Source organism: Panthera uncia (genome assembly GCF_023721935.1).
Source record: "Panthera uncia isolate 11264 chromosome C1 unlocalized genomic scaffold, Puncia_PCG_1.0 HiC_scaffold_3, whole genome shotgun sequence".
In the NCBI taxonomy this organism is placed as follows: Eukaryota; Metazoa; Chordata; class Mammalia; order Carnivora; family Felidae; genus Panthera; species Panthera uncia.
This window is the reverse complement of record NW_026057584.1, coordinates 27,942,729-28,086,907: the sequence shown is the minus strand read 5'-3', so window position 1 is coordinate 28,086,907 and position 144,179 is coordinate 27,942,729. Positions and strand designations below refer to the sequence as shown.

Sequence of the window (144,179 nt, the reverse complement as noted above, 5' to 3'; positions counted from 1 at the left end):
AGGTCACTCTCAGCTTCTTAGGACTGAACTGTAATGTCAACCCCCTTTCCTGGGTCAGACTCATCCTGCAGTCACCTCTCTCAGGTATGGAGAAACCAGTCCACACATACCCAGGTTCATTCCTCCTCACGGCTTACAATGCATTACAGTCTGATACTCTGGGTGACTCAGATTCTGATTATTTTTACTTTGTTGGATGGTTGGTGTCTTAAACAGCTTTCTCTTTCTAAGCCTCTGTTATAAGTCTGTGTTTGAGAGCAACCCTAGAACTCCTGGGATTCTCCATGTATACACTCACAAATGACTGCTCTCCTTTTGCATGGTTCTGTAGAACACTTGAACTAAGCTTGAATCCCTGAACCAAGTATTTTCACTTGGTTCATGGTATGGATTCTTTCTGTGGTCTCTTCCATTCCTGAAGCAATTAGATCCCAGGATCCTGGGTGAATATTCTCAGGAAATCCTAGGTATGTGTGAATTTGCCACAGTTATGTGATTTAGATTTTTCTCTCTGAGATTCCTGTTTCATAAAGAAGGTCTTTGTAGGGAAGTAAACAGGATTCGGGGAGGATAGTCAAAATAGCCAATTTAATTATTTTTACATTTCTTTTAAAAAGCTATCGGTTAAAATGATTCAAGCAATGCTCAAACGCGCTCTTGCTAAAAACTCCAATGGCATGGAGATACATTAAGTCATGTGGTACAGCCTCCTTCCATCTCCCAGCAAACTTTTTTTCCTCTGGTTGTAAGCATTATGAACATTTAAGTATGTGTCACTTGAGTCATAACACAAAGCCTTTACATACATAGGTAAATGTAGAAACACTTGTGACGTGTCTCTTTTCGTGTAATGGGATTATAGTGATATTCTGTATCGTTTCCCCACCCCCTTAAAACCTCCTTAGAAAGCTCTCCTGATTGGGATATATAAATCTGCCTCATTTCTTTGAACTGCTGTGTACATCCCATAGTATTACATCGCAATATATTTAACAGTTCCTCTAGAAAGAGACCTTTGGGTTGTGTCTAGTTGTTTGCTGCACTAAGCAATCCTGCAGTGGCATCTTTATATAAATACATATTTAGCTTTGTGAATAAGCATGCCCTTAAGATCGATTTCTTGCAGTGGAATTGCCAACTCAAGGGATAGGTACATTTAAATATCGATAGACACTGTTAGAATTGCTGTCTCTATTTCCTCTTCCTCTGACAAGTGAGTGTAGAGTCTATCAACTAATTCTTCTGGTGCAATTGGGGGATCACCTGGATTTTGCATGAACAGCCAAGGAGCGATTTTGGCAAATATTTCAGAGTACGTTGGACTCTCGGGCAGTCTTTCAACTCCTCGGTTGCGGATTCGGATCCAGACATGACACAGGCTTTGTGCACCTCTGGTTTCTGCGGTAAGCATTTCCCTTCATGTCTGTGAGGTTTCTTTCATAATGCCGCGCTTTATTAATAATACTTGTAAGGCACACTTTCTAGCCTCAGCAGTAGTTTGTGTTCCGACCATAGTGTGGTTGGCAGGTCAGTTGTAAATATCTGACCTGGATTGTACTGAGAAAACCCTTTCCTTCCTTGTTAAAGACTCAGGCAGGGGCAACTGGAACAATTTTTTAATCTTAAAAATCATTCCCTTAGGCTTTCCCAGAGCTTACGAGGGAAGAGAGACTGGATCAACTCTCAGTTTACCTCCAGTGAATAGCGTCAACGCTGTTGAGTGTTGGCTTCCCGTGGCTAAGTCCTTCTAAGTCTGCTGTCCTCTGGTCCCTGGAATAACCCCAGTCTCAACCTTGCAGGACTCTCCATGTTTCTTGAGCTGGGGAATTAAAATGCCATAGCCTGTATGACGCTTTGTGCCACTTTACGACAATACATTTTCTGTAGTGGGGGGGAAAGCTGTGGAAAATGAACGTGCACTCTCTATGTTACGTGGACTGGTGATGGGGGGGAGGGGATGGCGGTAAAAATGCGTGGAGTTTAGAGATACTTTAGACTCAGAAGTAGAAGGGTGAGGCAGCAAACATAACAGTTTAAGTGAATTAACGGAGCACTTGTCGAATGCTTGCTAGTTGCGGTATATGCTTATTTCTATTTCTGGGAACAACCTTATGAAGTAATGCCATTTCTTCATTTTGAGATGTGACACTGAGGCTCAGAGAGGCTATATGACATGTCCAGAGCCTCATGACTAGTAAGTCATTTGCAAGAGTTATGCTATATTTGTTTTTTTTTAATTTTTTTTTTAACGTTTATTTATTTTTGAGACAGAGAGAGACAGAGCATGAACAGGGGAGGGGCAGAAAGAGAGGAAGACACAGAAGCAGAAGCAGGCTCCAGGCTCTGAGCTGTCAGCACAGAGCCCGACGTGGGGCTCGAACTCACGAACTATGAGATCATGACCTGAGCTGAAGTCGGATGCTCAACCGACTGAGCCACCCAGGGGCCCCAATATTTGTCTTATTTCAAAATCCTGGCAGATCTCACCACAATGCAGCGTGCACCAGTTTATTGTGATAAACAATAAATTATTTTTTTTAGTATAAGTATATCCCAAATATTCCATCTGGGTATACGTTACTAAAAAAAATTATTCATCATTAAAAAATTATTCATTATTTATCTGAAATTCAAATTTAACTGGACATTCTCTATTTTATTTCTTTTTTTGTTTTGTTTTATTTTTTAGATTTGAGAGAGAGAGAGAGAGAGAGACAGCACTAACAGGGCAGGGGCAGAGAGACAGAGACAGAATCTGCAGCAGGCTCCAGGTTCCAAGTTGTCAGCATAGAGCTTGACTTGTGACTCAAACTCACAAGCAATGAGATCATGACCTGAGCCGAAGTCGGTCACTTAACTGATGGAGCCACCCAGGCACCCCAGGACATCCTGTATTTTCACGTGCTCCCCTAGATGCCCTAACCTATTAAGAGTCTAGCACAGGGGTGGTGGATGGGAAGGGATGGAAATCTCTCTTCCCTCTCTCCATTTTCTCTTTCTTTTTTTTCTTTCTTTCTGTGCCCTCTTTATATTTCTTCCCCTGCTTTCCTCAAGGTAGCATGACCCATACCTTGTGATATTCTTGCCTACACTCCGGGTTTTGATTATAGTTTCTAGAAAGAATGTGGCTGTTTTCACTGACTTTTACCTTAAATCAACTGGCCTACTGAGGGCGGTATGAAGCCTCTCTCATTTCCATTTCGGACGGCAAGTTTAAAGATTGCCAGTCTCCATTTTAGATAATGCAAGAGAGATAGATGTTCCTTAGGATTAAAGTTGTCAGATTTTAGCTCGATACAAAAGCTGTGCTGAAGAGAGGATATGCAAGAGACATGGGGTAATTATGCCCGACCATGATTAGATCCAGAATTCGTACTGACTGTAAATCAACCAATATCTGCAACCATGTGGCAAGCACTGTTTGTGGCTCTCTGCAGGATTCAGAGATAACGTCCTAACCTTGAAAGGAAAATAAAGGCACTAAAAGAGAAATAGGTAGAGGGGTGCCTGGGTAACTCAGTCAGTTAGGCGTCCCAGTCTTGATCTCAGCTCAGGTCAGGATCTCACAGCTCATGGGTTCGAGCCCCGCATCAGGCTCTGGGCTGACAGCTGGGAGCCCAGGAGTCCGCTTCAGATTCTGTTTCAGTCTCTCTGTGCCCCTCCCCTGCTCACGCTCTGTCTCTCTGTTTCTCAAAACTAAATAAACATTAAAAAAATTTTTAAAATAGAGAGAAATATGTGGAAATAAATGGCGCTTTTCCGAAGCTTGAAGACGTCTGTGGGCACCAAGCTGTGTGCCACTGGCACACCACCAAGATCGGGACATTTTAAAATGGTGGCCCCGGATGTTTAGAAGCGGTGACGTCACAGACTCATGTGGTCAGGCCAGGGATGTATCTGGGTCTCAGACAAACTTGTTAGTGACGCTTTTCTGTTTACCATCAACCTCAGTGTTAAAGAAACCTTTGTGACTGCCCGGCCCGGTTTGCTTCTGGCTGCTCTTAGCCCGGTGGCAGTGGCGGGTGAGGCCCAGGCGGGCCCAGGCACTGTGTCTACCCCCTGTGCCTCAGGGGCGAGTGGGAGTGTTGGCTGCAGTTCTGTCTGGTGCAGGGGAGTGGAGGACTGGTTGTCCAATCTCACTGCAGGTGCGCAGGGCCAAAGTTAGGAAGCCTGGGAAACAGGAAGTTGGTCTTCAGCCCGCCTCCGTCTCGTGCTCCACCTCTGTCCTTTGGTCTAGAGTAGCTGTAGCTGTCTACTTCCTCCCTTCCAGGCAGCGAGCTGGGGAGCGCTGGTCAGGGAAGGCACTGGTGGTTCACCATTTATAGGGAACTCTTGGAAGCCTAAGCGTCCTAGCAATGCACAGGGAGGCTTCCTCGTGGTGGAATTTTAAACCCCTCGAAACCACGATTGACAACCTTCACGTCATCCTTCAGACGTGGAACTCAGAATCGCTTCTGCGTTTCCTGAACATGACAGTCCAGGCCCTCGGGCCCCGAATGTCCCTGTGCTTCCCACAAACACATCTTTTATCCTCATCTCCATATTCCTGCTGCAGTTGGACATGAACTGTCCACCCACGTCAACAATATTAGCGTCTGCGATAACATCCCTTTAGATGTGCTTCAAGAATTCCAAAGGACTTGGAAGAAACGTGGCATTCTGGTTTGGAAGGGTGCTATCAAACAGTTCTGAGTTTCCCTCTTTATTTTGGGGGGGGGAGGTCTGTGCCTCCATGCTGCCTGAAAAACTATCGGTAGAAACAATCTTCTCTGAGTTATGATATGTGTGGACCGGTAAATGTACTTGGGCATAAAGGGCTATTATTGAAATAACATGAAAAAGGATTTGCCAGTCTTGAGCAATAATGCAAGATATTTGGAGTGTTCTGTTTTTACTCACTTCTTTTCTTTTTTTTTTAATGTTTATTTTTGAGAGAAAAAGAGAGCATGAGTAAGGGGAGGGGCAGAGAGAGAGGGAGAAACACAATCCCAAGCAGGCTCCAGGCTCAGAGCCGTCAGCACAGACTCAGATGTGGGGCTTGAACCCGTGAACCGTGAGATCATGATCTGAACCGAAGTCGGACACTTACCCAACTGAGACACACAGTCACCCCTACTATCTTCTTTTCTAGTTATAGAATTAATGCACACTTATTGGAACATTGTAATAATTACAGAAAAGGTATATCAAAAAAAAAAAATTCCTGTTCTTTAAAACCTTCTTTCTTCAGAAGGATAAGGACATTGTCCAGGTGTCTTCCATGCCTGTATGCTCAACCTACTTAATGTTACAGAATAAAGAACAAAAGAAAATATACAAGGGCTAGAAAAGTAAAGAGCTTTATTATTTTTTAATGGAACAGATTTTGACCCCCAAAAAGCTTTTTTTTTTTATCGTTCGAGTAGGGGAAAGTGTATTTGACACTTGACATCTCTGAAAAGATGAAATTTAGACTTTTAGATTGGCAATGAGGTAACTTTGACCCCTAATCTCCAAAAAAGGTTGTTTTCTTCAAACTAAAAACCTAGGCACTGATTGATAACAAATAACCTTAGCCCACATCAATCTATCTTTGGAGGTGTGAGTTTAGGAAAAAAAGTTGGAAATAAAGTCTGAATAACTTCAAATTATTACTCTGGAAACGCTATGCAAGGCTCATCAACAGGCTCCAAAGGGAGTTCTATAAGAATTTGCTTACAGGGAGTGCCTGGGTGGCTCAGTCAGTTGAGCATCCTACTTTGGCTCAGGTCATGATTTTGAGGTCTGTGGGTTCGAGTCCCGCATCAGGCTGTGTGCTGACAGCTCAGAGCCTGGAGCCTGCTTCAGATTCTGTGTCTCTGTCTCTCTCTCCTCCTCCCTGCTCGTTGTCTCTCTCTCTCTCTCTCTCTCTCTCTCTCTCTCTTTCTCAGAAATAGCCATTTGCAGCAACATGGATGGAACTGGAGGGTATTATGCTGAGTGAAATAAGTCAGTCAGAGAAGGACAGATACCATATGTTTTCACTCATATGTAGAACTTGAGAAACTTAACAGAAGACCATGGGGGAAGAGAATGGGGGAAAAATAGTTTCAAACAGAAAGGGAGGGAGGCAAACCATAAGAAACTATTAAATACAGAGAACAAAACTGAGGGTTGATGTGGGGGAGTGGGGGATGGGGGAAAATGGGTGATGAGCTTTGAGGAGAGCCCTTGTTGGGATGAGCACTGGGTGTTGTATGTAAGTGATGAATCATGGGAATCTACCCCCAAAACCAAGAGCACACTGTATACACTGTATGTTAGCCAACTTGACAATATATTTTAAAAATAAATAAATTAACATTAAAAAAAAGAATTTGCCTACATATGTGTGATGATGGCACTCTGAGAATATTATGGCGCTGTTTCAGAGGGGTCTATTTAATTTTTTTAATGTTTATTTATTATTTTTGAGAGACAGAGCATGAGCAGGGTAGGGGCAGAGAGAGAGGGAGAGACAGAATCCGAAGCAGGATCCAGGCTCTGAGCTGTCAGCACAGAGCCTGACATGGGGCTGGAACTCACAAACTGAGATCATGACCTGAGCTGAAGTTGGACATTTGGCTGAGCCATCCAGGCACCCCATGTTTATTCATCTTTGAGAGAGAGAGAGAGAGAGAGAGAGCGCAAGCATGAGCAGGGAAGGAGAAGAGAGAGAGGGAGACACAGAATCTGAAGCAGGTTCCAGGCTCTGAGTTGTCAGCCCAGAGCCTGAGGAGAGTCACAAACCCACAAATAGTGAGATAATGACCTGAGCGGAAGTCAGACGCTTAACTGACTGAGCCACCCAGTTGCCCCAGATCCTGTTGAAATAATTAGTGACAAAATGAATGAATGTTGATTGACTATTTAATAACTGTCTATGCTAGTATTCTTTATTCTTTTACCAAATTTTCTGGACTATTCTTGCATGTTTTTCTTCCCAACAGAGTTTAATTGCTTTTTCAAATTTTCTCCCCTATCTCTTTGGGCTTTTGATTGAAAAATGCATTCCACCTTTAAATTTGTGAATGCTGGACACTTTTATAGTATTGACCTACCATGTGCAAATACACTATATCTTTCCACTTATTACAAAATCTTCTCATGCCCTGTGTCTAAAAAAAGTGAGTTCTCATTTTTAACAGCAAAAGTATAGGCATTAAAATTACTGGGAGTAATTACTTCCAGTAATTTTAATCTATAAGAAATGAATTAGTTTAGGATTGGAAGTCTGGAGTCATAGGTACTAGTTCCAATTGTACCATAGATTGTGTGGCTTCAGGATGTAGTCAAAGGATAACCAGAGTTCAAACTAACCTAGTCCATTATCAGCGGCTGGGCTGGAAGGAAGCTGTGTCTGTAACGGTTGGATAAGCTTTAGGTAATCATTATTTTCTTCAAGAAGAGATGAAATACTACCTCCATGTCTACAATACCTCTTCAGCAATTTTAAAATCTGAGCAGTTCTGAAAGCTGAAAGGTTTTAATAATGTAATCTGAACTGATATGAGGCTATAGATTTTAATCTGTCCCATAATGAGAAGATTCATGTCTGGTTGTAAATGTTTTGTGTTTGAGTACAGGCAACGAGACCCTTTTGCAGGTGGTTTGTAATATGCAGAATATACCCCTTGTGACCTTTCTAACACCTAAAATCTTGGCTCATGTTTCAAATAAAGGATTCAGAATCTTTAGGGGCGTCTGGGTGGCTCAGTTGGTTAAGCGTTTGACTTTGGCTCAGGTCATGATCTCACGGTCCGTGAGCTCGAGCCCCGCGTCGGGCTCTGTGCTGTCAGTTCAGAGCCTGGATTCTGTGTCTCCCTCTCTTTCTGCCCCTCCCCTCCCCCCACTCACGCTCTGTCTCTCTCTATCAAAAAATGAATAAACTTTAAGAAAATAAAAAAAAAGAATCTTTAGTTTAATAGATTGCCACACTTTAAATCTTTATGATGATTGTTTTAAAACCACAATTTCTGGGAATGGCTGTTTCTTGATTCTAAAGTAAAAAATTCCATTGAATAAATGTTCTTCGACATGGGCTTTGGTAAAGTTAATGAACTAAGTCTTTTTCTGGACACAAGCTCTAAGTGTTGAGTGCTGAAGAGTACTTAAATCAGCCTTTCTGTATAAAAATAAATACCACCCAGTCTATTCAATGCCTCCACAATTTCTTCTAGACTTGATGCTAATTCTAAAGCCACATACTATTCTGGGCAATGCTCTGAAAGTGGAATTCTATAAAGAAGATCATTCAGAAAGATGACAGAGATGATAAATACTCTACTGTAACCCTCTCCACCACAGGGTTCAGACTGAACGAACTCACTATTATAACCACTATAACATAGCAGTATACAAATTAATCTGAGGAAATATTTAAGAATTTAGTGAGGATTTTTTTTCCCTCTAGCTTTCCTTTTCAGATTCCCATTTCCTAAGTTTCTAGTTACACATTCTCTAATTTATTATTTGCTTGGTTAAATCCAACTTCTCTGTTACCATTTTTTAAAGTTTATTTATCTGAGACCGAGAGAGTGGGAGAGGGACAGGGAGAGAGGGAGAGAGAGAATCCCAAGCAGGTTCCACGCTGTTTGTGTGGAGCCTGATTCGGGGCTCTATCCCACGAACCATGAGCTGAAACCAAGACTCAGATGCTTAACCTACCGAGCCACCCAGGCACCCCTCTGTTACCATTTTTTGAACAGGGCTTAGTCTCATTTCTGAGTGGGTTCCAACTCAGAGTGAAAGTTTGGTAGGCTCTGTAGGTTGTTTTAAAGGATACTTTTTATTGGTCTTCAGAGTGAGAAATGGATGCAGCGAGTGATGAGCACAAACCCTGGAATAACAGAGACTGGCATTTTCATCATAGGTCCACCCGTTACCGCTGTCGGGTGGGGAGGCAGAGCTCAATTCAGCAGGGCCAGGCCTACTGTGATGCATATACAAGTTGTGCCTTGTTCTAGGTCCCACCTCACTGAGAGGGGTGTAGTGGGTTGAGCTGTGGTCCCCCAAAAGATGTCAAGTCCTAACTTCTGGTATCCATAAATGTGACCTTGTTTGGAAAAAGGATCTTTGCAGATGGCACTAAATAAAGGACCTCGAGATGAGATCATTCTGATTAACTGGATGGGCCTTAAATTCAGTGACGAGTATCCTTATAAGAAGAAAGACATAGAGAAGAGAAACATGGCAAAGTATTTCTTCACCTAAAGACGTGGGTGAGGACTGGAGTGATGAGTCTACAAGCCATGGAAGGCCAAGGATTGCTGGAAGGCACCAGGAGCTAAGAGGGAGGTAGGGAATGATTCTCCCTCAGACCCTCCAGAGGGAACCAGTCCTGTGGACAATTGGATTTTAGACTTCTGGCTTCCCCAACTGTGAGAATAAATTCTCTTGTTTTAAGGCATGAAGTTTGTGGCGATTTGTTGCAGCAGCCCCAGAAAATGAATACAGGTGCTTTTTCTAAGGCATTTCAGGGGGCAGGGAAGCCTTTTTATAAAATTGTACAAAAGTTTCTGTAGAGCTAGCAGTGCCTGAGTCCCATTATGTGACCCCTGCCCACCTCTATGGTCACTGCCTGGCATTCTCTCTCTTCGCCCCCATTCTCTTGGCTAGGTCCTGTTTGCCAGGGACTTAACCTTCAAAATTCAGCTCAGGAAACTCCTCCTTTGGGAAGCGTTCTCTGAGTGCCATTTCCCTACCTCTAGTTGCACTTCCCCCTGAGTACCTCCAGGTCGCGTCTGTTCCGTCATCTACTTGCAATATCACGTTGGGTTCTCTGTTTACCTGGCTTGCTCCTCCTGCCGTCTATGAGCTCCTTATGGACAGTGTGGATGCTCTTGGAGCTCTAGCACCTGGCAAAGCTCTTGCCTCATGGTAGGCACTTCCATGTTGATAGAACCAATGGAAGAAAGATTGGGTGGCAGGGCTACCAGGATTGTGAGTTGAGCATTGGCGAGAGCAACTCCAGCATGTGTTCTTGTCTTTCCACACCACCAAGCGATTCTCCACGTCTCAGCAGACACTGACCAGGTGTCCCACGAATTTAACTCAAGTCCGATACTATCTACCTGGAAATGGTATTGGGTCTCATAGGTTAAAGGCTTAGTCTCACAAGACTGCTGTCACTTCAGATGCCTGTCACCAGTCCAGTTGTTTGTGACCTGTGCTTCTGACCGACTGGCTGTAAATCCACGACCCCCTCCCTGAATTCTATTAATTTGCCAGTGTAGCTCACAGAACTCAGGAAAACAGTGTATTTACTACATTACCAGCTTACTAGGATATAGGTCAGGAACAACCAGATGCAAAAGCTGCAGAGGGCAGGGTATGTGGGGAGAGGCACGGAGCTCCCATGACTTCTCTGAGAGCACCCCTCTCCCCAAATCTCCATGTGTTCACCAGTTGAGAAGCTCCCCAAACCCGGTACTTTGGGGATTTTTATGGAGGCTTCATCATGGAGGCATGATGGCTCATTAACTTGATTCGCAGCCCCTCTGTAGAGAATGGGGGCGTGCAGCTGAAAGTTCCAAGCTTTTGATCATGGCTTGGTCTTTCTGGGTACCGGCTCTACATACAGGAGCCCGACCGAAGTCGCCTCACTAGAACAAAAGATAGTCCTATCATCCTGGAAATTCCAGGGAATTTAGGAGTTCCTCATTAGGGATCAGGATCAAAGACCAGAATTAGAACAAAAGATGTTCCTGGTATTCTTTTCACTTATGAAATTACAAGGGTTTTAGAAGCTCTGTGCCAGGAACTGGGGGCAGAGACCAATACATATGTTTTCTATTATTTCACAGCAACAGAGGCTAAGCCATGAGATGCATCTGTCCAGTGGAAGGAGTGTCTTTTTCCAGTTCACTATGGAAGGTGCCTGTGGGCTAGAGATGGGCACATGGTGAATGGAGGATTGATTTATTTGGGGTAGTAGCAATGCTGTGGCTCCAGAATTTTTTTTCCTGTTAGTAAACTATCCTGGATAATTCACCAAGCAAAGATAGGACCCTTTAGGAAATTTATAGACTAAAAGTGTGGTTCCAACTTCAGTAAGTATGGAGATCTTCCTCAGTAGTAAACATTCGTGGAGTATTTCTAATAAACAGAAAGTTAGGAGGTCAGAAGTTCTGTAGAAGGAGAAAGGAATGATAAGACTTGTTTTACTTCCAGGCTGCTTAACTAAATGTTTCCTACCAGCACTTTTCCCCAGTGAGCAGGTAGGGTTCTGATGTTGCCAATCCTTTCCTATTCATCTCCAAATTCTTTAAATTAAATTAATGTTGTGTATTTAAACAGTACTTATAACCTTATTCTTCAGTTAACTTTGTAATGATTTCATCCCCATCATTGTGGCAAGAAACACAGGTCGTCACCCTAAGAATATGGGCTCTAAGTCAAACTACCTGGGTTTGAATTCTACCTTTGCCACTTACCATCTGTGGTGGCTTATATTTTCCCAGATGGCCACAACAGTTCTTCTGTCCCTAATGCTCATCTTAGAAGGAGATCTCAACATGTCTTAGAAGGAGATCTCAACACGACTCTCATCAAGGTTGGGCAGGGTGGGGGAGGGGGCAGGCAGAGGGCAAGGGGGGAGATTTCTCCCCTTGAATCGGGACAGGACTGTAATTATTATAGAAGTGAAATTGTATGACTTCCAAGATGAGGCCTTAAAAGGCACACATGGACTATTACTCAGCAGTAAAAGGAACCATCAGCCCTAACTATTGATGTGTGCACAGTTGGCTGGATCTAAAGGGCAGTATATGTACTGAAAGAAGTCAGTCTCAAGAGGTTACATACTATCTAATTTCATTGAGGTAACATTCTTAAAGTGATAAAACTATAGAGATCGAGAATGGGTGGTTGCCAGGGGACAACTATGGGGCTGGAGAGAGGTAGGAGAAACTATAAAGGGATACATGAGGGAGTACTTTGGTGGAACAGTTTTTTAGGTTGACTGTGGTGATTATATACATCGTAACATGAAATCAAATTGCACAGAACACAGACATACACACATGTACACATGAGTACACGTAAAAACTGGTAAAACAGAGTAAGATCATAATCTAATTAATAGCATTGGGCAAATGTCAATTTCTGGGTTATGATACTGGTCCACAGTTAAAGAAAATCTCACTACTGGGGGAAACTGAGTGAAGGATTCATAGGACTCTATATTTGCAGCTTCCTGTTAATCTATAATAACTGAAAAAAATTTAAAGGCAGTACAGCTTAAAATTTTTTTTCTTAACATTTATTCAGTTTTGAGAGGTGGGGGGCACAGAATGCTAGCAGGGGCGGGGCAGAGAGAGGGGAGACACAGAAACCGAAGCAGGCTCCAGGGTCCGAGCTGTCAACACAGAGCCCAATGTGGGGCTCGAACTCCCAAACTATGAGATCATGACCTGAGCTGAAGTCAGCGCTTAACCCCCTGAATCACCCAGGCACCCCAAGGCAGTACGGCTTTTACCTGTCCTCTAGAGACCCTTGCTTTTAAAGCCCAGCTGGGATGCAATAGGGGAAGTCCAGGCAAAGTGGAAAGGTCATGTGTGGGGTTCTTGATGATGACCTCATCTTAGGTCCTAGCCACCAGACACACGAGTGAGGGAACACGACAAGAAACAACTTCAGCCACAGCCACTGTCTGACTGCAACTGCACAGCAGACCCCAAGCAAGAATCCCTGAGAGCTGCCTAGCTGAGTCCAGTCGAGCTTTAGAACCAGGAGAGGTAACAATGAAGTAACTAATGTGGTCTTTACAAAAATGTTTCTTTATTCTGAGAGAGAGAGAATGCGGCGCGCGCACATGTGAGTAGGGAAGGCGCAGAGAGAAAGGGAGAGAATCCCAAGCTAACAGCACGAAGCCCTACTCGGCCTACAGGGGACTCACAAACTGCAAGATCATGACCTGAGCTAAAGTCAAGAGTCAGACGCTTAACTGACTGAGCCACCCAGGCGCCTCTAATCAATGTGGTTTTAGACCACTGTGTTTTGAGATAATTCACCATGCAACAAAAAGATGAGCAGAATACCATCAGTGTGATCCAGGCACGTCTGTGCCTCAGTTTCTTTATTTCTGAAATGAAGAAAATAGTAGTACCTGCACCACAGGGCTATTGCAAACATGAAACAAGTAAGACTTGAAGGCAGTGTTTAGTGAGATTGATAAATATTAGCTATGGTTATTATTACTGTGGATCCAAATTATAACAAAAGGGCAAGCAAGATATGAAATAGCCCATTTCACTCTGGGTCAGCTCCAGAATGACACTAAATGACTCGTCCTCTCTTATCCCCAGAGATTGAGAGTGAACAGCGAGAACTTGGCAATAGAGTGGCTTCTATCTTGAGCACATCCTTAGATGACCTCTATCCTCTGGTTTGCCTGGGGGATAAATATAAATATAAATGATGGTTTTATTAAGTTATCCCTTCCCTCTCAGCCTCAGAGGAAGTAACTTTTTTTCTTCTATATGGATAGAAACCTTTAGAGCTAAAAGTGTTTGTGGGTGCTAATCTGCTCCTTGCGGTCAAGGGATGTTCTTTTATGGAAAATATCTGCTGCTTGAACAACACTTGAACTATTTGGTAATACACAGCATTATGAAAGGCCTTACTAGCCGTTTGCCCGATATGTCATTTTGGTTAGAGAGGGAGGGAGCCAAAACATAAGAGACTCCTAAAAACTGAGAACAAACTGAGGGTTTATGGGGGGTGGGGGGTGGGCGTTGAGGAGGGCACCTGTTGGGATGAGCACTGGGTGTTGCAGGGAAACCAATTTGACAATAAATTTCATATTAAAAAAAAAAAAAAGAAAGGCCTTACTTCTCTTGTTTTCCAAGTTGAGCACAGGGTGTGCTAAATAAGATTATCTTTAAGGCACCCTCTTCACTATACCATTTATTTTAAAAGAATTACAATTCCCACCCTACCCTTATCTCCTGGTTACATAGTTCCTGCCAGTTTCCCTATGGGTCAGGCCAGCAGACAGACAACTTTGGAGAGAAGAATCCGCAAAAAAGGGAGGCAGGATTGATTACAAGGAGCCTGGAGCCCGGGGTCCTGAGACCACCCTACCTAGGGAATCTGAATTTCCTTTCCAGGGCTAATGTCTGGTCAGAAAGTAAGGAGGGGCGGTTTCACCCAAGGGTGCTGCCTTGGTGCAGACCAAGAGTGAGATACTCAACCAACTGAGCCACCCAGGTGCTCCCCAAAGTGGCTTTAAATGCAAATGTGCATTTTATCCAAGAGATTTGGGGGCGGGGGGGCGGGATGTCATAGAGTTGCCTGCAAATAAGGACAAATATCCCAACAGCTAGAGAATCAAGAACTCCTGACTTACAAATGACCCTGCTTTACAAAGGACCACAGCTGGCCCTGCCACTCTCCTGACCCCAGTATTGGGAGTTCTTAAAGGAATGACAGTGACACCAAATCCACTTTATTATTTGAGAGAGTTTCTGGGTCCAGAAGTGGAAGAAAAGAGAGAAGTTGAAAACAGTTTGGAAAGTGGACCTTAGAGAATCTCCCACAAACAAAAGCTGCCGATGCCAGCAAGGGGGGGGGGGGCGGTAAATAATACACCTTAAATCGGATCCATCAGGAATTACTAATCATCATCATCATCCTCTTTTTAGAAAGAATGCTATTAGCCAACCAAAACCTTGTGTAAATTTACTCTAGCTGGTGGCCTTTTCCTAAACCCGTTCCATAGTTCTCAAATTTTCCCATTCATAACAATCACCTAAGATGTTTGTTAACCTGGAGATTCCTGGAGTGCTGCCTTCAGAGGCTGGTTCACTAGGTGGAGCCCAGGAATCTGCATTTGTATATCCCATTGGGAGTCTCCAATTAAATTCTCCAATTGAGTGTTCTGCCCATCCTGGTGAGTCCTCTATGGGCCTTTGGTTCATAATTTGGGAAACATTTTATCTAGATGCACGGAGAAAATGGTAGTTTGGCTTGTATTCTGCTACTTACTAGCTAACCCTGGGCACCTAAATTACTTTTATTCTCTGAGCTTCAGTTTCCTCCTGAGTAAAATGCAGTGAAAGATTGTGGCGGGAATGAATTAAAAATGCATGTAACAGACCACACACACAAATGTGAATTCCCTCAACCTTTACCCCAGCTACAGACTGAAGATTTACTCCACTGCTTCTGCAAGAAATGGTGTTCTAGTGCCAAACAACTGATTTATCCAAACTTTTGAAACGTGGTCTGATTGCAAGCTTGCTTCTTGAACCTGGGACAAGGTTAACCTTATTTATGGAATCCCATGTGTCCAGAAACAACTTACTTTCTCTTTTTTTTTTTTTTTTAAATGTTTATGTATGTATGTATGTATAAATGTATTTATTTATTTATAGAGAGAGTGAGCAAGTGAGCAAGCAGGGGGTGGGGCAGAGAAAGAGAAGAGAGAGAATTCCAAGCGGGCTCTTTGCCTGTCAGTGCAGAGCCCGACACGGGGTTTGATCTCATCAACTGTGAGATCAGGACCTGAGCCGAAACCAAGAATCACCCAAAACACTGAGCCACCTAGGCACCCTGAAACAACTTATTTTCTAATGCTACAGATTGTCAGCATAAATGCTGAGGACAATTATTTTGCAAAGAACTGTCTCTCTACTGCTTTTCCATAACTCGTTTCCATGGGGGTATTTCCAATTATGCCTCCCCACCACTCCCACATGCCTGGAGTTTGTCACCCTCTCCCCCTCTCAGAACTCTGTAGGGATTCACTCTTTTCTTTGTATTTCTTTCCTAGTCCACCCTATCTCCCAAAATATTAACTGATTTATTTTCCATAAGGTTAACACATATACTTAAGACATAATCATGCCAATTGAGACTAAAAGTTCAAAAGTGCCTTGTCACTTTGTAGCCCACTGCCTAGGCCGGTGCCTGGCACACAGTGGGCCCTCAGATAGTTTTGTCTAATGAATGCATAAGTTTAGAGTTTCAGTAGGAGCCGAGGTTCTCTTAAGAGCTTTATTCACTTGCTCAGGTGATGCCCTTTACTTTGTTCCCACGCCGATAATGATTTATTTCACTGCCTTTGTTCAAGGTCATTCCTAATCAGAGATGGCAGAGAACGTCAGTTCTGAAGATGAGAATGTTGTAAGCTTCATACACATGAGTGAAACATTTATTTAAAAACCTTGGGATGAGGGATACAGGAGTACTGATGCATAGGGGCACTTGTACCCCAATGTTTATAGCAGCACTCTCAACAATAGCCAAATTATGGAAAGAGCCTAAATGTCCATCAACTGATGAATGGATAAAGAAATTGTGGTTTATATACACAATGCAATACTACTTGGCAGTGAGAAAGAACGAAATATGGCCCTTTGTAGCAACGTGGATGGAACTGGAGAGTGTGATGCTAAGTGAAATAAGCCATACAGAGAAAGACAGATACCATATGGTTTCACTCTTATGTGGATCCTGAGAAACTTAACGGAAACCCATGGGGGAGGGGAAGGAAAAAAAAAAAAGACGTTAGAGTGGGAGAGAGCCAAAGCATAAGAGACTGTTAAAAACTGAGAACAAACTGAGGGTTGATGGGGGGTGGGAGGGAGGGGAGGGTGGGGGATGGGTATTGAGGAGGGCACCTTTTGGGATGAGCACTGGGTGTTGTATGGAAACCAATTTGACACTAAATTTCATATATTGAAAAAATAAAATAAAATAAAATGTTATTCAATTGCAAAAAAATAAAATAAAATAAAATAAAATAAAAACCTTGGGATGATCAAGAGTTGCCAGTGATTTTTTTTTTTTAGTTTATGTTCACCTTGATCTCTAACATCTGAGTGCCTACCCCTTTCTGTGTGAATTAGCTGTTCCCTTGACTTTGACACTGACCTACCCTGTCTTTCAGATTGTTCCTTCTTTGTCCTTCACAGATTTTTCTTCTGGCTTCCTAAACGTGGCCAGCCAGTGACCATCTATTGTTGTCCTTTTGCCCCTTTTTTCCTACAGTGGATCTGTTTGCAAGACTTCAACTATTGTCTGCGCCTCTGGCCCTGACTTCAATCCTTCCTCAGATGCTGCTTGAAACTCCCCCGCTGGGTGTCCTGTCTCCAATTCACTGTCCATGACTGAGCTCGTCTTTGGTTTGGAAGCAGTCATTTTCTTGAGACTTCTCTTTTTTGACGGTGGTCCCTTAAGTGACTCACTCATCCAGCCTCAGAAAAACAGATCTTTAAAATGCATTTTCTTCTTTTTATTTTGAAGACTATCAGTGAAATCTCTGACTGCTGATTAGATAATGTAGAATCTAATATGCTGCCACTCCAAAGACATGTAAAACAGCTTCTACCAAGATAGAAGATGTACTGAATGTTGTGTATTAACTCTAAAAACACAGTTGAGGGACGCCTGGGGAGTTCAGTCGGTTAAACACCCAACTTCAGCTCAGCTATGATCTCATGGTTTGTGGGTTCGAGCCCCACATCGGGCTCTGTGCTGACAGCTCAGGGCCTGGAGCCTGCTTAGGATTCTGTGTCTTCCCCTCTCTCTCTGCTGCTCCCCTGCTTGCACTCTGTCTCTTTCTCTCTCTCAAAAATAAATAAACATTAAAAGAAAAAAGATTAAAAACAAAGTTGATAAAGAGATTAAACAAAATGGTTCAGAGCTCTAGACTATATAATACTTCTTCCTAATATGTTTACAATAGACATAAACTAAATAAGATAGATGCTGGATGTTTCATTGGGATATATCCATTGGCAGGTTTTTAGGCTGAACAGATTCTGGTAGCAAAGAAGGGAGTTCAACAGTAATCCAACTACCCTCAGAAATCATTCCAATTGGAACTCATTCCTACATATAGATTCAACTATTCTCAAGTGTATCAGGGTTATTTGAATATATCCATCCACTGCCTTCCAGGCTCCATGACTTCCGATGAGAAATCAGCTGTTCATCTTGTTGAGGATCCCTTCCTTATGCATGACAAGTAGCTTCTCTCTTGCTTTCAAGATTTTCTCCTTGTCACTGACTTTTGATAGCTTCTTCTTAACGGGCTGTGGTTAGAGCTATTGCAGGACCAGATGACCTCACAGTTATTGCAGTGGCCTTATATCTTTATTCCGTGGCTTTGAACCATATGAGGTTTACATCAGAAAAAGCACATGGTATTAGCTGCATAAAAGATAACCCACTGACCAGATCCTCCTATGCTATTTACATGCAAAATAGTGGCCTGGTCAGTCAAAGGTGACTGACACTTCATGTAATTAAAATAACCACCTGCAAACTATTTCAAGTGGAAAGGCTTACGTCTTCCGACTCTGAGAAGGTATCCCATGCGGGTCTTTGTTTCTTATGCAAGCACTAAAAGCATTCCAAATGTACTGAGAATCCAAATGGGTTACTGTCTCATGTACAATGCAAGCAGTAAGATTCAAATGCCACATCTGTATATAAAATCACTAGTGAGTCCACTGCTGGAGACTGAGAAAGCTGTGGCCTGCAACCATTTCCCAAAATTGGAGAATTGGACTAGGAGTAAATGTGTGGGCAGGGAAATTCCATCCTTTGTCTCAAATCTCCTCCCATGTTCAGCTTCGAGTTTATGAAGCAATTGCATCAGGCCTGACACTTTTCCAGCAACTGACTGAAGAAGTGAAGCATCACCAAACCAGGTGAGTTAGTCACAGCTGTGCTAAAGGGCAAGGATTACAGCGCTCATAGTCCAGATAAAGATATTGCTTGTCCTACCATAGCTTTAGGAAATCTGGAGAATATATTCATGGAAAATGAGACCCAAGTTAACTCCAAATAAATTCTAAAAGTCATCCCCATTTTAGTAGTAGAGAATCTTACTAAGACACTGTAACAAAGTCAGTGACTCAAAACCCAAACTGCTTGGCTCCTAGAACTAGGACAATGTGAGTACCTCGTATAGCCTGACCTGGAGGGAAGTACCCCCATCTAGAGGTTGTGGGTCTTTGGAGACACTGGTACACGAGAGATTGTCAGGATTAGAAGACATACTCCAGTCTGTTTGTTGGGTGAATTGTGTTCAAAGATATAAGAAAAAAAAAGGCATATAAAGAATTTGATCCAGATGCCAGAACCAGATGAACAACTTTGGCTGAGATCTAAGTTGTAAGTCTGTATGGAATAGTATAAGTAATTTGCAGCGATGTGTAGGCTGCCTCAAACAATAAAAAGAGCCACATGATTGAAAAAAATAAAGTCACTGAGTAATTCTAGCAAATGGGGTGACTGCAACCAGAAGATACGGCACATTTTAAATGGGTGAAAGTAGCTCTACGGTATTAGAATCAGAGTTCAGAGTGAAGGTTAAATGTTTAGTTTCTATTGTACGATGTAAACATTTCAAGGTTTACTTGGGAAGATCACAGTATTAAAACCCTGTGGGACATGCCTGAGAGGCTCTTGAAGTAGGAAGGAAAGTAGGAGAAAAAAATTTCTAGGGATTTGAAAATAGGAAAGTGGGATTCAGTTAGAAAATGTCTCTAAGCTTAGTCTCTGAACATGTAAATAGTGCACAAGCACCTTGCAAAAACAGAGCAAGGCCCACCGGCAAGAGAATTCTTAAAAAAAAAAAACAAAAACATTTATTTATTATTGAGAGACAGAGCATGAGCAGGGGAGGGGCAGAGAGAGAGAGAGAGAGAGAGAGAATCTGAAGCAGGCTCCAGGCTCTGAGCTGTCAGCACAGAGCCCAAAGCAGGGCTTGAACCCACCAACCACAAGACCATGACCTGAGCCAAAGTCAGATGCTTAACAGAATGAGCCACCCAGGTGCCTCTAGGGTGAGGTGAATTCTTATGCAGAGATCAAATGAGTGCTTTACACCCAAATACTCCTAACAAGAAAGTGTCATGGATTCATCAAGGTGAAGGAGGGTCCAAAGAAGGAGGGTCCAAAAAGCCAACTAAGGATCCTCACACATATCTGCTCTTCTTAGTGTGTGATCCAGGTGAAATTACAGGGAAAGAGCACCTTCTTAGAGAGACACCTCATAGCTTATGTTTGAAAAGGTTAGAGACAGTGTGACCAGCATATGTCACTCAGAGGCAAACCAGAGGCTTTGACAGGAGGGTAAGTGGACACTGGAGAAAAAGTTCTTGATTTGCCCCAGGAGAATGTGGCCCTGTGCAATTTGTCCAAGAGATTCAGAACAGGTTTCCTAATATATTTGTTAACCTTTTTATTGTGAAATAAAGTTGATAGAGTTAACCACATAAAGCAAATAGGCACAAGGCACTCTTGTAATTATCACCCATGTCAAGAAACAGACACTGGAAGAACCCTTCAAGCTCTCCAAGTGCCTGTCACAATCATACTCTGCCCTTGCCCCCATTAATTATTACCCAAGTGTGCATCCCACACACTATAGCCTTGATAACAGAATTTAAAAATATACCCATCTCCCCAAAGGATCCAGGAATTAGTGACCCTAGCACTCTACTGCCTTCATTTGCTTCTAACCCGCACCTGTCCGTTAATGCTAGCCTTAAATTGTGAAATAGGTCTCTAGCATCCAGAGAGCCATTTTGAAAATGACAGTATTCCAACACATTCTACAGAGCCAGTGGGGGTGGGGGTGCTGTGGGGTCGGGGGTAATGGAAAGGAAGGAAAGGACCAATACATTCTATTGGTAGAAAAGGAAGATCACATCTAAAGGCCCATCTCAGAGACAGTCTCACGAGAAGTCTTCATACTGCATAGCGAGCCATATCAAACAGTGTCTTTCTCTACTCAAGTGAATTGCTCGCAAAATGCTGTTACAATGCCAACAGGACCTGGTTTGATGAGATTGCCAATGGCCAAATCTGAGGCAATTTAAATATCAAAATATATTATGATAGTGTTAGATTATAACCCATTGAATAACATTTTATTTATTTATGGGCTCATTAGCCCATATTGATATGACTGAATGAAAAAATAAGTGGGGATGTCTGTGTGTGCCTGGGTGGCTCAGTTGGTTAAACATCTGACTCTAGATCTTGGCTCAGGTCATAATCTCATAGTTTTGAGATGAAGCCCTGCATCAGGCTCTGTGCTGACAACATGGAGCCTGCTTGGGATTCTCTCTCCCTCTCTGCCCTCCCCCTGCTTGCATGCACGCTCGCTCTCTCAAAATAAATAAACCTAAAAAAATAAGTGGGAAGAAGGGACAATTGCTCTTTACAGTCAAATGTAATATTTATAATATATATGACAATTACAGAACATACGATGGAGTTATAAAATCATCAATGGATGTTAAACTATGGGCACACTGTGAGAATGAACAGTATAGTTACATAGCATCTCCCTACATGTAACTTCTGCTCAAGAAGGGGAAAATAGTAAATTCACAGTGGAGAAGGCCAATGACTACCTTATCCTAATGAGCAAAGCCAGCTTCACCAATATTGGGACAAACCAATATATGTCCTTCTCCCTTTTTCCCACTGTAGTCCACTGTGGATACTATTATCACTTCATTGGTATTTCTGCCAGAAATGCAGAACTTGAATCTAATTACAAGGCAACATCAGATAAACCCAAATTGAGGGACATTCTACAAAATAACTAGGCTGTACTCTTCAAAAATGTCAAGGTCTAGAAAGACATAGGACGGCTTAGGAACTGTCATAGGCAAAAGGAGGCTTAAGAGATGACAACTAAATGATATGATCCTGGATTGGGCCTTCAAAGGAAACCTGTAAAGATTATTGGAGCAGTTGCTGAGATTTGAATAGGGACTGTATCGTGTTATATTAATGTTACATTTCCGGACTTTGATAATCATATTGTGGTCACATTAAGAGAATGTCCTTGTTCTTAGGAAATACACACTGGATTATCTAAGGGTAAAGGGGCACAATGTCTTCAAATCCCTCTGAAATGGTTCAGGAAAAAAAAAGTGTGTGTGTGTGTGTGTGTGTGTGTGTGTGTAGGAAGATGAGAAACAGAATAACAAATGGTGCAAAAGTAAAAAATAGGCAAGAGATTATGGGACTTCCTCATACTATGTTTCTGTAAGTGTGAAATAATATCAAAATGAAAAGTTACAAACAATGCTATGCTGTCTGCATACATTGAGTCTGAGATACCATCCAGAGTTATTCAAGTTTCTTGTTCCAGAGGAATTAGCAGTTTGGATGCTGTCTCCCTAATATTAAGAACAGGGTCTATGAAATAAAATTTGATAGTAGACAGGTAATAAAAGTACAAAATTTTTATCAGTATTTGTATAAACACTCAAAGTCATTCTTAATATTTTTTATATTAGTTTCCTATCTTACCTCCTGAACGGGAACAGACAAGACATTTAATTTGGAAGAACTTTTCATGATAGAAATATTCAAGTGCAGGATGGGAAACCACTCGTCAGGAGTGACTTAGGAGGACTGTATGTATCCGGGAAAAGTACAGGGGAGCTGTGATTCCAACTGTGAAGATTAATTTTTAAGTATTTTCAGTTAAAATTCTACTTAAGAAACAGTGCTTGCAATTTAGGGAGTTTCAAAGTCTGGAACCCCTCTGCCTTCTGTCCCTGGATCCCGCCGCCTTCAGTGTTCTGCAAAGCCAACAGTCATTTTCCAGGTCAACAGTTCTGATCCTGATGTTGTTACAAAATAAACCATCAGCCTCTGGATGTATTGGTCAGCAGCTGTTCATTTGCTAATTATTTTAGGACATTAACTGGTTCATGGCCAAATACAGATCCTGATAGACATGGGGGCGGGGCTTTGCAGCCATGATCACTCATCTGATCAACTTCAGGATGTTTGTGAGTGCTGGAGGGACTCATCCAATCCAGTCATCACTCTGTTCCATGTGATGCTTTCTTCCTCCATCTAAACCTGCAAAAGGGCAGATCTAGGAGAAAGAGCCCGAGCTTTGCTACAAGGATTCCTGGCTTCCAGGCCAAAATGGCCACTGATGTATCGTGTAAGCCTGATCAAAGCGCCTCTGGAGGCCTGTTTCCTTCCCCATAGTACATGGGTAATGCTGGGATGCTGACCAGCCTTTCTCCAGGTGGGAAACCACCTTCCCCTCGTCCCCTGGGACCCACCAATCCCCATCCATTCTTTCCTCTTCTTGGAGACCCTGCTCCCTCCATCCCCAGTGCCATTGCCCCAGTTCAGAACCTCATCACTTCCCACCTGAAGTATTACAATACCCTTACAACTGGCCTGCCTTCCTTGATTGTGGCCACCACTCCCTCCTCCACTACTATCCGTTCTTCATAAAAGCTGTGCTATTTTTTTAATTAAAATATGATCATGTCCCTCTCTGTCTTCCTATTAACTTACATGATCATACCTATACTCCTTACCATGTGCCCAGACTTGATTCCCTAATATTCCAGTTACCCCTTTGTTCTGTCTTTGGTCTTCTTTCCCCTTCACGGTAGGATCTACCTCTTCCTGTTCACATACCCATTTTCCCCACAGTAAACTCCTTCAGGGCAGAGACTTTTTAAGATCGAATTCCTGTGCCTAGGACTTAGCACGGTGCCTGGTACCTAAAATATACTCGATAAATAAAGACCCAAGACTAGTCATTAGCACTTGATTTTAATTAACATTAACAGTTCAGATGAAGAACAGACTAGAATAGTGTTTAATAATCAACTTCTGAAAAATCACATTTTATAGAAGGGAAATAAAACAGGCCAACAGAAGTCCAAAAAAGGTACAGTTTGCATTACTGCACTTGGAAGAAATACGCTGCTCAGGGTGGCAGAATACTCAGGCCACACAAGGCTGGGAGGATGAGACAAACACAGGGGACAACCCCCAGGTAGTATTTATTTTGGATTACAAATGCTCCGGTGGCCTCAAAAATATTTAGCTTTTTCCAAACATTCAAGAAGAGCTCATTACAAAAGTGACTGCGGCATCTCCAACACGTTTTAGTCACACCTATGCTCTTCGTCCCAAATTACAGGCAAGTTTAACATAACAGCTCTACCTCCCGTAATGGGACATCTGATACACAAAACCACCCAGCGCCCGGGCCACGGAGAGTGGGGAAGGGAGTGAATTTTTACTTCACGTATGTTTTAGGGAACGATACTGTGACTAGAGGTTACCCTTTCAAGCACTCTTCATTTTGGTCATTTGTATGGGAACATGAGAAAAAGTGACAATGAGTACAAATGAGTATTAAAGTAATTCCTAGGCTACTAGTAGAAAATAAAATAAAATTTAAAAAAGTCCCCTGCCACGTTCACGAGGGTGGCCTAACCACATGTGTAAGAAAAAGGCTGTAAACTTATAGAAAAGATACACTCTGGCTTCTAAACAAATTACAAAATTGATTTTACCTTTACCCTTGAGTGTTATACAGGAAAATGTAAACCAGTGGACCTAGTTACCAAAAAAACACATATCCTCCTTAGGTGAGGGACGGCCTTAAAGTTTGGCCTGAGCTAGTTTTATATTCAAGTTTTCTCCGAGTTTGTCCATGAACTCAAACGTATTCAAGTAGTCAGAACGCTGCACGCTAATAAAGGAGGAAAAAGAAAAGAAGGTTAATTAGTTGGTCTGTGATCTGGGAGCAAGTAGAGGAAAAGTCCTAGAAATGCTACGTAGGTGACATTTTATTTATGTCTAGAAGAAAACTATTTAATGTTAACAAGCTATAAATGTATGGCTGATGACTGTGCCCAAGGCAGATGGGGCTGACCCAGGCTATAGACAGCAGGCCCGCACGCACCTTCATAGGATGTCTCTTGCCCTGAGTCTTTGGGGGTGAAACTATCAGAGAGGTTCAGTTCAGACTAATGCTTGGGAGACCGAAATCATCCCACTTGTTATTCCTCTTCTTAAAAATAACAAAACCACTGGCCGCAGTCACTTACTGGATAAGGCATGAGCCTCCTTAAAAAGAATAAAACCTATTCAGCGTACAGCCATGCTTTTATCTACATTCCCACAAATTGTTACATGTCCTGAAAAAAGGTTTAACGCTCTTATTTTTATCATTGTCTTACTTAAAAACAATGTATATATAAGGGACTGGCTAACATAACCATGCTGATAGGTGCCTATTTGAACAGGCTACAAAGATGGGGCGCCCGCGTGGCTCAGTCAGTTAAGCATCTGACTTCGGCTCAGGTCATGAACTCGCGGTTCGTGAGTTCGAGGCCCGTCTCGAGCCCTGTGCTGACAGCTCAGAGCCGGAGTCTGCTTTGGATTCTGTGCCTCCCTCTCTCTCTGTTCCTCCCCCGGCTCGCACTTTCTCTATCCCTCTCTCAAAAATAAAGATTAAAAAAAAATTTTTTTCAAGTAGGCTACAAAGGTAACAAACTGATAAGAACATTTGGAACACTGTCTTCCTGCTGGAAATTTAGGAAAGAAGTAGTGACTGAGTGAATCTCCATCACTGAGGTATACTGACCTGAACTGAGATCTCTGAGCATGCATGCTGGGGACATGAAATGGGTGTTAAATTTTAGTAGGGTTTCTTGAAGTGAGTCATAGTGAGCAACTCTGAGGGAGAGGTTTCTCTGATTAGCAGCCAATCCAGAGGGGATATGGGTTACCATGTTCTCAGAAAAATCCTGGGCAATACATAGACCTTGAATATCTGTTGGTTATAGATAATTATGAAAGGGACTATGACCAGTGGGCATCTAATACTTGTGCTGTTACTTTTCGTATCTGTAAATTGAAGAAAACAATAGCCTTGGAGGTCCCTTTCTTTCAACCGCCTATACTTTCTTGTTAAATAAAAACGGAACCTTGTCATCCAATAGCTGTCAACTAGATCAGAGGTCAGCAAACTGCAGTTTGGCTCATGGACTCAATCCAGGATACAGCCTGGTTTTGTACATAGTTTAATTGGAACACTGCCACATCCATTAGCTTCTGTGTCATTGGTGACTGTTTTCCTTCCACAGTGGCAAAGTTCAATAGCTGTATAGTTTTGAAAAGGCTCTATGTTCCACAAAGTCTGAAATGCTTATGGTAGACACTTTACATATAGTTTCTGTTGACCTCTGAACTAGGTAGTAAATAACAATTTGTATATTTCTGAAAAGCACTGATGTTTTTGAGCCCAATAAAGATAAGTGGTAATTTGGCCACGGGGCTCAGGGAATCTCATACTTACTTGGGCAAACCTTTAATACAAGCAGCCAAGTCCTTGGTCATGAAGCCAGCCTCGATGGTCTCAATACAGACTTCTTCCAAAGCCTTTGCAAAGAAGCTGAGCTCTTTATTGTTATCAAGCTTAGCTCTGTGGGCTAATCCTCTGGTCCAGGCAAAAATGGAAGCTAAAAAAGCAAAACAAAACAGCACTCAGACCAGACCAAGAGGGATTCCCAAATGTTTCACAGTTCTCAAAAACAGAACAATTATTTTTTCTTTTTGTTTAGGTGACTGATTCCATTAGATGTTATCCACATAGGCTATAAGTTTTATAAGAATTGGAAATATTTTGGGGTGCCTGGGTGGCTCAGTCGGTTAAGCACCCAACCTCAGCTTAGGTAATGATCTTGTGGTTCATGATTTTGAGGCCTGCGTTGGGCTGAGAGACTTGGAGCCTGCTTTGGATTCTGTGTCTCCCTCTCTCTCTGCCCTTCCCGGCTCGTGCTCAGTCTCCCCATCTCTCTCAAAAATAAGCATTAAAAAAAAAAAGAATTGGAAATATTTTACTGAATAGAAACTTTAAAAAATGCCTGTCTTTTTGTAGAGGAGATGTCTTGGGTTTTGTTAGAGCCTTAAAGCACATTTTCACAGTGTGCTTGTAGCACTTGAAGCTTAAGGGATTTACTAATTTGGAATAGGTCACAATCTCTTCTCTCTCTTGTCTATGTTGGCCTCCCTTCCTCTTTCCAAGCTGTAATCTCTTTTGAAAGTGCTGCCCTTGAAACCCAGTTAGAAGGATCTATCTGTGTGGCTTTTAGATTCTTAGCCATCTGGGACGTTTCGCTGTACCAAAGGAAAAGGAAAATGCTTGCTGACAACATTCTTCTCTGTAATGTACATTCTACCACAAAACGGAAAAGCATATACTACATTGTGTATATTTCGAGAAGCACATTCATGGGAGCCTGGGTGACTCAGTCGGTTAAGTGCCCAGCTCTTGATTTTGGCTCAGGTCAGGTTTGTGAGATTGAGCCCCGTACCGGGCTCTGTCCTGACAGTGTGGATCCTGCTTAGGGTTCTCTTCCCCACCCCCACCTCCCTGCCTCTCTCTCAAAATAAATAAATAAATTTAAAAAAAAAATAGTACATTCAAACAGCTCTTATTAGAACAGACCCGATGCTTGGTGAGGACTTTATATACAAAGCATTGGGTAGCCAAAGGAACATGTCTGATTTCCTTTAGAGATCTCCACTCGCTGGCTGGAAATCAACGTAGCAGAAAACACTATCTTACCAATGGGATTGGTGGACGTCTCTTGTCCTTTCTGATACATGCGGTAGTGACGTGTTACAGTCCCATGGGCAGCCTCTGCTTCCACTGTCTTGCCGTCTGGACAAACCAGCACGCTGGTCATCATGCCAAGGGAGCCATAACCTGTATGCGGCAGAGCGTGAAGTACTGGGTACAAGTGTGAGAAGAACACTGGGTCTCTCGGAGAGGAGAGGTCTCAGCAAACCAAATAAACATAAGCATGTGTAGTCATCACCGATCCTTCTGCCTTTCAGAAAGACGGTCTCTGCTCCACACCCCAGGATCAGGGAGTCTGGAGGGGCTGCATTTCTTCCTCACTTATCTATCTCAGAAGCACCTGCCCCATGATGGAGAGCTCAGGGTCCACCTGCTTATACTGCACCCTAGTGCTGGGACTTCCTCGCTACTGGGGCTTGATTTTCTTATCTGTAAAATGGGAATAAAAGCACCTCCTTCATCGGGTTGTTGTGAGAATTAGATGAATATACATATATTTGTGAATATATGTGAAAAGACTATATATTAACATTCCTTAGAATAGTACCTGCCACAGAGTAAGAGCTCTCAGTATATTGCTGCTATTCGTATGTGCAGATGCTCTGCTGTTCTGGGAAAATAAAGATTAATGGGATTTGTGTCCTGCCATCTTTCTGCTCAGATTCACTGAGACTGGAAAGAACAGCAGGTTGAAAACAGGATGAGATGATCCAAGCACATCCCTCTTGCCCTTGCTGTCTGTAACAGCCCCACAAACAGTCCTATTCTGTCAGAGAAGGACATTGCCACTTTTAAGTCCAGAAAATTGATTTTCCATCTTTTATTCATTTTTTTTTTACCCTTGAATTCAAAGAATATTTTTCTCCATTTTTGCTACCTCCCAATAGCCTCTGTAGAGTTAATAATGCAAATGTATCATAGGCTGTTACTTTTGTTTTCTGGCTTGACAGTGCATAAACAAACAGTGGTTTTGTTTGCTTGTTTGTTTTCTTTTAAACTCATCTTTGAGTATCGTTACAAACTTCTGCAAGGGATTAGTAGCTCCTTTCATATCATTGTGTTGGTCTGAGGCTTTAGTAGACTCTCAAATGTTTATTGGTTGGAGAAGGTCAGGAACCATATCCATAGTGAGTCTGTCGATCTTTAATACTAGGAGACACTCAGTACCACTGTCAAAACTGGGGACAAGAAATGGTGTGAGTCCAAAGTAGTTCATACTCTAGAAAAGAATGCACGTGAGGACGGCCTTGCTGCCTTTTGACTGTTCAGCTGCACTGAGGTCTCATTTATCTATAGGCTCTGCTCCAGGTATCTCATCAGTGCATTAATGGACAATACACTTCAGAAGTCCTATTCCAAAGTCCTTTGAAATATCTTGATAACATCCCTCCAGAGACACTCTTCGCTGCTACAAGGACATTTAGAAACAGTGGAGAGATTTGGGTCCCTTTCCAAGAAATCCAAAAAAACAAGGAACAGTTTCCTTTATCCACCGTGGAAGCCTCGTAAAGCACCACTCCTTCCTCTATGTACTCAGCACAAAGGATTAGGAGGATGTGGAGAAACAGAAGGAGAGTAAAGAGAGTCGTCTAAGTCATTTATCGGACATCAAACTTCTCTTTAACTGGGTTCATCTACTGATTTTCAAACTGGTAGGAGATACTTAACTTTTCATAAGAGAAAAGAAAAAGTAGCACTTCCTGGGGAAAAGCAAACATAATTAAGGTTAACACACCATTTATCAGGGAAGATTCGAGTTTGCCATGGGTAACTGAAATTGAAGGGCAACTTGGTACTGAAGCAATCGGGGCAGAGAGAGTTTCCACCAGAGAGAGTTTCTGCCGATCTGGCCCTTCCCTCTGGCATGGAGCCCCCGGTTCTTGGAATTTCTGTGAACAGCCCGGGGGCTTCTCTGCTCAATTCCTTGTGTCAGCTGAGAAGATGGAACAGAATGGCCTGCACTGCTGACACTTTGTGATTTTACAAACAATGGGCTGCGAACTAGAGAACTATCCCGCATGACCAACGTGATGCAGGCTGAGTTCCACCTCTACTTGGTCCCTCAGCTCCTTACCTTGGGCCACGGAGTCCGACTGCACATCGCCGTCATAGTTCTTACAGGCCCAGATGAAGCCCCCCTCGGATTTCATAGCTTGGGCCACCATGTCATCAATGAGCCTATGCTCATACCAAATATTTTGGGCTTCGAATTGGGATTTGTACTGCCTAAGAAGCAAAAGAGAAAAGGGAATTAAAAAGGAACTGGTTTTGGTAGGGACAGCACCTGCTTCTCCGAAGGGGGTGGGGATGGGGCTAGAAGCAGAATTTTTTAGTGGCAGCAGCACAGACTTGAGAAGCTGATAGACCTAAGCTCAAATCCTGCCCATTTTCTAGCTGTGATCCCCCAAGTCCCCTGCCTGTCAGAGCAATTTCACCTCCTTTGCAGAGATGTGAGAATGTCCCCAGCATTATTTTTAGTTTTCACTACACTGCTGATCAGATTCTAGAGACATAGCTTACTTTAAGAATGTAATAATGTATCTCTTGGGAAACTAGGACAGCTCCTGGAGTTGGTATGGATGGGTAGCAGAAGAGGAATTAAGATGTCTTAAGAAAGATACCTAAAATCCAAGCCCTGGCCTCAACACGCGCACCTGAAAGGGAGTTGTGCCATCTTAAAAGTTAACACATGCTCCCGTGTTGTTGAACCTGAAGCTGTTATAAAAATAGACTTGAGTTCAAATAGCCCCCGCAGAGTTCTAAATCACAACAGGCTTCAGAAAGAGTGAAAATGTGCCCAACTTAGAAACTCATATATTTGAAAAATCAGAATTTTCTTTCTTTCTTTTTTTTAAAGATTTTATTTTTGAGTAATCTCTACACCCAACATGGAGGTTGAACTCAATCCTGAGTTCAAGAGTTGCAGGCTCCACCAACTGAGCCAGCCAGGTGCCCCGAAAAATTAGAACTTTCTATCAGTCACAGGGCACCTGCATTCAAATATTAAACAATTCTGGCTCTGAAAAAAATGTGGGACCCTTATTTGAAAACATTTACCTTGTAAAAGCAACTCAGAAGTGCTTTTGTTTCATGTCTGTTAAATCTTAGTTTTGCCCTTAACTTTATGAGACAGAGATGGTTTTCATTCCATTTGTCCCAGAATCAAAGGGATAAGGATGCAAATTCTATACTACAAATGCCAGCTTATTGTAGAAAAAGGAAAAAAGGAAAGAACTGTAGTTACTTGTCATATATTTCCTGAAAGATGTCTTTAAAACGTCCATCATATTTCTTCAGAATAGTGTTTTTGGTGCTCAGATACAAAGGCCAACTCTTAGACAGAGCCATCTGGAAAGAACTGTGTGCAAAATCTTCAATCGACTTATCTTGATTGTACATCCCCATGGCAACACCACCACCTTCTGTTGGGGGGACACCAATGAGAGGAGAAAGGAGAAGGGTAAATGGGGTAGAGTTGTAACAAGTCCAAATCCACCTACCACCACCCAAGCACCCAACCCCCAGCTCCCGTGTCTGGGCCCAGGCTTCCAAAAGTCCCAGCCAGGCTTCAAACGTGAATATTCCATGAGTTCCTGGGGCAAGTGATTGGAACAAAGTCACCTCTCAGTAAGGACATTCTAACTTGTTTTGAAAGGGCAATAGAAGAGAGAAAAACATGGTCTATAGGATCCTGAAGATATCAAGATACGAAAAACTACTGATATGAACCAGAAATACACTCAAGAGGGGGTGAATATCTAGGCTGTCTTTCACACTTTTATTATTTTTTTAAGTTTATTTATTTTGAGAGAGAGAGAGAGAGAGGGAGCATGAGCAGGGGAGGGGCAGAGAGAGAGAGAGAGAGAGAGAGAGAGAGAGAGAGAGAGAGAGAGAGAATCCCAAGCACTGACAGTGCAGAGCCTGATGTAGGGCTGAAACTCACGAACCGTGAGATCATGACCTGGGCCGAAATCAAGGGTCAGATGCTTAACTGACTGAGCCATCCAGGTGCCCCTGCGTTTCACACTTTTAAAATTTCATGTGTTTTAAACTCTAAGTGTGTGCTCCATCCTCAGCCATTGAAAAAAATTTGCATTTCAAATACTGAATGAGAATTCTCCTAATTTCCTGGAGGACACTGAAGATTCATACCCCACTGGCAGAAATAATTATGTTACATGTAACCACTAGTGTTTCACAACTCTTTATTAGTTGAACTCTGTAATTACCGGAAATTTAGAACTTGAATCTGTGCCACTGCCCAGGGCCAATTTAGCCTCAAAATGTGCAAGGCCAAATCCTGCAGGACTAGATTCTATTAAAATGATATTATTTAGAGGAGGCAACAAGAACACAGGCTAAGTAGGCTTTGAGCTTTTGTTTGTGTGAGTGCTTTCAACAACTTCAATAGTGGATAAAGAGGGTTCTCTGTTCTTTCAGCAAACTTTGGGTGGCATTTGCCATAACGAACCTTTGAGACAGCAGGTGGGCAAGAAAAGGCAAAAGACAAACGTTCACTTAAACCGGATAAATACTCGGACCAAGAAGAAAATTCAGCACATCTATAACGCAACCATTTTCAATACAAACCCTACCAGAGCAAACAGGCAGATTACATGATAGGTGACATGGGATTATTAATGTCTGATTCATACAATTTATGCACAACAGATTCCTGCCAACCTTCCCTCCATGTTTTAAGAGAAGTGCAAGTATCTACCTGTCTTTGCCCACATGCGTTTCCAATTAAGTGGCTAGTCTCTCTTGTGTCTTTATTCCACACCGTGGGAAGGCACGGAAGTCAATTACTTCTCCATGCTAGATTTTGGGTCCTATAGAAATGTTGTAGATTCCAGGTTGTATTTTTGGCAGCCACATAACTAAGTTTTAAGGAACAGCAATGACATTGTCTAAATGATCTGTAAAAAATTAAAAGAGGGAGCTCTCTACGGACCTACCTTCAAAGTTATGTACCAGGTATGTCATTTTTTTGGATCCATCACTTGACGTGTAGGTTATCTCTACTTTTCCAGGCCCAGGAACGACAAAATCAGTGGCTCTATACTGTGAAGGGGGTGGAAAAGGTATAAAGAAAATAAAATAGCATTTCAAGAATTGTAAGAAAAACAAAAATCACAGAATACAGAGCTGGAAGATACCTGGGCAAAAAGGGCAGTGTGGCTCAACCTTCATATATTTGAGAGATGGGGAAAAAAGGTCCAGAGCTTTCCCAAAGCAAGTTAATCCTAGCGTACGTTGAAAACCAGTATTTACTGGCTGCCTACCATGTACAGGGCAGTTTTCTGAGCATTGATAAAAAGAGAATAACATCAAGCAGTTTCTCTTAGGAAGCTTATAACCCAACAAAGACATACGAAAGTGAGAAGCAACATAAGAGCTTTCAAATGGCAGAAAAGGGACTTAGATAAGAAATGCAACATGATGACAGAGAGAGAGAAATGACCATGACCTGGAGGTCAGGGAAGTCTTCCCACAGGGGGGGTGACAGCACACTAGCTACAACATTGATGGTGGTGAGACACAGCTAATGCTTTGTCCTCACTATACGACAGGCGCTTTAAGTGACTGACTACAATCATCTCATTTCATCTGAGTATTACATTGGTCCTACAAGGAAGGAACTGTGATATGGTAGAGAGAACACATCTAACACATCTAGGGTCTAAAGACTTGGGATCCGATTCTTAGACCCACAGGACTCAGTCTACTATAATTCATGGTTGTTATTACTACCAACACCAGTCCAGGATTTATCCAAAAGCAGCGATTGCGGAAGTAGCTGTGACACTTTGGTGGCCCTTAGGAAAGGACCTTACAAGGACAGTCATCTTGCTCACCAGAATGAGCTACTCTAGGGAAACACGTGCCCAGCCCATACTGGGCATCTGTCAACTTTTGCTGCACTGTACCCTCTTCGATGATTTAAATTAGAATAGTTTCACAGTCAGGTACCAGTCAACCCTACTTACTTATGTTTGTATAGAGTAACACTGACAACAGCTGGTAGAAGAGCTGTAAATATCTTTTCTACCGAGAGTGTGTTTCTGCCATGTAAAGTCCTTCCCTATGGGTGGTCATTTATTCCCATTTCTCAAAAGGAAGACATGGAGGCACCAAAGCACCACGGATACTTTGTAGAGGTTTATGTACAGTTAAATGATTAGGGTTGAATCAACCTGAGGCTTAGAATTTTCAATCTGGACTTTAATAGAGAATGACCATTCTTCCAAGTGACTGATACCAAAACAATTCAGACAGGCGGGAGGAGGGGGATGGGGGAGATGAAAAAGACACCACTGCGATCAGAAGAACTTAAGAGCAGTACTCCCAGGATTGGTGAGTTTGTAGCGCTGCGGTCTACATTTTCTCTCCGGGGTCTCCAGAGGGACCTGTGAAAGGTGTGGCCAGGACGAAGGGGTAGTTTGAACCACAGGGTGGAGCAGAGTGAACTGACCCTCAAGGACTGACCCAGTGACTCTGTCCCCAGGAACAGAGTGGTCAGCCCTGGCCACGCTGCTTTTGAGAATGGCTATGTCGAAGCCTCTGGATCTCAGTGTTAGAGGTTCTTGTTTGAAAGGCTCTTTCAAGACATAAGCTGTGCCTGTTTCGGCAGTACGTATACTAAAATTGGAACGATACGGAGAAGATTAGCCTGGCCCCTGCGCGAGGATGACGCACAAATTCGTGAAGCTTCCATATTTTTACAGAGGGTTTCTGGAGGGGAATGGGCTAAATGGGTAAGGGGCACTAAGGAATCGACTCCTGAAATCATTGTTGCACGATATGCTAACTAATTGGATGTAAATTTAAAACAACAACAACAACAACATAAATAAATAAAGCTAAAAAAAAAAAAGACATTAAGCTGCTTTTTATGAAAGACTGAAACCTCTCTTTCAGCACCGTGTTTGTTCAGTTGGCAATTTTTCTGTTTAACTTGGCAATGAGCCGACTTGTGTGAAAGTACAGAAACTATACTTTTTTTTGTCCCCCCTGTAGGAAAAGGAATATTTTAAAGAGAATGCTTTCAACTACTGCATCAGTTTTCTTTTTATGTATAAAGTCATGTTCAGTACAATCTTTGGTGGTTCTCAACCCTGCCTGCCTTCTGGAATCGCCTGGGAGCTTTAAAATGCCTGAAGCCCATGGAATTCTGATTCAGTTGGTGTAGGGTAAAACTCATGCACTGGAATTAAAACAAAAAAAACACATTTGTTTAAAAAGCAAAACAAAACGAAAACTGAAAAACCCAGAAAGGGATCTTATTGCATAGCAGGGCGAAGGACGACTAAACTGGTTGAACCATGGGAAAGGACACAAAAATGGCAATATAATACAGTTTAAGTGCAAAAACAGATACAGGAAGAAAAAAACCCATCTGAAAAAAAATCACTTGTGTTGACACAGGTACCTATCTGTAAGTTTATCTATATTTAGGTATACCTAAATATGCCTAAATATACAGATATACACATACACATTTCTCAATTTGGCATCTCGCTTAAAGGGAGTAGACACCAAAAGAATAAAACAGAAAACCAGAACTTCTAGGCAGCCACAGGTCAGGAAAAAAAAAAGCATGGAAAACCAAATCATGCCAACATGACTTACTTGATCCCCATAAGCATGACGACCTATGATGATAGGTTTTACCCAACCGCTCACAAGACGGGGGATATTTTTGCAGATGATAGCTTCCCTGAAGACAGTGCCGCCCAGAATATTTCGGATGGTGCCATTTGGTGACTTCCACATTTGCTTCAACTTGAACTCCTCAACCCTCTTCTCATCGGGGGTGATGGTAGCACATTTGACCCCAACGTTGTACTTCTTTATAGCTTCTGCAGCATCCTTGGTGACCTGGTCACCGGTGGCATCGCGATTCTCTATGCCTAAATCATAGCTGGGAGGGAAAAACCGTGAAGTATAACTCTCCAGGCAAACTGATGAGTGATGGAGGTACTATGGTCTACGGTAACTCATTAGTTACCATTCTACCACCACGCACCATTCTATGCATGGTGATGGCACGCGGAGCCTGCCCCGCAGAACGTGATGGCTCAAAACACACCCAAATCTGCCGACTTTTGGGTCAGTGCACCCTGGACACAGAAGATGGTTGTCAACCAAACAAAGCACAAAGAGAGGCTAAGACTCTGGGCCTCACCTGCCTGTGGTGTGGGAAGACGTCTAGAAGGCACCTGAATAGAAACCATTGTGCTCTGGCCTTTTGTGTGCTCTTTACCATAAAGAGGCAATAATAGCACTGGAGCAGACTTCCTTCCATAAAATTAGCATAAAAACAGAAGCCTAAGCACCTTATTTTTTCCTTGGTAAATATTGTGTGTCAAATAAAGGGGTCAGAGGGTTTAAAGGATTTTTTGTATTCAAGTGCTGGGAGCTATACATGTGACAGCTCACTCAGAGAGTTATAGCTTAATATACACCAACTCCCAGGCCGCAGGTTATTCAGAACTGGAAAGAGTGCTGATTGTTCATCAGGCACAGAGAACAATCAAAGGCTTATCTAAAGTATGAAACAGTTTGTCAAAAACAGGAGAGACAAAACGGTGACATAACAATTTGTGTTGTTTTCTGAGGCTTTAAAAACGTTTTTCAGCTTTCAGAACTTGTGAAACCATTAACACTTTGTTTTACAGTTCCTTTTAGTTTTTGTTTTCCTTTCCTTAGCTATCCCAACTTACAGTGTAAACGCCAAGGTAGCAATCTTAAGGTATTTCCAAATAAAAATTATTCCAAACTGCTTTGACCTTGGGTAATTCACGGAAGTCTAACAAATCCATGGACTCTCTTATCTTCTGGCATAGGAAATGCTGAATGTTTACAAATGTCTAATCCTAACTCAACTAGGGACTGCAGTCAGCACTTTTCATGTTCGTAGGAACCATTTTTCATCAGCAGCATCTACCAGCAAAGTAGTGGAATTTTTGCTTCTCTTTTAATATTTCTAACAGAAAAGAATGAGTAAGTGGTCTGGACCCCTGTATAGCCTGCAGAAAACAAAACAAACAAATCACTCCACTCCCCTCAAAAAGAACCCATGATGTAATAATAATAGCAATTTTGAAACAACTTAAAACTTGTTTGAGCCTCCCAAAATTCTTTACTCTGCAGCTAGTCATTGTTTTCCTTCTAGGCATAATGACTGTCCTCAAAAAAACTTTTTTATAACGTTTATTCATTTTTGAGAGATGGAGAGAGACAGAGTATGAGTGGGGGAGGAGCAGAGAGAGAGAGGGAGACACGGAATTCGAAGCAGGTTCCAGGCTCTGAGCTGTCAGCAGAGAGCCTGATGCAGGGCTCGAACCCACGAATCGCTAGATCTGAGCCGAAGCTGGATGCTTAACCAACTGAGCCACCCAGGCGCCCCCATAATGACTGTCCTTTAAAAGTCCTTATGCCCCTAAGGCTAATGAGGCTTAAAGCTTCTTTGCAGCTATTATACAATTTGCAAGAACTCTGCAAATTCACTTATTGCCATGTCAAGTCCTGAAACAGGAGAGTGCTCATAAAATGCTTCTTTAACCCACTTGGATGATGTTTTTTATGCTTCATTTCCTGTATGCTTGGTGGACCTCTGCAGGTATTTGCTTCTTCTCATGGTTGCAATATAGACCTTATCAACGCCTGAGGCTTAGAATAATTAAAAAGGGTGTCTAGTGACACCACGTGAATGAAGTATCTACACCTAAGCAAACAACAGGTCCTCAGGATACAGTCTTATGAATAATTCCGGGTCAACGCAAACACACTTAGAGGTGCCAGTAGTCCGGCTGAACTGTGTCGGTCAACATTTTGCCATGCCAGGCTTCAGCCACGGCCCCGTTGGAAAAATTCTGTCTCTACCTTGTTCAAATGCACACAGAGCATGAGCAAGGTTATGAAAATCACAGGGAACAAAGCAGAAAGAATTCCACAGAGACTTTCATGCCTATTTGCAAACATGGTAAAGACAGGGCAAAGGCTCAAATCTTTAGAACACGAAAGGTTTAAGGGATTGTCTACTGAAAGGTGGGGGTTGTGTTAGATAATTTCAAGGGTTCTTTCTGTGCTACAGTTGTGTGAAAAGGGCAAGAGCCAAGGAATGAACAGGGGGAGAGGTCCACTGACTAGTTAAGCAGAGTGATAGAAAACAGCGAGAGAAAGGACAAAACTGTGTGAACTACATTTACTTTACTGTTCGGTAGAGAATGTACCTCTATTATTTTTCCTTCCACTGATACCTAGTGCTACTCTTAACCACTGATTTATATAAATAGAAGAGGCTTAGAAAGAGCTGAGAATCTTTGTTCCCACCACAATTCTCTTCTGTGGAACAATGACAAGTCCAGTTTTTCTAGCAATATGTTAAAATTAAAACAGAAGATTCATGCATAGGCATCCCTCCCTCAAAAGTTTTATTCCTAAGATACAGCGCTAGCTCTGTGAAACAGCTAGTTATATCCTGAAATCACTTAGATTATGCTTTCTGAGCTTGCTGCTTGGAAGACTGATTCATTTACCTGTGTAGTTCCAGTTCCACGTAGGGAAAAATGAGTTTTTCTTTAATCAACTCCCAAATGATTCGTGTCATTTCATCTCCTTGCATCTCTACCACAGAACCGCCACGGATTTTTTGAGACATTTTGACTTCAAGAAACCTCTCAGAAGAACAAAAGAGAGGACACAGGTCTTCTCGTTTATTTCACTATAGTATAAAAACAAATTCAAACATTTTGGTGACTCCTAAACATGACACCGCATAAGAAACTATAACAATATATTTACCATTAGAATTCAGCACGTTCTCTGTAAAAAGCACTGTTATGTGCTTCATGTGTGGTTTTTGAGCCAGCCCTCACAACCCTGTAAGCTGGAAATTATTTTCCCAATTTACTTTGACAGAAGGAAAAGAACTTTCTCAAGGCTGTCCCATTATAGCGTGGGGGAACCAGATTCTAACATGTCCTTAATGATGTAATCACCACTCCTGATGGGTCATCTTATAAAATGAGATTATTTCTGCAATACCATGTCTAGTTGAATCCTTCTATCCAACTTCTCATCTTACTGTACCCTCAAAATGAGCAAAATGATAGGTGCTAGTATTTCCCCTCCTTTAAGAGGCTGTTTTATTTAAAAACAAAACAAAACAAAACAGGGGCACTTGGGTGGCTCAGTTGGTTGAGCGTCTGACTCTTGATTTTGGCTCAGGTCATGATCTCATAGTTTGTGGGATCAAGCCCCATGTCGGGCTCTGTGTTGACAGTGCAGAACCTGCTTGGGATTCTCTCTCTCGCTCTCTCTGCCCCTCCCCTGCTCATGCTCTCTCTTGCTCTCAAACAAATAAATACACATTAAAACAAACCAACCAAAATAAAACAACTATGATTGAAGGGATTCAATGAGTTCTTATAAACCACGTTTAAGACTAAAAGTAAAATATGAAAAATTTCTGGTGGAATTATGTTTTCCTAGAGACAAAATGGATATTGGGGATGTCACACTAAATATAGAAGTGATTTCTCAATTTAGAAAAATCTGTATATAGAAGGGCTGCTGCCCAGGACCTAAGCATGTCCTGTCCTGTTCCTCAGTATCCTAACTCCTGGACTGTTCCTGGGCAAATTAAGCTGCCAGAAGGTGGGACAGAGAAATGGAAATTTTCCAGGAAGAGAGGTCTTCCTGGGATGTGAGGGTAGCAAATGCAAATTAATCTGATTCCCAGAAGGAACAGAGTACACACTCTGGAAAAAGTCAAACTATGAGGCTTAACGGAAAACCGTGTCCTGGGTGTGTTTCCAGAGAGGAGGAGGGGCCCTGAGTCCACTGCAGGTAGGTATCTGTTCCCTTTCATGATGCTCTAATGGAAACTCTTTCCCCAGGACAATATAACTGAAAATTGCTTTTATCCTCTGAAGTTATCAATAAGACTGAGGCCTGAGAACTGATTTAAGCAACTATTAGGTAAGGGGCTTATAAGCAGTATCACTTGACAAAGTTGAACTGAAGTAATTTGACCTTTTTTTTTTTTTTTTAAGTTTCTTTATTTTTGAGAGAGAGAAAGCACAAGTGGGGGAGGGGCAGAGAGAGAGAGAGAGAGAGAGAGAGAGAGAGAGAGAGAATATCCCAAGCAGGCTCCACATTGCCAGCATGTAATTTACAAGTGTAATTTACAGTGGAGCTTTATATGATTCAGTCATGCTGAGCCCACTGTCACATCTGTCCTTGTATTTAAAACAAAACAAAACAAAACAAGAGGCAGCAAACTTATCTTAGTCTTGATACAGTTCCATGGCCACATTCCTACATAATATTATATAAGAGTTATGACTTGGCTATTTTTCCTTAATGGCAAATACAATTGATAGGTCATATAGCATCCTTGAATACTATATGTATATGTATCATCCTTGATACTGAGTAATTGCATTTTTAAAACTACTTCCTTCTCAGTCAAAACAAACATTTACTGCAGTAATTTTTCTGTATCTTATAATGCATAACTGAAACATTTCAGGAGTTCCTCACATTATCCATTAAAATTTTACCACGTCCTAACTAAAAAAGTAAAGTCTTTTTGGGGTGCCTGCGTGGCTCAGTAGGTTAAGTGTCCAACTCTTGATTTCAGCCCAGGTCATGATCTCATGGTTTGTGAGTTCCAGTCCCACATCAGGCTCTGCACTGACTGTGTGGAGCCTGCTTGGGGTTCTCTCTTTCTCTCTCTCAAAATAAATACATAAACTTAAAAAAAAAAAAAAGATAAAGTTTTTTTTGTAGACCATTGTTTCTTTCAAGGTCGGATATTATTTCTTTTAGACTTAAATTCCATGGGGGTAGGCTTCAGGCCCCACTGGATTCATTTCTCTAACCCTTGCTCCCCAGATTCTCCCTCTCCACCCAAATCCTGACTTCAGAAGGAAGGACTTTTCCAACAGGCCAGTTTAGTGACTCTGAAAGCAGGTGAATTCCCATCTCCTGACACACTTGTGTAATTGCACAAGATACACCTGGACTAATACAGAGTAGTTTAAGGAGAAAGTTGCTTGAGCTTAATTTTCTTTTCATCAACCCCAAATTTTTAGCCACATTTTTTTTTAAAAGCAGAGTTCATGAACTACAATAATTTCTCGGCCAAAAATGGTCTCTTGCAGAGAAGAGCTGCGCTGAAAGAAAACAAGGAAGCAGTTGCAGTTTGTTGTTGGAAATATCCCTGACTCATTCCCTTGCAGTGCCTCCACCTACTCAAGACCTCCAGGACCAATTAAATGCAGCATTGCCACATCAAGAAGTACAGAAGGGGAGAAAGTACTAATTCTCACCTTTACAACTTCTAATCACCCCAACTTCCTTCAATCTTGCAGACTCAGATGAGTGCAGTTAATTTCCTAAAACAAAACAAAAGAGGAATAGAAAAACTTAACGATCAAAATACGCCTGTCAGGAGGACTTAGCTGTTTTTAATACCGGCCAGACAGCCCAGTTTATCTGGTTTAAAGTACAGAGCTGAGTGTACCCAGTGGACCAAAGGCCAGTTTTAGGTGCGCGGGCACCTACCAAATAAAGGTTAAGAGCGCACAAATATCTCTGCCTGCCCACACACTGGAGGGCACGTCAGTGGGCGCGTCCCGGGTTCGTCGTCCGTTAGCTGGTCTTGGGGTTTGCACGTCCTTAGGTGACGCTGTGACCAGCGGGCTCTAGGCCTGCATGCGTCCTTGTGGCCGTTGTGCAAGAGGGCTGCAACCACGCTCGCTCCGCTCCTCTCTCCAGGTCTGCAAGCCCACCCCTTCCTTCTGCTGCGCAGGAACCTTTAAACCTCTGGCGCCAGTGGCATGCCGGGGGAACTGGAGATCCGCTTGGGGGCGGAGGGGTCTCCTCCACCTCCTCTCCTCCACCTCCACTCCACCCCCTCCACGCCCCCGAGAGGACGCTTCCACTCTACCGCACTGCTAGTTCCAGCCACCTGAGTTCGCTGCACACGCCCAAGTCCATGGCTTCCACCTTTCTTTGCATGCAGCTCCCCACTGCCGCACGTTTTCTTCTCCCTAAACCCAAAACTTAGTCTTCCACTCATACAGGCATTCTCCCACCTCTCGATTTTCCTTTCTGCATGCAAACCCGGCCTTCTTTGTGTCACTGCAAGCAACTCTGTGCCGCTCAATTTCACCTTTCCGAGACCAAGAGCGGGCCTTCTCCACATTCTGGCATCTAGGACCTTCTTCCCCACGTCTCTTTCCCATACACAGGGATCCAGCACCTTCCTCCTCCCCATGTCTCTTTCCCACTCCCAGCCTGGATTTTCCCCGCTTCCTTTCGACCAGGGCTCGCCGCTAAATTTCTCCCTCCAGACCCAAGATCTGAGCTTTCTTCCTTTTTTCCCCACTCCAGCCATTGGCGGGCTCTCAGAGCCTCTCCGCAAAAGCCAGGGGCCCGAGCTGCCCCTCGAAGTCTGCGGTTACCTGCAGGAGAAGGTACGCGGGAGATAAGCCGGGGGCGCCACAGCCACTCACACGTTGAAGCTCACAAGGGTCTACGCTGGTAATGCCAGCTGGGCCCCAGCTGTTTCGGCTTCTGACACCGCCTCCGCACCAACCCAGGAGGCGGCCGACAGGGCGGAGCCTTGGCACCAACACGCTTTTGTCCCCTCCCAGGCCCGCCCCCTCAGCCCACCCTCCCGGAGCCCCGCCCCCTCCACACCGCCAATCATCGCGCGCCGATCGCTCTGGGTGGGCAGGGCCGGGTCCCGGAACTTCTGGGCGAGATCTGCTGCTGCCTTCTCTAGGATCGCGGTGTGGGAAGGGGTCGCAGCGCCCCCTAGACTCGGCCCCGGAACCCGGCCGCGGAAGGACGTGAATGCCATTTGCAGTCCTGCGACCAGGGAGCGCCAGGGCTGTAGTCTAAGACCCACGCCGCCTAGGGCCTTGCGGAGTGAGTTTCCAGGTTCTCAGTGACTGCAAAGGAAAGACTTCCGGCGCTACTTCGGTGTGCGGTAGACCGGAACGAGCCTTTGGCAGAAGGAGGAGTGTGGGCGGGGGTAGGCAGTATGGGGTCGCTTTGGGGGCTTCTCGGAGCAACTAGAATGCAAAGAATTAAATACACAGGTAGGCATGCCACGGTAAATTTCCGCTACTACGTCTTCAGAACTTCTGTACCTATATTTCTAATTACTGCTAAGTACATACTATCAATAAGCCCAGGTGTCATTTGCATTAGAAGATAAATATAGGAGATTATTGTCTGGATTCCAGTGAAGTTGGAATAAAGATGTGAAGCCTTAGGAAACACTGGAATAAAAAGATTCTGTCAGCTACAGGAATTATTTTTGTGTATTCCTTACTCTTGAAAACATGGGGGAGGGGCATTTTAGACAGTGATTTGTAGTGGTTGTAATGCTTGTATATTACTGCCCAGGATTCAGTGTCCCAAAACTTATTTTAAAAAATTTTCTCGGGGCGCCTGGGTGGCTCAGTCGATTTAAACAGCCCACTTTGGCTCAGGCTCAGATCATGATCTTGGGGTCGTGGTCCTTGGGTTCCAGCCCTGCGCTGGGTTCTGTGCAGACAGCTCTCTGCCCCTGCGTCGTTCTCTCTCTCTCTCTCAAAAATGAATAAGCATTAAAAAATAAATAAATAATAAAATATTTTTTTCTCTAATATCGGATTACAATTACTCTGAAGATAAACAGGTATGAAGGTCATTGCACAAGGTACATTTTGAACACTAGAGGGCACTGGTATTTTTCCCAAGAGAAAAGTAAAGGGGGGGGGGGGGGGGAGGGGGATACATAGCATTGCATGTGCTGATTTTTTAAAAAATATTTTATTTTCAAGTAATCTCCACACCCAAGGTGGGACTCAAACTCACAACCCCTAGATCAGGAGTCACATGCTATGCCACTGAGCCAGCCAGGTGCCCTGCACTTGATTTTTGAAATGGATTAATGGAAAGTAGCAGTTACCTCCATTTATTCTTGTAGAAATGATTATAGAGGTATATAAGCTTGTATTTTCATCTAGAATCTGAGATCCAAAGTCACCTGAAATTGTAAACTTACTCTCATTTTATATCAGGTTCACCCTTTGCCTACTACTAAAAGTATATTCTTTCTTGTTTCAGAAAGGATTTAGGGAAGCCTTCAAAATAACACAATATAGCACGATAAAACACATTGAATATATGTGAGGAAAATGAGGAAAAGGTAGAATACATATAGTAAATTATACAGAACCAAGATGAATTGAATCACAAAATGTATTCCATCAGATCCTAAACACTTCTAGAGATGGGCTGCAAATTTGGCTCTGAGCCACTGTGGGACACTTATGGATGGGAATCTCAGCATCCTAAAACAGTGTTTCCTAAGCCAATAACACAGGGACTCCTTTTTCATTGAAAATATTTTCTTGTAGATCCCTAGAATTGGTTTTTTTACTGCATATATGTATATGCAAAACTAGGTATATATATGCTCCTTATGCTGATAGCTCTTATACAACTAAAAAATAAATTTATAGACAAAATGACTAGAAACAAAACTATAAGATAATACATTACCCATTGACAACATTAACTAAATGTAACACATGATGTTTGCTTACATTCTTGCTGTTTTGAATTTAGCTTGCCTATTCTGGGTGTCGTGTGAGAATTCATTTAGCACACCATTTTTCTGTTTTGTTAATATTGCATGCCTTGACATCTTTTGTTTTTCATTTGGCCAATGAAAAAATCTGGATATTTTAATAGGAGCTGGTCCTATTTACTGTTGTACACACAAATAGAAACATGGGCTATGAAATTTCTGTCAGTATTTGGTTATGAGACACTCATCCAGATAACAGGATTGTCAGAAATAGTCTAAGGCATTTGTGTTTTCATTTTGATGATCTAAAAAAAATGCAGTGCAACATTCTACCTTGTGGAAATTCACTTTATTGACATTTATTGGCCATGAAGATTATGGGAGAAAGGACAGTAAGGTGATTTCTGGGCATGGGGTTTGAGTGACAGGGTGCCCTTCAACAAATACAGAGTCACAGATTTTCATGAGTTGAGTTTAAGATGTGTTAAATCTGAGATGCCTGTGGGACAGCCAGATAGAGATGTTATGGAGGCATTTAGCTGCATCTGCAGTTCAGGAGGGGTGTCTGGACTAGAGAGAGAAATCTGAGACTCTTTAGCATTGTTATGGGCTAAAGTGTGTGTCCTTCTTTCCCTCAAATTCGTATGTTGTAGCACTGATCCCTAGTACCTCAGAACGTGACTGTGTTGGGAAAGAGGACCTTTAAAGAGGTAGTTAAGGTTAAGTGAAGTGATATTGGTGGACCCTAATCCAATCTGACTAGTGTTTTTTTTAAAGTTTATTTATTTTGAGGGGGGAGGGGCAGAGAGAGAGAGAGAGAGAGAGAGAGAGAGAGAGAGTATTAGAGCACTATCATAGAGCACTATCAGTGCAGAGCCTGGCATGGAGCTTGAACCCACAAACCATGAGATCATGACCTGAGCCAAAATCAAAAGTCAGACGTCAGATGCTTCACCAACTGAGCCACCCAGGTGCCCCTGGACTAGTGTCTTTATAAGAAGAGGAAGTTGGGACACATGTGCATGCACGGAGGGATGATCATGTCAAGAGGCTGCAAGAGGGTGGCCATTTATTGGCAACCAATGACAGAAGCCTCAGGAGAAAGTAACCCTTGCAGGCACCTTGATCTTGGACTTCCAACCTCCAGAACTGTGAGAAGTAAATTTCTGTTAAGTCACCCGATCTGTGGCATTTTGGTATGGCAGCCCTAGCAAACGAACAAGCATGTGTTGATAGTCGAAGCCATAGAATTTAAGAAGTCATAAACTAGAAGTATACAGTAAGAAGGAAAGTCTACCTCAGTGAGAATTCTGTGGAATACTCAATACCTTTAACAGCTAAGTGGAGGAAAAGTGGCCCCCAAAAGACAATGGCAAGGATTATCTAGGAGGTGGTAGAAAAATCAGCACAGACTGATGGGAAACAAAGAGAAAGTTTCTAAAAAGGAGGGGGTACTACAGAGAGGGCAAGGAAGACAAAGCCTGAAATTAATTTTAGCAAGTAGGAAGACCTCACGAATGCACCTTAAGAAGCATAAATCTATCAGAATGATTCTGATAGAAGCCTTACTATAGAGGATTGAAGTTTGAAAGGGAGGTGAGGGAAAGGAGACAAAACTTTTTCAAGAAGATTGATCATGAAATGAAGAATGCTCTAGAAAGTCTTGGCATAATTTTTAATGATTGCCTAATTGCCCATCATTTGACTATATTACTTTCATGTTATTTGTATTCATTGGAAATTTGTTTCCTTTCTATTACTGTTTTGAATAATTGTGAAAAACATATTTAGCTATACTTTGTACTCGACTCAGTTCCTTAGGCACTACTGATAGAATTGTAATTGTTGGATCAAGGAGTATGAACATTTTAAAAGCACTTGTTAGATCTGTCAAATCATTTTCTAGGAGGGATATACCTATTTATGTTTTCATGTGCAGTGAATGTGAGTGCCACTTTCATTACTTCCTAGCCAGAACTGAATTTCATGATTTTTTTTAAATGTTTATTTATTTTTGAGAGAGAGAAGGAGAGGGAGCATGAGCAGGGGAGGGGCAGAGAGAGAGGGGGACACAGAATCTGAAGCAGGCTCCAGGTTCTGAACTGTCATCACAGAGCCTGACGCGGGGCTCGAACTCATGAAATGCAAGATCATGACCTGAGCTGAAGTCAGAAGCTCAACCCACTGAACTACCCAGGTGCCCCTGAATCTCATGATTTTTAAAAATATCTTTGTGTTCCTACTAAAGAGAATCAGGGATCCTTACAGAACTAATTTTAGATCAAGGATAGTTCAAGATGAGTCTGGCATATTTTATTGGGTAAAAAAGTAAGGAAGTGCTCAAAAAGTGATGAAGGCTTGTCAAATGTACACAGGAGCTGCTTGAAGGGGCTCTCACTGGGCAAATTAGGGACAACTTGACTATCAAAAAGAGTGGTGGCAGTAATGAATCATAACAGTGTAAAAAAAACACAAGTCTGTACTGATACTGTTAAAAGATAAACTGAGGCATATTAAAATTTCTAAGAGTTTATTTGAGCAGGAATCGGACACTGCCAAATGCGAAATGATCGGAAGCACTCCACCGACGGGAGCTAGGGGAAAGACTTATAGAGGCAGAAGCAAAGCAAGAACATTATTTGACTGACCACATCTTAGCGGTTGCATATTTAGGAAAGCCTAGGTGGCTGTTGGTGATTGGTTGTCCTTAGGTTTCAAATTCATAACTTTTGAGGCATTCTAGGCTTTGGTTTTGGTTTACTTACAGAGGCTACTCAATCATTAGAACCATCTCATTCTGGGGCCTTCTAGGTTGGTTGGGCATCCCACTCTTGATTTCGACTCAGGTCATGATCCCAGGGTCCTGGAATTGAGCCCCGAGTTTGGTTCTGCACTGGGGGCTGCTTCGGATTCTCTCTCTCACTTCATCAGCCCCTCCCCAACACATGGGCATTCTCTTTCTCTTTCTAAAAAAAAAAAGAAAAAAAGTCTCAGACTAATGGCCTGATGGCCTCCTTGTTTAATGAATTGAACAATACGAATCAATATAAAAAAGAAGAAAAGGAAAAGCTATTTTCAGTACAAATACAACTAATACATAATACAGGAAGGAATATAAGCATAGTACCATCATAATAGACTCAGAATCATAAATATGTGGGAGGTTTGTTAGAGGTCACACCCAATAGCTTGTGCCTTTTGACTCAGGTAGGTGAGATTCTCTGCTGAGATCAATAGTCCAGGTAATGGGGCACGAGGAACGGTGTGATGTGGAACAGTAGTGACGGAGGGGAGAGGGGGCAGACTACCCACTCTGAGGATGATTGCCGAGGGACCCAGCTGAGGATGGTGATCGGGATTTCCCTGTAGTGGTATCAGCCTTCAGGTTTTGACGCCATTCTCCATCCGCTGAGGAGGGCAACTCGAGGAAAACTGGGTAGGGATTTGCCAAAACTCTTGAGGAAAGGGCCTGGAGAATTGAATTAAAATAGCACCTCACTTTGGGTTTCATTAACTTTCTGACCTCCCTGCCAAGTCCCACCGTTGGGGTCAGCAGGTTTTGGCGTGTTGTCTTCAGCTAAGGGCACAACGCTCACAGCAGGACAAAAAGATGGATTAATGCTAGCCAGGCTGAGCAAGACCAGGCTCGGTAATTTTCTTGGCACCCAGTCTTGGCAACACACAACTTGAATGAAAACACTAGCTGTAGAGCTCCCATGACTTACTCTGGGTAAGGCGCTGTGCCAAAAGCTTTACGTGCCATGTTTTCCTTAATCTTCAAAAAAACTGTCCGTGAAGTGGGTATTGTTATCAGCCCCATTTTACAGTTAAGAGGGCAGGGGCCTAAGGAAGTTAGTAATTTGCTTAAGGTCACCTGGCCAGTTATTGACGGAGTCACTTAAGTGTGACAACAGTCGTCGCTCTCCTGAGTGTCAGTCCCTAGGAACGCTGAGCGCGGTAACACATTACGAGAGCCCATGTCATCGAACACATACGGTAACCGCGGTGGCCCAGCCAGCACCCGTCCGGTGACCCGACACGCGTGACGCTCACGCATGCAGTCGCCCTGCCTTCCTCTGGGAAGGAGGAGGTGGCCTAACCAGCCAAGCTGTCGAGGACGACTCTATCTGAACTCGACTCTTTTTGCCTGGGCGTCTGATCCAAACGTGGCGCGGACGGGAAGAAGAGGGCGGAGCCGGCGGCCGGGAGAATTGCGGATTGGAGAGAAGGAGGGACAGGGGGCGGAGCCTTCGGGGGAAGGGAGAAGCCGCATCAACCATGTAAGTGGCTTTGCTTCCTGCAGCAACCGCCGGCGGCCCGAGTACCCCCGTCGCTGCGCTCCGGAGCTGGCTTTCCGCGCCTGAACGGGGTGAAGCGGCGACCGGGGTGGAGGGTGGCCGGCGGGGCCCAGGCGGGAGGCGCAGGTAAGGGAGGGGGCCTGGCGCGCGGCCGGCTGGCGCTGAGAGTGAGGAAGAAGGCCGGTTTGGGGAGCTCCGGGGCCAGAGCCGAGGGGAAGGCTGAAGTGAAGGCGAGAGCTGAAGCTTCACCACCGTGGCTGGAGGCCGGACTGTGGCCGAGGCTGGGCAACGAAGGGCAGAGAACCGGTACCCGCAGCAAGCCGGCTCCCCGATTCCCCGGTTGCCCCTGGTCTGGGAGCCGGGTGCGGCTGTTCTTGAAGAGGTTTCCTTGGAAACATTTGAAGTTCTCTTGCCCCTCTCTTGTCCCACGTCTCTCAGCTTATTTCGGAGGTGCACAGTCCCGTTCCTCCTCCCTCTCTGATGGATCAGCTCCTAGTCTGTGTGTCAGAGGTGCATCCGTAGACTGAAAAAGAAAGTTCTTGAGCTGCAGAAAACGACACCAGTAGTGGGTTTTCAAATATGAACAGACCTCTTTAAAAATATTTGTTTCTTCTACTTGAGTCCATCCCATTACTACCTATGTTTCAAAGTCTCTTGAGGAGGAGACTTGATTTCCCATTTAGTATTTTACCTTTGCTTATAATGTTCCCAGCAAAAGGGTGAGGATGAAATGCGATGGATGTTTTTAGAGAATTAAGATATGCCCAGTATAGAGATTATTTTTAAGATATTCAAGAAATATGAGAAGTGCTAGAATTCTGTAGAAAGCAAGTTATTTATGTTTATCTGAGATGTGTAGGTATGTGTTAAATTATCATTTATTGATTCAGTGCATACTCTTTTAAAACCAGAGGTAGTGGTTTGGTTTTGCACTCTCTTATTTCAAACTTATTTGAATCTCCTTTTCTGCCACTCCAAAACTTTCATTCTATCAGGATTCAAAAATAACCTTAGTTGTTTGTTTGTTTTGGTTGGGTTTGAGCTTTTGACAAAGATTGGGCAGGTCGTCTGTTCTGTGGAGCAAAACAACTTTCCCTTTTTCTTTTCCTGTGGGCTCCCATTTTCTGCCTTCTGGGAAGAGTAATGTGGATCACGTTGTGGTCTTCCTTTAGTGTTTCTCTTGGCATGTTGGTCAAAAATTGAACAACAAAATCTTTGTTGATGGAAACTGACAATTCTAGTATTCAGCTGGCCTGCATTATTAGATATGTCTTGAGTATTTTTAAAAACTGTATTTAGAAATTATTCAGCTGATACTTGGATTTTTTCATTCACTATATTTTGAAATTGGCTAGTGGATCTGGCCTGTGTTCTACGTGTAATACCTGATTAGCCTTCACATTGGCTTCATCACCGAGATAGTGTGTGGTGGGGTAGCCTTGAAATAAGAGGCAAAGTACTGGCATTTGGAAGGCCAGGTTAATATTTCTAATTGCCTGTCAGCAAGGAGGCCTAGTTTATATCCCAGACAGTAATTAAGCTGCCAGAGAATAAGAGTTGTAAGGCAGTTTTTTCAAGATGCTGGTGTCATTATGAAATTGTTAAGATTAGCTATGTGATTGTGTTTATGTTTCACAGACGGCACTTGCTGAGCGTTTTCATGGTAATTTTTATGCTCACATCTCCAAAGCTTATTAATAGTTTTGTATATGGGTGACCCTCAGTAGTAACGCTGAGATTCTTCATGCAGATTGCTAACTCTGCTTCAGATGCTACTTATGTCACAGTAGAATGTGGACTGTTTTTCCAAGCCTGAGGGTGGTTGTTGCAATCACACAATCCTTTGTCTTTAGTACTCTTTTTTCTTCCCCTTTTTCTCCCCCCCCCCCATTTTGAGTTGACACGAATTCGTTTAGCAGCTTGCTTCAGAATCTTTTATGCTGGAATATGGATTGTCATGATAATTTAGAATTGTTGACTATTCTCCCCAATAGAAGGTGGTATTAGAGACCCTTTCTGTCTCCCTCCATCTCCCTCACTCCCTCCCACCCTCTCCTCCTTTCTCCCTCCTTCCTCTCTCTTCTCCATCTCTCTCCTTCCTCCTTTTCCTCAACACTCCTTCCTCTTTTTCTTCCTCCTCTACTCCCCCCCATACCAATAAACATTTATTGCCAAATCATGTTCAAGTCCATGGTTTCATTTCTGCTTTAATCAATTAAATTATTAATCAGGAATTTAGATAGGCTGGAATTGAAGTCTGTGAAGAGCTACAATAATAATTTCGATCTAAAGAGGAATTCTGGGATAAAACTTGGGGTGTAATTACACTTCTACCACTGACTGACTAGTTGTGTGACCCTCAAGAAAGTCACTTTAGGTTCAGTGTGCATTGGTTGCCTCAAAGGCAAAGTGTAGTAAGGCCAGCTCTGTGCGCTTTCCAGGATTTTTGTAAAATTAAAACAAGGTGGTAGATACGATTTTGAAACTGAAAAGCGTTTTGTGGGAGTGTGATGTCCTCTTTGTAAGATATAAAGTAGATGACAAAAATCAAAAGTCATCTGTAGTACTTTAATGACTACAGTTATGCATAGTTCATGGTTGTCATTAATTTGAAGTGTTAATACGGCAGAAAAGAGACATCAGTGTTTTTCTCTACCCTCCATCTGGTGATGTGCTTACCTTTACTACTTTGGTTGAACTATCATTTTTGGTTATTTAAAAAAAAAACTCTTTAAGATCTTCATTTTAATGTCTATATGAGGTTATGCTTAAAAGGAGAAAAACCAGATTCACGTGCCTAGGAGGAGAGATGACAGGAACAGCTTGTTGATTTGAATAGTTCTTGAGGAGATGAGGCACAGTTTGAAGAAATCTTTGAGGTTGTACAGAAGTGTCATTAAGGGATGACTGTTTCATTTTCTTTTCTTGGAAATATTTATGCTTTATATTTTTAAAAGAAAAATTGAAATAAATTAAAATTTTTTTGAGGAATTAATATGGTTGTGCAAAATCAGTTTTCCTTATAACTTTAAACAGCTGTTATCTCTTTTTCCAAAAAAAAATGTTAAAATGGAAAAGATATAAATTATGTGAAAATGCTTTTTATTTCTTTTTTCCTGCTCACATTTGTACCTTACCTCCAAATTACTAATAATTTTTATATTTTCTGTAGATTAAATAGCAATGTTGAAAATTAGATTGGCTGTGTAATCGTAGTTTCAGTTGTCTGACACCCTTCCTTATGATCTAGACTGCAGTGTTTTTAAGCCTTAATTTGCAATATATACTAAACTAGATTTATTTACTCTTTGGTTTCAGAGATCAGAGTTTTCAGAGTCAGATTTCCAGATATTTAGGTATGCTGTTTGGAATCAAATTTTGGGCTTCCTTAGGAACTCCTATCTTTTGTTTTTTAGACTCATGAAATGGCCACAGATGATAAGACTTCCCCAACATTGGACTCGGCTAATGATTTGCCTCGATCTCCTACTAGTCCTTCTCATCTCACACACTTTAAACCTTTGACTCCTGATCAGGACGAACCTCCTTTTAAATCAGCGTATAGTTCTTTTGTAAATCTCTTTCGATTTAACAAAGGTAAGACTTGTTCTTACGGATCAGAGAACCTGTAATTTTGATTTTCTAAAATTCTCTTGTTCAGCTCAGCTTTCATGCTGTGTCTTTGCAAGAATGTGAAATATCAACAAGGAGATAGCTTCAATCATCGGTCACTGGGGTTTGCTGCTCAAGAGAAGAAAGCTAGAATTTTCCCTGTAATCTTATTAGTTATTGGTAACTGAAGGTCTGAATTGAAAAATAATGTTAAAAGGAGATCCCTCTTTGAAGGTAGCATTTTTTTTTCGTTTCTTAATATGTTTCAACTTTCTTAAGTTCACAGAATGGACTTTGTTTTTATGGGGGTAAATAGCCAAAAGATTTTAATTAAAGCCATAAAACTCGAAGACTCAGCACCTGGGAGGAAAGATTCCTATTTTTCCAAAATTGAAACTGTCAGCACGCTTCTTGACTTAAACCTGTTAGATTAAGATGTAAGTGTAATAATATCAAGTGAAGAGATACTTTTTACCTATTTATATAAGGAAATTTAACATCATGCAGGACTTTTATTTAATCAACAGTCTGTATTCCAAACAAATGCATTGCCCTCAAAACTTCCATTCCAGGATCAGGTCCAGGATTACATACTGCATATAGTTTTCATCTATCTTTTGTCTCCTATTCTCTGTCTTGTGAGATGGACATTTTTGTAGAGAACACGCCAAATATTTTACAAAATGTTCCTTAATTGGGATCTTGCTTAATTTTATTTCTTTAATTGAAGTATAGCTGATGCCTAATGTTACATTAGTCTCAGGTGTACAGCATAGTGATTTTGACAAGTTATGCCCCGCTCCCCCAAGTGTAGCTGTCATCTGTCACCATACAGCGTTACTGCAGTACCATTGACTATATTCCCTATGCTGTATCTTTTATATCCATGACTTGTTCATTCCATAACTAGAAGGGAAAAGGTACTTTTTAAGTGAGCTCTTTTGAAGTAAGGTATTTTTTACCTGGAAGAAAAATTTTAAAAAATAGGGGCGCCTTGGGTGGCTCATTCAGTTAAACATCTGACCCTTGACTTCAGCCTAAGTCATGATCTCATGGTTCCTGAGTTGGAGCCCTGCGTTGGGCTCCGCACTGACAGCATGGAGTCTGCTTGGGATTCTCGCTTTCTCTGCTGGTGTTTTCTTTCTCTCTCTGTCACTCAAAATAAGTAAATAAACATTTAAAAAAAAATTTAAAAAAATATGGCCTATTATCTCTGCTTTATATTTGGCTGTATTATTTGAAATGCATTAGAAAGTAATCCCTCTTGTAAGGAACTTGAGGGTTAATAGTTTAATTAGTTCAGAAGAAATTTTAATAGTATTAACAGACTTTTTTAAAGTTTGTTTATTTATTTATTCATTCATTCAGAGAGCAGGGGAGGGGCAGAGGAGAGAAGGAGAACGAGAATCCCAGCAGGCTCAGCACTGTCAGCACAGAGCCTGACAGGGGGCTTGATCCCATGAACTGTGAGATCATGACCTGAGCCAAAACCAAGAGCTGGAACTGACTGAGCCAACCCAGGTGCTCCAGTATTAACTGACTTTTATTAGTAGTCAATTTAAAGTTCTATGAAATCTCCTGTTAGTCCATTTTTAAGGTAATGACTTTTTAGAAAAATTTTATTGTTTGCTTTTAGATTTACAGAAAAATTGGGAAGATGGTACAGGATTCTCATATACCCCCACACCCAGTTTTCCCTGTTATTAACATCTCACGTTAGTATAGTGCACTTATTACAATTAATGAACCATTATTGACACAGTATTATAAACTAAAGTATGTGTTTTATTCATTCTTCAGTTTCTACCTAAAGTCCTTTTTCTGTTCCAGGATCTCATGTGGGATTACACATTATATTTAGTCATCATAAGACAATAATCTTTTTCTTTATTCAGCAAATTTTTATTGAGTACCTATTATCCACTATTGCACTGTTTTAATAGTGCATGGGATCTATCCCATAAATAAAGCAGATAAAAAAAATTTTCGCCTTTGTGTGAAGCTTACATTCTATTTCCTTTAATATGCTCAAGGTATTTCTAATGAAAAGTAAAACAAACTGAAGATCACATGCCAAGGAAGAAATATTGGCCCATAATTTTGCCACTTTCTTGAATATCTTTTTTTTAAGCTAATTTTTAGTTATGCATATATTACGCATATACATTATCTTCAGAACAGTTTTATCTATTCCTTCTCTTTGCTGAACTCTGAGTCTTAGTTTTGCAAATAATGCCAAGCTTTCCTTTGCTACAGAGCGAGTGGAAGGGGGCCAGGGAGAGCAGCCCTCTCTAAGTGGAAGTTGGACCAGCCCTCAGCTCCCTTCAAGAACACAGTCTGTGAGGTCACCTACACCTTATAAAAAACAGCTTAATGAGGAACTCCAGCGGCGATCTTCAGCAGTATTAGGTGAGACAGTGTTCTTATTTCATTCTTCTCTGTGTGTTAGATTTTTCCAGACATTGTGTTTCCCAGGTTATTTAGTGACTTAACTTTTCTGCTGTTTGGAATAGTCAGGTGCTCTTCAGAATTCATGAAACTGTTACCTAGATAGTGAAAGAATTTGTTGATACCTAAAAAAAAAATTCTTAAGCATTTTGTTAAATTTTAACTTAGGCCAAGCACAGATATCTTGACTGTTTTTTTGATTAATTACTTGCTTGGGTTTCAGAAGAGAACAGTTTGCAACATCCCCAGGAGAATACAGGTTAGTTTCAACTTTGTGAATTAATTCTGCATCTGTTCTTGGGATGGCTAGTGTAATGTGGTGTGCATGCCTCTGGCTGCAGAACTCTCAACTCCGTTAGTGGGCTGCCCCTTGCTCTTGTCCTTCTGTCCTTGTTGGGATGCGGACTGTCCTTGTGGCTGGATAAGCTGAGCTCTTGCCTGTTTGTTCTCTGTCCTGGTCTACTGTAGTCATCTCCTTCATTTTCATGCTTTTCTGATGAGTATAGGCTGGGGATCAGTGTCTGAATGAGAGACTAGACAAAGTCAGTTCTATGTTAGATTCTATGTTAGAGTTCTATGTTAGCCAGTTTCTGTTAGATTATTAAACTCAGCACAGTGGCTTGCCCAGCTCAAGGGGGCAAAAGAAAGGCAGTGAGAGGTGACATAATAGAGGAAGAGGGGGCAGCATTAGAAGTCAAGTGTCCCTGAACACCAGATCTTGTCTTGTCTGGCCAGTCTTCCCCGTGAGATCCTCGAGTGAAAAGTGGGCAGGCATAGGTAATGGTGGTTGGTGAGAGAGCTCTTCTAGCTAGTTCAGACTCAGTTTACGACCTCCTAAGGACTGGAGTGGGGCGGGCTGCATCACCACTGCAGGTTTCCCAGAGCAGTGAGCCTCTGCCTGGGTTACATCAGCCATTTGGAAGGAAGAGTCAGAAAGTGGGAAGTGGGGGAGAGAGAAAGGAGGCCATCCTTACTTTAACCTCTAAGCTCAGTAAGCTCCTTTGCTTTTGAACCTGACCTCTGGCAACACTACTGTTTTTGTGGAGGGGTCTGACTAAATCCTATGCTGAATTAAGCATAGAATTTCTTTATTTGTCAAATTGAGGAGTTGGACTAGAATCTAATCTCTTAGGGGTTACAAACTGACAGCCTACCACACCTTGTCGTGGTGTTTTGATGAACTTGAATTTAAATATCACAAGGTGGAGCTTGTAATGTCTAGTTTGCTGCAGTCTCCACTACTCCTTACTTTCTTTTATCAACTCCGTTTGATTCTTTGATTCTACCTTAGCTGCTAGAAGCATTTAAGCTTCAGAAGCCTGAGACTGACCAATCAAGTTCATTTTTCTTTCTTTCTCTCTTTTTTTTAAATGTTTGCTTATTTTTGAGAGAGAGAGGGAGAAAACGAACATGAGCGGGGAGGGGCAGAGAGAGTGGGGGCCAGACGATCTGAAGCGGGCTCTGCACTGACAGCAGAGAGCCCCATGTGGGGCTTGGACTCATGAATTGTGAGATCATGCCCTGAGCTGAAGTCGGACACTTCACCAACTGAGCCACCCAGGTGCCCTCAAGTTCCTTTTTCTAACAAAAGGCTGCAATTCCACAATTTACTTGCTATGTGACTTTAGGAAAGTCATTTAATTATGCAATATCCATTTTACAGGAGAAACAACTAAGGTTATTTAGGGCAGAGTGCTAGACCAGATTTCCTCTCAGATCTCTGTCACCTCCATCGGATACCTGTGATTCTGTTGGTTCCAGGAACAGTGTCGCTCTTCCTTCTCCAGTGAATGATGCTATTAGTACTCTCTTATACCTCTAAGCAGCTAGAAGGGGCTTCACGATTATTTGTTGTCCCTGCATGGGAGCACAGCTATTGGAATTCTAACAGCTTCGTCTGCCTCTTTTTTCAACTCAAATTACGGAGAGTTGCTTTTTATTATATTGTGATATTCAAAATTTTGGTCATTCTAATACTTGTACCTTTTATTCTAGTAACAACACATCTGAGTTATCTGCTGAAATTAGGGTAATACTATTTATAGAAAGGTAAAGTTTTTAAGTTTTCTAACAGGTACAGTTTCAATAATCACTTCTGTGATTCAGTTGTCTTTAGAGTTCTTTGTCAGTTTAGAGGCCAACCTCTCATTTCTTGGTAATCCTTTCTGTCCCATCCAGCCCAGACAAAGAACAGCTAAGGCAACTAGCAAATAAGTGAGTTTGAGAAGATTTAAGGTGGTGTATTTTCCATCCTGATCTGCCATAGGTTATTAGGTTAATGAGTTTAAGCTAACAGAGATGTCAGCCTTTTTGTCAAGCCACCTTCGCTTGACTTAGGTTTTGTAACTGCCAGAGCCAGGAATAGGTGGTAGCTTCAGTGGTAATCTGGCTGCAAAATGAAATAACATGACAGCTTTGGTGGGCACACCCATTTTGGCTACAAAACTGAATTTGGGTTTGTTTTACTGTTGATAGGACTGGCATAAGTATTGCTATTTAAAGTGTAAGTGATCCCTTCCAGTTGGAGATGCAGGGTTAAGGAGGTGGCAGGAAAGGGTAGGATTGGAGTTCTAGCAATTCTTTGGCATTTTTATCTGTTTAGACTTGATGGAGGGACTTTTGTGGGTAAATTACCACCCTGGATGTTCTGAACTCTGTCAGAGTCTTTGGGGGCTGGGTTATTAAACTTTCTGATCATCTGCTCAATGAGGCTTAGGTGGTTTGTATGTAGACTGAACTGGACTGTTGCCTACTGTTTGACTATATAGGCTAAGCTAGGTTAACTCACAGAGGTTGCCTTTTCTTCTGCTAAATTTCTAGCCGGTATTGATTATGGCTTGGGACCAAAGAGCCCAATAAATCATTAATGAATTTTGGGGCCATTTAAGCAGTACATCTGGCAGAGGCCTCAAAACTCTCAGTGGTCTTATTAGACAGTGCTTGTGTTAGGTAGCCCTTACTTGCCTGTGAAGCAATGTTTTACATGGTAGTAAGAAATACTTCCAACAGCCTCTTACCTTTATAAAGACTAGTTTTTGGGTTTTTGTTTAATGTTTGTTTATTTTTGAGAGAGAGGGAGACCGAGCACGAGCGGGGAAGGGGCAGAGGGAGAGGGAGACACAGAATCAAAAGCTGGCTCCAGGCTCTGAGCTGTCAGCACAGAGCCCGACACAGGGCTTGAACTCATGAACCGTGAGATCATGACCTGAGCCGAAGTTGGATGCTTAACCGACTGAGCCACCGAGGCACCCCCTATAAAGACTTAAAGTTTTAACTCTCAATCCATATCACTGGCTGGGAGAACATAAATTTATGTAAATAGTAAAAGGCACTATACATCACATATATATCTTCACACATGCCTTATTTTTGCATAGACAGTAAGGACTAATAACAAGGTTGCTTTTTTTTTTTTTTTTTTTTTTGGTAAATCTGACTCAGACACAAGAAGGAAAGCAGAGCCTGCCTTTGGAGGTCATGACCCTCGTACAGCTGTTCAGCTTCGAAGCCTCAGCACAGTATTAAAACGCCTCAAGGAAATCATGGAGGGGAAAAGCCAGGTACTTGAGAAGATCATTTATCAAATATTTCTATGGGCCTCATGCCATACCCACTAAAATTGGCATAATGCCGCCTGAAAGAATGTCCAGTTAGTACTTCCTTCAGTTATGAATGTGTATTTTTACGTGTAAATTCTTAAGTTTATAAATTTTTTTCTCCTTTATGGTTAGTGCTTTTTGTTTTAAGTCAGTGCTTTTCTGTTTAAGAGGTATTTATTTAGCCCACCGTCAGCGAATAGTCTTCCATAGTTTCTTCAAGAAACTTCATTATTCATGTGAAGTTTTGGGGTCAAGCTTTATTTTTTTCTCATGGATGTCTAGATGGACCCAGCACCAATTTTGGTTTTGAAAGACCATTCTTCACTGATTGCATTATAAATCTTGTCACGAGTCCACATATCATGTGTGCGGGTGTACCAGGGCTCTCTTTTCTGTTATATAGCTCCCGTTTTTTTCTATCCTTGAACTGATTTTCTGTCTAAAATTACCATAGTTTCAGAATAAATTCTGATGGCTGGTAATGTAAGTCCTTCAACTTTGTTTTTGTTTCAGATTGTCTTGGTCATTTTGGCCAATTCCCACATGAATTCTCGAAATGGTTTGTCAGTTTCTGCAAAAGAAACCTCGTAGGGTATTGATTAGCACTATATTTGTCATTGCATCTTTTCATATTTTCGATTTCGCATATTTTTATTGTTATAGGATAGCGACCTGAAGCAATACTGGATGCCAGACAGCCAATGTAAAGAGTGCTACGACTGTAGTGAGAAATTTACAACCTTTAGGCGCAGACACCATTGCCGCTTGTGTGGGCAGATTTTTTGCAGTCGTTGCTGTAATCAAGAAATCCCTGGAAAATTTATGGGCTATACGGGTAAATGCATTTCATTGAAAGTTTTACAGTTTTTAAAGATCGTAACTATAAGTCGTTGTAATACAGGACCAATGTGAAGCCAGTTTTTATTTTGGAGCTTCATGTGTGAGACATGGGGGACACAAGTGAGGGAGATACAGCTTTGTTTTAAAGGACTTTACAGTCAAATAATAAAGCAGGTGGACATGTTCATAAATAACTAGGGTAAAAGATAGTGTGCCATAGGTGCTAGCAAAGACCATAGGAGTGTTAATATTTGTTAGACAAGATGGTTAGGGGACATTACTAATGTATATTACCACGAGAGTTTTCATTTTACAAAGTGCAGATCTTCCTTGAGTTGTATGATACTGTGCTTTAGAAAATTGCATCTTACTCATGTTCTTTCATGAGTTGTAGCAATATGGAGATTTAAAATTATATGTTGAAGCAGCAAAAAATAATGATGTGTGGATTTATACAGTGACTTGGGAGTGCAAGGTGGACAGAAGTTTCCAAAAAGAGAAACCCTCTCGGCATCTCTCAAATTATTTTTGTTACCATGCAGATCTTCCTCTTAGCTTTACTCACTTTTTTTCCCATCACTAAACTGCTACAGATTTCAGAGTTCAGTTGTCTCTCATCAGGATTATGGCTATAGCCTTTAAAAGATTTTTTTTTTTACCTTTCGTTTTTTGCTTTGTCTAATTCCTTTTCCACATTCTGGTCATTATTCTTTGTTAAATGCTAATTTGATCATGTCAGGATATTCCCGTGCCTGAAACCCTTTCAGAGCGACCATTACCCTTAGGATAAAATCCGGTCTTGTTAATATGGTTGGTGTGTCAGTTTCCCAGGGCTGCCATAACAAAATACCACAAACTGAGTAGCTTACAACAACAGAAATTTACTTTCTTACAGTTCTGGAGGCCAGAACTACCATAATGGCTTTCACTCCACAGGTCAGGGAACTAATGTAGAGATTCTGCCATTTGGTGAGTATGTTTATTCCAATTATACATTTGAGAACTGAGGAATAATGACAGAATAACCACTGAACCCACTAGAAGATGGATCTCAGCTAAAATGCTGTTGATCAGCTGACCTCTGTAAGCCCCTACTCTGACTGGCAGACTACAGTAAAATGTTGGGTCCCTTGGAATTAGTGTCACTTAAGAGCCAAAGTCCAGTAACTTCCCCAAAGTTTGACTGTTAACCTTTTTCTCAATGCACAGTCACCCTGATAAAAGGCTGTAGGTCCCTTTGGGGAAGGCTGTATACATTTTTGGCAGTGTAGTGGAGTTCTTCCTCAAGGGGACCCAGCCTTCCTGCTTCATTCATGGAATTCTAGGTCTATAAATGGCTCAAGTCTGAGAATTGGGGAGCCATGACTGTTTTTGATTTAAGTTAGACTACTGTCCACTTGATCTAGAGTTCTACAAATCAAGTAAGAATTTAGTGGACTGCCCATTGAATTCGCTTCTAGGAACACCATGATCACTGCCACAGGTCCTATAAGTCAGACTATTCTGATTGCTGCTTTGACTCTACTGTCTATTGTGGTATGCATGCCCACCTTGTCATTGGCGATGAAGTGCCATCACTTGGCCCCCGCCACCCTGGGATCTAATGGTCTCCGTTGCATTTAGGTTTTCCAATTCAGTGGCAGCAGTTTTCCCACTGTAATTTCTGACCTACAGAGAACAGTGACCACAAAGCTCTACAGGGATGCTGGGGCTCCCCTCACAAATTTATTTCTCATGGTCATGAAAGGCATAGGCTCCAGATCCTCCTGGGTGAGTGAGCAGGTCTTGCTTGGTAAATCCTCTCTTGACATTATAATCTTCCTATTTCTTTGCATCCCTTCCTTCATTGTATACCAGGGCAGTTCTGGCCTTTCAACTTCTTTTAGTATAGGCTGCTTTTGGTCCATGTTTCAGCCAGCCAACCAACCAACCAACCAACCAGACTCTTAGAGCCCTTTTTTTACCCCTCAAGCTATGATATTCCATCCAGAACCTTTGCTTAGTGGGCTCATATCAAAAATCAGCTTGGTCCTACTTTATGTTCTTTCCACTATTCTATATCTTTGATGTCTGCTTCCACACCTATTCCCTGAGTTTCTGTCCCTGTAAGTTAGAAAAATCATGTAGTTCTTTTGGAGTGTAGTGCACCTTCTCATGGGTCACACTATACCTTACCTTTCAGGGTTTGTGGGGACTTGAGTCATGTTATAACTCTAGAAGCAAAGAGGGTGGTGGGAGTGGGTCCTGAGGAGAATAAGCAGTGTTTGGTAAGGTAGCAAACTCAGGCCATTTTGGATTTCTCAGGCAAAGCAGGGTTAATCTCTGACAGGGTGTGAAGGCTAAGAAAGGCAAAGAAGACTCAGCAGAATTTTGGGGTTTAGTGTCCCCCGCTTCATCAGGATCTTTTCATATATCCCCATTCTACTTTTCAGGATTCCATTCCTTCCTAATCAGTGCCCTTATTTTAGTAGCAGTCATACTACAAGATTAATAATTCAGTGTGCGTTGTAATTTAGCCACTTGCAGGATGAAACTCTTAGTTTGATTTTCAGCTCTTTTGCTATAGGAGATAGTGGTTTCTTTCAGGGAAGACATAGGAACTTCTAGGTAATTTGTACAGTTCTTGACCTGGGAATTTGACTTCCTGAGGTCATCCTTTTCTTTCCCCCACTTTGTCTAGTGCAGTTAGGAGCAACCAGTCTATCTCATTATACCTGCTAAATTGACAAAAATCTTTTAAGATAGGAGGCCCACCCACTTTATGGAGGGTAATCTTAATGTCAACAGATTGTGTACGTTAGTCATATCTATAAAAACCCTTCGCAGCAACAACTAGACTACTATTTGACCAAACATAAAGTTGACACATAAAATTAACCAACCCATTGCGAATGGGATAAGACATGCTGGATGCAATTGTATGTTGTAGTTGTGAGTAAACGTAAAAGTACCCGGAATAATGTGTGGCACATGGGAAGGGATGAATGAATATCGAACAGTTATTGGTGGTAGTAGCAGTAATATCTCTGTATCTGTCATGTAACTTCTTCATTAGATGTGTCTTTCACCGCAGCCGACTGAGTTCTTTGGTGGGAGAGCTGTCTCATCGATCTTTGTATCCCATCACATAACACAGGCATGTGTTCAGCAGGCACTTGCTGATAAAGATTCTTCATGAAATGAAAACTTTCAAGTTCAGGCTTGGCTGAACTGTGTTGGTGTGGTCATTTTTATTCTGATCGCTGACTGGTTAAGGGAGCTCTCCTTAGAGTAAGAAACAAACCAAGCCTTTGTTGTGGGAACTTAAAGACCTTTCTGCAGGATGTGATTTCACTTCCTTACTGCAGTTCTACTTTGGTCAGCTGATGGTGGTATGTCCTAACACTGTCATTTATCCCAGACTGGAGGTCACTTTTTGTAGTCCTGTTTGCAGTGGATATATTTTTCTTTAGTTTTAATGCAACAAGTGGTATTTAATTTTGCTTAAAATATATGCATAACTTAACAAAAACTGAGCACTACATAGTTGTAGTCTTAAAATGAAAAAAACCTAAAACACCATTTATTAATGTTTATTTATTTTTGAGGCAGGGAGAGAGCATGAGTGGGGGAGGGACAGAGAGAGAGGGTGGTACAAAATCTGAAGCAGGCTCCAGGCCCTGAGCTGACAGCACAGAGCCCGATGCGTGTCTTGAACTCACAAACCATGAGATCATGACCTGAGCTGAAGTCGGCCGCTTGACTGACTGAACCATCCAGGTGCCTCATAAAACACCATTTACTATACTTGGTAGTAATTATGGTAAAAACAGAGTACAGGTGCTTTTAAGAAATCTTCTGTTCCATGTCACTTCAGTTTTCTAATGCTAATGGTAAAAAAAATTAAGGTAGAATTGTTAAATAACATGTTATTTGTGAAGTTTAGTTATCTGACTTTTTTTTTTTTTAGTACACTAAACTGTTACAAAATCAATCACATGAATAGTGGTTATAGAAAATCAGGGTAGAAATGAAAACTTATATTTGGGTGGGGCTGTGTTCTAAAAAAATTTACAACGTATGAGAGTATTAAATTACCTTGTTTGTTCTCTGAAGAATATTTCATTTCCATGCTAATGTTCATTATAAGAATTTCTGCAATAGTTTCACCTATGTGCTTCCTACTGTGTGTAAGCCCATTTTCTGTTTGTTTTTACAATGGTGCCCCCTTGTGGAGGCCACTCTTAGGACTTCACAATGGAGACCTCCATAATGCTTTCCTCTTTTCCTCTTTTCTTGCCGAGGAAAAATATGTTGTTTTCATTTGTATTGGTTATTTACTCTATTTGAATTTTTTTTTTTTCCTTGAGCCTACTGCCCCTTGTTTCACTTTTAGAATCTTGAAAAATACATTTTTTTTTTGAAAAATACTCTTTTTTTTTTTTTTAAGTTTATTTGTTTTTGACAGAGACAGAGTGTGAGCATGAGCTGGGGAGGGGCAGAGAGAGAGGGAGACACAGAATCTGAAGCAGGCTCCAGGCTTCGAGCTGTCAGCACAGAGCCTGACGCGGAGCTCAAACTCACGAACTGCGAGATCATGACCTGGGCCGAAGTCAGACGCTTAACCGACTGAGCCACCCAGGCGCCCCGAAAAATACTCTTTTAAAAACAGAGCTTTCTAGTATCAGAGTGCTATTTTCTTAACTCATTAATAAATATTTGAGGTAATTTGGATGCGTGGGTGAATTTATCATAATGATGGTTTTTAAAATATATAAATGAGCCAACAAAATTATTTTGCATTTTTAAAACCTCTTTTTTGGTGGTCTTTACTTGAAGACGTTTTCCTGTTACTCGAGTAACTGTTAACCCAAGAATTTAACGTGTTGTGTTAAATTGTTATTGTTATCTTTTGAGTTAATTTTCTTTTTTTGTTTTCCCTCCTAGGGGACCTCCGAGCTTGCACATACTGTAGAAAAATAGCCTTAAGTTATGCTCATTCCACAGACAGTAATTCCATTGGGGAAGACTTGAATGCTCTTTCAGATTCTGCTTCCTCTGTGTCTGTACTTGATCCAAATGAACCTCGAACACCTGTTGGAAGTAGAAAAGCCAGCCGCAACATATTTTTGGAGGATGATTTTGCTTGGCAAAGGTACTATCACTTAACTACAATTTTATTTATATTTGAGAGCTACAGATAGTCTTGTGACCCATGAGAGCCTTCAGTTAATATTTATCTTCTTTTATTATTTCCTACAAATTCCCCACCTTTTTCTTTGGCTTTCTTCAAAAGGATCACAGCATGTTTATCGTGATTATATTGACTAATTAGGATGTAAGCTCTGCAAGAGGAGAGACTTTGTATCATTCTTGCTCACTGTTCTACCCACTGGCACTGAGAACAGTGTAAGGTGTATATATGATCTTGATAATATTTCTTGAATAGGCAACAGAAGTTATTGGGATTAATGATTTCTTTTTGTTTTTAAGTTTATTTATTTTGAGAGAGGGAGAGGGGGAGAGAGCACGAGCCGGGGAGAGGGAGAGAGAGAGAATCCCAAGCAGGCTCTGCGTTGTTATAAATCTTGAGATCATGACCTGAGCTCAGATCAGAAGTCAGGTGCTTAACCAACTGAACCACCCAGACGCGCCCTGAGATTAATTTCTAATGTAGCTTTCTTAGAGAAAGAGAATGCTCTTAAGGTTTGTTTTTATAATATGTGTAAATGGAATTATATTGCCCTCCTAAGGAACATTTCATGTTTTTCCATAGGTCTAAATATGCTACATCGCCTGCTAGTGAAGGATGTTATTAACTCTTAGAAGTTACCTGGAATTGTTTGAATTAGAATCATAAATTCATCAGTTTCTGATTGTTTTTTGTTAGCTAAGTTATATTCTTATGCGTAACACTAAATCTGGCCATGTCAAATAGCTTAGAGTTTTAATTAACTTCTTTCTTACAAGTTATTTTATCAATCACCGCTTAAAGGTATGAGGAATTAATATATAACTAATGAAGTTAAACAGTAGTCAAGAATTACTATGTTATAGCTACATTCTATGTGTATGAATCTTAGGGACATAATGTGGAGCACAAAAGAAAGGCCCATATATAACAGTGATTATTTATGAGGTTCAAGAATATACAAAACCACACTATCTAGGTATACAAACGTGGTAAACTTAAAGAAAAGGAACAAAATGCTATTTACAACCATAGTTTCATTCAGAGCCCAGAGGGGAACGGGATTGGGTAGGGGAATATAAGCATCTCGGAGTCAGTGCTAATGGTGCGTTATTATTTGTGGCATCATGATTCTTTATACATTACATGTATTTTATAAATTTTAAAGATTGATTCTACATTTAATAGAACAATAAAAAAATGTAGGAATTCTCAGTTCTTGCTTACGTTAGCTAGTAATGCCTTTTAGTTGTACCTGGCCCTATTGTGTGAGCCCAGAATTGGCAAGTATCATCTAATAAACCAGATTTTGAAAGCTTCTTGAGAGATGTAGGATTAATGTCAAAGGTAGAATAATTTTAGTTCTGTGCTGATTGATGTTCATTCTCTTTTTGGTTTTCCCATCTCTGAGATAGGCACTGCTTTCTCCTTTTGACAGATGTAGAAGCTGAGGTTCAGAGAGATTGAGTGATGGACCCAAGTTCATACAGCTAGTCAGATGGAGAGCCTGCACTTGGACCTAGGTTTGTCCGATTCTGCAGTGCTATTCCAGCGGGTTATGGGGACTGAGAATAAAATACTTGAATTCAGGATTTCCCCTCAAGGTCACTTCAGTTTTGTGTATATGATTGATGAAGGAGTGCTGGGAGTACCCATCCAAGCAATGTATTATTTTAAGGGCATACTATATACTTAAACTACCAGTCTTTTGGCATTTGATGCACTTAATGTAAAAAAACATAGTTTCTACCTTAATTAAAATAAAATAAAACTGATGCATAATTTCATCATTGCAGGGGAAAACAATCAGCTTTTATTAAAAAAAAATTTTTTTAATGTTTATTTTTGAGAGAAAGGGAGACAGAGCGCAAGTAGCGGAGGGGCAGAGAGAGAGGAAGACAGAATCCAAAGCAGGCTCCAGGCTCTGAGCTGTCAGCACAAAGCCTGATGAGGGGCTCCAACGCACGAACCATGAGATCATGACCTGAGCGGAGCCGAAGTTGGGCGCCCAACCTACTGAGCCACCCAGGCGCCCCACAATCAGCCTTTAAATGTTAAAGCACTTCATTGAAATTGGATTTGCTTGTTACTGTCCCAAAGCATCTCCATATTTTTCTACTTTCTTTATAGTTTGATTCATCCAGACTCCTCAAATACTCCTCTTTCAACAAGGCTTGTATCTGTTCAAGAAGATGCTGGGAAGTCTCCTGCTCGAAATAGGTAAGCTGCCAAATGAAAGCTTTATATTCTGTGTTTGAATTTTTCTTTTTTTCATAGTAATGAGAAGAACAAACAGATGAAAATGGGTGAGATTGATTGTTATACTTTCTTAGCTCTAAAAGCTGAATTAAACTGTTGTTTTCCCTTTTGCTAGTTAGCTCTGGCTTGCATTCTCTTCAGTGTCTCTTTTCTAGTATTTTCCACTGGCTTCAGATCTTGGAACCCACAGCCTCCTCTTTCTTCTAGCTTAGCAGATGGCCTTATTTTCTATTTCATAGGGAAGAGAGGAGGTAACAGATGGGCACTTCCTTAACTCTTACCACCACTTACCAACTTGATTACATTTAGAGCTCATTTTTTTTTTTTCTTTTCTACCTCTTGACCAAGCTAATTCTCCATTTGTATTCTGGATCCCATCCCTGCTCATTTTTTATTGATTATCCTATTGATGTTTGTACATTAATAGTCATTTTGCTGACTTCTTACTGTTAGCATTTAAACAAACTCAGGTCACCTGTTAAAAACAAACAAAAATTTCTCCTTTATGGTTCATCTCTAGGACCTATATTCTCAATTATTTCCTTTCTTCTTAGCCAGCGTCCTTGAAATAGTTGCCTGTAGTCATTCTATACCTGCAAACTTCCTCCTCAGTTTTCACCTTACTAGATCTTACTAATGTTCACACCTCTTCACTGAAAATGCTTTCTTTTTTATAAGCTTAAGTGTTGACTAAGTAGTTATAAACCTGGAGAACTAGACATCTGAATGACTATGGTTTAACATACTTTCAATTTGTTCTTTCAACAAGTATCATTAAGTACCCATAAACTAGATAGTGGAATACAGCGGAGAGTCAAACACAAAAATTGAAAGCACAAATAAGCAATAAAACATAGGGGTAGAGGTTGAGATGTTAAATAGTGAGGTCAGGGAAGACCTCACTGAGAAGGTGACATTTGAGCAAAAACCCAAGGATGTGAGGGAATGAACCATGTGGAATGTTGACCATGTAGAAGAATGTACCGCAAGAACAGGAAACAACAAATTCCTAGAAGGAGCACACCTGGCAAAGGGTAACAAGAGGTCCCGTGTACCTGGACTACAGTGTTCTTACAGTTAAGTGTAAGGACTTTGTCATTTACTCTGGGTGAAATGGGAAGCTACTGGAGAGTCTGTTTTAAAAAACTTAAAAAAGAATTTTTTTTTTTAATGTTTATTTTTGAGAGAGGGAGAGAGAGAGAGAGCATGAGCGGGGAAAGGGCAATGAGAGAAGGAATTAGAGGATCTGAAGCGGGCTCTATGCTCACAGCAGAGAGCCCAATGCAGGGCTCAAACCCATGAATCCTGAGATCGTGAACTGAGCAGAAGTTGGAGCTTAACCAACTGAGCCACCCAGGCGGTCCACCCCTTAAGTTATTTTACAAGGATCTTTATCTTTGACCTGGGGAGAGCAGTTTTTCAGTTAACACCTGGTTTTGAATGGCAGCCTTGTTATTAGCTGAGTTCTCTTAAATTACTTAATCTCTGATTCTTGATTTCTTTCTATGTAGAATGGATTTACTAGTACCTACTCCATAGTGTGCCTGTGCAGATTAAATGAGTCATATAGTATCTAACGTACTGTAGATGCTCCTGCCTTTTTATCCTTTACATAGAAGCTAAAATTTGGGTTCAGTTTTTCTAAGTAGATGCTAACTAAATTTCTAGCTATAATTTTTTAATAAATAGAAGCTTGCTTGATGCTGTTGATATTCCACTTACAAATCATTTATCTGGTAACTTTGCCAAGAGACAAAATTAAGGATATTATGTCAGAATATAATAAGAGAGGAAACAAATTTTCACTTATTTTTTAATTGATCAAATTCAAAATATAATTGAAGATAACAACGCAGGTCTAATAAGAAGAAAGGAATTATTTTGGAGGGGGGTAACATTTGCTTAGTGGGGTTCAAAGTTAGTATTTTATCAGAACATTATAGACGTTCATCTAAAGACACTCTTAGTTTATCAGTTATAACAAAAACTATTTAGTCTGTAGGCCATAGTTTGCTGTCGCTGATCTGCAAGATTATTTTTGCATTTAGTCTGTGATTCTTTATATTTGTCAGCTAAAAAAACAAAAACAAACAAAAAAACCACACACGAATTTTCAGCATTTTAACAAGAATTTGTATGTTTTCTTTGAAATATTACTGATATATGAACTACATTTGTCATTACTCTCCTGTAATCTTTCCATAGTGCCTTTCCTTTACACTTATTCTGAAGTAGTTTTAAACTAACATAGAAGTTGGAAATACAGTATAGAGAATTTTTAGATAATTTCTGTCAGCTTCTCCCAATGATAATATCATACATAGCCGTCATAACTGTATCTAAAAGTACCTTTAGTGTTGGCAAGTAAGCATTTATTTAAAAATGAATTTTCGCTGTAATTTATCGATGAAGAATTTACAATTGTGTTTTCACTCTTTGTTTTTATTTCCAGATCAGCCAGCATTACTAACCTGTCACTGGATCGATCTGGCTCTCCCATGGTGTCTTCATATGAGACATCTGTCAGTCCCCAGTCTAACCGGACATACGTTAGGACAGAGACCACTGAGGATGAACGCAAAATTCTTCTGGTACTGGTCCAGTATCTTTGACCCATTGCTAGTTTGAGCATGAAGGTTGTTTATTTTATTGATTTTTCTTTTTAAGAAACCTACAAAAAGCCACTTAGCATATAAGTTAATAGAGGAAATGAAGTTTTTATTATAATCACCTAAGAAAGTGGTTAAGCATTGCATGCTCATATATTTGTATTAATATTTGCTTGACCCCTTTCATCTGGTAAGATCAGAATTCAGGTATCTATATAATAAGAGTTCCACTTTTAGTTAGGTCCCAGATTGCTTTTAAACTTTGAAAGATGTTTTGCATACACATGAAATGCTTTGCGTACATTTACTATTGTATGTTTATGTGAGATAATAATCAGTTGTTTATTGAATTTATCTGTGTATCAGATAACCTTGTTTAATCCTGTGAGTGACTTAAAGAAATGAAAATGGCTTCTGTTCTCAAGCTTACAATTCAGAAGGTAGAATTGAGGCTGATGGACAGGTCCTAAATAGTAAAACAAGTAATACTTTAATAATAAGAACTACAAAGATCCTTAGTAGTGAGGGAGTCAGGAAAGGCTTTCAACTGAAGGGCTTGACCCGGACCTTGAAGGATGGAATGGATTTAGGTTAGGCAATGAGGAAAATAAATCTTATTTAAAGGTGTGACAGAGTATAGAGGTGAAAAGGAACATGACATTTTCCATGGACCAAAGTAGGGTTTATAAGTTAGGTGAGGTTGGGGGAGAGATTAAGTTAGAGTCTGTGGGCAGTGAGAGTGGAAGTTACTTGGGGTCACCTGGTAGAACATGGTGAATTCAGCCTTTACAAGTTTAGATTTGAATCTGTAGGTGCTGGGAGTGTTTTTGAGCAGGGAGTAATGCACTGAAGGCCTTTCTTCAGGAAAATTCACCAGACAGCTAGGTATAGATGAGAATGGTGAGAAGCTGGTGGAGTGAAGGGCACAAGAAACAGATTAGTGTGACTGATGATTGTGTCCTCTCCCTTGCCCTGTCTCCAGCGAGGAGTATGCAGTGTTGTACTTAGATAACTAGGAGACTGATCATACACGCCATTGACTGAAAAAATTGATTAGGAATGGTGGTTTTTAAGAGAAAATGTTATGTTTGAAATTAGATGAGCTGAGTTCAAGCTGTTCCCCATGCACATGTCATTTCTATTAAATCAAGGGAGTTAGCTCTGACAAATTCAAGTTGAATTTCCTTTTATGAGTCTAAAAATCACAGGAGAGAATTTGAAAAGGTATGTCATATCCTTCTCAGGAGTAATTATTTGCTTATAATGTGATTTTAGGACAGTGTTCAGTTAAAGGACCTGTGGAAGAAAATCTGCCATCATAGTAGTGGAATGGAGTTTCAGGATCACCGTTACTGGCTGAGAACGCATCCCAACTGCATTGTGGGAAAAGAGTTAGTCAACTGGTTGATCCGAAATGGGCACATTGCTACAAGGTAATGTAATCTTAAGAAAGACTTTTTGACATTTATTTATTTATTTATTTATTTATTTATAATGAGGCTATGACATTGAGATATAAGTAAGGGGAGCAAATGTTATGTTTTGTGAATAGGGTGCTATTTGTTTCTGCATTTGGTGCTTAGGGTGCTAATTAGTCACCCCTTCTCCCTCCTGGCTTTTAGATAGTAGCAGATAGATGCAAGGAGCCAAATGGGGTCGCAATTTACCTTATTTATTAAAAGCAGAAGTTTAGTAATTCCCACAACACAAAGCTCTCTGATTAAGCAGAATTGGGGAATGTAGCTAGATATTAAAAAGCACAGTGGATTCTCCTGCTACTGTTCCCTAATCTGGACATTACAACCTATCTTGGGAATTGAGTCCATAAGTTATGCCTGGAGTGTCCTAGCTCGCCTCATGATTCATTTGTGAAGAAGAGACAGATCCTGTTACCTTTCAAGATATCACATCCCTAAGCTGTTCTACTTGATTAGATTAGCTGCTGCTCCTTTCCTGGGAAGAAACAAGTATGTAGGAAGAGAGAATAAAAGGGTTAGCAGTGAAGCCCTGGGTTCCAGTTTTGCCTGTATTTCTCTTAGTTTTGTGCCTTTACTCAGTTTATTTAATCTCTCTGAGACTTAGAGCTCTCAATTCCAATGTGAGGAAAATATATGGTCCTGTGAAGAAGCGCTGAGGATATTATTTCATAATATGGGCTAAAGAGCTTTATAAATTGCGAAATGCCGTATAAATAAAATGTGTTGTGTCTATTTCATGTATTTATGTATATATATTTCATACCTATGTCTGTAATACGTGGTATTGTCATCTCATCAAGACTGTAAGCTCCTTGAGGGCAGGAACCATGTTATCCTTTTTTTTTTATTCTAGTAAGTACAGAGGTATGCTCGCACTGAGCACTTGAGCACTTCATACGTGTTTGTTGTAAATAAAATTAGTTTTTGGTAGGACTGCCTTATCAGCAGGTTCTCCTTTATTTTGGTATCTGGAAAAATCTTTTAATATAGCTCCAGGTCTTGCTTCTTTTACCCCTCACCTCTCCATGGACCATCTGAAATTTCAACTGATTAGAACGGAAAAAAAAATTCATCTTGTGTCTCATCTTGTACCTGTGAAATTATCCTAACTTTTAAAAGTTTTAATTTTTTGGTCTTAATTCAGGGCACAAGCTATAGCAATCGGACAAGCCATGGTCGATGGACGTTGGCTGGACTGTGTCAGTCATCACGACCAGCTTTTCAGGGATGAGTATGCGCTGTACAGGCCATTGCAGGTAGTTTTCCGTGTCCGCCAGTGAGCACATAGCTCGCTTGGGAAGTCTTTCTTGATCAGTGGGAATAAAAAGTAGTTGAATTACTCACAGATACATTTTCCTAACATGTTTTCTCTGTTGTTTGAAAGTTAAACACAGGTTTACTTGGTAGCAGTGGTATGAAAAACCAATTGGAATGAGACACTTTTCAATTGGTATGGCTTTTCTTAAGCTTGACCCCGTATTATCGTTGCCTGTTATTTACCTTTAATGGTTTTCAGTTTTACTGTGCCTGTGGTTTTAGGACTAAGAGAGAGTATACGTCATTAAACGATTGAAAAAATTTAGTATCACCCATGCAGTAGATTTTGACGCATTAGCAGTATTGTATAGCAATGGTAAAATGATGGCTGTGTATATGTCTTTTAATTAGGGAAGTGGAAATTATTTAAAATAGAACTTTTTAAGCAGATAAGCTTTCACTTTCGGTTTATGTTAATTTGTTGTGTATAATGTTTAGTCGTACCTTTGTGAGCCAAAAGTGGAAACTCAGAGGTCAGAAAAGACAAAGGTATGGTATTATTTGTTAAAATTTAACAGTTGCTTTCCAGAAAGTGTCCTAGCATTGACATAGGATTAGAATAAATTCTAAGCCATGTTCACTCTCAGGACTAAAAAAGATGAAATGAAACTGTAAAATCTGTATATTATGTTCTCATAATGTGCTGCCTAAATCTGATTAATGAGAATTATAATTTTAAGAGTGGAATTGTCAGCATAATGTTGGTTTGCAACTTAGTTTGTATTAATTAGCTTATTTTTATGTAAATCTCTTTAGTGGTGAGCTTTGTAGAAGTATTGGGCTAGCGTTTATTTGTAGTGTGACAGACAGCCTCACAGCATTGCCATTGAAAGTGAATGACTTGGCTCTTGTCTTGATCTTTCCAGAGTACAGAATTTTCCGAGACCCCTTCTCCAGACAGTGACTCCGTGAACTCTGTGGAAGGACACTCTGAGCCATCGTGGTTTAAAGACATAAAGTTTGATGACAGTGACACGGAACAGATAGCTGAAGAAGGTGACGATAATTTGACTAGTGAGTTTAAACTTTCTAACATTTTAATTTTTATGACTCATTACTGTGTATGTCTGATAAAATGAATGTTTTGTTTGTTTAGTTGAAAGAATCCTACTTTAAGTTTTGGCTCCAACTAAACGTAAACATCTGATAGCAATCCTTGTTCTAGATACAGTATTTTCTTAAGAAACCAACTTGTTAGGCTACTGGCGTTTTCAGATTTTGCCATAGTCTGTAGTTTGCAGCAGCTTAAAAATAACTCTGAGCTAATAATATCGCAGCAGACAACTTTCTCACCTCTTCACTATGATATCAGACTTTCTCTCTGCAGAACCTCCAATATATTTCTCCATTTAAAAAATTTATTTTATATTTAATATGTTCAAATTTTATTAAGGCTACACAGAAGTACGTGAAAATACTGTATCCATTTTGGTATTGCACATTGGGCTTGTATATTAAAAAAACATTTTTCTCCTTTCCTCCAATACCCTGATGAAACCCGTTTTTACTCCCCTCCTCTCCCTATATTTCTTTCCCCTCCCCAACACTAAAAGATTCTGCCAGTCCTAGCAAGCGCACATCAGTCAGCAGTTTCCAGTCCACAGTGGACAGTGACTCAGCCGCGTCCATCAGCCTGAACGTGGAGCTGGACAACGTGAACTTCCATATCAAGAAGCCCTCCAAGTACCCACATGTGCCCCCTCACCCTGCTGACCAAAAAGGTAGGAGGTAGTCACCGTCTGGAATCCAAGCACAGGCTGGAGAGCTGGGCCGTAGGATCTCACGCCAGCCTGTCCTTCTGGCTTCGTCGGTCCCACACGGCGGAGGGGACGTGGTGTGGGTTTTGTTCCACCCTTTCTCATTTTCCCCACACCCCCTCCCCACACTTTTTTTGGTCGGTTCCTTTTATTTCTCGTTTTCTCCCTCAGTACCACCACACCCAATTTAAATAAAGCTTGTAGTCTTTCAAAGGAACTACATCGGACTGCTCTTCCCTGTAGCATAATGTGCAACTTCCAAGGTGGCATTTCTTGCATTTATAACATGGACGTTCTGCTCTATTCATTTCTCTTTCTTTATTTAACGTTTTAAAGCCTATTTGCTTGTGCTATTAACCAGTAATGTAGTATTTCACTAAACCCTTTCAGGTGCTTGAACTATATTCGGGGGCGGGGCGGATATTCACACATTCCAAAACATCTTTCTACTAGAATTTAAAATGCTTATTATGGAAAGAACAGACCGAGGATGCAAATTTATTTCCTGATATCATTGTATTTTTTCCATGGTTTCTAACTGTGAAGAAGCTTCTCACAGATATTTGTTTGCAGGGAAGGATTGTGTTGATCATACTCGCACGTGTACTTCCAGGCCACGTACTAGTTATTATTTCCTTTTGTTAATAAATATCATTCTTGTGTCCACCTCAGAAAAAATGCTTGTTATGTTTATGCCATATTTGTGAAAAAGTTTTCTTCTCTGAGTGATACAAAATGAATGCATTATTTTTAGCTGTCTTATTTGAAGCTGTATTCTACTGACTCACAAACAATAATGGCCATATTCAAAAGACATTTGGTATAAAAGGAAAAATAAGGTAAAGCATTGCTAAAATCCATTAGTGGCAGTACCTAAGAAATGAAATGCTTTTTTAAAATGGATGTTGAGGTTTACTCTTTTGGATATAATTAAAAGCCAAATTTGAGGTGCCTGGGTGGCTCAGTAGGTTAAGCATCTGACTTCAGCTCAGGTCATGATCTCATGGTTTTTGGGTTTGAGCCCTGCATCGGGCTCTGTGCTGACAGCTCAGGGCCTGGAGCCTACTTCAGATTCTGTGTCTCCCTCTCTCGCTGCCCTTCCCCCGCTCGTGCTCTGCCTCTCTCTCTCTCTCTCTCTGAAAAATAAATAAACATTAAAAAAATTTTTTTAAAGCCAAATTAAATTTTAGCCCTAAAGAGGCATTATGTAAAAGTAAATAAATTATGTAAAAGTAAAAAATACATAAGTAAATAAATAATTGTGAGGTTTCATTATGTTGTAGTAACTAAAAAATCATTATTATAAAGATGAAACAATTTGTTCTGATTTCACCTGAGGTTTGGATTTTAACATTTAGCTCTCTGAAGTTGAATTGTTTCCTCAGATTGGAAATGCTTGTGTAATTCCTTGCTACTTCTTATTTTGAGTGTAAAAATATGGTCAGAAAAGAGAAATTTTTGAACCTAAACATCTATGCTAAAATAATTAGAAACAAACCCCCATTTCTACAACAAATTTCTCATGGTTGTCAATATATTTTTTTTCAAGTTTATTTATTTAGTTAGAGAGAGAGAGAGAGAGAGAGAGCATAAGCAGCTCCGTGCGGTCAGTGCAGAGTCTGACATGGGCTTGAACTCACTAACTGTGAGGTCATGACCTAAGCCGATATTAAGAGTTGAGCGCTTAACTGACTGAGCCACCTACGTGCCCCTCATCGTTGTCAATATTAACCATTATCCTCAAGGAGTGGTAAAATAGCGTTTAAGAGTTACAGTAATAGGGGGGGAAAAAGGGTAGCAAACCATAAGAGATTCTTAACGATAGAGAACAAACTGAGGGTTGGTGGGGGGAGATGGGTGGGGGATGGGCTACATGGTGATGGGCATTAAGGAGGACACTTGTTGTGATGAGCGTTCTGTGTTGTATGTGAGTGATGGATCACTAAATTCTGAAGCTCATATACGCTATATGTTAACTACCTAGAATTTAAATAAAAACTTGAAACAACAACAAAAAAAAGTTACATTAATAAAAATGTTTGTCTTATTCAAAAATAGAAGTTTAGAGAGGATGCGGTAAAAGAGGAGACCTGACTGGCATTGAACATGAGTAAGATACAGGTCTTTATGGGAATCATCAAAAATTATAAAAACGGTGGAGAGCATTTGGGCGAGTGTGAAAGGACAGTCCACTAGACACGGACGTTCGGGTGACATGAACTATAGTCTGGTCCCCTGGAGCACACTGGGTGATGCTTTTGTATTGGAAATGACAGGCGTGGGTCAGAGGTGGCATCTGTTGTGATGGAGGATATCTCTTCTCTGGACAAGTGTGTTGGCGATGCAGTCTTGTTTTGCTGAAAGTAGAATGTGAAATACATGTTTGACTTGATGTTGATTCCACATCTTGGAAAGTTAAGGAAATTATGAAAACCATGAAGGAAGTGACCAGTCATTATAGATTTTGTTATAGCAAAAGGTGGACTGCTGGGCAGTTAGACAATTTGCTTTAGGACGCCTGACCTCGTAATGTTGGGAGAGGAATGAAATAGGAAACTTCGATAATGAAATTTGTACAGTATTTTTACAACCTCAAATTGTATCCCTAAGGAAATTTAAAGGGGAAGCATCTGCAGTTGAAAAAAATCACCATGAATCTTTTGCAACCTCTCTGCTCTCAACCCTTTAAAAAGATGGTCTGCAAAAGTTGTGAGAGATAACCTTTATATGGGGTTGAATCTGAAAGTGGGGGCTAGCACTTAAAAGAAAAAAGGGATAGTAGAAGTCTAAATTGCGCTGATGGATGGACTAAATGCCAAGGACATCTCAAGGACATCTCAGAAAAGATTTGGTTTTTAATGTTTATTTTTTATTTTTGAGGGGGAGGAGGGGCGGGGGGCGGGGCAGAGGATCCAAAGTGGGCTCCACGCTGACAGCAGAGAGCTGGATGTGGGGCTCAAACTCACAAACCGTGAGATCATGACCTAAGCTGAAGTTGGATGCTCAACTGACTGAGCCACTCAGGTGCCCCTCAGAAAAGATTTTTAAAATTGTGGTGTAAAGAAAGAAAAAAATAATGCCAGTGATAACGAGGAAGTTTATATAATATTAATTTAAGCTTCCCCCCTCGCCTCCATTGAGATAATCTTATCAGGAAAGAACTTACATGGTTAAAAGGAAAGTGAAGTCCAAGATAATGAGAAGATAGGGAATGCCAGGTTTTTAAAAAAAATTTTTAAAGTTTATTTATTTTGAGAGAGCGAGAGAGAGCAAGCACAAGCAAGGGAGAGGCAGAGAGTGAGGTAGTCGTGGAGTCCAACATGGGACTCCGTCCCACAGACTGCAAGATCATGGCCTGAGCTGAAATAAAGAGTTGGATAATTAACGGACTGAACCACCTAGGTGCCCCAAGAATGCCTGGTTATTTTAGTCTTTTGTCAGGTTTGGTCAAAATATATACTAGATTATTTAAAGAATTTAGAGCTGTGATCATGGGGGCCAGAGTTCGTTATCTTAAAATTGTGGAGAAAAGGAGAGGGTGGAGAAAAGGAGAAAAGGGTGACTGTAGTGACAGAGGCAATAAACTTTTGAAAAAGTAGGTTCTTGATTTGACATTAGAAGTTGGCAAAATTGGGGGCGCCTGGGTGGCTCAGTCGGTTGAGTGTCCGACTTCGGCTCAGGTCATGATCTCGCGGTCTGTGAGTTCGAGCCCCGTGTCGGGCTCTGTGCTGACAGCTCAGAGCCTGGAGCCTGTTTCAGATTCTGTGTGTCCCTCTCTCTCGGACCCTCCCCCGCTCATGCTCTGTCTCTCTCTGTCTCAAAAATAAATAAACGTTAAAAAAAAATTTTTTTAAAAAGTTGGCAAAATTGTAGAAAAATTTAATGAAAAGAATGTACTGTTGTATTTAGAAAGGGGAGTGGTAGTGAGTGGGCACCAGTGTTGGTTTACTATAATAAGTCTTTTCAAAACAACCCTATTTCCTTCTTTTATGGTAGTAGGAGATTGGTAGCTCAGGAGACTGTGGTGAATCCTGTTGTCTTTGGTGTTAATAAGATATTTAATGGTCTCAATAACTTTGTGGACAAAGAGGATAGTTTTGCACTTATATACTAAGGAGGTAGTTATAGACAGTAGTCATGTTTACCTGTTAATAGCACAGACTCGAGTCTCTATGAGTCTCTGTACAAAAAACACACATAAAGAGATTAGTGTGTTTGGCAAATGTAGGAACTTAAGGGTGTCACTCTTAATATGACACATGGATTTGTACTTTAATGGTTGTGCCAGATATTGAAAGAGTAACCTGATATCAACAGAAAAGGGATGCTCATAGGTTATGCTATAGGGTTGTCTATCTGTATTCAGTTCTTGCTCAACAAGCTTGTTTTTTTTTTGGTCAGCAATTTTAATGTTTTCCAGATTCACAAATTTTTAAAATATGGAAAGAATAACTAGCACATTGGATAGCAGAATTGAAATCTAAATATCTTTATTTTCTTAAGCAATCGACTGAGGCTAATAAGATGAAATTTAACACCTTTAAACATAAAATAATGTAATTAGGCTTAAAACATCTATTAATACTCTGGAGAAAGTTGTCCTTTTTTTAAAAAAAATTTTTTTTAATGTTTATTATTTTTGAGAGACCAGAGAGAGCGTGAGCAGGGGAGGGGCACAGAGAGAGGGAGACACAGAATCCGAAGCAGGCTCCAGGCTCTGAGCTGTCAGCACAGAGCCCAACGCAGGGCTCAAACTCACGAACCGTGAGATCATAACCTGAGCCGAAGTCGGATGCTCAACCGACTGAGCCACCCAGGTGCCCCGAAAGTTGTTCTTAATAGTTCGTGTGATGTTGTCTGAGAGAAATTATATTTATTTTGTATATGGCTGAAGGAGAAGCTAGGTTCAGGAGTTAGGAGTAGTGAGCTCTTGCTGCCGGGCGCTGGGGGTGCCCAGGTGGTGTTGAATGTCCACCTTTCAGAGTTATTGAGGATTGATGCCTACATTGGATGAAACGTTAGGTACCTTGGTGACTTCTAAGTTTCCTTTTAATTCTGAATCTGAAAGGAGAAATCTAGATTTGACATTTTAAAAGAATGGTAAGGAATGTAAGGAATCCTTCAGCCTATTCAGTAAGAACAGAATAGAAGAGATTCAGCATCAGAAAGAAGGTAATTATTAAGGTCATTTGCAACCTAGAGAGTCTAAAATTTAAGGACTTTCTAGGTGTTTATGGACTTAATAAATGTTTCTGGCTTTCACAGTTCTCTGCTGTTAGTTTTTAGCATACTAACAAGAATTATCCTTTGTCTGCTTTTCTTGTGAAGTTGAAATACAGTATTGTGTTTCTTCTGCATTGTGGTTAAGATTAACACTGATTACCAGAAAGTAAATATCGTCAGAGTGAACTGATAGTAAAGTGAAAGAATAAAACACTCCTCTGCCTCCGGTTTTCATTCCTCTAAAAATACAAATGGGAATGGGTGGTTTTTTAGCTTTCCATTGAAGTTAAAGGTAATATTTATTAACTCTTTTCTTAGGAATCATCCTCTATCTTCCGAGGCTAAGGAAATTTGGATTTCTTTTTTTTTTTTTTTTTAATTTTTTTTCAACGTTTTTTGTTTATTTTTGGGACAGAGAGAGACAGAGCATGAACGGGGGAGGGGCAGAGAGAGAGGGAGACACAGAATCGGAAGCAGGCTCCAGGCTCCGAGCCATCAGCCCAGAGCCTGACGCGGGGCTCGAACTCACGGACCGCGAGATCGTGACCTGGCTGAAGTCGGACGCTTAACCGACTGCGCCACCCAGGCGCCCCAGGAAATTTGGATTTCTAAAATTGATTGACATATCTGCACTTAAAAAACAATCTGCTGTTTTTTTATCTTATGTAAGCAAACCCCTCATTTTCATAAGCTCATAAAACTGAAACAGTGGGATCTTGTTTGATTAATTATTCACTGGTGGTAAAATTTGGAGAGTAGTACAATTAAAATACATTTTATTTTGTGTTGAAGCAGGATTCTGAACGAGTCTTGACAAGTTTGTGAGTAGAACCTAGAGAAGTGAAAATCATAGCTTCCATAAGCCTCTAGGTCTAACTTCCCATTTACAGGAGAACATAGGAGCAAGTTAAACTGCCCCATGAGGAAGCATTCCGATCAGATCCGGAATATGGGACATTCCACAGGACCTTTGGCCTGGGTTCTTTCAAAATTTAATATCATGACTAAGTAAAAAGGTAGGGAGTTTGCTCTGTTCTAAAAGAGAATGAAGGGAATGCAATGTGTGAATCTTAGTGGATCCAGGTTTGAGGCAAAAAATTTATTAAAGCATTTTAGGAACAGATAAATTCAAATGTGCACTAACTTGACAATATTAAGACATTGTCAATTTTTTTGAGTGTATAAATGGTATTGTGGCTATGAGAAGAATGCCCTTATGTTAAACATTTTTTTAGTGTTTATTTTTGAAAGAGAGAGGGAGAGCGAGCAGGGGAGGGGCAGAGAGAGAGGGAGACAGAATCTGAAGCAGGCTTTGCACTGTCAGTGCAAAGCCCGATGTGAACCCCTGAATTGTGAGATCATGAGCTGAGCTAAAGTCGGATGCTCAACCAACTGAGGCACCCAGGTGCCCCCAAGAATGCTCTTATTTTTTATTTATTTATTTATTTATTTTTAACGTTTATTTATTTTTGGGACAGAGAGAGACAGAGCATGAACGGGGGAGGGGCAGAGAGAGAGGGAGACACAGAATCTGAAACAGGCTCCAGGCTCTGAGCCATCAGCCCAGAGCCCGACACGGGGCTCGAACTCAGGGACCACGAGATCGTGACCTGAGCTGAAGTTGGACGCTTAACCGACTGAGCCACCCAGGCGCCCCAAGAATGCTCTTATTTTTAAGAGATGCACGCTGAAGTATTAGTGGTCAAGTGTCATGATGTGTGTAATTTCAAATGGTTGGGGAAAACCTACATATATGTAGAAAGAAATCAGATGTGGTAAGTTAACAGTTGTTGAATCTGGGTGAAGGGTATACAGGATATTCTGTATGTTTGAAAATGATCACTCCTGGGGGGGGGTTAGGAAATATATATTACATATATGCATATATATAAAAGTAAATGTATATGAAAAGTAAAGCTTGCAAAGCCAATATATTAGTTGAACAAACAGGTTGGCATTATTCATTCTGTGTGGGAGGTGTAGAAATGAAGTATAACATCTATTTTTATTTGTCCACATACTTGATTTATTGTATTTGAGTTGGCACACATGAATTTTCTATGTAAAACTTTTTCTCTGCTTTCTTGTTCAAAGGATGATCATATTGGCTTATAAACATAATGACTTCTGAAGCTTGTTTGTTATAAGTGAAATCTATTTAAAATGCTTAAAATACGTTGTGGTTTAGTTTGCATAGTAGAAAGAACCTAGAAAAGTTACAGGGGAAGTGAAGAATAAGTTTCACTTGTAAGAGAAGTATTTAATATTCTGAAAGTTCTAAAAGCACACAGCATGTGTTCAGTTACCTTCTGGCAACTCTTTGGCAGTGTTTGATTAGAATTTTGAAAAACTGAAACTCTAATTCAGAAACTCCTAGAAATCCTGATGAGTTATCTCTATTCCCTGCCAGTGTCACTTGTGTATTAATTTGCTTTATAGCTTGTAGTCTGAAATTAAAAAAAAACCAAAACACCTTATATATTTTTTCAGGTGGCTTCTCTACCCAAGAACTACTTTGTGTATAGACAGAGTCATTATCTGTGAAATCATACAGCTGTTCATGAGAAAAATAGTGTAACTTTTTTGGCTTTTCATGCCTAAATTAGTGAAGATCTCAATTTTCGTAAACTGTTTCAGCTTTGATAAGGGAAAAGCAATCTGTTAAAAGATTATCCGACTTTACTGCTTCAAGGTTCTTTTGAGTTATTATTCAAGTCTTTCAAGTCTGTTAAGTTTAGTATGAAGTGTGTGGAATAAGTCTAAAGATGCTTTTTTAGCCTAACGCTCTCTTGCATTGGCTGGGCAGTGTTGGGTTTAGTATGAGTAATACTTCGTGTGTAGGTGTGTTCTCTGTATAATTACGCTGGCAAGTTACAGTCATAAGTCTCTGCTTTTCTTCCCACTCTCTCTGCTCTCTCCCTGGTATGCAGAGTATTTGATATCTGACAATGGAGGACAACAACTCTCAATAAGTGACGCCTTCATCAAAGGTAATTTTCTCAAAAGCTGTACACGGGATATTGTGTCTTGTTTGTGAGGATGTGCTTAGGGCCTAGCACACTGATTGGCACAGAGTAGGTACCGCAAATAAATTTGATTGTTTTAATATAATGGGAACACAGTTTTTGATACATATGGTGACTCTGAGAATGTTGGGAGTGAAGAATATAAACTTGGACTTGGTTTGAGACAGGCTATCTGATCTGAAGGGTAATTGTTTAAAAGCTTTTAAATAGAATTTGCATTTTATTCTTGTAAAGGCATACATAGCTTATGCTTTCCAAATCATGAATATAATATTAAGTATTGATATACATATCATCAAGGATTCTCAAACCGTCAGAAAGCCTCCAAGGAGATCTCATCCAATTGAGGACACTGCTTGCCCTGTGGAACTGGGAAGAGAAGTGGGCAGAGGAGATAAAGAACTGATTCTGCTGGTCCATATCTTGGGGATGGAAGGCAGTATGGAAGAGTACAGTCTTCTCTTACACCTTCCCTACTTAGCTTACTGTGGAGTACTGACATGCTTAATTAGTTCATAACCCTCCACAGCCTAGACCTTAGACAGTGGGAGGGCTTCAAATAAAAGAGAAAAGGTGGGGCAGGCTGGTGCACAGGGGGCCATTCGCAGCTGATCTCAAAATTTAGCAGGGTTTCTATATTCACCTCTGAACACCTGGTTCAACCAGAAGTTGATAGGCCCGCTGTTTACATAATTAAAATATACAGTTTTTGTTCCTTGCATGTGGACATGTTCTTTACTTTATAGTGCTGGACCATTATGTTGGAAGCTGTTTTGTTTGGTTGGTTGGCTTTAAGAGGGGGGAAGGATGAGAGAATTTTTGTAAACGTTTCCCACCTCTCTCCATTTATTCAGTCATATTTTTCAGTAGTTATATAGTGAACATTTTTTTTTTTTGCAAAACTTTTAATGTTACCTATTTATTGTTTAGATCCACTTTCATTCTTTTTAAAAATTTAAAGATTTTACAAAATTTTACATAGATTGTTACCATGTTTTAATGTTTCTTTGTAGTTCATTTTTGGGTCTGACTTATAAAAATTTGGCTTAAAAAAAGGCCTTTGTTTTTTATATTGAGAAAGAAACACTATTAAGAATTGTCTGGATAAACTTTCTACACTGTCACATGCTGGTTCAGACGTATCAGAGCTGAGCTTTTCTCTTTCAAGTTCAGCACCCACACTATCACATGTTGTTCCGCCAGCATTCAGAGTTGTGCTGAATGTAGTTTTTAGTTTGCGTTATTATAAGGAAAGCTGGCCTCCTTTTTTAATGTCCCCAGCTGAATAAAAGGACTATAAAAAAATCTCATTTGTTTCTCAGAAGCCATATTTAAAATTGTTGGCTTAAGAGTCCTAGTCACTTACGTAAATTTGCTTTCTGGTGTTCTGTCTCTGATTTTGGCTGTTATGAGTTGATGATCTAAGTCAGACTTAATTTTTTTATTTGTGTATTGACACATGTCCTTGCCTTTTTATACCAATAGTTTGAACTGACAGACTTTAAAAAATTTGAAAGGATAACTTGGCACTTTCTAAACCTGTAAGTATATGGTATAAAATGCAACAGCGAAATACAATTTCTTATTTTATACTTAGAATCCTTATTTAATCGTCGAGTTGAGGAAAAATCCAAAGAGCTGCCTTTCACACCTTTGGGTTGGCATCATAACAACCTGGAGCTGCTGAGGGAGGAGAATGGAGAGAAACAAGCCATGGAGAGGTTGCTGTAAGGCAGTGAGCTTTTTGATTTTAATTTTCCATTTTTATAATGTTCGGTGACTTGGTGGGCATTTGCATAGTAGTTTTTCTTCCTCATGAAATCAAAAATACTAAGATTACTTAGGAAATAAAGCCTATTGTGATGAACTTTCTTGTAAGAGTCCTCAAGTGTGATTGTCTGTGCCCACTGTAATTTATGGGGTAAAATTTCATTGAATGAAAGGGGTTATCTTAATTGAATATACTCACAGATTTCTTAATTGAATATACTCACAGATTTCATTCATGTGCAAGATCATTAAGGCGCAGATAAAATAAGATTGACTCAAACAGATCTTCAAGCCCTAATTCACATGCTTATTTCTTTGTAGAGTGCCTGTTGATTTTCAGAATTCTTGTCTCTGGCGGTATTAACTCTGCAAACTTCTTTCTTGTGACATTTTTGTAGCTCAGCTAATCATAATCACATGATGGCACTACTCCAGCAGTTGCTCCATAATGAGTCATTGTCACCATCTTGGAGGGACATCATTGTATCACTGGTCTGCCAGGTTGTTCAGACAGTCCGACCTGATGTCAAGAACCGGGATGATGACATGGACATCCGTCAGTTTGTCCATATTAAAAAAGTGAGTTCCGCTAATGCTTTTCTAATGCTAGGTGCTGATCGGTGGGCCTGGCAGTAATTTGGCTCTTAATGGTCATCTAAAGGGGGTTCTCGGTGAGGAGGGGAAGGTTTTTCTGCCTGATATGTTTGTTAACAATGAACTCAGTGGTCATGGAAGCCACTCATGGGAAGTGAGAGGTGAATAGAAGGGGTGAATTGGGCATGGAGTGAATTGGGAAACCAAGCAAATACGGTTTCTTCCCTTCTTGCTTCCTTTTGCTTGATGTGTCGTCTATGAGAAGACCTCTTCCCACAGATTACTGTCACTGTTCTGAGGAAAAGCAGTGGGTAATTGCTTTATTTAGCTGGTAATGGAGTCCTGTATGTATTTTTTGCCTATGACGTTTGACTTAGTAATGGTTTTAATTGCCAATTTGTTCGGTCAGATTGGTATTTTAGAGCACCAGCTAATACTGTAGAGAGTGGGAAATGGGTAAATAGACAGTCGTGCTAGATGCCATTAATTATTGGTTGAAAGGAAGAACTATATTCTGGAACTTCTTTTCTGATTTGATTACATAATAGTTAAAACTAAAAATGGAACTAAATAATAACATCCAAACGACTGGATTCTAAGGATATATTATTGAGTTTTGTTTTCTTATTTCATTAGATTCCAGGTGGAAAGAAGTTTGATTCTGTGGTTGTCAATGGATTTGTTTGTACCAAAAATATTGCACATAAAAAGGTAATGTGATCTTTTCCGACAATGAAGGTCAGCAAACTATGATTGTGTACCAAGCCAACAAGTTGGGGTACTAACTTCTAATCATAGAAGAGAAGGAGAATGGATATCAAGGAGTAGTTTAGCAGTGTCTGCTTTAGGGGTGAAATCTTGGAGGTTCAGGAAAGGTCTCCCAGAGCTGATGATGATTAGGATTTGGGTAATAGGAACTCATCGGACAAAAGAAGAGGGGGAGGGTGGGTCAGGCTTCCAGACCAACAGAATGATAGGATACTGGTATCATTTCTCCCTTGACCCTGCCACATCTTAGGGAGACAAGGTTTCTCTAATAGCCTGGAGTCCTTCCAGAGGCCTAGAATTTTAAAACTTTGCTGTTTTAGGACTGAGCTGCGGAATTATCACTGATATTCTGTTATCTTTCTTACCTTCTATCTCTGCCTTCAGGCCTGAGGCCTCTTTCTAGCACTAACACAAAGAAATGGGGTGAAATAACCTGGTGTGTTAAAGAATCTCTGAGATCCTAAGGTGCAAGATGAGAAAGGAGATGAGGTTGGAGGAAGGCAAGGGCTTTGTATCCCAGTAGGGGCCTTGAACTTTATTCTGAAGGCCACTGATTCTCAAAGTGCATAGTACATTAGGGTCACCTGTGGACATAGTTAAATATGTAGAGTCCTAAGCCCAACCCTTAGAAATTCTCATTCAGTATAAGGGAGTTGGTGGGGTGGGGAGGTGGGGTTGCTTTTAAAGTAGGCGTTCCAGATGTTTCCAGTGTCATTTGTTGCTCCTCACATTTTGAGAAGCCATCAGTCTAGCAGTGCTCTCAAATTTGCTGTGCTTCTGAATCACTATGGGAGCTTACTGCAAATAGAGATAACCTGACCCCCCACCTCTGGGAATACTGATTTGGTTACTATGAGAGCTTAGGCAGATTTCTAGCCTGAACGACTAGGTGGGTGAACTGCAGTCCTATCTTCACTCTTTTCTAAGCAGAGACTAATTCATTTTTGGTAAAGGCATTAGGCTCCTGAAAATTATTAGTGACCATAGATAAATAAAAGTACGCTTGGATTTGAACTATTGTCACTATTTCTACATAGAATCTTATTAAACCAGGCACATTACCCATCAAAGTAGTAATTTAAGCCAAATGAAATGATCTGTGTTGAATTAAAAGGTAAGTATGTTGAGATTATCTCCAGAATTGAAAGTTATATGTGGGTGTGGTAGAAACATAGGCATGAATGACTGTCTTGCTCCACTGACCATATTTAGAGGTAGTCTTTAATTTGTAGTTGGTAAAAAATCCCTAAATGTAGTTCCCCAACTGATGAGTCACTGTTTCAAGATCATTTGCCAGTTTGGAGTCTACAGCATGGTCAGTCTGAAACCTCCATTGCGGGACCCAGGCTCTTCTGCCTGTGGTTTTAGTTACATGGATAGGGTGTATTGTTGGAATCTGTGCTTCTGGATATGCTTTAAGGTTTTCCTTTTTAAACTTTTTACCCACTTTGGCTTGCCAGTTTATAGTTTCTTGGAATCTATTCAGGGGGCATTTTCATTCTTTTCTCCCTCCTCTGTCCTTGAATTTTAGAAAGGTTAAGTTCGGCTTTCAAAGTTGCTGATTTCTATGAGTTTATAAAGTATCCTGTCTTTAAGCTCCTCTCCTCCATACCCAGGGCTTGATATCTTTTCTTGCAATATTAAAAAAACAAAAACCTTTTAAGAGAGTATAGAGCCAAGTTTTTAGAAGTCTGCATTGCTCTGAGCTCATTATTTGTTTTGAAAAAATATATAAGAGAATACCACAAAAGAACTAAATGAGAGTATTTCATTACAAATATAAGGAAATAATCTATTTAGGAGGAATTATAAACAGTGTGAGTTTAGTGATTAAAGGAGGTCTGTAACATAATAGACTTTAAAATCTTTTAACAAACTTCATCTTTTGTAGATGAATTCTTGTATTAAAAATCCCAAAATTCTTCTGTTGAAATGTTCCATCGAGTATCTCTACAGAGAAGAAACTAAATTTACCTGCATTGATCCTATTGTGCTTCAGGTAAGAACTTCTTACTGAAACAGTGATCTGGAGGGATGTTTGTGTACTGTAGTGCCTGCAAACACTTAGAACTCTTTCCAGCCGCTTAAATTGGAGGGGCAAAGAAACTCAATTGCATTTGTTTCATTAAAAACATTTTTTTATAGGGGCGCCTGGGTGGCTCAGTTGGTTAACCATCTGACTCTTGATTCCAACTCAGGTCATGATCTCATGGTAATGGGATCAAACCTCTTGTATGGCTCTGCACTGACAGCGTGGAGCCTGCTTGTGATTCTCTCTGTCTGCTCCTCCCCCGCCTATGCTCCCTCCTCTCCTGCCCAATAAATAAATAAACTTAAAAAATTTTTTTTTAATTTATTAAATCATTATAAAAGACATTTTTATGTATTACTTTGGAAGCTTACCAAAACCTCTGTCACTCCTCATTTTTATTTATATTTATTATTTTTTAAATGTTTATTTTGAGAGAGTGCATGCACTTGCAAGCAGGGGATGGGGCAGAGAGAGAGAGAATCTTAAGCAGGCTCTGTGCTGACAGCACAGAGCCCGACACTGGGCATGATCTCACATGCTCACATGTGAGCATGAGATCATGACCTGCGCCGAAATCAAGAGTCAGATGCTTAACCAACTGAGACACTGAGGCACCCCTGTCATTCCTTATTTTTAGAGTTTCAGAGTGTTAAGGGGAACCTAGAACTTTCTGGGAATATACGGAAGAAAAAGTGAAAATCTGAATTCTGGCCTCTGTGCGCACTTGGGTTGTTGATTTACTTCAAGTATTTTTCTAACTTACCAGATTCCCAGTGGCAATACCTGGCTTTTCATATAGTCTGTTCTACTAAACCACTTGTTTCTGGAACACCGGTTACCTTGTACACAGCTGGTAAAGGGGAGCAGCATCAGATGGAAGTTGTGTTGGTTTCTATGTGATTTTTCTTAGCTAAGGGGACCCAGCATGGCTGCAGTAGGATCATAACCCTCATAACCCTCAACTGGAAAGAAGAATCCGCCTCAGCTTGGCTGCTACCAAGGCAGGAACCCTTTTGGCTCTTTTTAAGAAATTCAAAGTGCTCTGCTGTTGGAAGGACTCTCTCCCTGGAGGGAAGCACCCCTAGCCCTGGGTGTTTCTTAATGGCTCCACTGCTCAGAGCTCCTTTTGTGGTTGTACTGTTGCAGTTGCTTTTGTACACTTAAAATTTCCCTTGAGGCATGAGGCAGCCTCCAGCTGTGCTGAGCTACCTATTGGGGCTGTCCACATTCTCTCTCAAGGTACTGATTATTTTTGTTAGTGCGCTGGATATGAAGTTATATTGGTTTAAAAAGTTTTTTGCCCCGACTTCTTTTCTACCATAAATACTATTAATTTTAATCAGCAGTTGTTCAAAATGGGAGGGTTTCAGGAATGCGTCTGTAATATTATAGTAGAAACACATTCAGTTCCAGAAACATTTAGAGAAACTTGAAAATTCGTGGGTGATAGGCACATTTTTCTGAGAGTGGTAGGAGCAGTCACTTTTGTACTGAATTCATAGACACCAACAGAAGAAACTTCGTTGTGGTTTATGGAACTCTGCTCTATTGCTTAATGAACTCTGTTACTTGGGGCTCTTTCTTCTTTAGAATTCAGTTATAAATAAGGGCAAATCAGGGGTTCTGCCTATATCATACCCTCCCTACTAGCTCTGATGTACTGTGCCTTCTCAGTGGTGACATGAAATAAGGAATTAGGGGAAACACAATTACTGTCTGTGGAATCTCAGATTCTTTAATGCTGGGAATTTTCTTGATCTCAATGAAGCGGTCCGTGGAAAACTTTTATAGGATCAGATCACAACTGCATTGATTGTAAGGCTTATCCTGGTTGCATTTGTTAAAATGTATAAAATTATAGGTCTTGTAATTGATGAATTGGGTAGCTGAAATCCACAGGTAATTATTTACAGAACATTTATACTTAAATTTATTCACTCCATTTTAACTCCATTCTTGCAAGTAGGTTAAGATACTAAAGTCTTTTTGTGTTAGAGAAGTTTGCTCTGGGCAAACATGTATCTAAGAGACATGATTTAATTCACATAACCTAAAGCATCTTGGTTGTGCTTTGAAACATAGTTTCTTATACCTCTAATACCTGCCCTGTAGAAGCTTTTAGTTTGAATTAATATAAAGCATCAGCTTATTTTTTTCTCCTTTTTTGTTTGGTCCAATCAATGTGGAATAAGCAAAGAAGAAGCTGAAATTTTGGTTCATACAGGTGTACCTCAGAGATACTGCAAGTTCGGTTCCAGGCCACTGCAGTAAAGCCAGTATTGCGATAAAGCAACTTAGGTGACTTGTTTGGTCTCTCAGTGCATATAAAAGTTATGCTTACACCGTACTGTAGCCTTTTAAGTGTGCAAATAGCATTATATCTAAAAAAAAAAGTATACATGAATTAAAAACACTTTACTGCTAAAAAATGCTGACCATCATCTGAGCTTTCAGTGAGTTGTTCAAAATCACTGATTACAGAGTACCATAACAGATATAGTAAGAATGAAAAAGTGTAAAATACTGCGAGAATTTCCAAAATGTGACACAGATATGAAATGAGCGAATGCTGTTGGAAAAATGGTGCGAATAGACTTGTTTGACACAGGGTCACCACAGACCTTCAATTTGTAAAAAGTGCAGTACCTGCGAAGCACAGTGAAGCAAACTATAATAAACAAGGTATGCCTGTAATTAGAAAGAGGGTGAGTGACAGAGGCCAAGCAGGTAATTACCCTGGGGCTTTACAGTGTCTTCACAAAGCTGGCACTACTGGTGAAATTATGATATTTGGAAGTTTTGGGTTTGAGAACAAACGGCTAAGAAAGAATTCTTGAGACATTTTCGGTGTAAAGAGGTGATTTTCTTACAGCGTGGGGAGAAAGAGGGAAACAGAGGCAAAAGAAATGTAACTGAGCAGAAAGAGCTGCCCTGGGATTGTGAGGAGTGACTGATTATATACTTTTTAATTAGTGAGGGTTAGGGATAGCAGAAGTCTCTAAGGAATTTGGAAGCAAGACTTTCTGGACCTTGACGGGCTAGTTGCTGTTAAGATAAGGTTACATTTAGTCTTTAGTAAAACATAAACATTGAGGCACTAAGGCAGCCCTGAGTTCCTTGAAGAAGGTCACACTCTGCATGTTCAGGTATCAGTGTGCTGTAAGCTGTTAGGAAATTTCATTTAAGTTACAGTTCTTTTGCCTTTGTTTCCCTCATCACTACTAGGTCTGTTGGTGTGCTTCTGCTCCATTCCATGCTCATGGCCCACTTCCCGATATTCTGTCCTTGCTGGGCCTGGCCCAGGCCTCCTTTGAACATGGTGCTTCATGTGCAGTCACGATAGCTGATTATAGTTGGGACTGAGAGGAAGTGTATTTGCCATCCCTGTGCCAAAGGCCAGAAATTAAAAAAAAAAAAAAAAAAAAAATCAACTTATTATAGTTACACTTTTGAAGCTGTACAGATAAAATCATTGAAAATGCCATTAAATGACCATTTGGTAAGTAGAGTAGGAAATTAACAGGTTTCAAGGGAAAAAATCCATTTCGTTAATAATTGGAGATGTTGAAAACGTACAATTTCTATCAGTAAACAGAAAACGGTAGAAATGTACTTCATAGTGGTGGGTTCATTGCAGGGAGTAGGCTCATCCATTGCTGGCGGCACTGACCATGAATACAGACTTGCTCAAAAGACACTTCGGGCGTGTGGAGCAGAAGTGACAGACATGCACACACATTCAAGTGTCTCCTTTCTGGAGCCCATAAATTTTATGAAACAGTCAGTGATTTGTATTGTTTTAACTCTGGTCATTGTTGGTAGTATTCATTTGCTTTGAAAATAAGCCTTCGTCAAGAAATTGTATTAAGTGGTATGTTTTAGGTCTTTATAGCTGTACTAAGTAGAAGATGATCTTCTGGGAGATTGAAATGAGGAAGAAGCTGAAATAGCATCTGTTAGAGAGTTATTTATTCCAATACCCAAAGAAGAGCTACTCTAGTTAATTTCAGAATGTAGTAGGGGGATTCTATATTTAAAGAATGAGAAATTGCTTTCATTGGGGAGTTAGGTTCACTGAGGTTAGGTTTGTTTGTTTTCTTTTAATCTCTAAGAGCAAACTAATTGGATTCTTGGCTTTCACATTATTAGTTATTAAGAATTGAAAATCCTTCAAAGTACAATTAGTGAGTCAGAAAATGGAATTTCTCCTAAAACCCTTTTTTATTAGCATAACCAACAGTTCAGATTTATGAATAATATTCTTGGTTGTGTTTGAAGTGACTTGCTTATAGACTTATTTGGAGATGAAGAGACTTAGTCAAACCCTCCTGATGTTTTAATATTTGTAGATCTTGAATTGAAGCAGGTATAATATTTTTGATGTTTTTTTTTTTCCTTAGGAAAGGGAATTCTTGAAGAATTATGTTCAGCGAATAGTTGATGTTCGACCTACATTGGTTCTAGTTGAAAAAACAGTGTCTCGGATTGCCCAAGACATGTTACTAGAACATGGCATTACTTTGGTCATTAATGTAAAATCAGTGAGTGTTCCTATTTTTCTATCATTTAAAAAAAATCTCTGTTTTTAAATTTATATGCATCATATTGATATGCAGGGATCTTTGATTATCTGTTTGGTCTTCCATATATATTGAAAGTACGACAGTAAGCACGACAGTCGTTTCTTTAAGACTAGAGAATCTCAGACTGGAGGAAAGGGTAATAAATTATATAGCACTCATTATAGTTGTAACACCAAAGATGTAATAGATAATTGGTAATGAGTAGAGTATTTGTTGAGCCTTTGTTTTGTTTGGGGAATTGTACGAGTAGAAGATGCTCTCTCTCCTGAAAAGTTACCCTCTTCAGAATAGAGGCCACTTCTAGGAAATTTCCCGTTTCCCCCAGTCCTGTGCACGATGCTCACATGTCTTTTAATAATGTTATTAATATGAGTCTGGTTTGTTTTCGTGGGAACATATTGATCACTGAGCAACTACTTACAGTGTAATCTAGAATCAAAAATTATTATATAATTAAAATTAAGAAAATTAATTGTGAAGTTTATGTCTAAATTTTTCCTATTTTCCAGATAAAATTTACTAAGAATTTTATTCTCTAATTTTGTAATAAAACGTTTTTCTGTGTTCTAGCAAGTTTTAGAACGAATCAGTCGGATGACCCAAGGTGATTTAGTAATGTCGATGGACCAGCTGCTTACAAAACCCCACCTGGGCACCTGTCACAAATTTTATATGCAGATCTTTCAGTTGCCTAATGGTGAGTGATCATTAGATAGATTGACCTGAGATTGGAGAATTGAAGAAATGAGTAAACTCATCAGTACTACAGTGTTTACTTTTTCCTAATTTCTAATAATCCATTAATAATGTTTAGTTATAATACTAACATCTATTAGCAGTGTTTGTTAAATGAGGATTGGTAACTGTGGTCTTACTTGAAAGTTTTTCTTTTGTAGAGGTCAAGATAATGAAATAATTCTGTCTGGGCTTGTGGAATGCCAACTATGTCTTCTTAAACTTTTTATATGTTTATTTGTAGAGCAAACCAAAACACTGATGTTTTTTGAAGGCTGTCCACAGCACCTGGGCTGTACAATCAAGCTTAGAGGAGGCTCTGATTATGAGCTGGCTCGAGTTAAAGAGATCCTAATATTTATGATCTGTGTAGCTTATCATTCTCAACTAGAAATCTCCTTCCTCATGGATGAATTTGCTATGCCTCCTACGTTAACACAAAACCCTTCCTTCCATTCTCTGATTGAGGGGCGGGAGGATGAAGGGACCGCACAAGAGCCGTTCAGCGGAAGTCCCCTCCCCCGGGAGCCTGACTTTCCTCCAGAATTTCTGTCCTCCGATGATAGCAGTTTGCTAGAATCAAGGATTGTGTTTGAGAAGGGTGACCAGGAGAATAGAAGCATTCCACAGGATGTTGCCTGTTTGAAGCATCAAGAGTATGCCACAACGGCTTGCCCTGCAGGGATCCCCTGTGCTCTCTTTCCATCGGTCCCAGAATCGTTGTTGCCGCTCCACGTGGACGACCAGCAGGATGCTGTGGGCTTGGAGCAGCCGGAGGCTTTGCAGCACCCAGATGAGCTACAGGATCCCAAAAGCCAGATGAGAGCCTTTAGAGACCCTTTGCAGGATGACACTGGATTGTATGTTACTGAGGAGGTTACCTCTTCTGAAGATAAACGAAAGACTTATTCTTTGGCCTTTAAACAGGAATTGAAAGATGTGATCCTCTGTATCTCCCCAGTGATCACATTCCGGGAGCCCTTCCTTTTAACTGAAAAAGGGATGAGATGCTCTACTCGAGATTATTTCGCAGAGCAGGTTTACTGGTCTCCTCTCCTCAATAAAGAGTTCAAAGAAGTGGAAAGCAGGCGGAAGAAGCAGCTGCTTAGGGATCTCTCTGGTCTTCAAGGCATGAACGGAAGTGTTCAGGCCAAGGCTATTCAAGTCTTGCCCTCGCACGAGCTAGTGAGCACTAGAATTGCTGAGCATCTTGGGGATAGCCAGAGCTTGGGTAGAATGCTGGCTGATTATCGGGCCAGAGGAGGAAGAATTCAGCAAAAAAATGCAGACCCTTTTGCTCATTCAAAGGATGTACCTGGTACTTCAAGTGGCAGATCAGGAAGCAAAACTGATGGTGACGAGGAGAAAGGGTTGATTCCGAGTGATGCAGTGTGGTCGACAAAGGTGAGGCAGACCACTTTGGGAGCTTGTGCAAATTTAGAAAGTGTTGAAAAACTTGCTGTGGCAGGGTTAAAAAAAAACCCATGAATATGACAGATTGCCTGCAGATTTATTATGTATTTCTTCTTTTAGTTTCTTTTTTTTTTTTTTTTTGCCCGGAGTCTGTTGGCTCATGTATTGCTTTCAAATGTATAAGGTAGGACGGGGCACCTGGGTGGCTCAGTTGGTTGAGCATCCGACTCATGATTTTGGCTCAGGTCATGATCCCAGGGTCATCGGATAGAGCCCTGGGTCGGGCTCTGTCCTGGGTGTGGAGCCTGCTTGGGATTCTCTCTCTCCTTCTCTCTCTGTCCCTCCCCTGCTTGTTCTCTCTCCCTTTCTCTCTCTCTCGAAATAAATAAACATAAAAAAAAATAAGAGTATAAAGTAATGAAACTTGACTTTTGAACGTTTCATGCTGAGCTCACAGTAAAGTAGGAAGAGCTTTGCCATGGGGAGAAGGGTGGAGCCATGTAAAATTTGTGGCAGGGTGACTTGGGTGTGGTGTGATGCATCCTTGATCCTTTTAATGATTATGAGGGAGAGCAAGATGAAGCTTACTATAGAAAATTGATGTGTTTTTAGAAAATCAGATTTATTTCTTTAGCATAAAACACTTTGCATTACTTAACTATGATAGTGCCCTTCTTTTTTTTTTTTAATATTTATTCATTTTTGAGAGACAGAGATAGAGTGTGAATGGGGGAGGGGCAGAGAGGGAGGGAGACAGAGAATCCAAAGCAGGCTCCAGGCTCTGAGCTGTCAGTACAGAGCCTGACGTGGGACTTGAACTGACGAGGGACTTGAACTCACGTAGCATGAGATCATGACCTGAGCTGAAGTTGGACACTTAACCCACTGGGCCACCCAGGCGCCCTATGCCCTTATTCTTTTTAAACAGCGATTGAGGGGAAATTAAGATTTGCTTATGGAAATACTGATGGTGGTTGTAATAAAACTAATGAAAACATCCATCTCTAAATGAGGATATGAAGTTGTTTAATAGAATAAATAAGATGTTTAATTTCACTGGTAGTTAGGGAAGTGCTAAATAGTAATGGTATATACTATTTTCTGTTCGGTACATTATTGTTTGTGAGATTGGCAAAAAAAGAAAGTGGTAAGAGTCATGGTTAACATGGTGTGGAAAAATAGCTATAATAAATTTTATGTAAATTGTGTTTATATACATTTATGTAAATTTATAGAAAATGATAGGGAGATCTGTTTTAGTTTGTGTGTGTGTGTGTGTATGTATGTATGTATGTGTATATACATACACACATACACATACCTATGGTCCAGGATTCCAATTTTTTAAAATTTTAATTTATATTTATCAAATTTTTATTTAAATTCTAGTTGGTTAACATGTAGTGTAATATTGGCTTCAGAAGTGATTAAGCACTTACATAGAACACCCAGTGCTCATCACAGGTGCCCTCCTTAATACCCGTCACCCATCTAACCCATCCCCACCCACCACCCCTCCATCAAACCCTAGTTTGTTCTCTGTCATTAAGAGTGTCTTATGGTTTGTTTCGCTCACTCTTCCCGCCCCCCTTCCCATGTTTTCATCTGTTTTTCTTTTTAAATTCCACACATGAGTGAAATCATATGGTCTTTGTCTTTCTCTGACTTATTTCGCTTAGCATAATTCACTGTAGCTTTTCCATGTTGTTGCAAATGGCAAGATTTCATTCATTTTGATGGCTGAGTAACATTCTCATTATATATATATATATACACACACACACACACACACACACACATACATGTATACACACATATACACATACATACACACATATATATGTATACATATATATAAATATATGTATGTGTATATATATGTATATATACCACATCTTCTTTATCCGTTTATCATTCGATGGACATTTGGGCTCTCTCCATAGTTTGGCTGTTAATAGCATTGCTATAAACATTGGGGAGCATGTGCCCTTTCAGATTTATATTTTTGTATCCTTTGGGTAAACAGTGTAAGAGTGTAATTGCTGGGTCGTAGGGTAGTTCTATTTTTAACTTTTTGAGGAACCTCCATACTATTCTCCAGAGTGACTGCACCAAGTTTGCATTCCCACGAACAGTGTGAGAGGGTTCCCCTTTTTCACATCCTTGTCAACACCTGTTGTTTCCTGTGTTGTTAATTGTAGCCATTCTCAGGATTCCCATCTTTTATAACCTATTCTGCAGATATAAGTAAGCATCTTATGTAAGGATGCTTACAGTTTGTAGGAATATATATGCGAGGATGTTTGCTGAAGCCTTGTTTCTAGTTTTTTGCAATAAAAAGGATGAGTTGGATCTCATTGAATAACCCAGGTAGAGCCTGTGATATATTTTCGAGGGTTAAAAAGCAAGTAGTGTTATATGCGGAATCCTCTCATTTTTATAAAAACACTATCCCCTGTGTATTCTTATGTGGGTGTTTTTGTGTGTACATGCGTGCGAGCTAGCAAAAAGAGGTCATGTTTTTAACCATATAATGAAAGCAATCACTTTGGGAGGTAGGGTGGCCTCAACGGAGGAGAGGCTTTATGTACTTCATGAATTTCTTCACTTACCTCTGTACTATTTGATTTTTGACAGAGAGCACCTGTTGCCTTTGTAATGCTCAAGAACAGGTATAAAGTATAAGTAAATAAATACTTGAGAGTTTTTCTCAGATTGATGTTATATCCAGCCATCAGTTCAGACTTTTTTTTTTAATGTTGGTCTATTTTGAGAGAGAGAGTGCATGCGCTTGGGTACAAGCGTGAGCAAAGGAGGGGCGGGGGCGGAGGGGGAGAGAATCCCAGGCGGCTCCATGCTTCAGTGCAGAGCCTGACCCGGGCCCAATCTCATGAGTCTGGGATCGTGACCTGAGATGAAATCAAGAACCTGATGCTCAACCGACTGAGCCATCCAGGTGCCCCAGTTCAGACTGTATCATATGGACTATTTAGTCAACTATTTACTTCCCAAATAATTTAATGCACTTTTATAAGTAAAAAAGAGTATTGAAGAAAACAAGCTATACATCTGTTTGTATTTTTAAGTTAGCTTAAGGTTTTTGCACTGGTTTGTCTCAAGAATGAGCTGCTCTTCTTCCTTATATTTAGTTTCTGGTAGTTTTCAGTCCTCTGTGGAACCCTTACAGTGATGACTGGAGGCTTCACAAGTCAAGAGGAATGTGTTGGATATTAGAAGCTTGCGTTGGGGTTGGAGTGTGGTGCCACTTGGGGTGCTTATCCGTTTCTTCCCTTTCAGGTGGACTGTCTGAACCCTGTTAACCACCAGAGACTGTGCGTGCTCTTCAGCAGCTCTTCTGCCCAGTCCAGCAACGCCCCCAGTGCCTGTGTCAGCCCTTGGTAGGGTTTTCCTCTTGCACTGTTGCATTGTATTTAAGAACAGAATTCCAGCAACTTAAAAAAAAAAAAAAAAAAAATCAGCCATTACGATCTGTTTTTAGGTACATGGCATGCTGCTCGTCGTATATGAATTGATAGAACTTTTAAACTTGTGAATTAAATATGAAATTTGTGTTGGTTCATGAGAAGTAAATGAAAGGTACCTTGAGTAAGAGTGAAAAGGATGTGAGGGATGGAAGGACATTTGTACTTATAAAAGTGAGAAAGTTGATACATAAGAGCTATTTTTTTTTTTTTAAGATTTTTTATTTTTAAGTGATCTCTACACCCAACATGGGGCTCGAACTCACAACCCTGGAGATCAAGAGTCACACACTCTACCGACTGAGCCCACCAGGTGTGCCTGTCAAAGCTAGTTTTAAGCATTTTGATGATAATGTACAATTTAGCCAAGTTTTCCATAAGGCATCATTTTCAAAGAAGTGGTCAGTCTTTTGCCTTATTAATGGATTTTGTCCTAAAACTTAATTCTAAGTAGATTGATAGAAAAAGGCTAGTTATTGCATAGTTTTATCTTTAGTTTTAAAAGTACTCTGGAATGTAGCTGCTTGTTTGTGGAGCACCGTTTCCTTGACAAAATGTGTTCTGTATTTAATCTTGGTCTCCAGAAACACTTATTGCTTCCAGTGAGATCAGGGATCCTTCTGGTTCCCGTATAGCTCTAGCGGACTGACTTGGGGCTGGGGAACCCACAGGAATTTTCTCTGGGGGTTTACGGACTCCTTAGGTCAAGGCTTGAATAAGGTTTAGGCTACAGCAGGGCTATAACCAAATTCTCTTATTTGTGGGCATTTATAAGTCAGGAATTGGCTCTCCCGGAAGAATATGAGCTGCTGCTGTTCTTGCTCAGTAAAGGTATGAGGACCAGAGAGCAAGAGACAGGAGTTCTGTTTTATGGTGATAGAGCAGAAGGGCTCTGTGAAAGAAGCTTTTATCTCTTCCTGGCTCATATCTATTTTACTCATTTAATGTTATTGTTTATGCATCCTGATGTAGTTTGATAAGATGCTAATGGACTGGGAACGGATAAGGAGCTAGTCCAAACCTGTTTTATCAGCTGAGGTCAAACCTGTTCTAGAAGAACAGCAAAATATTACCTACTCTAATACTGCCTTCTAGTCACATCTAACAAGTAATCAGTTTGTAGTCTCATGAAGTATCTTTGCTGTGTGGCAATTCTTACGATATGTTCCTGAGAAATGTTGTCTTCTTTTAGGATTGTAACAATGGAATTTTATGGAAAGAATGATCTTACATTAGGCATATTTTTAGAGAGATACTGTTTCAGGTAAGAACAAATTTTCTCCTTATGTTTCATGTATGCTTTTCAGATGCCCAGGATTTCATCCTAAAACGTGAACATTAGTTGGAGTATTGTGTGGCCTTCACTCTGTATACCATACAGAGAAGGAATTTATTTCACATTCAACTCCAGGATATCTTATCCAGTTTGTTCCTCAGTCTTTGTCTAATTACACTGCCATCCCTAAGACTTTATTTTAGGATGTTTATCTTTAGAGTGATTGAAATGAGAGGCAGGAGAAGCATGAGAACAGCTAGACCTGGGTTTGAGTCTTAGTGCTGTCACCTGCCACTTAACATGATCAAGAGCAAGTGATTTTTACCAGCCCCCTTTACAGGGAATAACAAGCTCCAGATGTGATATGGACTCGACTAGGTAAAAAAATGAGTTGATACTTTAAAAATGCTAAGCAAATAGAAGGTACTCAGTAACTGGAAACTATCACTGAGCTGTAGCTGAAGACAGGATGCTCGGCTGCAGGCTCCGAGCAGTGTGGGTGGCACCCCGTGCGGATCGTCCACTGGTCAGCGTGACTCTGGAGAGGATGCTGCTCTTTCTGGAGATGGGGTCCAGTTAGCCAGTATTCATTCTACATTGCTCCTCGGTTTCATGGTTAATGTGAGGACTTTGTTTTTGTCAAAGGCCTTCTTATCAGTGTCCTAGCATGTTCTGTGATACCCCCATGGTGCATCATATTCGGCGCTTTGTCCATGGCCAAGGCTGTGTGCAGATAATTCTGAAGGAGTTAGATTCTCCAGTACCTGGATATCAACATACAATTCTTACCTATTCCTGGTGCAGAATCTGCAAACAGGTAAACGTGCCCTGTTACTGTAAATTTCATACAACATTATTTCTTTTTTTATTTGCATAGTTCTTTTGGGAGGGGGTGGTCTGTATTATTTTGGATTTATTTGTCATTGGGCTCTTATTTATTTTATCTTCCAGTGCTGTGTATTCCATTTAGTGTTTGTTTATTGAAGGTTCCATTTTAGAATTTATCAGTCATTATACAAAATATAAATACCTTGTTTGGTAAAATTATGGAGATTATATTTTGACAATTCTCAATTATACTTATTTATTCAGCACTTATTTAAGCACCATCTGTGTGCCAGGGACTGTGTAAGGGCTTGGCATGCCGTCTGTCCTCTGGGGAGGAGAAAGACTTGTAACACAGTAATTACAGTACGCCAGGATGTTTGTGGCTATTTGAGCCTATATCAACATTTCTATCTTAAGAGATACAGCTGAGACCATGTTTAAATTGATCTCTGCTGGTTTTCATGTGCCATGTGAAAAGGACCATTTTTGAGAAAAAGGAGCATGTGTTTTATTTCTTCTTTTCTTGTTTAACTCTGGAGGATATACTTGGTGACAATGTTATGCTTTCAGTATTTACTTTTTATCCAAATTATTTGCAGCAAGCTTATGCCAACTTTAACCTCATTGGCTTATTTTGGAGTGTGCTTTCGGAAGACACATATGAGAATTACAGATAAAATAATAATGTGACCTATGTCAGCATCATTGGTTGAGGAAGCCAAAATCAAAGGCTTCCTTCTGCAGTAGCACACGTATAGCCGTGAGATCATTTCTTGCAATGATCTTACTTTTTATACTTGTTCTTACAGGAACAAGTATGGTTCCTGTTAGACAGCTGGTAATATTTTGTTGCGGAATATGTGAACTTGTATAGATTGAGCAGTGAATTAAATGAATAACTTAAATTTGATTTTTATATCTTACATGCTTTGGTGTATATACTTCATTTTAAAACAAAAACTTCTGCCTTTGGGGCTATGCTAGAAAGGAAAAGGTAAACAGTTTTTGTTACACAAAGATGAAAGATTTCCATGTGTAAAAAAGTTATAATATGACCAAACAGTAATATACTTAATATTAAACTCCTGTAAGGCATGACAAAAAAAGGGCACAAAGCAGTTTCACACAAATGGCCAGTAGACGTATGCAAATAAATTTGAGTTGTTAGTAGAAAAGTGTAAATAAAACCAGTGAAGTGCAGTTTTATTTTGTTTTGTTTTTAAGAAATCACATTTCAAAGATTTATAATTCCTGAGATTGGTAAGCAAGTGGGGAAATTGGTATTCTCAGATACTGTTGGAGATTGTGTAAATCAGTGCACCAATTTTGGAAGACAGTGTGGCAAAAAGTCTCCAAGACCTCATAAATATTCATGCCATTTGACCTACCAATCCCCACTTTTCTTAATTTATTCCAAGGCAATAATTATGGATATTTGTAAGTGTGTGTGTGTGTGTGTGTGTGTGTGTGTGTGTGTGTGTATATATACACACACACACATATATTCATTCATCGGAGCATCATCAGAATAAAGAAAATCTTGTAACGTCTTAAATGTATATCAATAGGGATTGGTTTAATGTGTCCATATAATGGGATATTCTGTGGCCATTGAAATCAAGTTGTATAAGAGTATTTTATGTGGGAAAATATGTATGATACATTGTTAAGTAAAAATAATACAGGGTTATGAAACTAATTATAGGAAAGACTTTTTATTTACAAATATGCTGGCTGGGTACCTCCTATGAATTCATTTATGTGTATTCGTATGTATGTACGTCATGAAAGTAAAAATACTAGCATATTGATGGTGGTGGGATCACCAATGATACTGCATGTCCAGCTATCCCTAACTCTACCCACTTTAAACCTTTCTTTTTCCAGTTTTCTGCAGTCAAAATATATTAGATTTGTACTAGAAAAGAAACATTATTTTTTAAAAAAGAGATTCTCAGTATGTGGTTGCATAACAAGTGATTTATATGAATTTCAGGTAACACCAGTTGTTGCTCTTTCCAACGAGTCCTGGTCCATGTCATTTGCAAAATACCTTGAACTTAGGTTTTATGGGCACCAGTACACTCGCAGAGCCAATGCTGAGCCGTGTGGTCACTCCATCCACCATGATTATCACCAGTATTTCTCCTATAATCAGATGGTGGCATCTTTCAGGTAGGAAAGTGACCTTATACATAGTCACCTAGTCCCTAAAGGCTTTGTAACATTTCTTCTCTAACTAGATTGAATTAATTTGTGGTGTGTGTTGTTCCCCACTCCCACCCTTGCAAATGCAAAGGGTCATACTCTGTGCTAAGAGCTTTCAGTGTTGTCATTTTATTTAATCCTTATTTTAAGAAATAGGTATTATTATTAACCTCACTTTTGAGCTTACAGGTCACCTAGAGAGCTGGCAAGGGATGAAGTCGTGATGTGAGCTAGTAGATCTGCTGTACATGTTAATGTTAACCACTGTTTTACATGGAAGTATTGTCAGAATTTTTGTTGAGACATTAACTAGCATAAGGTTAATTGGATATTCTGGATAGAGCTAAAATCACCAGTTCAAAGAATGGGTCCACTGTGGTGCTAAATGATCTGAGAAAGCCTTCAGGTTCTGCCTTCAAAATATATCCAGAATCTGAACACTTGTTACCATCTCCGCCACTCCCACTCTGGACTGAGCCTCTGTTGCCTTTTGATAGATGATTGCAGTGGCCTCAACCAGTTTCCCTCTGGCCTTGCCCCCTGCAGTCTGATCTCAACAGCAGTCAAGTGATTTCCCTCAGTGAAAATCCGCTCAGGCCACTCCTCTGCTGTAGAGCCTTCTTCTGGGTGTCTGTTTCAGTGAGGGTGGAAGCCAGAGCCTATTTATGGGCCTGTGAGCTCCCGCAAGCTCTGACTGCTCAGTACCTCCTCTGGGTTCTCACCTCCTCCTCCTGTCCCCTCACTGCAGCCTCATTCGTACCAGGGAGGATCCTGCTTGGGAGCCTGGTGCTTGCCCTTCCTTCTCTGAACCGCCTACTCCCCAGATATCTGCCTGCTTTTCCTTACTTCCTGGGTCTTTGCTCATATTTTACCTGAGCTGACTCCTCACCCCTAGCACTCCCTGTCTCCCTTTCCTGCTTTATTTTTCTCTGTAGCACTTACCATCTGCAATAATGTATATTTTAAGTATTTGTTTTGGTTATTCCTGAATCTCCTTATTTCTGAATCATGAGGGCAGGAATTCTGGCCCTTGTTGAATGCTGTATCCTCAGCATCTAAAATAACATCTGACACAAAATAGGCCTTCAGGAAATACTTAGAATTAGAGCTTATTTCCTTTGGGAGCAAGAGCTTTAACTGTGAACCTACTGTGTGGACAGGTTATAGCATTTATTAGACAACATAAACTTGTGGGTGGAAAGACTCTTAAGGGACTCATGAGAATAAAGACTGATGAGGAATCCTCAGGAGCTGGGAAAGTGATGTGCTCATGAGCTAATTGTAGAAAGGGATTCCTCTCATTCATAAAGTTTATTTCCCAGCCATTGTTTTTTATTAGCCTCAGGGGATAAATGATGACATCACAGTACAATGAAGAAATAAACAAGACAAAAACCCTTCTAGAATTGGGGAGGGTATTATAATGGATGAAGTTGTCTTCAATATTTTTATAATTGTTGTAAAATGCTATTTTACAGAAACTTTTTCTTATGCCTCATAGGATTTATGATTACCTCTACTCAAGATATTAAAGTATTTTTTACTTTTCTACTATTACTTGTATTTTTTTCTCTCAGTTATTCTCCCATTCGGCTTCTTGAAGTATGTGTTCCTCTCCCTAAGATATTCATTAAACGTCAGGCCCCATTAAAAGTGTCCCTTCTTCAGGATCTAAAGGACTTCTTTCAAAAGTAAGTTTTAGTTTCTTCGATCATCTTTTTTTACAGATTTAAAAAAAATTGTAAATATTTTAAAATGTCAGGTTTATTCGTGTAGCTTTTTTTGAAATCATATTTTTAAAGTTTTTATTTATTTATTTATTACTTTTTAATATAATTTATTGACAAATTGGTTTCTATACAACACCCAGTGCTCATCCCAACAAGTGCCCTCCTCAGTGCCCATCACCCACTCTCCCCTCTCCCCCACCCCCCCATCCACCCTCAGTTTGTTCTCAGTATCCAAGAGTCTCTTACGATCGGCCTCCCTCACTGTAACTTTGTTTTCCCCCCTTCCCCTCCCCCATGGTCTTCTGTTAAGTTTCTCAAGATCTACCTATGAGTGAAAACATATGGTATCTGTCTTTCTCTGACTTACTTCACTTAGCATAATACCAACATAAATATTTTTCTAAATATATGTTGCATATATGCCTGTTACAAAAAAGAAGTAAGACTGCATAAAAGTATGAAAAAAAATCATACCATCTTAGACATAAAAACTGTTAAGATTTTGATGTACATCCCTTTAGGTCTTTTTTGTTTTGCAGAATTGTGTATGATTCTTAATTAAGTTAAATACAGTTAAAGTTTTGTGTGTGTGATTTTTCTTTTGATAAGAGATTAGAAGATTTAATTCCAACTTTTCTGAAGTGTTTAACATCCGTGTTTTTATCAGAGTTTCACAGGTATATCTTGCTGTTGATGAAAGACTTGCATCTTTGAAAACCGATACGTTTAGCAAAACAAGAGAGGAAAAAATGGAAGATATCTTTGCACAAAAAGAGGTAATTCGTTTCTCTGACAGAAACTCAAAGGTTAACTGTTAACTGTTACTCAGAAGTTTCCTTTGGGGGTGTGTGTCCTCACCTGCCCAAATTGTTTCTGTTCTGTGTAGATGGAGGAAGGCGAGTTCAAGAACTGGGTGGAGAAGATGCAAGCCAGGCTCATGTCCTCCTCCGCGGACGCCCCACAGCAGCTGCAGTCTATCTTCGAGTCCCTCATTGCCAAGAAGCAGAGTCTGTGTGAAGTGCTTCAGGCTTGGAACAACAGGTATGCTTTGCGCGCCTGGGGCTTCTTTAATGTTTGTGCAAAATTTGCTCTGCCGTGATGCTTTTAATGTAAAGGCCTTTTGGATAATGGATGTTACATTTTGCTCTCAAGTTGTGGAAGTTTTTGTTTTTCTGTCACCACCCCCCCTTCACAATTTAAAATATATATGCTAGTCATGGGGCGCCTGGGTGGCTCAGTTGGTTAAGTGTCCGACTTTGGCTTAGGTCATGACCTCGCGGTTCATGAGCTCAGGCCCCGCATCAGGTCAGGCTCTGTGCTGACAACCCAGAGCCTGGAGCCTGCTTCAGATTCTGTGCCTCTCTCTCTGCCCTTCCCCCACCTCACGCTCTCCATCTCTCAAATATGAATAAATGTTAAAAAAAATTTAAAAAGTATATATGCTTATCTTTAGGTAGTTTGTAAAGATAAAGAAACAAAGATGAGAGCAGCTTTCAGTGCTGTTTCAGATACTGAGGAGTGTGTGTGCTTATTGCATGTGATGTCACTGAATTAGTATTCCATGGAGTGATTATTGGTTTTTAGGCCAGGACTTTCAAGTATGTTGTTACTATTTTTTTTTAATGTTTATTTATTTATTTTTGAGACAGAGAGAGAGAGAGAGAGCACAAAGAGGGGAGGGGCAGAGAGAGAGGGAGAGAGAATCCGAAGCAGGCTCCAGGCTCTAGGCTGTCAGTACAGAGCCCGACGTGGGTCTCAAACCCATGGACTGTGAGATCATGACCTGAGCCGGTCGGACGCTTAACCGACTGAGCCACCCAGGTGCCCCTCAAGTATGTTATTATTTATACCTTTATTTAAATGTTTATTTGGGGAGATATTTCCCTTTAATGCTTATTTAAAAGTCGAGTTGGATTATAATAGCATTTATTTATTGAGCACTTGCATTATGCTAAGCAATAAGTAAGGCACTAGGTGGATGTTTAATCTTTTTTTGGTCTTATGAATCCTACAGTGTGTATATACTGTTTCCATTTTACAGAGGGGGAAACAGTATCTCTAAGAGACCAAGGCATTTACCCAAGTTGTGTAGTTACTAATTATCAGAGCTGGTTTGGAGCTCAGGTCTGTTGGTCACTCAAGCTAGTGTGTTTTGGTTACATTATGTTGTTTCTTATAATAACTTGCTGTTCTTTTATAACTATAGTCCTATGGCTAACAGCTCTTGATTAGTTGATTAGAAAAAAAAACAGAAACTTAGTTATACATAATTTTCATATCTATTGCAGTCAAAGTAGGAAATCTAATTGTTTTGGTTTCACAAAATTTGTAAATGTTATTCAGGATATTAGAAACAAACTATTCTCTTCCCCCCAACCCCTTTAATTATAGATTGCAGGACCTTTTCCAGCAGGAAAAGGGTAGAAAGCGACCTTCAGTTCCTCCAAGTCCTGGAAGACTGAGACAGGGGGAAGAAAGCAAGGTAATGAAATGTAGTCTTTAGTCTTCCATTGATATAAATATTATAGTTAATTTCATTTAAGACGCTCACAAGTAGTAATTTAATACGTAGATTTAATAATACTAAATAGTTTTTCATTTTGCAGTTGTGAGGTTTCCAAGAGACATGACCTGGATGAATTTTTTATCTTGCTTGAAATAAAATTGTTATAATTCGTTCATTTCAAACATTTGTTAAAAGCTACTGTCTATGGGCTTCACTGGAGAGAGCATCATGGTTGCAGTAGGTCTCTAAAGGAGAGATTTTGGACGTCCTGAGTGTATAATAGAGTCCTAATTTATTTTAATATGTAGTTTTGTGTGTTCTTTATTTCTGTGCTTAAGTGGGAAGTTTTTCTTGAGGGTTAGTTTTGCACATTGATTTCATTGGCTTTTCCTAACTGTATTAGTTTTCTCTTGTTACATAACAAATGACCACAAACTTTGTGGCCTAAAACACAAATTTATCTTTATGGAGGTCTGGAGTCTGGCACGGTGTGGCTGGCATCTCTGCTCAGTCTCACATAGCTCCAGACAAGATTTGGTTCAGGGCCGTTACCTGAGGCTCAGGGTCATCTTCCAGGGTCATCCAGGCTGTTGGTAAAATTTAGTTCCTAGTTGTTTTAGGACTGAGGTCTCACTTTTGCTGCTGGCAGTTGACCAGAGCCCATTCTCAACTCCTAGAGGCTGCTTGCTTTCCTTGCCGCGAGCCCCCTTTCATCTTCACACCTTCAACAATGCATGGAATCCTCATGCTTCAGATTCCTTAGTTCCTCTTCTCTGACCTTTAGACACAGATTTGAAAGGACTTGTGTGATCAGATCACTGCCTGGATAATCTCTCCCCATTTGAAGGTTAACCGATTTGGGACCTTGAATACATCTGCAAAATCCCTTCACAGCAGTATTTAGATTAGTGTGTGAGTAACAGTGGATGGGGGATGTGTATGGGGGGGGGGGGGCAGGATTCTCCAGGGCCATCTTAGAATTCTGCCTATCATACTAAGTAACCATACTTTCAGAGAAGTTACTAATGTCAGTATAGTATAAGGACTTAATAATACGATGAGGGACTTTGAAAGAATTTTTTTTTTTGTACAAGTGTATAATATCTGTAGAGAAGTATTTTCATGGAATGATAAATTCAAGTGCCTTAGATCTTTGTGTTGTTCAGAAATACATAAATGAATTCTTCCTTTTTGTCTCATAGCTGTGTAGGAATTACTTTCCCTTAAAGTTAGGTGAGAGTAAGAGTGAGGGTTACTGAAGATGGTTTGTGTATTAGTATTTGCGAAGTAATCTGGGGCTATTAATGGCTAACACAGACTGTTAATGGCCTTCCCATTTGCCCACAGAAGAAACTGCAAAGCTAGTTGTGTAAGACCTTTGATTATAATACGTACATGCAGAATTAAAAATACAAAATCATTTAGTAGATGATCATCTTTTTGAAGACTTGAAAGTTGATTTGAAAGTCTGTAGCACTGCCTGTATTTTCACTTGATAACTAGTTTTTGAATACTTTAGGCACTATTCTAGGTTCAAGACGTATAGCTATGAACAAAGGCCGTGGTTACTATCCTTGTGGAACATTTGTCTGATTAGGAGGAGACTGATGATAAACCAGTGGACAATAAGCTTTTTAAAAAAATGGAAAAAAGGCTATGAAGAAAAAAATAAGAGAGATGGAGAGTATTGCTAAGGGAGTGGGTGGTGGTGGGTTATTTTATATAGGGTGGCCGGGGGTCTCTCTGGAATGGTGATCAAATCTAAGAATGTTCTAAATAGCCATCTAAGAAATGACTTTGTAAACAAATTGTACACAGGATTTATAGTGATTCTAAATATATTTCACCTATGTGTAATGGGACTTGAGTAAGTCCAGTGAAAAATAAAAGATTACTAAGTTTAATGGGTAATCCTAAGTAGTTCTTAGATGCTTTAATGCTAGGAAGTGAGCCACTGTTTAGAGCACTGTTCACAGAGTGTAGTTAAAGGACTCCTGAGGGTTTAAGTTCCTTCCAAGGTCTCTGCAAGATTTCCCTTTTTCAATTACATATCTGTGTGAGGCTAGATTTTCTTTATATTGTTCAGTCATGATAATATAGCTCAATAGATTAAGTGCAGAAGCCAGAGATAATATCTAGCTGTCTGCTAGACATTAAAGTATTTGTAAAAGTGTCAAACAATGCCACTTTTACCAATTTTTTGATAAGTATTTTTTAATTAAATGTTTACATTAACATGTTAAGGGTTTATTATTTTTAAAATGAACTAATAAATGTATATTCTAAAACTTTCTCCGTTTTAATTTTTTAAAAAAAGTTTTATTTACTTATTTCAAGAGAGAGGGAGAGAGAGAGAGCAAGGGAGGGTCAGAGAGAGAGAGAGGGAGAGAGAGAATTCCAAGTAGATTCCACACTGTCAGCAAAGAGCCCGATTCAGGGCTCAAACTCACAAACTGTGAGATCATGACCTGAGCTGAAAGCAGGAGTCAGATCCTTAATCGAATGAGCCACCCAGGTGTCCCAGTTTTCATTTCTAATAAGGTAAAAATCAAAAGCTATAACTCACATAAACAAAAGCTGAGTATCTTAATTCTTAAGAGGTTTAAGATAAGGGGCGCTTGGTGGCTCAGTTGGTTAAGCATCTGACCCTCGTATAAGTAAGTATCTGATTCTTGGTTTTGACTCAGGTCACAATCTCATGGTTCGTGGGTTTGAGCCCTGCATCAGGCTCTGTGCTGGTGGTATGGAGCATGGTTGGGATTCTCTGCCTCTTTCTCTGCCCCCTCCCCTTATGCTCTTTCTCTTTCTCTCTCAAAATAAATAAATTAATTAAAAAAAAAAAAAAGAAATTAGACAAAAAAAGAGGCTTAAGGTTAGAAAATTTTAAAAATGTGATTTTAATGTTTCCTTAAGAGTAAGGTATTTACTTCTCTGCAGATAAGCGCAATGGATGCGGCTCCACGAAATATTTCTCCAGGACTTCAAAACGGAGAAAAAGGTGGGTCCTGGAGTCTGTAATCACTTGCCACTGGATTTAAAGAGATTCCTTAGTCTAGAAGTTGTTTCCATGGCTAATTTTGAGAAGATTTTCTGATGCAGTTGTTACAGACTTTTTTCTCCCTTCCTGTATTATAGCACTGTCAGTGTATCTTAGAGTATATTGCAAGAAGATCAATGAGGAGGTAGAAATAACACGATCTGTTGGGGGAAGAGCAAAGAAAAGAAGGAAATTGAATTTTTGTTTTGCTTGTTCCCAAGTCAGCAGGTTTCACTGCAAAAATATTAGAAAGTTTAATTTCTGTTTTCATGTCACTAAAATCTTTTTCTAGACCTAAGCTGTTTTTCACAGTATTTCATTGAATAACTTGGTTCCATCCTAGAAAATTTGTAGGGACATTTTCTTGGATCGTCTTTGTGGAATGTGAGCTCAACTCATAATTCTTGATATTTTTCTATTATGATTCAGTAAACTTTCCCCCTGAGAATGAGCACGTGATTTTTTTCTTCCAATGGTGTCTTGATTTTATTCCCTATTAAATTGAATGAACTGGGATTTAGGTAACCAGTTATAGTCTAGTCGTAAAGAATATTAGATAGGAATCAGACTTGGGTGGCCAGCCACAGTGCTGTCACTAAGAGCTGACTGAGGTCAAGTCATGTAACCTGTTTGGATATTTGTATCTATGTCTATTAAAAACATTTTTTTTTTAAGTTTATTTATTTATTTTGAGAGAGAGAGAGAGAGCATGAGCAGGGGAGGGGCAGAGAAAGGGAGAGAGAATTCCAAGCAGGTTCCGCACTGTCAGCGCAGAGCCTGATGCAGGGCTTGAACCCACAGACCCACGGGATCATGACCTGAGCCAAAACCAAGAGTTGGAGGCTTAACCGACTGAGCCACCCAGGCGCCCCTGTATCTATTTCTAAAATGTGTGCTAAAATGGCCTAAGTAATTTTTAGGAAGCTAAAATTCTTTGGTTTAGGAGGCAGAAATATGAGTTGGCATTTAAAAAACATTCCTATTAGGTAGACATGGGCTCAGCATTTTTGAATGACTCACTGAAGTCTGTTTTTCTTTAGAGGACCGCTTCCTGACCACCCTGTCCAGCCAGAGCCCCGCCAGCTCGGCGCATCTGCAGCTGCCTACCCCCCCGGAAGCCCTGCCCGAGCAGCTGGCGGGAGCGCCCCCTGAGCTCGATACAGCCAGCAGTTCCGAAGGTACAGTTGAAGTCATTTTTACTGTACTTCATCCGAAAGAGAACACTGTGAATGCTTTGATACGACGCTTTCTTATCTCTTAGAGTTTGTACGTTTTATCTTTCCTGGAAGTGCTATTTTAGTTCCAGCTTTTTACCGTATCACTTCTTCAGTTGGCGCTCCTTGACATAGGAATATCTAAGGAGTAGAATGTTATTCTGCTTCATCTGTTTTCTGGAATATTACTTTCTTGAGTCCCACAAAGCACATGGTTTTGGCCTTGTAAGAAAATAAGAGAAATTGCAGCCATTTCTCCCACAACAACTGTTTATTTCACTAATGGCAAATTTATGCCTCGTTTCTCTCTTTCCTTGCTTTCTGTTCAAAGCAGTAACTACTTAAGTAGTGTAAACTTTAAAAATAACTTTGAGTTTTTAATTTTTTTAAAAGTTCACTTATTTTCAGAGAGAGAACGAGTGTGCGACTGGGGGAGGAGCAGAGAGAGAGAGAGAGAGAGAGAGAGAGAGAGAAGAGAAGCCCAAGTAGGCTCCATGCTGTGAGCGCAGAGCCCAATTCAGGCCTCGCGGCCCGTGAACTTGAGATCATGACTTGAGCTGAAATCAAGAGTAGGACGCTTAACTGACCGAACCACCCAGGTGCCCCCAAAATAACTTTTAAACTGCAGTTAAACTCCGATGTCACAGCCACAGTGCATATAACTGAGTTGAAGTGATAATAAGAAGAGCTGTGGCTACATTCACGAATGCTCAGGCAGTAATTTCATCATGGCTGCTGCCCGGCCCCTGCAATGATAAAGCATCGATTATGGGATGGTTCCAATTTCAGAGAGGGTGAAATGTAAAACAGTGTGATCTTTGGAGTCAGTGCTATGTATGCTTCACTATTGTTTTCTCTTTCGTCCCCAAAGAGTCCTTATTCCTAGATCAGAAATTTTGTACCATAATTGGTAATTATGGTGTGAATACATGTCTGTATTCCAAAACTGGCAAGAAATAATGTTGATACTTTATACTGTTTTTTACTTGTTCTGAATATTAACTTATAAGTAGAATATTTTTTATCCTAGATGTGTTTGATGGACATTTGCTGGGATCCACAGACAGCCAGGTGAAGGAAAAATCAACCATGAAAGCCATCTTTGCAAATTTGCTTCCAGGAAATAGCTACAACCCTATTCCATTTCCGTTGTAAGTACTGTAAAAGTCAGTGGCTGTTGTTGGGTTGTTTTGTTTTCACTTACTTTTGAACACCTCGTTCCAAATATTTATTCTTTACGTATTTAAATATATTTATTTAACATTATGCATACTTCTCAAATTATATTTCCATCATAGTAAAAGAAGTGTCTTTTGGTATAATGTAATTTATAGAATTATTATATAGCAACCATCATCATATAGTAGATGAATGGGTGAGAAAAACATTAATGTTGCTTAATGCTTAAGATTACTAGTTCTGAAAATAATTGTTTATACCTATATATAAATATTATATCTATCTATCTATATCTATCTATCTATCTATCTGTCTATCTATCTATATTAAAGACATACTGCTACATCTATTGATCCCATGGTCATAAAAACATACTGCTGGTTGTGTATGAAGATGACAGTACTGACTTATAACTTTCTGGGACATGGCACTTTTCGGTCAATGAATTACAATGACCTGTACAAATTTTCATGTGATCTTGTTTGTACTGGGCTCACTGAGTAGGAAAGAAAACAGGTTGGCTGTGAGTTTTTTCCCCACTGGTTGATCTGTGTAGCCATCAGATGCTGCTCCTGTATGCTGCTACAAGTGCATCCAAAAGGTGGACATTTGTTCATAAGACCTTTGTTCTTAACTTTGTATTAATTTATTAGTCAATATTTAAGTGTACTGAGTGCCAGTTCTAGTGCTCCAGGATGTAGAACAAGATTAATAAGGAAAATCACTGCTCTTGGGAGCTCACCGTCTCAGGGAGGAGACAAGTAGAGATTTACACTACAGTCTGTGAAAGTCCCTGTTTTCTCTGCTTCAGACTTGACTTAGTTTCTTGACTAGGTTGTTGTTCCTCCTATTGTATGACCTTTGCCCATGCCCTCACTTTCTTCTTTTGTCATTACTCTGAATTCTTTTTCAGGGAAACTTTACACTGTCCCCACTAGCTCCCTGCCTCAGCCAGATTAGGTCTCCTTGTTACATGCTCTCATGATTCCCTCGTGGCGCTTACCACAGATAGTGATTGTATTTATTTGCGGGATTATTTGATGCTTTCACATCTTGTTCACGTTAGGTGCTTAGTAATGGTTTTTCTTTTCTTTTTTTAAATTTTTTTTTTTTTTTAACATTTATTTATTTTTTTGAGAGACAGAGACAGAACGTGAGTGGGAGAGAGGCAGAGAGAGAGAGGGAGACACAGAATCTGAAACAGGCTCCAGGCTCCGAGCTGTCAGCACAGAGTCTGACACGGGGCTTGAACTCACGAACCGCGAGATCATGACCTGAGCTGAAGTCAGAGGCTTAACCGACTGAGCCACCCAGGCGCCCCAGTAATAGTTTTTCTTAATACTGTGTTTCTGGAACAGCAAATAGCTGTTAACACAAATGAATGAATGCCTCCCTAGGAGCTTTAGGGTGGAGGTCAGGGGATCAAGATTTGGGTTAAAATGGAGTCACACCATTGAGTTTCCATATGATAAATAGGAGAATGGCTGTGTTATATTATTTCTTGTTGGACTACTACTAGACTTGGAGCTGTGTTCATCTCAAAAAGTATTTATAATGGATAGCAGAAGTGTGAAAGATTTTGTTCTACTATAAGCCTGAACAAAAAGTCTTGTAGAAACTGTGTTATATTATTTCCTCTTGGAAACGTGCAAAGTGTTGTATAGAGTAACTATTCCGGAACCCTCCGATTTGAAAACTGATCTGACAATTTCTAATTACCTTTAAAAACTTTCTGTTGATAACATTTTCCTTGGCTGTTTGGTTAAATTCTACATACATTTTGGCTTACTTAGTTATATTCTTGTAATTATGCAGTATTTACCTAACTTAAAATTGTCATGAGATTTACTTATAATGTGTTAGTGGTTTGTGTATATGATTTTCTGCTAATTTTGTTCTTCTTTATTTATTTGAAAATTTTGAACAGTGATCCAGATAAACACTACTTAATGTATGAACACGAACGGGTACCCATTGCTGTTTGTGAGAAGGAGCCCAGCTCCATCATTGCTTTTGCTCTCAGGTATTATTCATGGGACTTTTCACCTGTGATTAGATCTTTATATTTTATGTATATTTACTAACCATCTTATTGTTGAGATCTTTTATAGAGAGTAGGGAAGAATGGTTAAATATAAACAAAAATACATATTCTTAGGGCACAATAGCTTGTTTTCTTTGTGTATGAAAGTGTATTCTGTACCCAGATAATAACAGGATGATTCTTAAGCAAGCTTCTACTTAGTAAATTGACTAGGCAAGTTATTTACTCACCTTTATATCCTCTAAACATTCTCTGTTCTACTGTGTATCCCTTCCTTACGTTTACTTACTGATATACTAGAACGTCTTATGTCGTCTGAGTTCCTTTTTGTGCTCTTCCTTTCCTTCCTGCTTCCCACACGTAGCAGGTAGTTTCCTTACTAGAGTAATGCCGTTCCTATGCCTTAACCCACTTACATGCCCACACTTATCATGTGTTTTAAACAAGCATTCCTCTATAAAAGTATTTATATCTTCTGTCTAAAAAGACAGCACTTTTAATTTAATTTATTTATTTATAATGTTTTTAATGTTTACTTATCTCTGAGAGAGAGAGAGAGGGAGAGATGGAGCACAAGGCACAAGGTGGGGAAGGGCAGAGAGAGAAAGAGAGAGAGAGAGAGAGAGAGAGAGGAGAGAGAGAGAGAGAGAGAGAGAGAGAGAGAATCCAAAACAGGCTCCAGGCTCTGGGCTGTCAGCACAGAGCTGGGAGATCATGACCTGAGCCGAAGTCAGACACTTAACCCGCTGAGCCACCCAGGCACCCCTAAAAAGACAGCACAGACAATATCTTGGTAGTGACAGAACTTAGTTTAAGTATAATCTAAGATGTTTAATTAAAATTTTTTTTTCTGTTGGAAGACATTGAAATTTAAAATTTTCTTTTTATATATTATTTACAAGAAGGCTGCTTATTCAACAAATACTTAAATGTCTATAAGATGTGGTATACTAGGTATTGGATATGTAAAAGTAAACAAGGTAGATTTATATGCCTTAGCATTTATTAGAGTTCACACGTTTGGGTAATGAGCAATTTCTTTCCTTTAGGAGATTCCATATGACAATTTTTTTTTGTTTGTTTTTGCCTTTTGGCCTTTATGAAGTTAGTATTTGCTTCTTACTTTATTGCTTAGTCTTGCTACGTTAATAGAAAGGTAAGAAAGCCAACTAAATAAAAAATTCCTATTGTACTGTTAGGAATGGAGTATACTAGTAGAAGTCACTTTCTTCTAATGTGTTGGAAAAATAATACATGCTTATCTTGTTCCCTGACATCTGTCTAAATCAGGGCTCCCAGACTGCTAGTCTAAGAGTTGAATTTTTTTTCTTAAAGTTTAGTACCTCTAAGTAGAAAACCATTCTCACGTCCCTTTTCACAGTTACACTAAAGTCTGAAGTTTTATACTTTAAATTACCTGTTGTATTCCTGAAGATATTTGGTCTAAATATTAATACGAAGGCTTTCGCAATCACCGTTTAGGATATTGATACTGGTTAGTGTGTTGGTTTGTATTTTGCAGTATTATCTGTGAAGATGACCTTCTTCATGAAGCTTCTACTTGATAACTTTTGTTAGTTGACTCAAACGTGTTTAGTTACGGGTACACAAAACGATTGTATTTCTGTAATGCAGAGCTTATTCTAAAGTATATGATTTATTTTGAAGAGAAGTTTAATGTTTAACATGTTGCAACCTATTTCTACCCTAAGTTGTAAAGAATACCGAAATGCCTTAGAGGAATTATCCAAAGCGACTCAGCGGAACAGTGCTGAAGAAGGGCTTCCAACAAATAGGTAATCTGTGATTGAGTAGAATTTATTTAATTTGGCTATATGTCATCATTTTTTTAGTTCTTTATTTTTATTAAGTTTATTTTGAGAGATAGAATGCGAGTGGGGAAGGGGCAGAGAGAGAGGAAGACACAGAATCAGAGGCAGGCTGCAGGCTCTGAGGTGTCAGCACGGAGCCTGACATGGGGCTTGAACTCACGAAGTGTGAGATCGTGACCTGAGCTGAAATCAGAGGCTTAACCGACCGAAGTGCTCAGGCGCCCCTATGTCATCATTTTTTAAATGCTCATACTTCAATTTTATTGTAATATATTATTATCAGCATGAAAGTTTCTAGGATACCGACAGTGGCATTCAAACTTTAGCCAACAATTAACAGAACAAAATTCAAGGATAGCAAAAGGCCTTCAGCGGTGCTTTTGGATAGTAGTTTTCTGATCATGGCCATAGACGTTCAGTGTATATTGCAGATTTAAACTTTCAGCATTTTAAATTCTCCTTATTGTTTTTATTTAAATAATAGTAACTTGTGAAATTAGTAACCCACTGCTTTACTTTGTAATTTAAACTACTTGTGAATTTTCAATAATAACTAAACGTTCTAATAGTTTAAAAACAACCCCCCCCCCCCAAACTGGTTCTTTTAGTATGTTCGGTATTTTACACATGTAGACAGAAATTGTCATAGGCTCATTATTTTCTTATTGAAATAGGTTTTTGACTTTCACTAATGTGACACAATTTGATCTGATTTATTAATGTGGTAACTAGACTGAGAAATACGAAATTGGTATTTTCTGTAATTGTTTGACTTACAGGTGCTAATATAGCTCTAATGGGCTTGGGGAAAGTATTATAAAAGGCTCTGCTGTCATATATTTTCCGTATACTTTCATAGTTACAACATTTTGCTTCAGAGGAAGATCTTTCTTCTGTGTTATAACCTGTGTTTGTATGAGTTATGAATTGAATTTTGGATACTGTGGGTGGGGTTAGGTGGGGAGTCAATTAATGTAGGAACCATTTTCTGTGTGAGTAGTATGAATCTAACTTTTCCTTTTTTTTTTTTTTTTTTTTTTTTTTTTTTTTCAGTACTTTGGACAGCCGACCAAAGAGCAGCAGCCCTATTAGATTACCTGAGGTCAGCGGAGGACAGACAAACCGTACAGCAGAAGCAGAACCACAGCCAAGTAAGATTATACATAGAGGAGTAGTTATTATTAGTTTTATTTATAATTATGGTTTGAAGAAGAAAACATTAAATAAGAAATAGCATCTGGCAAGAATTTATTACTTCTGGTCTTTACAGTATTATACGTGTTAATAAATTTTTGTATGCCCTCTTTTATACATATTTTGATTTCGTTTGATCTTTACCTGATTATTGGATTTGAAACTTCTAGAAACTCATAGGTCCTGCAAAAAGAAGCAGAATCTGCCTTAGAGTTTTCAGTTTGAAGTATACAAGCTAAGAGTGGCTTTAAAAAACTTAAACTTTTGTGTTTTGAAACTTAAAAAAGTTTTTACAGTATTGTTAGCATTGTGAAAAGAACTTTTCATGTGTCATGTCCTTTAACCCCCATAATAACTACTAAGAATTATTGTATATATCCTCAGTTTTTAGAAAGTTAAACTTAAGTACCTTGCTCAAGATTACAGAAGTAGCTGGAAGGTGGGATTTGAACATGGATCTCTTTGGCTTTGTCAGGAATCTATTCACTACAAATAGCAGAAGACTCAAGTGACTACTGGGGCTTAACCAAATAACAGTTTATTTTTCTAAAAAAGCAACATCCGGAGACAGGCAGTTGCTGGCATTGGTTCAGTTAGTCAGCATTGTCATGACAGTAGAGGGGGTAGTTTCTTTATGATTCTCTTAAATTTTCCTCATGATCAGAATGTTCCAGTTCATGTCTCCATTTGAGGCAGAGAGAAGGGAAGTAGGTATAAGCTGCAGCTGTTTCCTGTGATGAGGAATGCAGAGGCTTCCCCTGCGGTCTCATTGGCTAGTGAGGAATCTCGTGACCACCCCTTCCTGGAAGGGACAACAGCGCTGTCCTGATTGCTTATACAAATCGTGATTCATTTTCTGGGGTTCTCCACATTGCCACCCCAACCAGAATTGCAGTTCTTTCAGCAAGGAACAAGGTGGGCTTGGATATTAAGGAGGCCATAATGGGGTCTGCCACCCTAAACTAATAAGCACTTTATGAATGACATTTTATGTGGATTTTATAGATGGTAAATTGAACAAGATTAGAATCATATATGCTAAGCTCAGAGATGATACATAGATGATATATATGTATATACCAAATTCAAAACTAGGAATAAAATTACAGTGAGCTAGGGCGCCTGGGTGGCTCAGTCGGTTGAACGTCCAACTCTTGATTTTGGCTCAGATCATGATCTCATGGTTGGTGGGATTGAGCCCCTGCCCCCCCCCCCCCCAACACCCCCCCCCCCCCCCCCCCGTCTCCGGGATCTGTACTGACAGTGCAGAGCCTGCATGGGATTCTCTATTTCTCCCTCTCTGTCTCTTCCTCTCCCCCCACCCCAAGTAAATACATTAAAAAAAGGTATGTAAGCTTTGGCCATCTTATACTAATTTCAGAAAAATACAGAAAAATGCTGAAAAAATCTTATATTTTGCTGTGTTAAAATATAGGAACACAAATGGTACAGAGATATTACCTTTAACTCTGAATTCTGTTTTTCTGTAGAATTTCTCATTTTGATATATAGCTGCCTGAACATAGCTCTTCTTTTATGTTTCTGATAATAAAAGTGCTTGACTAACCACCTCCCCCCCAAACCCATAAAACATATGGAATAATGTTATTACCTTCGTGTAATGGGTTCTTGCTAAGAAAGGAATGAGTTGAAAATCTTTTTTCTCGTTTCACCTGTAGTGACCTGTACTGAATATGTTACCTTTTATTTTTAGCCAAAAAGACTTCTGGAATGCTGTCCTTCTTCCGAGGGACAGCAGGGAAAAGCCCTGATCTCTCTTCCCAGAAAAGAGAGACCTTACGTGGAGCAGACAGTGCTTACTACCAGGTTGGGCAGACGGGCAAGGAGGGGACGGAGAATCAAGGTGCTGAGTCTCAAGGTGTGTTAAAGGAAACCAAATGAGCTTATTTTAGCTGCTTGTGTTCTTTCTAGTCTTAAGTAGATAATTCTTACTGCTGAAACTCAGACATTCGCTGTCTTCTCATGCCTCAGTATGGCAGAGTGGAAAAAGCATGGTGCTGATAGAGGCCAGATGTTATTGCTGTCACTTACTGTGTGGTAGAATCAGAAATCCTTAGTTTCCTCCATACCTGTAAAGTGGCAAAAGCAATGTCTTCTGAGGCTTACTAGGACTGAGTGACATTACACACGTAGAACATGTAAGTCACAGTATATATTCAAATGTTTTCACTCCACTACCCCCTTAGACATTTCCTTTCTTTTCCAGTCTCTATAGGGTTGAGGGCATTGATGTCTGCCTTCGTTTTGATATTTTATTTTATTTTATTTTATTTTATTTTATTTTATTTTTATTTTTATTTTTTGAAAAAAAATTTTTTTTAAGTTTATTTATTCTTGAGAGATAGAGACAGAGTGCAAGCACGGGAGGGGGAGAGAGAGGGGGAGACACAGAATCAGAAGCAGGCTCCAGGCTCTGAGCTGTCAGCACAGAGTCCAACATGGGGTTCGAACTCATGAACCGTGAGATCATGACTTGAGCTGATGTTGGACGTTTAACCAACTGAGCCACCCAGGCGCCCCCGTTTTGATATTTTAAAATATGTCTACTTGATTATGTTTGGATATGAGGTTAGACCAGGCACAGGCAAATCATGCTCACCTGTTTTTGTAAGTAAAGTTGTATTAGAACATAAGCACACCCATTCATTTACTTATTGTCTGGCTGCTTTCGTGTTATATTGAAAAATTGAATAGTTTTGACTGAATAAAATACTTACCATCTAGCCCTTACAGAAATAGTTTGGTGACCCTGGGTTAGATCATGAATTAATAGTCTACAAGATAGCATAATATATTTTCATTAGTACTTAAGCTTTCTGTTTAGGATTCTGTAGGCTTCTGTTGGGCTGTAATCCTTGGAAGACATTGGTGCTTAGAAAACTAATTTTGAAATGTGAGACATAGAGGATTATTTCTTCTAACTATTAAAGTATGTTCCAAACTTGTAATAATTAGAGTAGATCTAGACACACAAATCAAATATAAAAAATTGCTCTGAGGTAGACACTAGTACATTTTATGTATTGTATATATATCTTAGCGTATAACAAAGAAAGCATCTGGGAATGCAAGCTGGTGCAGCCACCCTGGAAAACAGGATGGAGGTTCCTCAAAAAACTAAAAATAGAACTACCTATGACCCAGGAATTGCACTACTAGGCATTTTTCCAAGGGATACAGGAGTGCTGTTTTGAAGGGACACATGCACCCCCATGTTTATAGCAGCACTATCAACAATAGCCAAAGTATGGAAAGAGCCCAAATGCCCATCAATGGATGAATGGATGAAGAAGATGTGGGATATATATACAATGGAGTATTACTCGGCAATCAAAAAAAAAGAAATCTTGCCATTTGTAGCTACGTGGATGGAACTGGAGGGTATTACTCTAAGTGAAATTAGTCAGTCAGAGAAAGACAAGAATCATATGACTTCCCTCATATGAGGACTTTAAGAGACAAACCAGATGAACATAAGGAAAGGGAAACAAAAATAATATCAAAACACTGAAGGGGACTAAACAGAAGAGACTCATAAATATGGAGAACAAACAGAGGGTTACTGGAGGGGTTGTGGGAAGGGGGACGGGCTAAATGGGTAAGGGGCATTAAGGAATCTACTCCTGAAATCATTGCTTCACTGTTTGCTAACTAATTTGGATGTAAATTTTAAAAAATAAAAAATAAAATAAAATAAATACAAAAACACTAACTCTAAAAGATATATTCTCCCCTATGTTTATTGCAGCATTATTTACAATAGCCAAATTATGGAAGTAGCTCAGTGTTCATCAACAGATGAATGGATAAAGAAGTAGCATCTATACCATTTATATATGTATATATTGCAACAACATGGATGAATGTAGAGGCTATCATCCTAAGTGAAATAAGTCAGAGAAAGTCAAGTACCATATGATTTCACTCACATGTGGAATTTAAGAAAACAAATGAAGAAAGAAAGAAAGAAAAAAGACAAACATTCTTAACTATAGAGAACAAACTGATGGTTACCAGAAGGGAGGTGGGTGTGAGGATGGGTGAAATAGGAGAGGGGGATTAAAGAGTGTATTTATCATGATGAGCACTGTGTAATGTAATTGTTGAATCACTGTATTGTACAACTGAAACTAATATAACACTGTATATTAACTACACTGGAATTAAAATTAAAAAAAGATTATCCATCAAAAAAAAAAGCATCTCAGGCTGTTGGAGAAGCATTATTCCACACACAGGGAAGACAGTCATAAACTGAGAAAGAAGTAATGGAAACTTGATGTAAGAGCGGAGTTAGTATATTACTCTCAGAGGCATCAAATACAAGAAAAAGTATTCTTCAACCTGAATTTCTCCATTTTTCATATGAAAATTGATGTTTCAAAAGGTACCTATATTTTTTTTTCAATATATGAAATTTGTTGTCAAATTGGTTTCCATACAACAGGTACCTATATTTTTGTAATAGTCTACACAAGCTTAATTGTACATATAATACTTGCTTGAGAGTGATTTGACCAGGATAACAGGGGGTTGACTTGTTAGTTTTTGTTATTATGTCGGGGGTGTGGGGGGGGTGGGGAAACAAAATGAACTGGTAACCCATTTAAAACTTTGGCTTAACTAACGATATTAAACCTTGTAGATGAGGTAGATGGAGGAGATACACAAAAGAAACAACTCATAAATCCTCACGTGGAACTACGTAAGTAAGAGATAAAATACTGATGGTGCAGGGACGGGGACTGTAATTGAGGAAACTGTTATTTCAGGCTTCTAGTTTTATACTAGATAAATATCCTGTTTCTTAGAATAAATATTAAGTCTGTGTCCTGACATAAGCTTTATTTAATCTAGATTTAGTTTATAAAATAAACATTTAGTTTATAAAGAAGCTTAGTTTAAATTATAATTTAATTTATAATGATTTGATTTCTAACGTTCAAGTAATTATTATGTAGTCTAGAGCTATAGCCGTGACCAGGTGTCTAGCATTTTGTGTGTGTGTGTGTGTGTGTGTGTGTGTGTGTCTGTGTGTGTGTGTGTGTGTGCCAAAAACGTATCATCCAGAATATGTAGTAAAATTTAAGATGTAAAAGCACAATGAGGAAAATACAGTAACCTATAAAGTTAGAAATGGGTCTTATTTTATGTTTGACTTTTCTGTAAGGTCATAAGGTGTTTTTTAATTTTCCTTGAGGATTACTTTAACAGAACTGTGATAAACAGGGATGTAGATGTGGCGTGAGAAATGCTGTCATGAAGAAAACCAAATGGTCGCATTTGTTGGTGGTGGGAGTGAGCAAGAAGGAAGAGAGATTTTTGACTCATAAAAGCCCCTCACCCCCCTTTTATCTTTAACACTTCTGTTTATAGAATTTTCTGACGCGAATGCCAAGTTTTACTGTCGGCTCTACTATGCGGGAGAGTTTCATAAGATGCGTGAGGTGATTCTGGGGAGCAGTGAAGAAGATTTCATTCGTTCTCTTTCCCACTCGTCGCCCTGGCAGGCCCGTGGGGGCAAATCAGGAGCTGCCTTCTATGCCACGGAAGGGAAGTCTTTTTATCTTCTACTGACTGAGTAGTAGCTATCTTTTGCCCTTAGATAATTTAGGACTCACTTAAATTGAGGTTGTATGATACTGCCAGTCGTCAAGCAAGGGTTTCTTTTTTTATGGTTGAAAGGATGTAATAATTTTTAAGAGTGTACATATGTGTGGTGTGTATTTAGAGACAGACATTGATCCGATCCTTGCTAAACTCTGATCTGGTTTTGACTTCTCCAAATGTAAATAGTAACAGAGAATTTCTAGAAGAGTCAAAAGGGGTATCTCAGAGCTGGTGAGAGAAAGATAAAAATACAAATACTTAACTTGAAAATTGGAAGCCCAGGTTCTTCACCTGCAGAGGTTTACAGAAGGTGATGACCGTTTGTACTTTATGTTCCGTTCTCCATACCCTGAGAGCAAAATTATTTGAGAAAATGCCGCAGGAGGAATGTTGCTTGATACAAGCCTTCATAACTGTGACTTACTGCACTGTTAACAAAGGAGTTTATAAAATTTTACATAGTAGTTAGCACTCAGTAAGTAGTTTTACTTAGTATCTAGTTATGAATTTAGGTGTGGTTCTTGACTACATAAATCCTCAGGAACCTGTTGAGCCCTCAATTACTTGAGAACTATATTCTTTTTATTTATTTATTTGTTTATTTATTTATTTTTGAGAGGCTGAGAGAGGGAGACAGAGGATCCGAAGTGGGCTCTATGCTGACAGCCGAGAGCCTGCTGTGGGGCTCGAACTCACGAACTGTGAGATCATGACCTGAGCTCACGTCAGATGCTTAACCGACCGAGCCACCCCAGGCGCCCCATTGAGAACTATATTCTGATTAAAATTTTCTCTTGACATTAGAAAATATCCCTTAAAGCTATGAAGCAAACAAATCATTTGGCATCTTTGGAATGATTTATTATAGATTACCTCAGGAAATACTGTGACTGAATAAACGCATATGACACTTCTACCTTTTAGATGATAGATTCATTTTGAAGCAGATGCCTCGTCTGGAAGTCCAGTCTTTCCTCGACTTTGCACCACACTACTTCAATTATATTACAAATGCTGTTCAACAAAAGGTAGAAATCCCAAACCTTGGTCCGTAATTAGAGTTTTTTGGGCTTTTTCACATCCTGAGAATTCATCCCAATGGCAGTCTTTTCCATGCTAAAATAGGGACAGGACATGACTGGATCTCTGTTATGTTATTAAAGTGTGAGAGAATGTAGTCATTTCAAACCCTCTTTCCTACCTTTGCCAGCCTGGAACCAAGAGATCTTGAGCAGGTTGCATTTAGTGTGTGTGTGTGTGTGTGTGTGTGTGTGTGTGTGTGTGTAGAAACATTAAGATTGAATGCTAATGCCTGCACATTAGAATTTGTAATTTTGTGAAGACAGAAACTAGAAGTGTTTGTTAAGACAGGTGTATGGATCCTTAGGTAGAGAGAGAGGCAGCCAGTGGTTCAGGTTTGCCCACTTGACATTTAGCCATGATCTTCCCAGTGAGTGTATAAGGGAGTCACATAGATTGTTTTTCACTTATGGTTTATTGCATATTTTAGGGGAAATTATATGTCATAGTAAAATTTGTGATTTTGAGAAATTGTAAAGCCTTATCCTTTGGGCGAATATTAAGGATCATTAATGTTTTTATTGGCATTGCTGTTTTACTTCTCACTTGCTTCTGAGATTCAAGGGTTTAAGTTTCTTTCAAGGCCCTCTGGTCCTATTAATAGAACATTAGTTTGGATATTACATGGATAATCCAGATATGGGTATTAAATTACAAATAATTATTTTTGATAAGAGTTGACTTTCATTTTTTTTTTTTTTCTTGATCAGAGGCCCACTGCATTGGCCAAAATTCTTGGAGTTTACAGAATTGGTTATAAGAATTCTCAGAACAATACTGAGAAGAAGTTAGATCTCCTTGTCATGGAAAATCTTTTCTATGGGAGAAAGATGGCACAGGTAAGGATATTGAACTATGCAAGCCACTTAGCTACTGGAAACTTTGGCACTTCTGGTTCCTGATTATAAGGAGTTAGAGAATAACATCTTATTTAATAGAATTAAGCCTTTGTTGCTAGGCCAATTTTAACTTTGGAATTGTTGAACCCTGTAGGAAAGAATAAAGAGGAATATTGTAGATGGGTCCTCAAATTTAACCTTTCCAATATCCTAGAAACACAGAATTACAGAATTAGAAGGCAGAGCTGTCTCCATCTCTGTTTTAAAGAGGAAGAAACTAAGACCCAGAAAAATTTAACTTTTTGACAGTCACACAGATACTATCAGAACTCAAGTTGTTTTAGATTCTAGAAAAGTACCTTTCAAGAGTGTTGGTCCTTGAACTGTTTGTCCCTAGTCTGGTGAGGTAAGGAGCTTATACTAGAATATAATTCAATGCACTGCTTTCTTCATTGAGAGTGTGGTGCTGTGCTGAACGAACAGTGTGCTTAATGATGCAACTGTTTCACATTCTAGCACTAGCTCCTTATGTTGTCATGAGCCAGCGACAACTGACTAGCATTAGTCTGCAGAATACACTTCATGTTGCACTGATCTAGGACCTAAGTCCCCTGACCTTTGGGTGTGTGGCTTTTACTACCCCAAAAGTTCTAGAGACCTGCTGTTGCTTCTATATTGCTGTAAGTATTGCATAGGGTTTTGGTATCAAAGCTGTAAGTTTCCTAAGACTGTTTGCATCTGTATTTTAACTGCTTTACGATTCAGTGATATACTTTTGGAGTTATTTGTTAATGTTTCTTAAAGTTGATTAAGTGTGTTAGTGTATTTCTGAAATGTTTGAGTAGTTGACTACCTAGGTATTAATTTTCAATGATGAATCATATCACCATTTGTTTTATGTATTGAACAGTTATAATGCATGCATTTAGTGGCTTCTATAAGTTATGATTAAGTTTTAAAATTAAATTTAACAGTGTATATAATGGTATGGGCTGTAAAGAGTCTTTCTGCATTTCCAATTTAATTACATTAATTCATTGCACAATTCATGCATAAATAACAGAGAATTTCCTTTCTGCTAGGTTTTTGATTTGAAGGGTTCACTTAGGAATAGAAATGTAAAAACTGATACTGGGAAAGAGAGCTGTGATGTAGTCCTGCTGGATGAAAATCTCTTAAAGATGGTTCGAGACAACCCCCTGTATATCCGTTCTCATTCCAAAGCCGTGCTGAGAGCCTCGATCCGTAGTGATTCCCACTTCCTTTCTAGCCACCTCATTATAGATTATTCTTTGCTGGTTGGACGAGATGATACCAGCAATGAGCTGGTAGTCGGAATTATAGGTAAGTCGGCAAGCATACCTTCTAGTTCATGATTGAAGCCAGAGTATATTTGAAGATTATACTCAGCCTGGTCTCGTAATAGCTTGTTAAATATTTTCACCAACTTACACTTGAAAATTCACAATCAATAGCTTTTAAATTCTAGTTACCTTCTATTCAGTGTCCTCATTTTCATTTTCATTATCTTTACCAAAAACAACCTGTATTGAAAAAGTTACTTGTAAATGAAGCGCTGTGAAGTTGTAATGAGGATTGAATGAATTAATATGGAGACAAACCTTGGGGACAGCACCTGGCAGTGTTGTTAGCACTCAGTAAACATGGTAGAAGTAATAGTAATTCCTGTTGTTATTTTCTTACACTTACTAATGTAGCTTTACTGCCAATATTGCCTCCTGTAACAGATTATATTCGAACATTTACATGGGACAAAAAGCTTGAGATGGTTGTGAAATCAACAGGAATTTTAGGGGGACAAGGTGAGCAGAATTTTTGTTTATTCTTTAAACTGTTCTTCTGCCTTCCTTATCAGTTAACATTTAAAAAATGGATACTTTTTTGGGGCACCTGGGTGGCCTCAGTTGGTTGAGCATCTGACTCTTTTTTTTAAAAAAAAACTTTTCTAACGTTTATTTATTTTTGAGAGACAGAGCACGAGCCGGGAGGGGCAGAGAGAGAGGGAAACACGGAATCGGAAGCAGGCTCCAGGCTCCAGGCTCTGAGCTGTCAGCACAGTGCCTGATGCGGGGCTCGAATTCCCGAACCATGAGATCTTGACCTGAGCCGAAGTTGGATGCTCAACTGACTGAGCCACCCAAACACCCCAAGCATCTGACTCTTGATTTTGGCTCAGGTCATGATCCCAGGGTCGTAGGATCAAGTCCTGTGGCAGGCTCTGTGCTGAGCATGGATGGAGCCTCCTTAAGGTTCTCTCCCTCTCCCCCCCCCCCCCCCCCTCTCTCTTCCTCTTTCTTTCTCTCTCTCTCCCTCTCCCCCCCCCCCCCGCTGCCCCCCTCCCTCCCCCCCTCCCTTTCTCTTCCCGCTCCTCTCCCTGCTCATGCTCGCTCTTTCTCTAAAATTAAAAAAAAAAAAAAAAAAATTAAAAAAAAACCCCAGAAATAAAAAGTGGGTACTTTTTTAAATTCTAAAAAAGTAAGTGGTTATCTCTGATTTTATCATTTCCCAGATGATCAAATAATAAAGGGGATTGCGTAGGTGGGGGAATAATTGGTTTTAAATTTGTGTTAAGTTGCCAAGGGTTCTCAAGTTGAGAAGTTACCCAAAAAAGGCCATAGATTCTGAATAAGAGGTTGTCTCTAATTAACGCTTCAATCTTCAAAGTTCTCTGAGCACTGCCAGCTCCATTTGTGCTTTCATACATTTCGCATCTCTAGGCAAGAGCCAGTCTTCTAAAATGGAACCCCCTAGCAGGAAGGACCTGTCCCATGTCGTGGGGCACAGTGAACACCCCTCTGTCCTTTCTGAGACTGCTGTGGTGTGTGTGTCTTTATGGCAGTTTTCATGAAAGAACATAGCTGTTCAGATCAGTTGTTGATCAACTATGTAACAGCTTTTTCCCTTTGCTCTTTTCATAATCTCAGGTAAAATGCCCACCGTGGTCTCTCCAGAGTTGTACAGGACTAGATTTTGTGAAGCAATGGACAAGTACTTCCTGATGGTACCAGACCACTGGACAGGCTTAGGTCTGAACTGCTGAAATGGACCATGAGTGAAAAGGTGCCTGGAACAAAGGACCAAAAATAAGCTACATGTTTTATTTCTTCATCACATTCTCCACAGTATGCCAAGGCCTTTCCGTTCTGTGGTTGTGTGGGCTCCGTGTACCTGAAGTGTTAAAACTCCATGGATTTGCACTTTGGTTTTGATACCTACAAATTAGCTGTCCTTAGGCCGGGAGGTTGCATGAACATTTTTCCACTTAAGCGGGAATATAGACCCGTTTCAAAGGATTAAAGACAAATGTGTGGTCAGAGATGAGGTAGGGTAAAAAACGGTTGTCAGACTTGTTAACAATCCTGTTAAGAAAATAACGTCTCCTAGATTGTGAGTTTCCTGGCATCATGTTGGACGTATTCTTTACTTAGAAAGCATTTGTAGAGCTGGTGACTTTGTGTTTCTTATGTGACAATATAATGTTATGTATTATCAGAATTTATGAAATCTTTAAAAAATTCCAAATTATACTATTAATGGCCAGTCAAACAGATTGACACAATCTGTTCTTGTTTTATTGAAGAATTTGACTTAAATTGGGAACCCTGTTGTGTGTTCTTATCTTGCTCTGGTTTTCAGTATGCTTGATGTTGTTTAGTTTCTCTCTTCTCTGTGGATGACAGGAGACTATAGCTATTAACTCGAAGCCTTCTTTTGGAGCTGTTTTTTAAGCTTGTTTGTAACTTTTTTGCAATTAATATGTTCAACTACACTTCTCTGCACCTGCTCATCTTGTAGGTTTTCCTCCACTTTCAGGGAAACAGTAAATGAGTCTATAGTGACTAAATTCCCAAAGGGAGAATTACTAAGGATTTTTTTAATGTAAAAAAGGAATTAGACCTTATCCAAGAAATTGGGTGAGAGGTAGGCACTTGCTTGTTTTTTGTAAAGGGAAAGTGTCTTTTTCAATACAGATAGCAATTTAAGTGGCATCTATAAAACTAAGAGGTTTCTAGTGTGGACATCCCTGTTTCTTAACTTTCTGTGCCAGTTTCTAGGCCAGTTCTGATTATTGAGAACTGTTAAGAGATAAAATATTTGTAGTAAGGAACTTCTTGTTTAATAGAGTTTTGTTTGTTTTAAAATATGATCAGATAGAGTACTAAACTAACTATCTTTGGGGAAATAACAGAACGCCAAATATTTCCTCGTGGCTTCTTTCCCTAACAAGGATACTTGGGGGATTTATAAAGTTTTATATAAAGTTCTGTTCTTTTCAGGCTTTCCTGTAAGAGCACATTTCTATTGTAACTTTCACAAAACAAGAAAAAGGAATCTGGGTACATTCCGGTTGCAGAGACTTATAAGTATGTGAAATAGGAACATTTTGGAAAGTTTGCTTTAGAGAATGAAAACATTAGTTTGGTGTTTGGTGCTTATTGGAAACCGAGGTTTCTTTTGAACTAGAAACATGTTGGCCAAGGACTTAAAACTGATGATAAGCTTAAAAAAAAACCCCAAAAACCTGGGTGTGCCTTTTGAAAACACACAGAACACTGGTGGTTTTAGAGGAGAAAAGGACTGCATCCTGCAAGAGAAACATTGGAACATTGTTAACTTCTTGTGAGTCCAGGAACAATGGATCGTGCATCTCATTCTGAATGTAAACATGGTTTTGTCTCTCTTCTTTTTTTCTGTCAGGATACTTGGGAGTATTTATCTTGTCCGTTTCCTGCACCCCCCAGTCACGCACACCTCCACAACTTATCTTCCCTCAGCTGTAATCAGGTCGTTTCTCAGTTTTAGTCTCAACACTATGTGTATGTGTAGCTTGGATCCTTCACTGGAATAACTCCTGATAATAATATGTCACGTTGATTTTGTTTGGCTTGCTCATGACTTGAAAGATTATTTTTTAAAGCACTGCTGCCTCTTAGATAATTCCGTGGCTAAAAAAATTCCAGGATAATATAATCTTGAAGCAATACTTGCTGCCTTGCAAGGGTGACCTGTCCTTTTAAAACTGTCTTAATGCAAGGGAAGTTAATTTGTCATGAGTGGTAGAACTATATCCTCAGCCCTTGCTGCTTTTGTTGAGGCCACTACCATATATATATACATATATATATATATATATATATATATATATATATATATGTATATATATATAAGGTGTTTCAAATAGCATGCTCTTCAGTGGTAAGCATTGAATGACTGCTCGCCTCTCTTGAATTCCCTTTCGAGGCTTGGAGGATGTCAATGTTGGAAAGTTACGACTAAGGAAGATACCTGAGTACTTTCTTCCTTAGAATAAAATATGAATCCTAAGAATAACTGATAGTAGCACAAGAAAACTATGTGAATGTGTTGCATTGTATAAAAATACTATTTATAAATGTGAAGGTTGTTGATGCCATCAAAACTTTATGGAAAAATAAAAAGGATTTCCTTTTTTCTTACGCAAGCCTGAGAAAAATAAGGGGAACCAGCTATTGCAAGCCCTTTTGTAGTCTGTTGAATAATTTAAATTTCTAGACATTCAAAATTTCCTACAAAATATGCTGCTTATAATTTTTTTCTTGATCCAGTCGTGAGTGCTTTTCTAGCCTTGGCTTTTATTGGGTTTTGTAAATAGGGTCGTATTGGTTTTGGTGGCATCAGTGTCTCCTTGGCATTTTACCCATTAGCAGTGGGCTTGTATAAAACTGCCAAGGAAAAGTAACCTACCTGTAGAAAGTTTGCTTAGCTAGCAGAGTGAAACTGTTGTGAATGAGCCTGGTGGGGAAACAGGTCAGGCCATTCATTATTCCTCAAGTGTTAACATACTGACTTATGCAGTATTCAGACCATCTAGTGCAATGCCTTTTTCTTTGTTTGTTTTTGTAACACGGGTGCAGTGTATTATAGAAAAATAAAGATTACAATCATGAGCAGTTTTATTAATGCTGCTGTGCTGGTTTTGTAAAAAATGTACATTATGCCTTTTGACAGGTTTAATTTTAACTAGAGAAATGACATTGTAAATCACAATATCCTCTTTTAATTTAATATGAAAAATTCAATTAACAATATTGAAAATACTTACTGTATTATATTGTATATATTTCTCTACCTTGGTTCTAGCTGTTTTATATGATTGACATGTTATTTAAGAGATAAAACTGCCTTGACCTTTTGGAGACATACTATAAATAAAGAAGACTTACAATAAACTGAGAACTTCAGTTTGTTTTGAATCCGCTTCAGGAAATTAACAAGGGGAGATGGAGTTTGGGGCCCAAATCTCGCCCCTCGCCCCTCGCCCCTCGCCCCTCGCCCCTCGCCCCTCGCCCCTCGTCTCTCGCCTCTCGCCTCTGGCCTCTGGCCTCAAAGCGTTGCCTTCTGTTCATTCTCTTCCCCATCATTTTTCCCCCTAGAGAATTTAAGTCTTTCACTAGTAAACAGCCCTTCCTTCTTAAGTCTCAGAAAGGGGGTCTTAAACCTGTGTGTTTGCGTCTACCACCAATGGCCTCGCCTCTTCTGTCCTCCTCCTGGTCTTCATGTGTTTCCGTTTTCCTGGCGGGACGCTCAGGAAAGCCAGGGAGGGCCGAATTCACCTCTCTGGCAGGCTCTCAGCTGTTGGCTGCTCTCAGACGTGTTCAGACACGACCCGCCTGCCTGCGGTGGATCCACTGTGCTGCAAACGCGCAGCTGTGGACGCGCGCTCCCCTTCACCGCGCCTGGGCTCCCCCGGGGCACAGCGTCGCCGCCTGGCGGCCGCGTCGGCTCCTGCGGCCCCGCCTCTGCCCTGCGGGTAAAGTGACAGTGCAGGCACCTGGCAGCCAGTGCTCTGTTCCCACTTACCTGAAGGAAGTGTCTTGTGTTGGAAATTCATTTCTTGTACAATTCCTGGGTCAGTGCTTAACAAAGTTAAGATTGTTAACCCACGTTTAAAAACTGTGGTTAAGACAATCCCAAATGTATCATCTTCACGGCGTTTAAAGTATATACTTTAGTGGTAACTATACTCACGTTGCACATTATACCCCCAGAACGTACTCATCTTGCAGGCCTGCAACTGTATCCATTTAACAACTCTTCCTGCTCACCCTGGTCTCTCGTGACCATCCTGCTTTCTGTTCCCCGTTAATCTGACCACTTCGGGTACTTTACGAGAAATCAGACAGGATTTGTCTCTCTGGGGCCGGCTTATGTTGCTTAGTGTCCTATCCTCAAGATTCATTCATGTTGTAGCATTTCCTCCCTCTGTTAAGTTAAATGCTATTCCAGGTTGAATGATATTCCATTGTATGTAGGCACCACATTTCTTTTTTCATCATCAGTGCACCTTTGAATTGCTTCTGCCTCTTGGCTGCTGTGAATAATGCTATCACGAACATGGAAATTCAAATGTATGTGCAAGATTCTTTTAAAAACTTCTTTTAGATAAATATGGAGAAGTGGGATTGCTGGATCACAAGGCAGTTCTATTTTTTTTAAATGTTTTGAGGAACCTCCACACTGTTTCCCCTAGCAGCCGTACTGTTTTACGGTCCCACCCACTGTATACAAGGGTACCAATTTCTTCACATCCTTTTTTAACACTTAGATACTTATTTTGATGGTAGCCATCCTAATGAGTGTGACATAATATCTCATGTGCTTTTTCTAAGTTTTTTCTTTTTTAATTATTTTTTTAAAATTTCTTTATTTTTGAGAGTCAGAGCACGAGCAGGGGAGGTGCAGAGAGAGAGGGAGACACAGAATCCGAAGCAAGCTCCAGGCTCTGAGCTGTCAGCACAGAGCCCGATGTGGGGCTTGAACTTACAGACCACGAGATGATGTCCCGAGCCGAACTTGGATGCTTAACCAGCTGAGCTACCCAGGTGCCCCTCTAAGTTTTGTTTTGTTTTATTTTTTTAAAATTTATTTTATTATTTATTTTTGAGGGAGAGAGAGAGGGGTGTGTGTGTGTGTGCGTATATGTGCACATTTGTGAGTTGGGGAGGGGCAGAGAGGGAGAGAGAGAATCTCAGGCAGGCTCTGCACTATCAAGGCAGAGCCCGATGCAGGGCTGGAACTCTCGAACCGTGAGATTATGACCTGAGGAAATCAGACACTTAACCCACTGAGCCACCCAGGAGCCCCTCATTGTGGTTTTGATTTGCATTCCTCTCATGATGAGTGATGTTGAACATGTTTTCATATGCTTGTGGATCATTTGTACATTATCTTTGGAGAAATGTCTATTCAAGTCCTTTTGCCATTTTTATTTGGACTCCTTGATTTTTTTTGTTGTTGGGTTGTAGGAGTTCTTACATGTTGTGGATGTTAACCCCTTACCAGACATAAGATTTGTTAGTATTGTCTCTCAACCCATAGACTGCCATTTCAATCTGTTGATTGTGTTCTTTGATATGCAAACATTTTTAAGTTTGATGTAGTCCCATTTGTCTCCTTTTGCTTGTGCTTTTGGTGTCATAACCAATAAATCTTTGCCAAATTCAGTATCTTGAAGCTTTCCCCCTGCTTTCTTCTAGCTTCACAGTTTTAGGTCTTAATGTTTAGGTCTTATCAACCCATTTGAGCTTTTTTATATGGTGTAAAATAAGGGTTCAGCTTCACTCTTTTGCATGTGGATATCCAATTTCTTAATACCATTTGTTGAAGAGACTGTCTTTTCCCCATTAAGTGATTTTGGCACCCTTATCGAAGATCACTTGGCTATATAAGCAAGAGTTTATTTCCGACCTCTTTATATGTATCCCATTTATTTATGTATCTGTCCCTAGGCCAGTACCACACTGTTTGCTTCCTGTGGCTTTGTAATATATTTTGAAGTAAGGAAGTGTGAGATCTCCAACTTTTTTTTCTTTTTCAAAATTCTTTTGGCTATTTGAGGTCCCTTGAGATTCCAAATGTGTTTTAGGATGATATTTTCTATTTTTACATTAAAAAAATGCCATTGTCATTTTGATAGGGATTATGTTGAATCTGTAGATTGCTTTGAGTAATATGGATATCTTTTCTTTTTCTTTTCAAAAATATGTATTTATTTGGAGAGAGAGAGAGGGTGCAAGTGAGTGTGAGTTGGGGAGGGGCAGAGAGAGAGATAGAGAATCCCAAGCAGGCTCCAGGCTGTCAGCGCAGAGCCTGATGCAGAGCTTGATCTCATGAACCGTGAGCTCATGACCTGAGCTGAAATCAAGAATTGGACGCTTCACCAACTGAGCCACCCCAGGCGCCCCTGGACATCTTAACTATATTAAATCTTCCAACCTGTGATCATAAGATGTCTTTCCCTTTTTTTTTGCTGCCTTTAATTTCTTTCCCCAGTGTTTTGTAGCTTTCAGAGTACAAGGCTTTCACTTTTTGGTTAGGTTTATTCTTAGTATTTTATTCTTTTTGATGCTGTTATAAATGAACTTGTTTTGTTAATTGCCTTTTCAGATTGTTCATTGTTAGTGTGTAGAAGCACAACTGATTTTAGTGTGTTGATTTCATATCCTGCAATTCTCCTGAATTTATTTTAACATGTTTTGTGTGTGTATATACTCTTCAGGGTTTTTTACATATAAGATGATGTCAATTGCAAATAGATCTTTTTATTTCTTCCTTTTTAATTAACATGCTTTTCTTTTGCTTTCTTGCCTAATTGCTCTGGCCAGGGCTTCAGTACTATTTTGGTTATAAATGGTGAATGTGCACATTCTTGCTTTGTTTCTGACCTTAGAGGAAAAGGTTTCAGTGATGCTAGCTGTGGACTCTTCATATATGACCTTTATTATGTTGAGGTAGTTCTTTATTTGCAGTTTGTTGAGTGTTTTTATCATGAAAGTGTGTTCAGTATTATCAGATGCTTTTTTTGCATCGATTGAAATGGTTAAGTGGTTTTTATTCATTCTGTTAATGTGGTATAGTGTGTTGATTGATTTTTGCGTTAATTAAAGCATCCTTGCCTCCTGAGGATAAATCCCATTTAGTCCTGGTGTCTGATCCTTTTAATGTACTGTTAAATTCAGTTTGCTAGTATTTTGTTGAGGATTTTTGCATCTATATTATCAGGGATAGTGGCCTATAGCTTTTTTTTTTTTTTTTTTTTTTTTTTTTTTTTTTTTTTTTTTTTTTTTCTTGTAATGTCTTTCTTGGGCTTTGACATCAGGGTAATGCTGGCCTTATAAAATCAGTTTGGGAGTATTTTCATTTCTTCAGTTTTTAGGAAGTGTTTGTATAGGATTGGCATTACTTCTTTGAATCACTGGTAGAATTCACCAGTGAAGCGTCTGGTCCTGGATTTTCTTTGTTGGGAGGTTTTTGATTATTGATTCAATCTCTTTACTATTTATAGGTCTGTTCAGACTCTCTTTGATTCAGTGTTGGTAGATGATATATTTCTAGGAAATTACCATTTCTTGTAGATTACCCAGTTTTTTGGCCTATAATTGTTCATAGTATTCGCTTACGATCCTTTTCATTTCTGTGACATTAGTTGTAATACCCCTCCTTTCATTTGTGATTTTACATATTTGAGTCTTTTATCTTGTTTTCTTAATCCAGCTGAGGGATTGTCAATTTTGTTGATCTTTCCCAAAACCCAACCCTTTTGTTTTTTTCTTAACAATTTTTTTTCATGTTTATTTAATTTGGAGAGAGAGCAAGAGAGAGACAGAGCGTGAGCAGAGGTGGAGTAGAGAGGGGGACACAGAATCCGAAGCAGGCTCCAGGCTCTGAGCTGTCAGCATAGAGTCCGATGCAGGGCTTGAACTCACAAACTGTGAGATTATAACCTGAACTGAAGTCAGATGAGCCACCCAGGCACCCCTGTGGGGTTTTTTCTATTCTCTACTTTATCTCTGTTGTCAATCCTTATTTCCTTGCATCTGCCAATTTTGGGTTTAGTTGTTCTTTTTCTAGTTCGTTGAGATGTAAAGCTATGTTGTTGATGTGAGACCTTCCTTTTTCCGTGTACATGTTCATGCCTGTGAACCTCCCTCTTCATTCTGCTTTCACTATATCCCGTAAGTTTTGGTATGTTGTGTCTGCCTGTGGATTTGTCTCAAGATATTTTCTAATCTCCCTTGTGATTTCTTCCTTGAACTTGTGGTTGTTCAAGTGCATGCTGGTTATTAATTCTTGTGTATTTATGAATTTTCCAGTTTCCCTACTGCTGTTGATGTGTAGTTTTATTCCATCGTGGTTGATAAGGATACTTGGTATGATTCCAATCTTAACAATTTGTGCCCAAAAGAGAACTTCTGTTCTAGAACATGTATTCTGATGTCTTAGGTTAAAACAAAAGAGAAGGTAGATATCCAAGGAAAGTGTTTTGAAATTGAATGTCATGGAGTGAGAAAGTGACTAAATTACCAGTTGTTAACCCAGGAATTTTCCCCAGTGTCTTGACCTATTGAAAGAAGTCTTTTCCTTTTTTTAAAATCTCTATTCCTGATTAAAAAAAAATTTTTTTTAACATTTATTTATTTTTGAGAAAGAGAGACAGAGCATGAGTGGGAGAGGGGTAGAGAGAGGGGGAGACACAGAATCTGAAGCAGGCTCCAGGCTCTGAGCTGTCAACACAGAACTTGACACGGGGCTCAAACCCATGAACCATGAGATCACGACCTGAGCCGAAGCTGGAGGCTTTAACCGACTGACACCCAGGCGCCCCTCTATTCCTGATTTTTAAAACTGAAAACAAAAGCTATGAGATGATAATTTTACTGTAGTAAATGTCCTTTAATGCATCCTTGGAGTTAGCTGTCTTGAATTTGGCTCTGATTGGTTATTATTTACTGACTGATTACATTTAAAATTTTCAAGTTTGTCAGAATATGTGTAACAGGGCTGAGAAAACTTTTAACTTTATAAATTCTCACCTTTAAGACATTGATTGCACTTATATGGCTCTTAGCAAGGTATCATAAAAGCTGCCCCTGCTTTTATGGTTGAGGGAGGAAGGTACTTTCAGGGAGTTGGCTAGGGTTAGAAATGAACCCAAATGAGGTTGCAATGGTGAGGAGAGGCCAGTAGAGGGCTCTGAAGCACTTGTTTCTAAGATTTCTGAATTCTTTCTTTAGAGCAATAGGAAACCCCTGAGACAAGGGGACCCAAGTCCCAAAAATCTTTACCAGAGTCCCAAGTGCCTTCTAAGCTACTTTTTGACAAGAGTCTGTTATATCTTAGAATATGTAGTTTTCAGATGGAAGTGTAAGTTAGAAATGGTTTAATATTTTCTACTCAGAATTGTAATTCTTTTTTTCAAATGAAGGTAATGTTAAAAGCTTTTCATTTGAAAGAGCATGTATTTGATAAATTTGCTGTCCATACACCACTGAAATAGAGTCATAAGTACAAATGAGTGACTATCAGAAAAAGGACATTAGGAAAATCTCACAATATGAACTTTAATTAGTAAGAATATCAGTATTGGTTCATTGTGACAATCGCCCCTTAGTAAATGTAAGATATCAATAGTAAGGGAAGCTGGGGGTATGGAAACTGTCTATACTACCTTTGTAATTATTTTTCTGAAACAAAAAAACAAAAAATCCAAAACAAATAAGTGATGATATTGTAGATAGGAATAACCTCACTTTAGAGATGTGATCTTAATGAAATTAAATGGGGGGGGGAGGTCTTTTTGTCCTTTACTGCTATTATCCTATTAAAATACTTTCTTCCTTCCCCAATTCAAAGAACCAACTGTTCTTTAGAAGGATATAGGCAAGTGAAAAGAGAATACACTTCCATTTCTGATGGCTTCTTCCCACCATCTTGCCGTGGGCAGTTTCCTCGTGTAGGTAAGAGCAGTGCTGTGCTGGGTACCTATCACCTGCAGATCTCTGGGGCTCTCTCACTGCGAGGCCCTCTCCCTTCCAGACTCTGTCCCATGAATTCAGCTGCCTTAGGTCTTCCCTCAAGGACTAGAACAGGATCCTCCTCAGTTGCCCCTTCCTTTGCCTTGACCTAAAAGCTTTTTGAGCATAATCTGGGTCAAACTGGGCTCAACCTCATTTGTTTCTCACCTCTCAAGGATCCGCTGTCCTATATCAAATGTTTTCACTCATATGTGGATCTTGAGAAACTTAACAGAAGACCATGGGGGAAGGGAAGGGGAAAAAAAAAGTTACAGAGAGGGAGGGAGGCCAACCATAAGAGACTCTTAAATAGAACAAACTGAGGGTGGATGGGGGAGTATGGGAGAGGGGAAAATGGGTGATGGGCATTGAGGAGGGTACTTGTTGGGATGAGCCCTTGGTGGTGTATGTAAGCCAATTTGACAATAGATTATATTCATAAAAAACCATTCAATATGTTTAAAAATTCTAAATAAATGACTTGGTTTAAAAACAAAAAAGGATCCACTTTTTTTTTTTTCCTTTTCCTTTGCTGGCTGATAACCAGTTTTGAAAAACATCGTTCTATGTATTTTTCCTGGTTTCCATGATGGTTTCAGAAAATCTGGACCCTCCTACCTCACTTTGGTGGAAGCAGGAGCCCAAAGCAGATGGAATTTATAAAGATTATATCTAAGTGCTGTGTTGAAATTGATACAATGTTCCTCTGTCAAAGTAAAAAGTAATACCCTATTTATGACTGTTTTAAAAATGATTAAAAAAACCCCAATCTCTTCTAATTGAAGTCCTATTATCTGCAACAAATTAAAATAGAGAGATAATAATGTAACTAGGAGAGAAGATTTAAATTCAGTGTGCAATTATATGCCTTGAGGTACCAGCAGATAATTGTGATCCTGTACACAGTTACACATTATCACCTGGGCAGAGCATGTTCCGGGGAGCAAAGAACCCTGAGCCAGATTCCTGGTGTTGCCACCATGTCTGCCTTTTAGCTTCTCATCTTGAAAATGCTGGGGAACTTCAAGGTTGTTTAAGAATATATAGGCATAACTAATTGCTCTGTAGCTTATTGGCCACAGAGCTTGGTAGGTACCTCTAGATTTTTCCACAGAGAATTTCATGGGCATTTCTATTGCTAACATGCCGCGTGATCGGAGAGAAACCCATCTGGTAGTTCCAGCCAGTCCCCACCCCCCCATACTCTGATTGTCATCATTGCCTATGGTAATATCACATAAAGTGCCAAACTACAACATACCATTAAGGAAGTGCTCCGTAGGAGAGACCAGCTCAAACTGCTAGCGGGAGAGCACACCCTGATTTTCTAGAAGTGATTCCCGTAGCAACATCTGTTTCAACTGGTTTCACACCACCAGTGCAGAGGGGCCCTCTTTTATCTTCTCTGTGCCCACCTCTAAAGACCCATCGGCGGAAATTGCAGAGATTTTGCTCTTAATATCAGAGATCTTGCCTTTTCCTTCTGCCTTTCAGAAGTGAATGCATTGTAAGTAATGCTAAATAAAATGGATGTGATGGCTCGGAGAGATCCAAGCTCTTCAATTGTAACAGAAGGTGGACACTCACCACCTTCGTCTTAGTCCAAGCCTGGAAGCTGCTGTCCGGTGCATTCTGTCTGGCTGCTGCAGGAGTGGGACTTTTATCTGCTAGTCCCCATGAACGTGGTGTGTGCAATTCACAATAGTGAATCAGCTACACATTTCTGTTGTCTGCTGCTGGTAATTAATACTTTCGCTCATTCAGTCAAGAAACTTGCATGGAGGGGCGCCTGGGTGGCTCAGTCGGTTAAGGGTCCGACTTTGGCTCAGGTCATGATCTCGCGGTCCGTGAGTTCGAGCCCCGCGTCGGGCTCTGTGCTGACAGCTCAGAGCCTGGAGCCTGTTTCAGATTCTGTGTCTCCCTCTCTCTGACCCTCCCCCGTTCATGCTCTGTCTCTCTCTGTCTCAAAAATAAATAAACGTTAAAAAAAAAAAAATTAAAAAAAAAAGAAACTTGCATGGAACATGTACTTTGGACTGGTTCCTACTGCTGCGGAGATAAGAGTCCCCACTCTCAGTCTCAAGGAGCTTACAGTTCAGTGGTGGAAATGGATATAAAACAAATAACCAGATGATTACTTGGGGTAAAGTCGGATAAATGTCTGTTTTGTTAATGGAGGTGGACTTTATTCTCTGGGAATGTTTATTCAATTGGCTACATGCAAATCTGCCGATTTGAAGTATGCTATGTTTAAGTGACTTGAGAAGAGATTTGTTTTTACTATTTTTTAAAATGACTTTATTTTATTTAGAGAGAGAAAGTGTGCATGTGTGCAAGTGGAGAAGGGACAGCGAGAGACGAGGAGAGAGAGAGAGAGGAGAGAGGATCCCAAGCAGGCTCTGCTTTGTCAGACCAGAGCCCGACGTGGGGCTCGAACTCATGAACTGTAAGATTGTGACCTGAGCTGAAATCAAGAGTCGGATGTTTAACCAACTGAGCCACCAAGCACCCCTTACTTTTTTAATTTTAGAGAATGTTAGTTACAAAAATATTTTATTTTTTTCTTGAAGATGTACACTTGAGGCAGTTTTCCTTGTAAAGTATTGCGTTTCCCCATGTGAATGTCAAGGAAGAGAAAGCTTAACACGAACAGCTAATTTTAAGCATCTGTCATGGAACCTGAGTTGCTCAGTGAGGAAGGTTCTCTAGGCTAACGCAGGAGGATAACTCAAAACCCTTGTGAAGATGCCTAAGTGTCCCTGTGAAGGCAGGGACCTTTCTTTGCTTCTTGTGGCCTCCAAAGCAGTTCTCTGCATAGTTGAACTGGAGACAAGGCCGTGGCACTCTCAGGACAGAGCGCTAATTATGCACCCACGGTTTCTTCCGTGTGAGCTCCCCTGGTTTGACTTGGTTTTTATCATGACCCTTACTGGTTGACCCAACACTTCTTTATGCCCCAAGCAACTCTCCAAATAGGCTACATGTACAGAGTCCACCAGCCTAGGAGACGATCTAGTTTGAGGAGTCTGCCCAGTAGAAAGACTCCATGTTGGATGGTACCCAGTGGATTCAGTCAGATTCTCTTTTTTGGTCATTTTGATTTGCAGAGGAGGCAGTGGCAGCAAGGACTGTGTGTAAGCTGAGGCAGCAGAGGGGGAAACTGAGAGGGCGGCTGGGTCATGAATATAGTGGGCTCAGTAGAGGAGGGGGTGAGAGAAAGCCGGCTTCTGAGGGGCTGACTGGATGTTGTGTCTCGAGCACTTGTTCGAGTTGTCTGAGCGGCCACTCTCTCATGAATAAGGATGACTTTTCTAGCTCCGCAAGCCCATAAAGATCCTAGGGTTTCCTTTCTTTCTGGCATGTGCATAACAGATGCCCATCAGATGAGGTGGGCATTGCCTACTCCTCATAGTCTGTAAGAGGCTAACACAATATTTAGGCAGTGATAATTCTAAAAGGAATTATTAATGCTTCCATTACCATATTACACATTGTAACAACATGCCGACCTCGCTATCCTATTCACATTTAGCCTTATGCTGACTCTGTGTTTGCAAATCAGTAATGCTGATATATTGCATTTTTGCCAATATAATAAGAGTGTTAAACTGTATTGCTTGAAATACTGTGATTTTAATGTAAGCTAGCACTTTAAAAAGTATTACAAAATTAACCAGGTAAGCCTGAGAAAGGATTTTATTATCCATCTTATTTTAGAATAGTTTTATTTTATTAAAAAATATTTTTTAATATTTTTATTTATTTTTGAGAGAGAGACAGAATGCGAATGGGTTAGGGCAGAGAGAGAGGGAGACACAGAAGCAGAAGCAGGCTCCAGGCTCTGAGCTGTCAGCACAGAGACGGACCTGGGGCTCGAACTCACGAGCTGTGAGATCATGACCTGAGCCGAAGTCGGACGCTCAACTGACTGAGCCATCCAGGCGCCCCTAGAATAGTTTTATTTAAATCAAAATGCCTGCTGTTCTATTTTAATGCGTTTTGTACATGTAAATAAAATCAGGACTGGGGGCGCCTGGGTGACTTAGTTAAGCATTCAACTTTGGCTCAGGTCATAATCTCCTGGCTTGTGGGTTCAAGTCTCATATCAGGCTCTGTACTGACAGCGTAGAGTCTGGAGCCTGCTTTGGATTCTGTGTCTCCATCTCTCTCTGCCCCGGTCCCTGCTCTCTCTCTCTCTCTCTCTCTCCCTCCCTCTCCCTCTCTCTGCCTCAAAAATAAATAAACATTAAAAAAATTTAAATCAGGACTGGAAAATCTGACGATTTTCATCAGATAGGAAAATGCTTTTGTAACACTTGTCCTTGTTTGAAATTGAAATTTCATGTTTCTGTAAGAATTCATCAGCAGAAGCTCAGGTACAATCAGTAAATTGATCTGTAAAAGAGTACCCGCAGGGTTTTAACTATTATCTTTGGAATTGCTTCCCAGCCCACACAGGCAATTAAGTAAGAGGAAGAAAAAAAGGAAACACTCATCTGAATCCTCTATTAAAGTCTAGGTTCCACTCTAAGACACAACATTTTATTTTTTGATCTCATAATATTTAGCATATGTGTTGGTCATATTCACTTGTATGGGCTCTGTTTTCTGCAGTATTCCAATTCTCCTTCTGTCTTTCCTTATTATGTACTCCCATTCCCTCCCACCTCCTTGTGAATAAAAATGCCTCTTTCAAATATCTAAATTACATTTCATTGATAACTACCTTCAGTTCAGCACTTAACGCCTCCTCTCTCAGGAACTTGAGAACATGTGTTTTTGGTTTTTTTTTTTTAATGTAGTATCCATGAACATAAAACCAGGAATTCAGAGTAAAATGAGGGAAAATTCAGTTATTCAGCTATATTTAGTCTCCTAGACAGAGCTGGTATCCTTCCTTAGTGCTAAAGACTGACTTGAGCTCTAACAGAATTCAGGTCTCTTTTAATTTAAGTATAGAGCCAACTCAGTGGCCATGACATTCAAGGGTTTCCAGGTAGAATTGACTTTGCAAGACATCTGATAATGTATGTGCTTTCCCTAGTCCCCACTGCTCTGTGAATTTAAAAACATTTAGCAAACATTTTAAAATGATCAACCCAGGCTTTTCACATGCAAATGTTATAAAAATTAAAAAATATATAAGTATATACACTTGAAATATAGTGGCCTTTTCATGAAAGTTTAAGAATTTCATAATGACATGAAAAAATACAGGAAGGCAGGGTGCCTGGGTGGCTCAGTTGAGTGTCTGATTTCGGTTCAGGGCATGATCTCACGGTTCGTGGGTTCCAGCCCTGCATTGGACTCACTGCTATCAGTGCGGAGCCCTCTTGGGATCCTCTGTCCCTCCCCTCTCCCCTGCCACCCCTTCCCCACTCACACACACACTCTCTCTCTCTCTCTCAAAAATAAACAAACATTAAAAAAAATACAGGAAGGCAAGAAGGTAGCCAAATTATTAAGAGTTGTTGCTAGATTTGTTTTGGGCTCCTGCTAAATTAGCTTAAATCCTGAAATCACAGGCAAGCATTTACGGCTAAGTTAAGACTATGGACGTTCTAAATAGAGCCCAATCTATCATTGTGTAGATTTTGGCATTTCTCTTTTTTGTTTGGTATCTTGTTTTTGATTCATCTAGTTGTCAAATCTTTACTTACTGAAAATAATGACTCACATATAAGGAAGACCCTCTTCTGCAATGAAAAGTTATTTCTGTTCCAATAAAATTCAATAATAGCTACTTCCTCTCAAACAGGAGTAATGCTAGCAGTACATTATAGAGACACCTGTTCTCAGCTATTCTCTTTGGATTCTAACCAGTTGTTACTACAAAGGATGTAAAAGATTCCGTTGGTGCAATCAAGATTTTTGTTCTAACCAACCATCGGCTTCATAAATCATTAAGATAGTTTCCATCTTAAATTAGAGGTAAAATCACGGCCTATTTATATTAATCAAAGTGTATAATTATTTTGTTGTTTTCCTAGAAAACAATTCTGTGTTCATTTGCTGTTTGTTTGCTAGCATAATATTACAGACCTGGATAGCCTACTTTTAGTAATTTCTCTGATCTGTAGACATAAACATAAACCTGTCTAGAGGATAGTAAAATTACTGAAGGTAGGTTCTACAGTATAATATTATGCTAGCAAACCAATTGCAAGTGAATGTAAAATTGTTTTCCGGGAGGGAGGGGGGAAGTCTTGTTTAACTTATGACATCGACCCAAGTAACTGTGTTCTATTTGTTCCCAAACCAGTCTTGAAAGGAGAATTTGGTCTCCATTAAGCTTGAGCAGAATACTTCCAGTAATGATTGTACAGCCTCCATTTTCATGAAGTCACCATCATAGAAAATTGATTAGGCATATTAAATATTTCCAGGCTTTAATAAAATAACAAACGTGAATGGTGTTAAAATCAGTACAATGAAAATCTTCAGAAAAATATGGTTTACTTGATAATGAAGCATTAAAAAGGATGTCTCCTTTCATTTTTCTGACTACTTCCTTCTTAAGCTAAACTTGGATTGAAATTTTTTTTTTCCGAAGGAGGCACCATAACATGATGGGACGGGATAGCATGATGGGATGCCAGGTTTGGTAGGGAGGAGGGGACAGCACCCCTGGGTTTCGATTTCAGCACCCACCACAGACGAATGCTGTGGCCTTGGCAAGTCACTTACCTTCACTGAGCCTTGGTTTACTTGTTTATAAAATGGGGGCAATAATAGCTACCTTATTAAGTAAATACGTAGGAGTGGAATTGCTAGGTCCTGTGGTTAAGTATATGTTTATAACGAGAAGGAGTTACCAAACTGTTTTTTACAATGGTTTTACCACACTTGATTTTTAAAAGAAGTCATAGATTAGCTATTTTGATGCTGTATGTCCACCACCTTAGAGAATCAAATAGCCTCCCGATCAGTGTGGGAAATTGTGTGGGAAATGCATGGAGAGTGTGGATAGACGAAGCAGGTGCACAGGAAACTTGGGCTGGAAAGTTTTGCTTTAGTTTCCTTATCCCGCTGCATTCCAGAGTCTGATCTCTACTCACAAGCAGACGGATTCTTCAGCCTTCAGGCCCTTTTCTGCTCTAGTAACTGAACCATCAGATGGAGGCAGGAAGAGTGTAAGCTCTTCCAGGGAAATTTTGGATGGCTGTACAGGTCACCCCAGCTGCCAACTCAGCTGGACATTTATTAGCTCAGTGCTGACTAGTATTCTGTTACTGTCTGAGGTTCGCTTCCTGCCGTTGGTGTGTGCCCTGGGTCATAAGGCTGGGTTCAGCAGTGACTCCACGCCAAGCTCCTTGCTGCACCTTCCCATTGCCGTCCCCTTGGGAGACCTGGGGCTTCGGCTTATCATTATTATTAGTCTCTTCTGCCCAAGAACTGCACCTACACGCTAATCAGTTCCCTCTTTCTGTTTCACCCTGATGCGCAGACCTAGGGATGGATGTATGGAAACCTTTCTGCAGTAAAACTGTTAGGCTGTCTAGAAATTCATCAGTGAGAAAAATACCTGGAGGGAAGTAGTCAGAAGCTGTAAGGTGCTAAATATTTTTCTTTCTTTTAAGTGTAATGTTTATCAATTGATTTTTAAACCTTGGGCAGAAATGTGTCAGAGAGTACGGATGTGAAATGAAGGTGTGTCTGTGTTGGTTTGCAGCCTCGGGAGTTCCCTATCTGAATCTGAACCTGGCCCCTGTGCATG

The 144,179-nt window shown here is 40.0% G+C and overlaps 2 protein-coding genes and 1 non-coding gene across 8 annotated transcripts; 2 read left to right on the top strand and 1 right to left on the bottom strand.

Moving 5' to 3' along the window:
• Positions 1-23,552: 23,552 nt before the first annotated feature.
• On the bottom strand, positions 23,553-42,037 carry IDH1 (isocitrate dehydrogenase (NADP(+)) 1). 3 transcript variants are annotated; one of them, XM_049615026.1, is made up of 10 exons: positions 41,875-42,037; positions 40,738-40,803; positions 37,939-38,123; positions 35,027-35,318; positions 32,353-32,458; positions 30,639-30,816; positions 29,469-29,620; positions 27,380-27,520; positions 26,108-26,270; positions 23,553-24,496 (listed from the first exon to the last, which is right to left on the bottom strand). In XM_049615026.1, exons 3-10 carry the CDS (start codon positions 38,058-38,060, stop codon positions 24,406-24,408), a joined length of 1,245 nt encoding a protein of 414 aa, XP_049470983.1. In that variant the 5' UTR covers positions 38,061-38,123; positions 40,738-40,803; positions 41,875-42,037; the 3' UTR covers positions 23,553-24,405. The 3 variants fall into 3 exon arrangements, with proteins under 3 accessions (XP_049470983.1, XP_049470984.1, XP_049470985.1); XM_049615027.1 differs by lacking the exon at positions 41,875-42,037 and adding an exon at positions 40,973-41,259; XM_049615028.1 differs by lacking the exon at positions 37,939-38,123 and having other exon boundaries at positions 41,875-42,036.
• Positions 34,015-34,119, top strand: LOC125911955 (U6 spliceosomal RNA). Its single transcript, XR_007454534.1, has one exon. It is a non-coding gene; the product is annotated as a U6 spliceosomal RNA (small nuclear RNA).
• Positions 42,038-48,005: 5,968 nt separating the features above from the next.
• Positions 48,006-128,748, top strand: PIKFYVE (phosphoinositide kinase, FYVE-type zinc finger containing). 4 transcript variants are annotated; one of them, XM_049615025.1, is made up of 42 exons: positions 48,011-48,277; positions 51,712-51,892; positions 54,164-54,316; positions 57,797-57,915; positions 58,618-58,789; positions 63,721-63,928; positions 66,095-66,184; positions 68,676-68,814; positions 70,108-70,265; positions 71,455-71,566; positions 72,494-72,641; positions 73,181-73,348; positions 81,538-81,597; positions 83,231-83,360; positions 83,802-83,982; positions 84,634-84,708; positions 86,657-86,764; positions 91,198-91,338; positions 91,951-92,077; positions 92,360-93,519; positions 96,826-96,926; positions 98,203-98,274; positions 98,932-99,103; positions 101,111-101,289; positions 102,900-103,013; positions 103,720-103,828; positions 103,939-104,093; positions 105,444-105,534; positions 108,496-108,556; positions 109,636-109,773; positions 110,840-110,960; positions 112,916-113,011; positions 114,745-114,828; positions 115,918-116,015; positions 117,773-117,937; positions 120,725-120,784; positions 121,456-121,630; positions 122,612-122,717; positions 123,480-123,608; positions 124,691-124,952; positions 125,357-125,431; positions 126,554-128,748. In XM_049615025.1, the coding sequence occupies exons 1-42, from the start codon at positions 48,053-48,055 to the stop codon at positions 126,667-126,669; spliced, it is 6,534 nt and encodes a 2,177-aa protein (XP_049470982.1). In that variant the 5' UTR covers positions 48,011-48,052; the 3' UTR covers positions 126,670-128,748. The 4 variants fall into 4 exon arrangements, with proteins under 4 accessions (XP_049470981.1, XP_049470979.1, XP_049470982.1 ...); XM_049615022.1 differs by lacking the exons at positions 123,480-123,608; positions 124,691-124,952; positions 125,357-125,431; positions 126,554-128,748 and adding an exon at positions 54,579-54,614 and having other exon boundaries at positions 48,009-48,277; positions 121,456-122,682; XM_049615023.1 differs by lacking the exons at positions 48,011-48,277; positions 123,480-123,608; positions 124,691-124,952; positions 125,357-125,431; positions 126,554-128,748 and adding exons at positions 48,284-48,421; positions 54,579-54,614 and having other exon boundaries at positions 121,456-122,682.
• Positions 128,749-144,179: the final 15,431 nt, after the last annotated feature.

Excerpts from the sequence above, each read along its gene's own strand:
- IDH1 (XM_049615026.1), bottom strand. The coding sequence starts at position 38,060 with ATGTCTCAAAAAATCCGTGGCGGTTCTGTGGTAGAGATGCAAGGAGAT. Across the intron at positions 32,459-35,026 it reads GTCATGCTTATGGGGATCAA|TATAGAGCCACTGATTTTGT; the intron begins GTAAGTCATGTT and ends CCCCCTTCACAG. Across the intron at positions 30,817-32,352 it reads CCTGGTACATAACTTTGAAG|AAGGTGGTGGTGTTGCCATG; the intron begins GTAGGTCCGTAG and ends TCCCCCCAACAG.
- PIKFYVE (XM_049615025.1), top strand. The coding sequence starts at position 48,053 with ATGCAGTCGCCCTGCCTTCCTCTGGGAAGGAGGAGGTGGCCTAACCAG. Across the intron at positions 51,893-54,163 it reads TCTCTTTCGATTTAACAAAG|AGCGAGTGGAAGGGGGCCAG; the intron begins GTAAGACTTGTT and ends CCTTTGCTACAG. Across the intron at positions 92,078-92,359 it reads GATCTTTCAGTTGCCTAATG|AGCAAACCAAAACACTGATG; the intron begins GTGAGTGATCAT and ends GTTTATTTGTAG.